The 142688-nt window shown below is 41.8% G+C and overlaps 10 protein-coding genes across 23 annotated transcripts in view; 9 read left to right on the top strand and 1 right to left on the bottom strand.

Moving 5' to 3' along the window:
- samd10a (sterile alpha motif domain containing 10a) overlaps window positions 1-1705 on the top strand; it is a 15751-nt gene extending 14046 nt beyond the window's left edge. The window contains exons 4-5 of the mRNA XM_031566462.1: window positions 413-553; window positions 1625-1705. Coding sequence (XP_031422322.1) covers window positions 413-553; window positions 1625-1647 — 164 coding nt within the window. The 3' untranslated portion in view covers window positions 1648-1705. The remainder of the gene's footprint in view (window positions 1-412; window positions 554-1624) is intronic.
- A 6411-nt stretch (window positions 1706-8116) lies between these two features.
- uckl1a (uridine-cytidine kinase 1-like 1a) lies at window positions 8117-22509 on the top strand. Of its 7 annotated transcripts, none has more exons than XM_031566457.2 (15): window positions 8117-8257; window positions 11744-11925; window positions 12689-12795; window positions 14127-14297; window positions 15186-15257; window positions 15584-15773; window positions 16034-16095; window positions 17094-17110; window positions 18454-18552; window positions 19125-19218; window positions 19701-19763; window positions 20109-20231; window positions 20762-20869; window positions 21492-21648; window positions 21886-22509. In XM_031566457.2, the coding sequence occupies exons 1-15, from the start codon at window positions 8172-8174 to the stop codon at window positions 21966-21968; spliced, it is 1614 nt and encodes a 537-aa protein (XP_031422317.1). In that variant the 5' UTR covers window positions 8117-8171; the 3' UTR covers window positions 21969-22509. The 7 variants fall into 7 exon arrangements, with proteins under 7 accessions (XP_031422317.1, XP_031422316.1, XP_031422319.1 ...); XM_031566456.2 differs by having other exon boundaries at window positions 8118-8257; window positions 11741-11925; XM_031566459.1 differs by lacking the exon at window positions 8117-8257 and adding an exon at window positions 8268-8438.
- A 3276-nt stretch (window positions 22510-25785) lies between these two features.
- On the bottom strand, window positions 25786-62828 carry si:dkey-70p6.1 (uncharacterized protein LOC570575 homolog). Its single transcript, XM_031566461.2, has 8 exons — window positions 62433-62828; window positions 35252-35513; window positions 33292-33349; window positions 32989-33076; window positions 32540-32641; window positions 32082-32452; window positions 29401-29523; window positions 25786-29166 (listed from the first exon to the last, which is right to left on the bottom strand). Exons 2-8 carry the CDS (start codon window positions 35383-35385, stop codon window positions 28600-28602), a joined length of 1443 nt encoding a protein of 480 aa, XP_031422321.1. The 5' UTR covers window positions 35386-35513; window positions 62433-62828; the 3' UTR covers window positions 25786-28599.
- A 3867-nt stretch (window positions 62829-66695) lies between these two features.
- nkain5 (sodium/potassium transporting ATPase interacting 5) lies at window positions 66696-72710 on the top strand. 2 transcript variants are annotated; one of them, XM_012834568.3, is made up of 7 exons: window positions 66696-67514; window positions 69616-69753; window positions 70518-70598; window positions 71413-71610; window positions 72107-72167; window positions 72440-72526; window positions 72624-72710. In XM_012834568.3, exons 1-6 carry the CDS (start codon window positions 67461-67463, stop codon window positions 72511-72513), a joined length of 606 nt encoding a protein of 201 aa, XP_012690022.1. In that variant the 5' UTR covers window positions 66696-67460; the 3' UTR covers window positions 72514-72526; window positions 72624-72710. The 2 variants fall into 2 exon arrangements, with proteins under 2 accessions (XP_012690022.1, XP_031421402.1); XM_031565542.2 differs by lacking the exon at window positions 72440-72526 and having other exon boundaries at window positions 66698-67514.
- Window positions 72711-75834: 3124 nt separating this feature from the next.
- Window positions 75835-87407, top strand: ythdf1 (YTH N(6)-methyladenosine RNA binding protein 1). 2 transcript variants are annotated; one of them, XM_012834567.3, is made up of 6 exons: window positions 75835-76258; window positions 77085-77109; window positions 78126-78205; window positions 80084-81739; window positions 83843-83887; window positions 85734-87407. In XM_012834567.3, exons 1-6 carry the CDS (start codon window positions 76232-76234, stop codon window positions 85758-85760), a joined length of 1860 nt encoding a protein of 619 aa, XP_012690021.1. In that variant the 5' UTR covers window positions 75835-76231; the 3' UTR covers window positions 85761-87407. The 2 variants fall into 2 exon arrangements, with proteins under 2 accessions (XP_012690021.1, XP_012690020.1); XM_012834566.3 differs by having other exon boundaries at window positions 75838-76258; window positions 78111-78205.
- Window positions 87408-98345: 10938 nt separating this feature from the next.
- Window positions 98346-100092, top strand: LOC116220314 (oligodendrocyte transcription factor 1-like). The gene has a single exon (XM_031566454.2). It carries the CDS (start codon window positions 98468-98470, stop codon window positions 99065-99067), a length of 600 nt encoding a protein of 199 aa, XP_031422314.1. The 5' UTR covers window positions 98346-98467; the 3' UTR covers window positions 99068-100092.
- Window positions 100093-100810: 718 nt separating this feature from the next.
- Window positions 100811-109501, top strand: LOC105906441 (glucose-induced degradation protein 8-B homolog). 2 transcript variants are annotated; one of them, XM_012834594.3, is made up of 5 exons: window positions 100811-100916; window positions 101741-101868; window positions 102077-102273; window positions 104749-104946; window positions 108299-109501. In XM_012834594.3, exons 2-5 carry the CDS (start codon window positions 101748-101750, stop codon window positions 108470-108472), a joined length of 690 nt encoding a protein of 229 aa, XP_012690048.1. In that variant the 5' UTR covers window positions 100811-100916; window positions 101741-101747; the 3' UTR covers window positions 108473-109501. The 2 variants fall into 2 exon arrangements, with proteins under 2 accessions (XP_012690048.1, XP_031422313.1); XM_031566453.2 differs by lacking the exon at window positions 100811-100916 and adding an exon at window positions 100968-101199.
- Window positions 109502-109573: 72 nt separating this feature from the next.
- Window positions 109574-116398, top strand: LOC105906369 (solute carrier family 17 member 9-like). Its single transcript, XM_042707652.1, has 10 exons — window positions 109574-109939; window positions 110530-110727; window positions 111071-111210; window positions 111452-111551; window positions 114263-114384; window positions 114687-114783; window positions 114905-115001; window positions 115132-115219; window positions 115315-115349; window positions 116082-116398. Exons 1-10 carry the CDS (start codon window positions 109848-109850, stop codon window positions 116217-116219), a joined length of 1107 nt encoding a protein of 368 aa, XP_042563586.1. The 5' UTR covers window positions 109574-109847; the 3' UTR covers window positions 116220-116398.
- A 2664-nt stretch (window positions 116399-119062) lies between these two features.
- On the top strand, window positions 119063-129289 carry dnajc5aa (DnaJ (Hsp40) homolog, subfamily C, member 5aa). The gene is made up of 5 exons (XM_012834535.3): window positions 119063-119242; window positions 124187-124321; window positions 124900-125113; window positions 125717-125888; window positions 125991-129289. The coding sequence occupies exons 2-5, from the start codon at window positions 124212-124214 to the stop codon at window positions 126101-126103; spliced, it is 609 nt and encodes a 202-aa protein (XP_012689989.1). The 5' UTR covers window positions 119063-119242; window positions 124187-124211; the 3' UTR covers window positions 126104-129289.
- A 5283-nt stretch (window positions 129290-134572) lies between these two features.
- The window catches only part of LOC105906433 (tumor protein D54-like), a 9549-nt gene continuing 1433 nt past the window's right edge, over window positions 134573-142688 (top strand). The window contains exons 1-10 of one of the 5 annotated variants that reach the window (XM_031566448.1): window positions 134573-134778; window positions 135676-135788; window positions 136051-136199; window positions 136501-136560; window positions 137688-137735; window positions 139517-139618; window positions 140743-140769; window positions 141852-141896; window positions 142221-142269; window positions 142661-142688. The exon at window positions 142661-142688 is cut by the window's right edge and continues 1433 nt beyond it. In XM_031566448.1, the coding sequence (XP_031422308.1) occupies window positions 134760-134778; window positions 135676-135788; window positions 136051-136199; window positions 136501-136560; window positions 137688-137735; window positions 139517-139618; window positions 140743-140769; window positions 141852-141896; window positions 142221-142269; window positions 142661-142666 (618 nt within the window). In that variant the 5' untranslated portion in view covers window positions 134573-134759 and the 3' untranslated portion in view covers window positions 142667-142688. The remainder of the gene's footprint in view (window positions 134779-135675; window positions 135789-136050; window positions 136200-136500; window positions 136561-137687; window positions 137736-139516; window positions 139619-140742; window positions 140770-141851; window positions 141897-142220; window positions 142270-142660) is intronic. The other 4 variants (XM_031566450.1, XM_031566449.1, XM_012834580.2 and 1 more) reach the window with 4 other exon arrangements.

Genomic DNA, 142688 nt, shown 5'->3' with positions numbered 1-142688 from the left:
TCTGAGACAGAGAGAGGGAGAGAGAGAGAGCGAGAGAGAGAGAGAGAGAGAGAGAGTGAGAGAGTGAGAAAGAGGGAGAGAAGGGATGGAGGGAAACTCGAAGGGCAGTCCAGCCTCAGGCGTAGTTGTTCTCAGACGGCATGTGGCTACGCACACATACAAGATTTATTTAGGGACTTGGATCAATTCCTCAAGTGTTTTTGCCCTGCAGGGGGCTCTGACAACACTCCAAGAATGTAGTTAATGTAGCTCACCATCACTTTTCATTAGTTAACAACCACATCTTGTGTGTCTTTCAAAAGGCCTCTTCCTGTCTTCATTTTCAGAGTTTTATTTATAGAGAGGAAGTAACTCCATCTCTCTCTCTCTCTCTCTCTCTCTCTCTCTCTCTCTCTCTGTCTGTCTCACCCAGGCCGTGCTCTCTTGAGGCTGAATGGGGAGAAGCTGGAGAGGATGGGCTTGGTGCAGGAGACACTCAGACAGGAGCTGCTCCAGCAGGTGCTGCAACTTCAGGTGCAGGAGGAGGGACGCAACCTGCAGCTGCTCAGCAGAGGTCGGAGTGTGTATTTATATCATGTGTGTTGTAAATGTGTGTATGTGTGTCTAAGGTTGTTGTTAGGTGTAAATTCCCTCAAGTTCCCTCAGGATTGCGGAGTTGCATATAAGTATATTTATTCAACAACAACAAGCTTGTCAGACTCACCCAAGTCCTGGCAGGCCAGAGAGAGGCACGGGCCCACTCTCAGAGAGAGAGCCCGGGCTCACTCCCAGACTGCAGCAGACGAGAGAGAATTAAACACAATTACAAAAGGTTTACTGTATATAGAAAAAAGTTAGTGTTCTCAAAACACTTTGTCAGCAGGGATAACCACTTGGTGGGTCTCTCACGTCAGAGGTCATCTTACTATGCGTTTTGCAACGTAATGCATCAGCAAGGCAGAAAAGAAGGACAACTAGTTCCTCTTATCAGCCCTTGCCTACACACACACACACACAGAAGGTACACTTTTAAGCACATACACAGTTAGAAACGTCAGCACTTAAGAACAGAGACAGAAACATCATGTTTCAGCTCACAAAGGCATATGATTAATATACATACATACTTGATTAAAGTCAGAGTTTCACATGTCCTTATCAGTTGTGTCCATGTCTGTGTATATTATGGGCTTACAGTACTACACAGCCACTATCTGGACTGCATGCTTCATAAAATGTGTGTGGGTTCCTGCATAGCAAGTCTGTCCAGTTGTGTGTGGTTGAGGAATCTGTTGGTTGGCTGTTACATGTATGAGAGTGTGTGTGTATATGGAGATGTACAGTGTGTATAGTGATGTGGTTTTGTGACATGTATATGAGCTGTCAAGTACTGAGTGCATGCAGGTATTTGCGTATTTGTTTTGTGAGCGTGATTCTGATCTACCCTGTAGAGGTCAGCTCAAGCGAACTTGGATCATGCCTCCTCTATTATAGGTGTTCATTTAATTATTCTCTTTCTGTGTATGTGTGTGTCTCTCTCTTTCTCTGCTGTCTCCCCCTTTTCTATCTCACCTTCACTTTTCTGTTCTCTCTCTCTTTCTTCCCTTCCCTCCACTCCTCTTCCACTTCACTCTCTGTCACACAGGTTCATTCGGAAACCTGTCATAATCCATTCATCCGTGGGACCACTTGCCCAGGCATGGCAGAGAGTGCGCGCGCGAGAGAGAGAGTATTGGGCATTGGACTGTGCTGGGGGAAGGGGGATAGGGGGTGTGTGAGTGTGTATGTGTGTGTGTGTGTGTCTGTCAGAGCCTCTAGGCCTCAGTCTTCTGAGACAGATAACACCGGGGCTGGACCAAACCACTGGAAACTGATTCCAGAAAGACTGGATGCTGGAAAGACCTCCTGTCGAGGCCCTTGAACCGCAGCCTCCTCTCATGGCATACTCACTGGAGCGGTGTTCTGGGGCCCGCAGCAGTGGAGAGTGAGGCCTGACAACAAGGGAAGGGGAAGGATGTCACACACCGAGAACTCTTCCTCCTCTCCTTATTTGTCTTCTTCGATGGTGGCAGATGGGCCAAGCTGGGACTGATTCCATGTCATTGTCTTTTTTTCATCGCTGGACTTAAGAGACATTCTGTGTGTATGCGTTGTGTGTCGTGTGTGTGTGTGTCCCTAATTGCGCACAGGCACAAGTGTTTGGTAGGAGTGGAATGGACTGTACAGACTGTGCCGCATGCTTCAAAGTCATCCCAGATGACAGAAGGCAGATGCCAACAAAATAGAGAATGCATGACTCCCTCTCCGCCCCAAGGACCAGCTCCCCATCAAGCAGCCCAGTATTCATTGTTACTGGGGCTTCACAATACATTGTCATGCGTACAGCATACTCATATTCGCATAAGGAATACAAATAAGTCACTTTAAAGAGCATTTATTTACCCCATATGTTTATGTTAGTATAGGTAAATAGAAACAGATGAATAGATTGTGCTTTGATATTTATACTATGAATAGAACTTATTATTTTACCATATGGACTGGAATCTCCCGATTATCTGACGTGTCAGATAGATAGGCATATGCTAAATTAAATTGATATGCTAAATTGATTCTGTCATTTGTCAAACGGCTGGAATGATTGATGATAAATGCCCTCCAGTATGTGTTTAGCCATGACTCTAGGTGATGACCTTAGGTAAGACCCTGCCATGAGATCCCCCCCCCCCCCCAAAATGATGTTGACAAAGGTGACTTCAAGATAGGGAGAGACGATAACTGCAACTGCAAATATATTCTGCGAGCCATTTTATTTTGCCAACTCAGTTGATGCAGCAGATCAGTATCTGCAGCAAGGTTTGATCCTAGGGGTCCACCAACAAAATGGGCTGCAACACATTCTACCTTATTTACTATAAATGGAAATGAACAGACTTTTCAAAACAGAGACAAAGGCTGCTGCTTGATATTGTTGATTTTGCTTATTATTATGTAAGCTAACTTTTTCCTATCCATGTAATGTACCCACCGTTATCAACGAAAAAACAATAAAATGTACAAAAACCTGTGTCCTTTTTGTGCCGAGACAAATGGGTATACTGCCCTCATCTGGTCTTCGAAAATAGACTACCGGACCATAGACTAAATACTACAACCAATGACATGATATTCGTGACCATTAATGTGGGCAATTTTCAGTACCCTAATATAGAGTTTAGTCTGATAGGTGTGGAGTTGATTTCTTAATCGAATGCTAAAATAATGTATTGTCAAGTAGGAACAAGACACAAACTAGAAACATAGGAGGAAGGTCTATTCTCCACATGACACAGACAGTAATGGTGCACAAAGATGCTTAACAACACAGGACAAACACACAACATAAGGCACGGACAAGAATGATAACACTAATGCATGTTAACATGAGACACAAAAGAGGAACATGAACTACATTCTAAATGTGAACACCAGCATACAATTAAACATTAACATTCTTGCCACACAGTCCCACTGCATTCTGGAGACTAGCAATCTCTGATTACACACACGGAAGCTTCCTACCCTTGCACACTACATAGCCCCCACTCAGCGGGTTAGTGGTCCCCAACAGCCCACGCTTTCAACACAACACGTGTTGGAGAAGCTGCCGCTGAGAGCACCCCTGAGGGGCTTCGGTGGCTTGTGATAATGGAATGGGGGTAGGAGGCAACGTCTCAGTGCCCGCGCCTCTGTCCGGGCAAGCCCAGGGCCAGTAGGATACAAGCCCTTTCTGGGTGGAGTACCATGGACACCTTTCACCTCCGGAGCAGGAGGAGGACTGAACACTAAATCCATGGCGGTCCGGTGCTCACTTCCACACAGGGCTAATAGGAAGTAATAGGTAGGAAAGTCCAGAGGTTATAGATGTGGACTAGTAGCCTGAAGGTACATGTACAGTATATAAGTCATATATCCATGTCTGTCTGTATGTCTGTCAGTCATATATCCATGTCTGTCTGTATGCAACATCAGTCTCCTGTTTCCAAAAATTCAAACAAATTCATCCATGTCTAAGGTATTATACAGTATTTTTTAATTAAGTGCACATATCCACTGAAACTGTACAATTGCATTCGCTGGTTTCAAGACACCAAGCTCCCACACTAGAAAATAAATGAAACTTAATTTGAATTAACAGGCCAGATGCGCAAATCAACTGTGTCATCATCATCATCATCCTCTGAGATCTCTGACAGGATATTGAGAAGACGTTTCCTTTCTTAACGATGCACCTCGTCATCACATCATACTGGCTTGTCCAGCCAATTTCAAGCAGTGTTTTGAGGCAAGGAGCATCATCCTTTTCTGACACATAGTGGTGGTGGAAGAAGTTCTACAGGAAACTAACGATGTTGAAAAACCTCTTGGCACATGGCTCACCCTGCTTGGCATTCACAGCCACTAAGTGTAATTGGTGGTTATAACAATGAATATATGGAATATATCTAGCAAGCGTTGTTTGAAGCAAGGCTTGCAGACCACCTCATACTCCACTCATCACCAATTCACCATCATAACACTGGCTAACTATGTTGTCAATACTGTAAACAGCATCAGAAAGATGTCTCAATATTTCAGTGGACATGTGATGAACCCAATGAGATGCTCCTCTCGCATGGAATTACATAAGAACCAAATCATTATGGACAATTTACCAACATTACAACAGCTGTCCCTTATCCCATCACTTTAAATACAAAACCCTGCAGTCAGTGTTTGCATACCTTTTCCTGACCTCTCCAAGAACCATTTTTGCCAGTTTGTCTTGTTTTGAATTACCTTAGAGGTGTACGTGGCATTTTTAGGCAAACCCTTAGCAATATAGCGACAGCTAGCTTGTCGTCCCTCTCTAAGGTATATTCAAACATTTAGACATTTAGAACATCCATACATGAGTTAGAGCAGGTTATGTGTTTCAGTGTGTGATTTTTTTATGAGCAGTGGAGCCATTTGTGTGCTTTTACTTGCTTGCCCTGTGTGTGTGTAATCTGAGCTATCAGAGTTCATAGTTGTCATAGCAACACCCCATCCCTTGCTTAGAAGAGGGTGTGGGCAGTTTGGAGGCAGGCTGTAGTCTGCCCACTCAATCAGAAGTTAGAAACGTTACTGGTATTTTCTGTGCTCTTTTCTCATTGGCTGAACAAAACGAAAAACATATTTCTTTTTAAACTTTAGATTGGGTGGGTAAGACGCACATTTTGGTAGGCTGAGCCCACCCCTGCCCTTAGCTACCGCCAGCCCAGCACTGTATACTCCAGAACTGCCATCTGGTGCCATCCTGAACTGCCGACCAGTACACCCATAGGACCAGGGGCAGATGCAGGTCGCAGTCCTGCTGCTGACGGCTGGTCAAAATGGAGAGCTGGGTGGCCAGAGTGCAGTTTAAACCTTCCAGTAGTCCATCACTCTGGGGATGCAATGGAGTAATCAAAGTCTTTTTGATGCTGATTCCCAAAATAGCCCACCCACACCGAGCTGTGGACCAGCTGGAGGACCCTGGAGCACAGTCAGGGAGGCACCAGGAGCAGCAGAAGAGTCTGCCAGTGTTGATGCAGGAGCCCGTTCTGGTTGGTGAAGCAGGGACACTTCAAGTAGAGAGCCTTGTTCTCGTTATCCATTGCTGAGACAGCGGCCTAAGGTGGTTGTTGGGCCGCCCCCCACCCAAGCCTGGACCTGGGAGAGGACGGGGTCCTGGTCTGGTAGCCACTTCACGGGTAAATAGGCTGGCACAGAATGTGTATATAAGATGTACCATAAGCAGAGAAGAAAAAGTGTGCATAACAGTTTCATAGGTATGGGCAGCTGTAAGCAGAGGGTTTCTGCAGGTAGATCAGGTGGAAAAACTGCAGCAGCATCCCACAATGGAGATAGTCTAGAGTAGGACAAAGTGAGTGGACAGAGCTAGGTTGCCTTCCATGCGTATATGTAATTATACAGGTTATGGTGGTGATGAACAATGTTCCAGCCATCAGCATTTGCAGACAAAGGTCCTACTATATGAGAGAACAGACACAGGTTAGTAAACGAAATGTCAGTCATACACAATAAAATATTTCACATGCATATATCAGTGTCTAAACGATGCATGGCCTGATTATCTACACATAAATCTCATTATACTATGGCATGCCACAGGCTTCACAGGGTAAGGGGTGGGAGGAACCCCCTCAGGAGTACGAACCCGGTTTAGGGTAAGGGGTGGGAGGAACCCTCTCAGAAGTACGAAGCCGGGTAAGGGGAAGGGAAGGAGTGATCCCAGGGGCGTAACTATAGGGGGTGCAGCAGGTGCTGTCGCAAATAATTACACTGCCAAAAATAGCTACAGGTAGGTTAGTGACCTACCATGACAGTTTCAAGTGTTATAGGCTGAATATGTGCGCGGGGGGAGGGGGCGTGGCAGCGGTTACAAAACATGAAGAAAAAAAACGTAGCTGGAGATTGAATGTCTGAAGGGGTACGGGACTGTGAAATGTTTGAGAACCACTGCCTTACGCAACTGACTAGGGCCCGTCATAATAGCCTGCACCTGGGCCCGTCGTAACTACGTTACGCCACTGGGTGCTCCCCTCTGGAGTACGAACCCGGGTAAGAAGTGACGGATTGGTCACGTTAGGCATCCAAAGAGAACGACAAGACATGTGTCCACTTCATCACAATCAACACTATAGCACAATATGACATGCAGAGAGAAGAAGAGGTAAAAAGAACATGGTGTATTGGAAGTATATTGCAACAGGTGCCAGATCTTGATGCATTATTCCAAACTATAGGATGCACTAAAGAGGAATGTTTTTAGTCTACACTTAAAGTGTCAAGTGAAGCCAGTGAGGGCTGGTCAGGTGCCGCTGATACGAGAGGCAAGGAGCTGAGAGGATGAGCTAGAGAGAGGAGCAGTGAAAGAAGGAGGAGAAGAAAATTCAGGTCCAAGTTGTCAAGTTAACATCACTGAAATCCGTGAGGTCAGTGATTGAAATCCGTGAGCCATTCCCACCGCCGTGTCCATGTTCTTATCTGGCAAACCAGGGTGTGCAAAATGGTAGTGGAGAAATGGGCAGTGGGCGGATTAACTGGGGCCAAAACACAAACTAACATTCTGCTACAGAACAGACATTTTAAAAGAATATACTGGTGGAGCATTGTTGTCGGAGAAGCCAGTATTTCAGTTTAGCATATTTCCCTCTGTCTGATGATAAAATCATTTTATGATTTAGTGCAGTACATTTATTAAATATTGGTCCTTAAAGTGTTTTCCTCATATTTTTTTTTGCTGCCATGGCTAGTTTAATCTAGTCAATTTCATGTTACACGGATACTACCTTTACTCACAACTATTGCGAGAAACTGTGGCAAAATACTGTCCCAGGTTTTACTAAACCATCAGTTTGGTGTGTATTGCACATCAGCAATATTTGCCTGTCAATTATAACGTTAGGGTAAAGCAGCGCAAATTCAGTTGTAGTCTAGCCTATAAAGTCGTTTGGAAATAAGCATCACAATTAAAAGCCAAATATCAACCAATGAACTTTGACCTGGATACATTGCTTCTTGATTATGATCTCCTCTTCAGTAGTAGTCTAACCTACTAAGTAACATGGATAAGTAGCCTTCTGAGCCGCAGTATCAACTTGATCAGGGAATCTAATCCATAGGCCTACTGTCCATTTTCGCACATCTTCTGTGTCCGAAATTTGAATTATTCCAGTACTGGCATCGGGCCTAAGGCATCGTGACCATATGTGCAAAAAGAAATGTTCTAGATGTATTTCATTAATGGCAGTTCACTGATTAAACTCAATGGGTTTTTTTTTCAAATTTGTTCTAATATGACATTATAGAAACATGGTGAAGTTATCTAATAACATAGAGAAAGTCGTGAATTTTGCATGTAGGCCTAAATCTGGGAGCCAAGGATGTTCTGGCACCAGCCGCCTGTGTTATGTAATGTTAGTCTCACAACACGATGTGGTCCCAAAAATATGGCATTTTTGCCAAGGCGTGAACAATAGGTTGCAGAGATCAGTAGAGGTCCAGAGATCATTAGAGTAGGTGTGGTTTGTATTCTAAAATCTTTGATCAAGCTATCAGGTTGGCCCTGTGACTTTATAAACTACATTTCCCAGAAAGCACTTGGAGTACCGCGGCCGAATGTCAGTATGTTCATGGCGGTGTCGGGGATTTACAGGGAATGTCGCATCCTGCAGATGGACAGTGGGAAGAAAGGCTCCTCTGTTACAGACAGGTATTCAATGTAGCTCATGCAGAACAACAGATAATTTACTCTTCCATCAAAGTAGCCGAGTAAGGTCACCACTACGACCTGTGGCGAGATTGTGACGATGCTCCGTGAGTCATTGGTTGTAACCGCGTGATGTTTTTCAAAACTATGATATGACTGACAGAATAATTCACCAGTTTGTGAGGTGAGAATATCATTGACAGTACATTTTTCTGTAGAACACAACAATGCAACCTATTTATTTCTCATAAGGTCGAGTCCGTTTTACTTAGAGGGATTGGTAATAGGCTGTGGAACTCTGACTGCGCATGACTTGAGTTGTGTCTTGTAGCTTTTGCAGTGCCATCATGACTGTACCTCATTGGGTAGCTACACCAGAGAGAGTAGACCTGCCTTTACAGAATGGCAGTTTAGCCTATTATAATTTAGATTCATTGACCTAAAACATAGGCTACTAAGTTCATGTGTCAAGTATCCTTGACAGAATACGTGTATCATTAATAGTACCCCGCCACACATAGGATTATATTGGATAGGATAGGATTAGTGTAAATGGCAACTGTGTCTGGGTCCAGGAACAGACAGCATGTGATAAGTGCACCTCTATGTCCCCTGCTAAATGGCCCTGCTTCCATTTAATGCACATTTCAAGTATTTGCTGTCTAATTTAGTTCTGACTGATTTATTTAATTTTATGTAGGTGCATCTCTTTCTATTTAGGCCACTACAGTACTTTGCTCACTGTACATCATGACTGTTGTAATGTCATAAGTGGTTAGTTTAGATATTCATCTTCGCTGTGTGGTCATCCTTTTGATCCTGTGTTTCATATCTGACTTCACTGTCAGACTGTTTGACTTCCCTTTGGCCCTACCTACATTTCGTATTGGTCTGGGATCAGTGGCAACCCCCCCACCCCCACCTCACCCCACCCCTGTACATATCCTGCAGTAACTGCTCTAAATACCTGATCCTGCATCAGCCATACCTGATTTATAGTGTGTGTTCCATACTGGTCCACTAGAGGGCAATCTCCTGCCATACGAGTCTCTTCTCATAGGTGAGAGGGGAGAGTCGTGCAGGAGAGGTTAGTAACTATGGTGTGTCGCAGCTGACAGAGCGCAGGTCGTCACAACAGCATCTCCAAGATGAGAAATGTTCACCATGAACTTGACAAATAAGGTTAAAGACCTTTAGTGTTTTGCTGAAAAGAACATTTCTCTGAAGGCTGTAAGCCTGTATCATTGCACGAAGATGCAATATATTTCCATCTCATTTCTATCTCACATACAGTATGGTACAATGCATAAACTGACCCAGAGGAGATACATAATAGTAATGTTCTGTTCTAGCCTAGTTGTTAGTAGGCTAATAGCATAGAAACCCCTGACACTCTGCTGTATTGTTATAATGTTTGAAATTAGGTTAACTACAGGGTTATAGTTGTTTCTTCAGACAAAGAAAAAATCCCCTGTAGCTTTGGATGTCTCATCCCTCGCCCTGTTGCTCCTTTCACTGACTTTCACACTGCCCCCCTTCTCTCTCTCTCTCTCTGTCTCTCTCTCTCTATCTCTCTCTCTCTCTCTCTATCTCTCTCTCTCTCTCTCTCTCACACAGTCAGACACATGCTAACAACACACACAGACACGCGCGCGCACACCCACCCCACACACGGAGGATCAGGAGGAGATGTTCTCTCCCCTTTATGTCGTTATTTATAACACTTATCACCCGCCACCGATCCCTTTTAAGCCCCATCTCACTCCCACAGGCTCCAGGGGAAGGTGGGGAATTAGAGGAGGAAGGCAGCAGGACTGGAGCCTGGAGTCCACTATCTCAGAGAGAGGGATAGGGAGAGACAGGGAGATTAGGAAAGGGCAAGAGTTGCTGTGTCTGAGGTGAAATGTCAAACAGATTCAGGGCATTCGTTGAAAGATAAGGATTTTTTCTTCCCCTGGCTGTTCCTTCCTGTTGGTCATTAGTTGGACTTTTATTTGCCATTTGTCTCTTGGTGACACCACTTTGGACGGGTTTTGTTGGGGATTCTCTACTTGATGTTGGAGATCTGCTGGCCGGGTCTGTTGAGGATATTTGACTTGTTGGGACTGCTGTGTGTCGGAGATGGAAGGCAGTCGGCAGCCCTACTCGAGTGCAGATATGACCACACTACCCGACTACACAAGTGCTAGGATATCTGGGGGCTGGGCACTGCATGCTTATGGAGGGTATGTGAATATCTATGTTTCTTGAAGAAGTTTGCTTGTTACTCAACTGTGCTCTACCTTTGACCATCTTATAGTCAAAGTGTACCCTATCTGTCATAACATAAGCAAAGACCGATTCAAAATAGTGATGGAAGAGATTTCAGAAAATAAAGATTTTTAAAAAGCTGAATGTTAAGCTTTTCTATTTCATTCAGAGGGATCAGATGACTTAAGTGACTGAGTGATTCAAATTCTTCTTTCTTTATTCATGTTGAAGTATATTAGTTCAGAGTACTCAGGGTACAGTAAGGTCTTAGAAATACTCATCCTAGAAGTCGTGTGATCACCAGCTTCTGAGTCAATGTCTTCTGAGTCAATGTCTTGCATCAAAGTGAACAGAGGAACTTCTGTTTGTTTATGCTCTGCCAACTGCACGTGTTCTCTGAGACTCCCGCAACAGCTAATCGAACTGTAAAGCTCATTTGACGTGAAGGGTAAAGCAAGGAACCAGGAAGTGAGTGGCAGTTGAAACCAGGCCACGATTATGTAATGACTGACTGGGATTTGCGGGCTTCACTACCAGCATGAGGAGCACTTTAGTTGATGCACATCTTTTGGATGCCTTCCACAGGCCGATAAGCAGAAGAGAGCTGTCCATCTTGATTGATCTTCAATGGAAAGACCTTTTCTGCTGGTCTGATCCCCTGGGATATGTAGGTTTTTTATGAATTATGTATCATATTCCTTACCCATCCACTTTCAATGGTTATTGACAGACCCACTTCAGGAACTCCTTTATATTTAGAGATTGTGGTCATAATACTGATGCACACTATGCTGATGATGCATCATCAAAAGTTATTTAGTGATCTTCAGGATTGAGGGTGCGTGTGAATCACTGGAAGCAGAATTACATGCACTTTGTGATTGGAGGTGGTTTGGTTGAGGAATAGAGGGTGCATGTAAAATGTTTTCTGCCAATCAACTCTGAGTTTAATAGCATGAGCGAACTAAATCACTGCCTACAAAAAAAGAGGGGAATTGGCCCTTTATTCACTCATGAAGTATACATGTGAAAGAGTCCCAGGATGACCACAGGTGCCCTGCTGTTTCATGCTGAGTATGATTTTCTCAGTCTTGAAGGATATACTGGAAACGGAGATAGAACAGACAACAGTCCATGTGTTTTCCTTGATATTTAACATCACCACTCCCACAACACATGGCTACCATACTTGTGACATTTTGCCATCATTTTGTTTTGTTTTCTGTGATGTCACAGTAGCGGTGGCGAGGACTCGCTGGATCGGCTCCTCCCCCCGATGAACACCCCGCGCAGGAAGAGCACGTCTCAGAGTAAGACGGAGCCTCCGTTCCTCCGCACCGGCACGCGCACCATCTACACCGCCGGACGGCCACCATGGTACGACGAGCACGGAGCCCAGTCCAAAGAGGCCTTCATCATCGGTGTGTGCAACATTTGTATCCCCCATTAGTTCTGATGCTCCCAAAATCAAAGGGCTTTGCTTTTTGTTTGGAGGAGAGAGACACAGAACTGATTCACCTGCACGTATACACTAAATATTAATGGAAGTATTTTTCAGTTGAACATATATGGTCACTCATGTTGCTTACATTGACTTTTATTCAGTTTTACCTATGTAGTCTACTAATAGTAATAAGTGATGAGCAATAATAAGTAGTGGGACTATATGGATCGAATGTTGGTGTAACAGCTCGACATTGCTAGTGTTGTTTATAGTTCCCTCCCATGTCTGATGCGTGGAGCCTCACCCACCGGGGTGTTGAGGTTCTCAGGAGGTTGAGCTCCTGCGTGGGGTTTCTTCCCACCCAGGCTTTGTTCTGTTCAGCAATTTGAGAAGGTTAACATGAAGCACCGGGGATGGACTCCTACACAGTGAACCTAAAACTCTCATCTCTGTGCAGAGTGCACGATTACCATCTGTGGAGGTTTCTTGAGGAAAAAAAGGAATCCGAATCACTTTCATACACCACTTGTTGTGATGCATTATTTTGTATCACACCATCACAGTCTGATACTCAATTAGAGTAATAATTAGAAAAAAATGAAAACTTAAGGTTTGGGGAGCTCGCCAGGGATATAATAATGATGGACTTTCTTTTGACTGCAGCACAGTATGCATGCAGTTCGTATTTGGCATGAAGCTGTCAGACTGCAGCCTTTATTGTTCTACCTGTGTGTGTGCAGGGCTGTGTGGGGGCAGTGCTTCAGGGAAGACCACAGTGGCCAACAAGATCATAGAAGATCTGGATGTACCCTGGGTAGTCCTGCTGTCTATGGACTCCTTTTACAAGGTCTGCCTGTCTATGTGTGTGTGTGTGTCTATGTGTGTGTGTGTGTGTGTGTGTGTGTGTGTGTGTGTGTGTGTGTGTCTATGTGTGTGTGTGTCTATGTGTGTGTGTGTCTATGTGTGTGTGTGTGTCTATGTGTGTGTGTGTGTCTATGTGTGTGTGTGTGTGTCTATGTGTGTGGTGTGTGTGTGTCTATGTGTGTGTGTGTGTGTGTGTGTGTGTGTGTGTGTGTGTCTATGTGTGTGGTGTGTGTCTATGTGTGTGTGTGTGTCTATGTGTGTGTGTGTCTGTGTGTGTGTGTGTCTGTGTGTGTGTGTGTCTGTGTGTGTGTGTGTCTGTGTGTGTGTGTGTGTGTGTGTGTGTGTGTGTGTGTGTGTCTGTGTGTGTGTGTGTGTCTGTGTGTGTGTGTGTGTGTCTATGTGTGTGTTGTGTGTGTGTGTCTATGTGTGTGTGTGTTATGTGTGTGTGTGTCTGTGTGTGTGTGTGTCTGTGTGTGTGTGTGTCTGTGTGTGTGTGTGTCTGTGTGTGTGTGTGTGTGTGTGTGTGTGTGTGTGTGTGTGTCTGTGTGTGTGTGGTGTGTCTGTGTGTGTGTGTGTGTGTCTATGTGGTGTGTGTGTGTGTGTGTGTCTATGTGTGTGTGTGTCTATGTGTGTGTGTGTGTCTTGTGTGTGTGTGTGTGTCTATGTGTGTGTGTGTGTCTATGTGTGTGTGTGTCTATGTGTGTGTGTGTGTCTATGTGTGTGTGTGTGTGTGTCTATGTGTGTGTGTGTGTCTGTGTGTGTGGTAATCTGCTGTCTCACTTCCTTTCTGTTTATAGCACAGCAGAAAGCACGCGGTTAAATACCACTCTGTGCACAGCTCACCAGACAGGAAGCAAATCTCATTCCTCCCGGTGCTCACTATAGTTGGGATAAGAGGAACAAAGTCACAGGTTACAGATAGAATACAAAATAAATAAAAAAATACAATTCAATGATTTTGCAGCACTCCTTATCACGATACATGAAGAAGGAATTTCACTTCCACGAAGGATAGGATTTGAAAACACATGTAGTGCATCATTAGTGGCTTGTACTTTGTGTGTCTCGGAATGGCCGAATGCTTTCCTATGTTAACACACATACACGCATACAAATATAACACACATTTTCAGAATGCCAAAATACCCCAAAAACATTTTTCACTGATACAATGTTATGGACTCCATTGTGATCCACAGTACGCTAAAGACTTTTTGGCAACTAGATTTTCAATCTAATCTACTCTTTCAGTAAGAGCTGTGTGACTGCAGTCTGCTGTGGAGTTTGAGTGGATCTTGTCTGAACCCTCCACAGGTTTTGTCTCCAGCGGAGCAGACGTTGGCTGCCAGTAATGACTATAACTTTGACCACCCTGGGTCCTTTGACTTTGAGCTGCTGGTGACCACTCTGAGGAAACTCAAGCAGGGCAAGAGCGTCAAGATCCCTGTGTACGACTTCACCACCCATAGCCGCCAGAAGGACTGGGTCAGTGCATTAGTATTTATATAGCATGTTAGCACCTATGGATTAAAGACACTATTAGTAGAATATTAGTAGTAGTATAGTTCCATATGTAAGTAAAATATGTTGGAAAATATTTTATAAAAACAATACAATTAACATTTTTTGGACGTATAACAGTCATAACAATTGTGAAACCAGTGTAGCATATAAGGGGAAATGCTAAGTTTGAGTGTTGAGTGTTCAAGATCTGTGTTGAATGGGTTCTCCTAATATTTTCCGTTCTAGCATTTCTATCATACTTTTATATTTGTCTTAAGAAGTAAAGTGACAGTCATGAATTTTTTTATGCCAAAATAGACTAGATTTGATTTCAACAGACATAATAAATAAATTATGGACATTTGTGTATGACCTGTGTAAACGTCTTAATAAATCATTTTTATCTTCATGTGGGCTTTTAAAGGGCTTTTAACCCAAAGCTATTCCACTGCTGTCAGTAGGTGTAGGTGTGTGTTCAACAAAGGACACCTCACTTCTGCTATATCATTATCAGGAAAAGAAGTATGGGCTGTGACAGCTATGCTTATTTAAACAGCTATGCTTATTTTATCCTTTTATTTAATTTTATTTATTTAAATTCTTTATTGTCTTTCCTGTTATTGTAAAGCACATTGAGTTGCACATTCATAATAATGATATTTCAATGTGAGTGTCAGAAAAAGAAAATTCTCAAATATTTGTCTGGGTTTTCTGTCAGACAGAGACCTGCCTCTGTTAATAAACCTACAGCTCAGCTCACCTTATTCCTTAATGTAAATTTCCACAACCCCTCTCATTTCTGTTCAGCTTAGACTTGACATTTTGAGTTGGATACTCACGGATAATTCTCACTTCATTTTGGTCTTTCAGAAAAACCTCTATGGTGCCAGTGTCATCATCTTTGAAGGAATCATGTCCTTTGCTGATAAGGAGCTTTTGCAGGTGAGAGACCTTTGAAATTGTTTCGATTTAGGCTCGTCTTCTTCTTCTTCTTCTTCTTCTTCTTCGCTGTGGCTGGTGCTATTGAGATAGCTGCCTGGAGAAGCCTCTGTGCATCTCTAAAGAAATTATACTGGGAGAGGGAGGCAGATAACGAGAATAGGCAGAGAGGGAAGGCCGTATTGAAGAAAATGAAACTCTGGAGAGAGGAGGATTGCATTTGGCTGCGCTTTTTCTGTGCTCTTATAGCAGATGCTGCTAGCAGCTCAGTTTAAGTTTATGTGTGTGTTTGTCTGAGATCCAAATCACATGTGTCCTGCTGTTTGTAGCTCATGGACATGAAGGTCTTTGTGGACACAGACTCGGACATCCGTCTGGTACGGAGGCTCAGGAGGGACATCATGGAGCGTGGGCGGGACATGGAGGGTGTTATCAAACAGTACAATAAGTTTGTAAAGCCATCGTTTGATCAGTACATCGAGCCCACCATGAGATTGGCTGACATTGTGGTGCCACGTGGTGAGTCTCCCCCACTTCTACTGTTGTCTGTGCACTATTGTTTTGGTTTTCACTGTTTGGCCACTAACCAGTATCAGTAGTACTTTAGTATTAATACCAGTATCAACATCCTCAACTACTTTCTGCTTGTTTATGTCTCTTTATCTTATTATTGTTTATTAGTTGTTACAGCATTACCTATTATTACTGATTACTCTGCACTCTGCTCCTTACTTCTCCCTACCCAAAACCCCAAACATCCCCACAATGCACATCACCAGGTGGGGGAAACAACGTGGCCATAGACCTCATTGTCCATCACATTCACAGTCAACTGGAGGAGGTGAGCATGGAGCATCATGAGAAAACACTGAGCTGCCATAGGCACTTCACGTAAACATAAACAAACACTCTCACACACCCAGGGCTCGCAAAATTGCTAGCCCAGAAGCTACCAATCAGAAATGATTTCACAAAAGTGTAATATAATCCTCCTTTTATTTGCATTTTCTGCTCTTTTCACTTGCTATTTGGAGGGAAAATGTTGAACACCGAATTAACAAGTTGTTGATCATAATGGTTTGTTGCGAGGAAGTGAACATGTTTATTGAAATGGTATTATTCAGGTTGTGTTGGATGCCAGAGTCCTCTGCCACTCCAGCATTCCATGCAAAATAGTGCACTAGAAAATCCAGGGGCGTCACTAGGCCTATTTTGCCCCCCAACCCAACCATTGCGTTTCCAATGACACAGGATGGGCGCCAGGAATGATGGGAAGGCACACTGTAGTGTTGCCATTGGCTGTGCAACACACTGCAAGGAGTGAGAACTCCTATGCTTATTATTTACTCTCTGCTTATAATTGATAGCATCACCAAACCAACCTTCTGTGTTATCATAAGACGTCATGGATACCTTCCTATCGGGTGAAATAGTAAGCTCTTGAAGTAAAAAATGCCTAACTAAACATAAAAAATGTTCCAGCATCATAAACTATACTAAACTAAAGTAACTAAAGAAAATTTCCCCTCCATGTTGATTAGTTTAACGTAGGCCACAGTTAACAGGATGGTGTGAGTTGGCAGTAGTAGTTGTTGGGTTGTTGTTTTAAACAGTCATTACAATGCAGTCCTCCAGTTTCTCGAACATAGTGATGGCTTTTTTATTTATTTTGCGAGCCCTGCACACACACACACACACACACACACACACACACACACATACACACACAGCATAAATACATTCTTATCTTACAGCCAGTCATTTTATCTTTTGCTCAATTTTTCTCTCTGTCCTTTCTTTCTGTCTTTCCGTTTGTTGTCTCTCTTGCTCTTAATGCAGCGTGAACTCAGTGTCAGGTAGAGTAGACCATTCCTTCCATCCTCCCGTCCTCTCTTCCTCTCCTCTGTGTCATCTCGTCTCTCCCCCATAAGCTTTCAGTTACATCAACAAAATGAATCAAGGACACATTTATGAGGGGCTTCCAGTTGTAGAAAACGCAGTGATTTGTTTAGGCAATCATGTGGCTTCTGCAGCATGCATACATGCACACACCCTTACCTAAGCCAGAGACACACCACACATACATGAACACACCCTTACCTAAGCCAGAGACACACCATACATACATGAACACACCCTTACCTAAGCCAGAGGTCTGGTGTGCCACAGGCTTTATGCCAGTAGCCAGGAAAGCATTCTGCCTAGACTGCATATGATTGGACTGTGCAAGTAAAGACACCTAAGAAAGACTTCCGTGGAGAGAATATGCCATTAAAGAGAGCCCAGGCAGTTCAACCTGGCAGCATCTTACTGGCAGGTGTTTTTGAGACGTTTTGTTGAAATATTTGGAGGCCATTAGTGTCACCCTTCAGATTTGAGAGAGGCTCAGACAGTGTAATTGCAGCAGTTGGTATTGTGTTTGCACCCCATTGTTCATTGTGTGATATATATTTTTTTTTTAAGTCTGTTGCTGACCTTCCCTTGGAAATCCACTAGCTGAACTTGTTAAATAGAAGGATAACTTAAGCAACGAGACGTTAGTGAGACGTTGACGAGACCTTGCTGAGCGTCTGTGTTCTGTGTTCCCCCTCCCCCAGTGTCAGCCATCAGCTCATGGAAACATACTTTTGTTGCCTCATTAAATCTCAGCCTTCAGATCTTTCTCCGGGAGAGTCATTCTGCTCCCGTGATAGTTCGTTTCCTGCTCCTCCTTTTCCCATTTTGTTTTCAGAACTTTTGTGAGATGTTTTCAGTGGAATTTAAAAGAAAGCAAGGCTCTGAGCTTGTCTCTAATGGCTTCGTTGTTTTCTTCTTCTGATGTACTCATTCACTTGCAATCACCTACACCCACACACACTCTGTCTCTCTCTCTCTCTCCCTCTTTCTCTCTTTCTTTCTCTCTCTCTCTCTCTCTCTCACACACGCACACACACACACACACACACACACACACACACACACACACACACACACACACACACAAACTCGCTCATATCCATGTATAATTCATAATAATTTATACACCAACACAACAAACACAAATGTCCATATTCTCCTAACGTCTCTCTCTCACACTCACTCAAACACACACACACACACACACACACACACACACACACACACACACACTCACTCAAACACACACACATAAACACACACACATAAACACACACACCCAAAACACAACCCAAACACACAGGGCAGTTCTGGCCTCGGCCCAGCAGACGCAGCCCCTGCCCCAGACCCTCAGTGTGCTGGAGAGCACCCCACAGGTGCGAGGCCTGCACACCATCATCAGGTCAGACTACACCTCTCTATCTCCGGCTTCCTTTCTGTCTTTCTCACTTCACCTTTTACTTCAAATCTCTCCACAATTACTCTTCAACCCTGTTCCCTGAATTACTATATAGATCAGAGTTTGTCATGTACTTATATAGGGTATTTGTTATAGTAATTGTTTCATATATATCATATGAACACCAAATATTATACATGTTTTTTGTATATACAGTTATATGTTCTAAATGTCTATGTTGAGCTGTTTTGCCTTTGTGATGCAATGTTTCCATTAGTCTGAGAGGGTCAGTTAAGGTGAGAAAGGAGTTACTATCTCCTTTGATACACACTCAAGAGTTAGGGTTATGCCAGTCACCTGTATTATGGTGATTCTAAGAATATTCGGATGTTGCCAATGGCCAGTTTTAGTCTCCTGCAGGAAATTTATTTCTCTCTCTGCATTTTATCTGAAAATTCCACATTTCCGTTTTCCTTACTGAATTCAGCAGATGCAATTGTCATGACAACTCATAAGGGACCAGTTACATTTTCTCATTTACTCTCTGTGTGTGTCTCTCTCTCTCTCGTCCTCAGAAATAAGGAGACTAGTCGAGATGAGTTTATCTTCTACTCTAAAAGACTAATGCGCCTTTTGATAGAGCATGCGCTGACCTTCTTGCCATCTAAGGTGTGTGTAATATGTCTGTGTGTGTATGCGTGTTCGTGTGTGTGTCTGTGGGTATACATGTGGCTGCACAAGTGCAATTTTGTTTCCAGTGTATATGTTTGTCAATGTTAATGGACGTGAGTCTGTTGTAATGTATTGTGTAGTATAAAAACTGCACATTTTAAGTGTATATCTCTTTAACACTTATCAAACAGACTATTTTCTCATATTTCACACCCATCGGCGAGGTCCTGTATTATCATAAGAAGATCAAAGTTGGCTCTACCACACACAATACTAATTATAGCCTCAGAACCAGTGGCTCTTGCTATTGTTCTGCTGACCTGGGATCATTTATTATGCATGTTTTTAATTAATTTGTTAGATAAATGCAGAGTCATGTGCTTTGAGTGTACTTAATGTTGTAGTGCGGTGTTACAGCACGGTCAGGATGATGAAAATGAGATCATAATGAGATCGTAACTCCGCTTTGGTTTCTGCAGCCTTGCACTGTGCAGACACCACAGGGCCCGGAGTACGAGGGGAGGAGCTTCCATGGAAAAGGGGTGGGTCTTAGTCCAGTGCTCTCTCTCTCTCTCTCTCTCTGTGTGTGTGTGTGTGTGTGTGTGTGCGTGTGTGCGTGTGTGCGTGTGTGCGTGTGTGCGTGTGTGCGTGTGTGTGTGTGTGTGTGTGTGTGTGTGTCGGATACCATGTTTTTGTAAGTTTATGTGTGTTAATGGGTATTGTGTGCCCATTTCTACGTCATTTGAAGGGATTTGTCTCCAGTGGATCTAAAATAGTTGCCTAGAATCTCTGAACTTGATGAGGCAGCATCCACCTGTAAGCTATCCATGAATGTCATGTCTTGATAATAGGTGTTGTAGCCTCATACACTAATTTGTTCCCCTTAGATAACAGGTGTGTCCATTTTGCGAGCAGGGGAGACCATGGAGCCTGCTCTTAGGGCCGTGTGCAAAGACGTCCGCATCGGGAAGATCCTCATCCAGACCAACCTGGACTCAGGAGAACCAGAGGTAACCAGTGGTAACCAGTGGCCAGGCTCAAAGGAAATACTCTGCAGAGTACGCCACATACTGGAGAAATGTTATTTGAGATTGCGAGTAGGCTACTACTATTACTTGGGCGTTGTCATACCAATTTAGATTTTGCTTGTCTATGACTTGGGTAGTCTTAGTCTTTCTATATTGGTGTGTATACTGAGACAGAAGACTGTTGCTTGTTCTTGGAGCAGAAGTATTAGCTTTCAGTGAGGTGGTGGCTGCATGCCAGCTTTAGCATGTTACAACAAAACGTGGAAACGGTAGAGAGTAAGAATACTGAGCTTTACTAAGTTTCATTTTAGAGTGATGAACAGTGACAAATATTTTAGCTTCCCTCCTTTAGTCCTCTTTTCCTGCCTCTCTGTTGCCCCTTTGACTTGGTCTCCATGGTAACCAGGAGTTCCAAGTGCTCACCACATCTCTGTGGTGACCAAGGTTTCCTCTTCCTCTCTCTGTCTCCATAGTAACAGCCTCTTTACCATCCTCTTCCTCCCCCCCCCCAGCTTCACTACCTGCGCCTGCCCAAAGACATCGGCGAGGATCATGTGATTTTGATGGACAGCACCGTTTCCACTGGAGCGGCGGCCATGATGGCTGTGCGTGTGTTGCTGGTGCGTCACGTCTCTGCCGCCCATCTGCTATACATGTGTCTAAGTCCCTAATGAGCTCCTGTGTGCAGCAACAGCTGTCTGTACAATAGCAAACACAGGCTGTCACTCTGTTTCACCTGAATAGTGGACGACTTCTAGTCAGTGGCAAACTTGCAGAGATTTATTCTGTGGTATGATTTATCTTCTTGTCTCACATTACACATTGTGTAATATTCACTATGATGACACCATGACTCTGAGGATTATCTATTCAATGATTCTCAAGACTACTTCATTACTTCTCCGAAACCTTGGATAGTGAATCATAATGGATCTTCAATTGATATGCAGTCTGGACATGCGTTGACCTTTAGGTCACTATGACCAGCGACATGCACAGACAAGATGTGGGAAGAGAAGTATTCGATCATACTATGCTCATGTTTTGTGTGTTACAGGAAATACCTCCTAACTATTGTAAAAGTTGGAGCTGTTGCTTTCCAGTGAAATAACAAAGTCTTGGGAATGACGACTTAAAGAGCAGTAGCTGTGGCCCCCTGGGGCTCTAGCGTGTGACTGTGTGTAGCTTTGCTCCTCTGGGACTGTGTGCACTGTGTGCTAACTGCCTGTGGTGCGTCTCCAGGACCACGATGTGCGGGAGGAGAACATTCTCCTGGTGTCCCTGCTGATGGCGGAGCTGGGAGTCCATTCAGTGGCCTATGCCTTCCCCTGTGTCAAAATCATCACCACCGCCGTTGACAAAAGTATAGACAACCTTCTCCAGGTCATCCCAGGAATAGGTGAGTTCAGAGTTCAGAGGTCCAAGGGGTCAACAAGCCTGCCCCAAAGCATGTTGAGTATGCTGTGCATATTTATTTACAAAAACAATTCAGTTCAGTGGTTCTGAATTCAACTTATTCCAAACAAGGATGTTTCTGAAAGGTTCAACAAAGGGTTAATTCCCTGAGCAGAGCTGTCTGTAAAATATTCACCTCTTTGCAACGCAGAATTATGAGCATGTCGTCTTTTTTTTTAAGGGGACTTTGGGGACCGATACTTTGGGACGGACGGCACAGCAAAGTGGAGTGATGACGACGACCAGGAGACGCCCAGCTACTGAGCCGGCTGGTGGTGGTGTGCTTGCGGGGAGGGCTTGGCTGGCGGGGGGGCAGACATTGGTATTCTGTACAGAGCAGCCCCAGTGAAAGGCTGCACTTCTCCTCAGCCAGTACTACCTGCCTGACAGCTTGTCCTCACACACAGGAAGAGCACTGTCTTGCAAATGAGACCACACCTCCACAAATGCATACCTTCTTATAATGAATGTGTATCTGTGATGGATGTTTTGATGTCCTCATTTTGCTTGTCCAAAAAGTGTGCAGGTTGTCTTGTAGATATCTATATTTCTGAGAGGGTGGGACTATGAGGGTTTTTGTACCTATGCAGTTGTTATGATCCCAGGTTTGGCCTGCAGCCAGTTTGTCAGATTAAACCAAAGTGCAAGTCATCGTTGACTAATGAATTGTACTCAATAACATAATTATTACTCTATTCTCTGTAATATCACTCTTAATAGTATCTTAGTCACACTCAGAGTACTGACTCAAGCTGATGAAAACCCAACCTGTTAATACTTTGAATAAATAAATAATGAGAAACTCTCTCTTCCTACTGATGGTTACTATAGTTACAGTCCCCCTTTCCTTAACGCACATGAATAGATCTTTGGGAATCCCAGTAGAAGTCTTTGGAGGGGAAAGAAACAAGGAGACGAAGGGGAAATATTATGTCTGCCTCATAAGTCTCCCATAGCGAAGTCAATGGCGGAGATGGCAGGAACAGATATATTGATTACCGGTTGGCTGACAGGAAGAGTAGGGCCTAGTCTCCTTCTGAGTGTGCTCGTGAGCCGCTCCCTTTCTGGTTGTCCATTAGTCAAGCCTGTCCTCTCTCTGTGCTGTCATGCTCAGACGTACAGTACATACCTGTAATTACGTATATGTCTCATGAAGAGCATATTACAGAATGAGGAGCAGGAACACAAACAGTGAAGACAGTGAAGTAAACTGCTTTTGAGTTTTATTCAGGACTCTCTTTCATCTCATACATCTTCATATTAGAGTCATATGAGGTATTATTCCTGGTAAATCATGGAAGGTGAGGACTGGTCACTTTCAGATAAGCTGCAAGTTTAAATTGATAATGCTACTGTATGTGTAGCTGATGAATAAGAGCTTGTTTTTAAATGCTCCTTCACATAAAACACTTGAAAGAATTGGGTATCGACCGACTACAGTTACACTCAGCAAAAAACCCAAAGCACCACGAAAATTAAAAGAGGTATAAAAACCTGGCCTCTTAGAAAAATCTTGTCTGGAAAGGCAGCATGAGGTTTGATAATTTCAAGGTGTGCCACATTCATTTCAGTAAACTTGAAAAACGCATTTCAGGCTAGGCGCTGACCTGGAAATAGCCCCCGTGATGGATGCTGGCCAGAACAGCGTTTGAGACGGCGTGTCTAGCTACTGCTGAGGGCTTCGCGCCTGTAAAAATCGCTTTCACCACAAGGGGGCAGTCGTGCTCACTTGACTTTTGACCATTTCTGGTTACTATGCCTTCTAAACTGAAGGCAATAGACGAAAAGCGTAGGGAAATATGTTTAAATGGACTGTCGAGGAGCTAAAAACAATCATGGTGTGTTGTCTATCTCTGGCTTGCATATCTCAAGTTTACTGAGTGTCTGAAAATTACCTTGACTGAGCCAGCGAATAACCCATTACTTTTTTTTCAATTACTTTTTGCTCGATTCATAAATGGTAATAAATGTTCGCAAAAGTGCATACAAATCTCTCCATTAGCTCACTTATGCATATCCATTTCGCTTTCATCTCGCAAGTTGCAAATATTGAAGCACATTTATGCAAATTAGAACAATTACAGTTGTTTTGCAGTTGTCTACATACTGCATGCAATTAGTAAAGTATTGGCCTTGGCAGGTCAACGGCAATATTGTTCTGTGCCATATATCCTTTTTGCAAAATCTACAGCCTTTAGAAATGTTGCCATAATAGAGGCAAAGTAATTGAGGAAAAACTCTAAGTCTATCCCTGTGGTCACTGCTCCATAGCCAGCATTAGGATAAGCAAGACCTCAGGTAGACTACATCTTCGGTGAGTAGGCTACATGCAAGGTAACACAACACTGAACAATTACAGTACCTGGAAATCTCCCTCAGGAGTTTTAAAGAAAGTCTGCCAATTGACCAGGTATTTTACTGTGTAGGATGAAGGTTGCTGTGGCGATCTGTTGCTAAGCTCTCAGCTCTTCAATGTGCCCTCAATTTGTCCCTACTGAAATGTAGTAGATGTAGAACTGGACAAGAATAGGCGAATACCCCAACCGCAGATAGCATTCCTTATGAAAGGTTTAGGCTACTTAATAACCGATTATACAGCTGAAGAAAGACATTCATCCGTCTAAGCACATCTGAGCACAATAATTGTACCCTGAAAAGAAAACAAATATTAACCCTAACCAGAGAACGTATGTCCCTGTTGCTATGGTACTAGCTAATTATGAATTTAAGAAGCAACTCAAGCCATATGTTTATAGCGTATGTTCAGGAGACGATTAAAAAGCTATTGGTATGTTTGGACTTTTTAAGATAATGGACAAATGATGATGTGTGTAGTAGGCCTACTTAAACTATAATTTTTATTGAGGACAATGACTTGTCACTGCTGTCAAAGACAGTCTTCTTACACTGAAAGCCCTGTTATGTCTGAGAATGCTAATGACAGTGAATGACTGGTTTCAAGGCCACACCTCAAATGTGGCTATGCTTGTGGTTCACCATCTGCCTGAGCTGTGCATAAATGTTTTAGGGACGCATCCCCCGCCAGTTTTTCCTCCGTCTCCCCAATGGTCCTTACCATGTTGACATCTTGGTGATTGAACCTATCATGCATGCGGGATTCTCCTAGACAGCAAACGGGTCGACGGCCATGTGACTGCAGCCTCAAGGTTAACCCGTTACTATGGAGACAAGCCCACCAATAAAAATTCAGCTGACGGTTGCTATGTTGACTGCACGTTTTTTGTTTTAAGAATGACCTATTTTTTCCCCCAACCAAGTCAGACACAGGCCTCATTCCGACAACACATGCACACACACAAACACACAGAGCACACACACACATCACATCGCATCACAATAGAGGATAAGGACATAAGCAGCAACATACAGTTGAATTCCATTCACTGCCTAGGCTGTTTTCTTGGGCCTATCTAAAATAATAAGAAGAGAAGTGAATTCAAGAGTACATGGGAGGAAGCCTATCTTTTAGATGACTATAAGTGTTGTCATGGCAACAGTGCAGGCCATAAAACTGCAACATGACATTCATTAGTGGTACCTTTGGTGTTGAACAATTACATTATTAAATACGTGCATCTGGAGAATCTAAAGGGCTTAACATTTTTATATATTTTATATACTTTATATATTGAATAATATACAATTGTTACCCTGCAATGGATCTGAAGTAGCCTGCGCTGCCAACAGAATGAGATATAATTTACACCGTACTGCTTTTATATCTCTTACTTCCCCAGCTACCCCTTGATGGAAATTGCATGACAGAAAAGCAAGAAACTATTTAGGCCCCCCAAACACACACACACACCATTTAGGAAGATGGCTATGAAGAGGCTATGACGCATTGACATATCTCTGTCAGTGGAAGGGGAAGCTAGTTAGCCTATGCCAATAGATGATTCTATTGACACGGTTGGATAAACAAATGTATTCAGAAGAAAACTGAATAGTATCCTCGCTTGGCTTAGATTAGTGCCTCTGCTCAGACGAGCTCTTTCACAGAGACTGCAATGAACTTGTGAATAAGCCCATCAAAAACCCTGCATATGAGTACATGAAGTGCTTTTTGAGTGCTACTTTATTACAAAAGTATAAACTTGACCCGACATTTTTATGAATAGTAATTTTGATATAAAAACATTACAATCTTTTGCACGTTAGCACTTAATTACACGGTTTGAGTACACACGACCCTGTTGTTTGAATAGCAAACACACGACAGTAGCTGCCACACTTGACTCAATTTGCCTTCAAAGTACACATTATAGCGGGAATCGATAGAGGGAAGATCAAATCAATAAATAAAATAAATAAAATAAACCGAATACAACTCACAGAGAGAGCAATTATGTCACCAGAAGTCATTCCGAAGAACACAAACAAAAATAAATGTATACTCTCAAAAACACCTAGGATAGTAGTTTCTTCTTTCTCTTTTATAACATATATACAACATTGCATTAACATATATGATAACTGTTGTGTACTGGGCTCAAATATGCAGTTTTGTGTATATTTGGTCTAGTCAAGTTCATCGTTGTACTTTTAAGTCCAGGTAGGTTTGTCCAGTTGCTATGCCATATATATATTTACTCAATGATTTTTTTCCCCAGGACACACATCAATAGTTAGTGTTATTTGAATAGCACAAGGACTGTAACACTGTCCATGACACCCTTTCCACCTTTGCATACAGATTGGAAGATGAAGGTTCATGACCTCCAGGAAATATAAACTGTCACTTCGAGGTTTTTAGAATTTTATACAAGGGTACTTCACAAGTTTTGAGGTACCGAGTCATTGAAACAGGAAGTCATGATGCTTCTGTCTTCAATCATAAACCAAACAACTGCTACTGCATTTCCTGGTCAGTGTAATGAGTTTTTTTTTCCAGATATGATTGGCACAAGTGTCATCCAATATCAAGGAAGCAGTCTTGCTCTGGACCACAGCGAAGACCAACACTGCCAATGGACAAAGACCAACCATGCCTTACAAACAAGAAGACAAGAGTCAAACCTGTCTCAAGTATGCCACTTAATATTAGTCCTGGGTCCACAACGACATTGTGCTGTCTTCAACAAAATAAAAAAAGACATTTTAATAAAAATAAACATCCAACAACAGCAATAAATAACCCATTCTCAGGTACCATAAGAACAGTGCTTTTTTTGTGTGTTTGTTTTTTTAGTTTTTTTTTGTGGTTTGTTAGTTTTTGTTTGTTTTTCTTTTTTTAATGCATGCTCTTTTCGTCAGGCAAAGTGCATAAACAGACAAAGTAAAACACTTACAGGACTGAACTGGACTTTATGGCAGTGGTGGCTCACTCACCAACAGTCAATCAATGTCGTGTGTAAAACAACCAACAAAAAACACATGAAAGCAAAATATAGTCCCATTTTCCACCCAGGGTCATGATTGATTAATACAGCTATTAACACTTTATTTCTTTTAATTGGAGGAGCTAAAACTTTGTGTGCAATTAAGATTCTCCATTGTTTAGCATTACTCTGTCCCTGAGCATTTGTTAACTATAGCATTGGCTTTACTCTAATTTAATTAATATGTTTTAAGTGGGATACCACATGTTTTTTGACAAACTACAATAAGTGCCAACAAGAAAATTACACAAGGACGGAGGGGTTGTGCTTAACACTAGAATAAGGGTGCAAGAATTCTCCAATCATCTTGTGCAATTTCATTTTCTTTGTACTTTCTAAATCCCCCCCCCCAAAAAAAAATATTTTCTTTGAATAACCATTGTCAGTACAAAGATAGTCGGATGTTTTGTTTTCATCGTCAGACGTTCCAATAAAGTTGAATTCATAGCTTATAGGGGACACACGTTTTTAGAAAGCTTTGGCCCTCAGAGAAGACAGTACCGATTATTTAATAACAGCACTCATTGATTAGTCATCTACTGACTAATAAAGGTGTATTCTTCCACAGCACAAATCTTCCTCTCCCACATACAGTGGAAATGCACCATTTTAACTACTTATTCTCCCTGCAACAAGGCTGTGATTAGATACGGGGCGACATCTCTCTGTAAACTTTCTCTCCAACGCTGTTGTGCTCATTATTTGACTTTGACTTTGGATGCCTCTCGGCAAATCTTGAAAATGACACCTTCCAACCTGAAGGGCTCATGAAGAGAAAAACTGCAATGGAGTGTGTGTGCGAGTGTTTCCCTTCTTTTTTTATCAGGAGTGAGAGAGAGAGGCTTTGTGTGCTCCAAGACAGATACAATTGCAGACATATCAATCACTGTTTGGGAAAATCCAATAGAGACCTTTTAGACTAGTTTAATTTGATTGGCTCCAAGCACTGAAACAATACTGGGAATTTCCACTTTGAAAAACCCAAAGCCTCTGTCTATCATTAATTGGTTATCTTCTCGCAAGGTGCTGAAACATCACTGGTAACCAAACTGAAACTCAGCAGACAGGAAGTCTAGTGTTAGATGGAGCAGTTCAGACATGCTTACAGAAGTGATCGATATCATGGGATGCGCTGTTGTGGCATGGCGTCGCTGCCCACTTTCGTTCTGATGCAAATGCCACTTTCCTCCTCAGACTCCGCATACTGCACCCTAAGGCTATGGGTGGGTGGCTTGAGAATCAGCAAGACTGGGATGTAAACAGGCTATGTGAAGAATAATGTGCTGTGGGAGCGTACTTCTTTTTATTCTCCTGTTTCTTTTTTTGTTTTGTTTTTGAAGCGTTGAGAGGCAGGCCATGTGTCGCGAGTATGTACTGTATGCATTCATGTCTCTGTGACTTGAAACGGGGAGATATGTTTTCCATACTGTACTGTGGCTCTGCACACTCAAACACTCACACGCGCCCTCAAACACGCGTGGACACAAACACCCCTACAAGCCGGTGACGTACATCTCCATGCCGTCGTTGAAGGTGAAGATGGTGGTGGTGCTGGAGGTGGCTGAGCCGTGCTTCAGGTCCCCGATGCTCTCGTACATATTTTCCCCCGGCAGCAGCAGGGCTTTGGCGGGAAGATGCTGCAGTTTAGGAGTCTGCTGTGGTGGAGGTGGCGGCGGCGGTGGCTGCTGCAAGGGCTGCTGGGGCTTCTTCTTCTTTGGCCGGAGCGTGGCACTGGCGTTGGGCAGGGGAGGGGGTCGCTCGCGTTTCCAGGCGCTGGCCCCAGCCCCGGCGCCGCCCCCCTCAATGGCCTCATAGGCCGGGTCACACTCTTCTGAGCCGATGGCCTCGTAGCAATGGTCCTCCATGGAGCCAGGGGGCACTCTGACCCCTTTGGCCTCCAGAGGGGCCCACGTTTGCGGCTTCACCACCACACTGAAGCCCCCATCGCGCTCTCGGTCCCCACGCCCCAAGGTCCGGTAGCCGGTGTTGCCTGGTGGGGACCCAGGCATGGCTCTCTTCTTCTTGACGGGTTTGCACACTTTGGAGTACATGTCTGCTATCTGAGGACGGACAAATTAATGGTGTGTCACAGCCCTGTTAGTCTTACATGACCGAATGAAACAAATACACACACATGGGTTTTTACTAATACACAGATGGGGACCTGTTGGCACAGTCACAGTCAGCTTTAACACTACACTGTTGTCCTCTATGTGGTCTTTATTGGTGTTAAGGAGTGTCTGCAGGCACTCAGCTAAACACACACACACAAACACACACTCATAGAAACTCACCCCAGCTGCTGACGGCTGTATGCTCTCGGCAAGTGTCCCTATCTGTTTGTGTTGGACCATGAAGTCTTCATCGTCTGGAGGCTTCCATATGTACTCCTCACCGTTACCCATGAACACTGCTTCCTGATGGACCAACAGCACAGGCAGAGGGAACAATCACCACCTGTACCACGTGCTCTCTTCACACCATGGCCTCCTATACATCTGACACAAGGAGAGCAGACGCATCTCCTGCACTCAAACACAGGCGTGGAGGAGGAGCACCCAAGAGAGAACAGTAAACATATACTCCTCCAGCACAAATGGTCTCCTCACTTTCCAAGTTATATTATTAGCCATCTCTGCTTCTGTGATCTGGTCATGATCTGTTACGATCAGGTGATGCTGTCACAATTGAGTTTACTTTACAGATTCAAGGGGCATATATGTTTAACCTCAGACAGGCTGACCTGACCTTTTTTATCAACACTTTACATGTTATCTTATAAGCTGTCTTTGCTGCTGTGATCTGGCCATGTTCTCTTATAACAGGTGGTGGTCAATTGAGTTTATTTCTGCTATTCAAGTTGCATGGCCCTATTACCTCAGACAAGACTTGCACAGAGCTCAGAGTGGTTTCCAGGGACCTCATCTTCAGAAGCATTACTGTCCCAGTTCCCAACAATTATCCGTTTTATCTAAGCATGATATCTGTCTTTCAATCTGTCTTTCAATCCTTTACCGACCTTCAATAAAAAAAAGCCCCAAACTGAGGTTGTGATACCTTTTTTTCTGGTCACAGTAAATTAAAGCCAATCTTGTACACCTGAGACAACAGATAATCGCAGATCAGACTTGGATTGTGTTCTCTAACTGGCAGCTCCCCTTTCATTTCATTTGGCACCGTCTGAATGTCTCACCTCGAATCCTTACCAGCGCAAGAACAAACTGCTTGCACATGAGAGAGTGTCTTTGATGACACGACTCTTCTCATGTTGATATTTGAACATAATCAGCATGCTACTGTGGAGAATCAGGGGGACAATTACATTTGTTGAGGCATGTTTACAAGGCTGCTCATCACAGATACAGGCATGAAAACATATCAGCACACACACACACACACACACACACACACACACACACACACACACACATTTCAGACATAAACACACATATACCACCGCTTACAGGGATAAAATGATAAGACTTACACTGTGGCTGCTGTGAACACAAACAAGGACTCAATGATGACAACACATCTACATTTTTAAGACACACACTTCCATTTGGAAGAAACATGGGTAACTAGCAGTTTGGTGGCTTCCACATTTGACTTCAGGTTACGTCAGCCTTCAGCTACATTCTGCTCGGAGGAAACTGTAAACTAACACATTTACAAGAGTGATGAGGATATGCTCTGGTTTACACTCATTGGTGGGTGCGTCGGCAGCATGCCCCTGTGCTCTGGAGTAAAAATGACAGCTCTCATTAGTCAGGGCAACAGAGGCGAGATGGGTTCATGGGTAGCGGTGGGGGGGTTGGGGGGTTGGAGGGACGGGGGGTTAGAAGAGAGGAGGCCTGTCATAACATCAGAGAGCTCAGCAGACAGACAGAGGGGAAAACACACACATGCACTCGGCTTAGGTCAATGCCGAGGCACAACCATTTCACACACAGACACAGTGAAAGACATTGCACACACTGAAACAGACAGTGACAGCGACATTATTATAGTCAAAAAGTAAAAAAGTTAGAAAACATACAGTTACAAATACATTGTATATTTTTGGCAATACTGTTGAATGACAAAGACAACACGACATTTCTCTGCTTCGACTAAACGCAAGAAGACAGTGTAATTACCATGGCAATGTGACCTATCCTCACACAGGGTTTATGTTTCCTTCGACTGTCACGATAAACAAAAAGCGGGAAGCTGGCTCTGCAGATTCAAGTCATTTAGATGCAGAGGGACACAGACCAGGCAATGGGGCGTGCTAAACACTGCGTTTCCAAAATGGGGGAGATTAGGCCGTCTCACAAACAGGCTCTCGTCTGCTGCTACGCATCTAGAATGTTTCCACCGACAGTGCCCTGCCATTACGCTGACTTGTACGTTTGAGTGACAGCTCCTTGAAGATTATACTGCTCTTGATAAGAGAGAGGGGTCTGTATTTCTGAATATTGCGTCACCTCAGGAGGAGATTGTTAGGAGGATAATTCTACATGGCAGTATCGGTATGCATCTAAATTGAGGGTTTAGCCTCATTTCCCTCCTAAGGAAGGACTACATTCATCATAGGCACAGAGTAGTTAGTCATGTTAGCCTTTTGGTTATTGGCTGCATTAGTCACACACTAACTGGCTAATACCAACAATTATTAAAATTCAATGTTTTATTTACATTTGGAGATAAAAGCACGACCCTGTCGATTATTCCAATCATGCAATGATCAAGACTAATTCCTTGGCTCTCTGGTGTACGCATGCTACTAGCACACAAAACCAGATTTACTGACACAAATCCCCACCTACTCACTTGGGTACTTTCACTGTTATTGAAAACAAGAAAAGTCAATACACAATCGAAATGAACTCATTGATCAGAACTCAAGCCAGCATTTCTCTGAGTTCCTTCCCAGCCTGTAGGGGATAATCAGCATTTAAACCACCAGAGACATTTACTCTGTGAGTCTTACCTTGGGGAAAGTGGGCAAAGTGAAGGCATCCATGTTCTTGCGGGGCATCTTCTGGCTGTGTGGGTGAGGTGGGGGTGGTGCGGGGTGCGAGGGCGGCCCATGGCGCAGGTCTCCGCTGCTGTGCCTCTGCTGGACGAGACCATCCTCTGTCTCCGTCCCGTTGTCCCTCTTTTGGGCCGCCTTGTCCACCTTCCGCACCTTCCGGATGCAGGCGTACTCAGCGGCCTCCGGCGGTCCCATCACCTGCTGCACGTTCTCCGGGTCAGGCATCCCTCCATCCACGTCGTCTCCTTCCGGGTCTGGGGGCGCAGGGGTGTTGGCCGGGACTGCCGGAGGGGCGGGGGTGTCGGTTTCGCCCGCCCTGCCCCCAACTATGGCATAGAGGGCGTCATCAGGGCAACGGATGGGAGAGGAGCGGCGGCGGCCCACCTCTGAGTATGTGTGTTCTCCATCCTCACCAGTGCCTGGGGGGATCTGCGGGAGCTGCCGGTCCGAGTTGGAGCGCCGGCTCGGGAGCAGGAGCAGATCCATGCTGGCCGGGCGGTTCTTCTTGGACGACTCTGAAGGGGGTCCATCCAAAAGGACAACCATTATTCACAAGTTATGAGGCCAAATTGAGGTTCAAATATCAGATGACACTCATGGGCGCTGTATGAATGGCTAAACATTATAGGTCAACCTCCTGTCTGAACAAACAGTGTATTGGAATACATTCTCTTTCACATGACGATATTTAACTCGTGCTTACATTCTAGGCAATTTGTAATACAGCAACTGCATCAGATACATTATCAGTATCACACAATGCATTACACTGTCAAGTTCATAAATTCCGTGGTTTCCTGCCCAAGGTTCTCATGCAGAGCCACACATTATAACATCTCAACAGCTAGTCAGAGGTACATACTCTTTCCGTTGCAGTTCAGTTTGTTCATCTCGTGCAGTTTTGTGTCTGACTTGCTAATGGACCTCAGCTTCGACTGTCTCAGTATACTCTGATAACAAACAGCAGAAAGGGAACATTCAGAAAATATGTATGAAAAAAGAAATGTCCAATACAGATTCATTCACACCACACACAAAAGAAAGACTGCACCACAGAGACACTTATGAAGAGTCGTGCAGCAAAGAGGAACTATTTTGACAATAGCGGTGGTGGTGAATGGCATTATGTTTGAATGGAGACAGGCAGGGCTTTGCTGGTGCTCACCATGTCCATTAGCCGGTGCTTTCCACCCTCGCTGGAGCCACTGTGAGTCTTCCCCTTCCTGCAAGTTTCACAACAAATCAGCTGCTTTGTTTGTTTGTTGCTTTGTTTATGGTTTATTCTATGTCAATAAAGACTGTCATTGTAGTCGGACACAATCACAGACTGCATGCCCATACAAATGTTGAGAGACAAAGAGGATTACTTGGAGACAACAGTGTGAGACTGTGACTGAGTGTGGGACTCGGAATGTGTGAGTGGTGGATACCTGACAAACATTTATTTGAATGATTTTGACTTTAATGACAAAATTCTAGAACTTTACTGTATGCCTCTAAAAGAAGAGGTAAACCCTTTAACTTTGATCTGCAGTTCTGTTAAGTGATACTTTGTAATTAAGTGTGGCTTCACTGACCCGCGGCAGCAACTACATGTTTGGTGTGGGAGGGACAGTAACTGATCTCCTCACATGCAGGAGCTAACGTCTCTCCTTGCGCTCTCAGGAGTCTGCCTATGTTTACCTCGCGCCTACACTCTCTGCTCTTTATGCAACAGATGGAACATCAGCTCCCAATGATGCCCTCACCTGCCATTTTAACAGCCTGTCGCTCAGTTGCAATGTTTATATACCTTCTCCAGAGAACATCTGTCCGCCAGCAAGTTCAAAATACCACACAGCCAACATGATTAACTACCATAATAACGCTGTAATTTGGGAAAATCCAATAAGCCACACTCTAGACGTGAAAACTGCCTATCTTGATACCCTGTCGATTAGCACCAAATGAGCCCTGTAAAACTTTGAAGTCAACTTAATCTTTTAAATTGAAAACTATTATGTGAAGCCAACAGTCACTGATTGTGCATGGGCAACACCAGGAGAGAAAACTTCACTCCATCTGTGGAGACTTGTGTGCACCTCGGAGAAAAAATTGCCTTTACTGACACCAACTGATCAAGTCAAGTGTTAGTTATAGGCTGAACTACATCACAGCAATATAACAGGAATTATTTGCCAAATGTCACAGCACAGAAATAGTGGACTTTACCAGTCAAGTAACGACTGATTAGAAATGAGTTAGAGAAATCTTTCAATCGAGACAGAAACTATGCAAATTCTTCTATTTTACTGGCTAATGTGAGTATTAAAAACTGGGTCTGTGGTGTATTTGAGTACTGGAGAGGAGAAAGGGATAGTTTGGATAAGAGGGAGGAGAGACAAATGTAAGGCGAGATAGAGGAAAGACAGCTATGACAGAGAGGAAGGAGACAAGAGAGATGAGTAGCCTTTTCCCCTTTTGAAAAATCAGTGTCTTGTCAGGACCTCATTTACCGTGACACAATTGTTGTTATCATTGTGATTAACTTTCCCTACAAACCCCCCAATTTACTGTAAATGATGAACCACATCTCTGGCCAAATCAATCCTCAGACAATGTAATGACACAATGACACTGCAGTTTCTCAAAGCCAAGTTTGATTTCTCAAACCCCTCCTTTTTCGTCTCTTTGTCTCTGCAGCGGTTTAACCATGAGGCTTGCCAACGGATGGCCCTCAACTTAGTCAAGTATTAGACGTGGTCAGGCCTGTTGTACAGGGCAGAGTAGTACTTACTGTTACCGGACAGAAAATCTTCCCTTTAAATCATCCTGCTTCACAAATAGATCACATGTGATTAAGAGAGAATGTAGTTCAACGTTTCCGCTATGAGAGAACAGCATGTGGATGATACATTCAGAATACAATATGCCATAAAGGCAGCTTGTTCAGATACACGAAACACAGAATGACCACAAAAGGATTGAAAAACAGGAACGGTGAAGACTCAGGGAGGGGGAGAGGAGCCAGGTCCAAGGCCCCAACAGAGGTTTGCGAGAGGGGTGATAATGAAATGCTGTCCAGGCCCCGACAAGGGGGAGTGGGGCGGGTTTGGAGGGTTTGGGGGGGGGGGATAAGGCCTCACCTCTGGCATCCTACGCAGAGAACGACGATGAGGATGGTGACCACGAAGGCTGAGGCGGCTGCGATGGCCCCCAGCAGCAGGACCTTGCCGTAGGGAGGAGCAGTGAAGTTTACCCCGTCCTGCATGGAGGCCATGTGGAAGGGCTGCCACACTTACACACTTTCTCTCTCCCCCCCCTCTCTCTCTCTCACTCGCTCGCTCTTTCGCTCCCTCGCTCGTTCACACACACACTTTCATCCACTCGCATACACTGTCACAAGATCTGGAAGAGAGAGAAGAGGAGGGGAAAGAGGGGGAAAACAGCATGGGGGAATGAGTTTAAATCATTTGAAATTCTCTGGTCTAGCTCACTCAGAGAGGACCCAGTCATTAGAGGGAAAAATAGGACATAAATAAAACAAAACACACATCAGCTCAGAAGCTTCATTGAGTCAGTGTACATACTCCGTGAGGTGTCATAAATAAATGTACCCTCATCCATCTCCTTTCGCTGCCAGCACTGAACCGTGAATAAACAAGGGGAAGTGCCAAAGGAGGAGGGGGATCTTCCTGCCGCCAATCTCTCCAAATAAATCTCACATTTCTGCTTCCATCTTTTCGCTGGGTTGCCAGCCAGTGCCTGTCATTCTTCCTCTGGTGTCTTTTGCCATCTTCCGCTCACTTGGGACTGGGGGGCACTATTGCCATGTTCATGGATTCAAGTGCATCAAGCACTCTACCTGTGCAATACAGGTCCCAGTGTAGTGCTCACGTAACGCTACAGATGTACCTGCTGTTTTTTTTATGTTTTCATGAACAAAGGCTTGCAGGAGGTTTTCTGGCATCCTTCATACATATGAAAACTAACCATTTCTCACTGGTTTCTAATGACCTCTCTCACCTCTAACAGAAGCCAGCTCTTCTGACCCTTTCCCCATTCCATGGCAAGTACTCCAAGCAGCACTTGTTTAATAGGGGATATCGGAGAACGTTCCCGGAGACAACAATTAACCTCGACCGCAAAGCCCTATGGGAGACTCAGTGGAACAAGACAGCTGACAACACAAGACTCATTTGACTCATGCTCCCTCCCCCTCACCCCACCCCATTCCACTCCGCAGAAACTAACTGCACTGTGGATAAATATCAACTAACAATGGAACATCAAATCTGGATACTTCATTCATATTGCAAAAGGCTGCTCCTGAAATGCACACACAATAAAAAAAAATAATTAACAGCACAGCACAGTTGGGTTTTTCATTAAAAGCGAATCAGTGGCTTAGGGTCCTTCGTGGTACAGCACAGATTAAATGCATTTCTACATACCTGCACAATACAATACAAGAACTGAGTCAAAACTTTATTATCTTTTCCATTTATTCAATTTAGGGACCATTTTTCATTGTATGAAACAAAAGAACAGACTATGTAAATGACAATTTGGCTGTGCTTTAATCTTTGCGCTCAGCTGCTTAAGTATGATCCAAAGCATAGAGTGAGTCACAGCAAAGGCTAAAAATACTTCTGTGCAAAGGCACAGCCACATAGCGGGATGATGCATAGAGAGAAAAAAAAACAGACAAGACCAAATATGAAAGGATGAATATTATTTTGATCAAAACTATGATAATATGATAAAACTTTGCCTGAGTAAGGATTAATTCCCAGGGAAACCTGCTTTTTAAAAATACAATTTATTACGGTTGCAAAATCACTGACATGTTTTGACACCTTGTCTTTTTGAGTGCTCTACAAATGTTGCCTCTTCAGTTTTGCTTTCAATTAAAAAATGTAAATCTGTGGTGCCTTTGTGCCTAATTAGGACCATTGTCAAAGGCAGATACCCATTAGCCTGCATTAGTAAACAGGCCTTTTCCCTTTGAAGTATTATCTTGATTCAGTGACATTTTTTACAATAAAATATGAAAGGAGATGTTTCTCGTCATAGTACCACTGCCTTGATTCTTTCATAAAAGCATTTTCGGAAGTAGGGTGGGTTTTCTGTGGACTATAGAGGGAAACTCACCTACCTTGAGGATATATCAGAGTGATGCACATTAGAGGGCTGACGCTCTAAATAAAAATAACGCATTAAAAAAACAAACCTAATTGAAAATCAAACCCCTGTAAAAACCCTACAAAAAGACCAGGCTGTGCAACATTAAACAGGCAGCCGTAATAAACAGTTAATTTTACGGAGCCCAAGTTAAATAAATCTAAAAAACACCAAGCCCTTCTAACTAAGACCGCAGTTACCTGAGGCAATGACTGTGTAACTAGGAATGGCTAGCCTAACTATAGTTTACAGTAGACTAAACAACACAGTGCTCCACAACAAAAACAACTACTAGGCTACTTCAAAAAATAAACTCAGCTTCATGGAGAGACAGACGCCAAAAAATACAAATCTGACAGTGAAAAAACTAGTAGGCTAATTACTGCACCGTTGTAATTGCATTGCAAAAATCTAAACCAATAATACCAATGTAACACATGGGCTACTTTAGTAACTTGAGCTCGCTATATGACCATGTGACTAGGAATGGCTAGCCTGTTTTATGTGTGACTGAAGCACTGAGAGGAGCGAAGGCCTCTGCTCAGGCTTCTCTGCTCTCCTCCTCTCTACACTGTCTGAATTTGGAATTTTGGGAAAAGCACTCAGATGGTTTGAATCATACCTCAATGGATGTTCATTCAGTATGTCATGGCAGGGACAAGAGTTAAAATGTCACCAACTCTCCAATGGTGTACCTCAAGGATCAGTACTTGGACCCCTCCTTTTTTCTATTTACAACCTTCCTTAGGTGAGAACATTTGTTCCCATGGGTTCTCCTATCAGTGTCATGCAGATGATACTCAACTGTACTTCCTTTCCCCCAGGAGGACTCCACAATATTGGCTTGAATTTCTGCATACTGGATGATGGATCATCAACTTCTACTCAATCTTTCGAAAACTGAGCTCCTCGTTTTCCAAACGAACCCGGCTACCCCACAAAATATTAACATCCAGCTCAGTTCATCTTCATTGACCCCAACAAAAAATGCATGGAACTTGAGTTACATTTGATGACCAACTTCATTTCTCTGAGCATGTAGCTTCGGTCCCGAGATCTTGTCGGTTCACATTCGGACCCTTTCTCAGTATACTACACAACTTATTGTGCAGGCCTTGGTTATGTCTAAACTAGACTTTAACAGGCCTGCCTACATGAGTAGTAAGACCGTTGCAGATGATTCAGAATGCAGCAGCACGTTTGGTCTTTGATCAACCAAAGAGGACACATGTAACTCCTCTGCTGGTCACCCTTCACTGGCTCCCTATAGCTGCTACAATTAAATTTAAATCCCTCACTCTGGCGTATAGGACAGCCACTGGATCAGCACCTGCCCACCTTTATATGCTATTATTTAGTTCTATTTCCCCTCTCGACCACTTCGCTCCTCTGATGGCGTTTGTTGTCTTTGCAGTCTCGCCGCATCAAGAGATTGCAGTCTAGACTCTCTTTTTTCGTGGTGGAATGACCTACCTAGTGTTGTCCGTTCCAGCGACAACTCTCCTTCTTAATTATCATCAGTCTAATTAGTTAATGTGCTTGAGGCCTACTCTATAATAATAGTTTGGGTATTTGTCATGTTTGTTTTTTTCTTTAGGCTAGTATTACTGCCTTTTTATGTTTTTTTATATTTATCTATTTTAATGGTTTTTTTTATGTTTTGTAAGTCGCTTTGGACAAACGCGTCTGCTAAATACTACATCCATAACCATTAGTAATTCAAGTAATATCTAGATTCAGGATTTATGTATATGTTCCTGCAGGTCTGATCTGTTTATGTCATAAAATCTTATGCATATATGCCTAACCCTCCTCCCCTCTACAAATGCACAGTCACTCATATATACATACACACACACACACAACGTGTGTATGTACGTATATATGTGGAACCACCTTGCTTATAAAAGGAATGGACATTTAGTAGAGCCTCAATTAAAGTCATGTTATGGAATGTACATATACATGTATATCCTCTCGGAAACCATAAACATAGCCTTTGCATTGATCTACCTCCTGAGCCACCACAAACACAGACACAGAGTTCATATGTTCTTAGGGTATATCATTACCGTGGAAACTCTTAATCCAACTAAAGCTTGCTCTCTTTGGAAATACAGGGTAAAACCCTCCTCGAGGATCGAATGCAAATATCAGAAAATCTTTCTGGCCCAAGCATATGCTGAGCAGGTTTAGTTCCTGACTGAAGTTCTGAGAAAAAAAACACAGTTGCCATGGTGGTGAAGCAGTGATGGATTCCCATGATTTGTTTACTGGATCAGCCATTAACCTTTACAATGCCGTCTCCATGCCAGTGCTAGGTGTCATTTAACATGGTACACTATATATTAGACACTTTTTTTTTTTTTACAATATGTTTATTAGGTTTTTTCAGGTAATTCTAAGTACAAACAGACAAATACTAGGAGTAAGTAAGAAATTATACCAAAATGAAATTAAAAGAGAAAGAAAAATAAGACAATTGAAATCAAATCAAATAAAGGCATAAAAAACTAAACAAAAAACAAACAAACACAACTAACAGACAGGGCGTACAACTCAAGACAATGAAATGTATTGATGCATCACTAGTACACAAAATACATCGAAGAAGAGGTAAGTGGCCTATTGTGAGTCTCATAGCTGCTCAAGATCTCCATCAAATTGAGCAAGATGGTCTAAGAATGGCTGCCAGATCTTGTAGGATTGTTTAAGATTGTTTGTCAAACTGTATCGGATTTTCTCCATATGTAATAGAGAAGTAAGTTCTGATAGCCACGTCTTGAAGAGTGGCACTGTTTCTGACTTCCACAGCATTAGAATCAGTCTCTTTGCAATTAACATTCCGTACATGATGGTGTGCTGTACTGGGATACTTTGAGGCAATAGAGACAGGGAGTAGCCAAACAGTGCCACCTCTGGCTCAGGCTTGAACACACAGTTGTACATTTCAGAAAACCACTTAAATATTCCACACCAGAAGACGTACAGCTTTGGACATGTCCAGAAAAGGTGGGTTAAGGATCCGTCAGCAGCTTTACATCGATCACACAAAGGGGAGACAGTAGGATATATTCTATGTAGTTTGGTTTTCGAATAATGGAGTCTATGCATAACCTTAAACTGGATTAAGTGATGTCTGGCATTAATAGAACAATATTGGATTCTGCTGAGACCCTCCTGCCAAACCATGTCATCAATCTGGAGACCCAGTTCCTCCTCCCAAGCCTTTTTCAAAGAGTGGGTGGCATAGTTCACTTGTTCAGAGAATACCCTGACAAAGTTTGAAATCAAGCATTTTGAATCCGGCGGGCCATGCCAGAAACTGTAAATCCTATTTTCGTCAGGGAGAGATTCAAATATAGTCAGGTTTTGGCGGACATAGTTTCTAACCTGAAGGTATCTAAAGAAGTGTGTTTGTGGAAGGGCAAACTTGTCTTTTAGTTGAGTAAATGAGGCAAAATGTTTGTCAATGTACAAATCTTTTAAAACTACGATGCCTTTTTGTCTCCAACTATAAAAAGTTGCATCTGAGAGAGCAGGGGGAAATGCATGATTATGGCACACTGGAGCATAGATGGAGGTACCGGGTAACTTGCAGCACTTCTTAATTTGCTGCCATATTTTCAAACAATTAATAATTATTCGATTTTTCACTTTTGTATTGGGCAGCCCAGGTGTTGAAAAAAGAAGCGCTGGGAGTGAACTGTCTTTGATGTCTTTCTTTTCAATGGCTACCCATGCAGGGGTGCTTGTTGAAATCTCCAGGTTGTAGCCATCACCCCAGAAGGCAAGAGCTCTAAGATTTGCCGCCCAGTAGTAATGCTGAAAGCATGGCAGCCCAAATCCACCTTTCTCTCTGGGTTTTTGTAAATGAGTTTTTGATATTCTATGAGCTTTAAAACCCCAGATAAAAGGCATGATTATTGAGTCTAGTAACTTAAAGAATGACTTTGTGAGAAAAATAGGAAGGTTCTGAAAGAGGTATAGGAATCTTGCCAGTGAAACCATCTTGATAGCATTTATACGACCCACCATAGAGAGCGGTAGCGTGCGCCACTTGCCAATATCTCCTTTTAGTTTTTCCACCTTTTCATGGAAATTCAGTTTAAATATTAATTTAGGATCCTTTGGAAGGGTAACTCCTAGGTACTTCAGCTTGTCTGTAACTTTAAATGGGAGTTTATGCAGAAATTCTGCTTCATGGTTATCCCCAAGAGGCATAAATTCACTTTTTTGCCAATTAATTGTGTATCCAGAAACTTCTCCAAATGACTTTATGAGGTCTAACAGAATGGGAATAGACTGTTGAGGCTGTGACATGAAGATTGCAACATCATCTGCATATAAGGATAGATGGTGGTCCACATCTCCCAGGTGAATGGGTTCAAGAGAGCTGTGCTGCCTGATACTAATAGCAAGGGGTTCAATACCAATCGCAAAGAGGAGCGGGCTAAGGGGGCAGCCCTGGCGCGTCCCACGATGTAATGGAAATGGAGTTGACCTTTCTTGATTTGTTAGAATGGAAGAGGAAGGGTGGGCGTATAAAATTTTAATCCATGAGACAAAACGGTCACCAAATCCAAATTCCTCCAATACCCTCCACATATATGCCCACTCTATCTGATCAAACGCTTTCTCTGCATCTAAGCAGAGGACTGCCACCTTCTGATCCTTTCTGTAGTCATGGTACATTATGTTCATTAATCTTCTAACATTAAAAAAGGAGAACCTAGCAGGAATGAAACCAGTTTGGTCTGCATGAATAATGGAGGCGATGTGTTTGTTTAACCTATTTGCCATCAATTTTGTGAAAATTTTCATATCAGAGTTCAGCAATGCAATTGGACGATAGGATGATGTTTCAGTCTCATCTCTCCCTTCTTTTAGAATAAGTGAGATGTTGGCTTCATACAAGGAGTTTGGGAATGTTTGGGTTTCAAATGAGTGGTTAAACATCCTGAGCAAGAGTGGAGTCAGCTGTTCAGGGAATTTCTTATATAGCTCTATTCCAAAACCATCGGGGCCAGCACTTTTACCATTGGGAAAGGATTTTATAGCATCCAGAAGCTCTTGAGCAGTAATGTCAGCGTTAAGCGCCTCACACGCCTCGTCATTTAACTTGGGGAGGTTCAGGTTCTCCAGCCACGCAGCGGTGCCCCCTTTAGCTTTGGATGTATATAATTGTTGATAGTATTCCCTGAAGCGCTTGTTTATATTGCTAGGGTCAGTGATAATGTCACCAGATTTTGATTTGATTTTATGTATAGCTCTGCTAGCCTGCAAACCTCTCAGCTGTCGGGCTAGTAGCTTCTGGGGCTTGTCTCCAAGTTCAAATTGTTTTTGTTTCAGTTTAAACAGTTGGTCCTGCACCTGGGCAGATAGTATATTGTTATATTCATACCTCAGTTTAAGAATATTCTGTAGGGTGACAGAATTGGCAGAAGATTTATAGGCAGTTTCTAGTTGCGTAAGATCTTTTTCAATTTCTAGAAGGCGCTTCTTCTTTTCTTTTCTCCTTGAGTTTTCAAAAGAAATAATATGTCCTCTAATCACAGCCTTAAAAGCTTCCCATAAGGTGGAGTCTGTAACCTCTAGATTATCATTCGTTTCCAAAAAATCTGAGATCCTAGCAGAAATGAACTCCGAGAACGAGGAGTCGGAGAAAAGTGAAGGGCGTAAACGCCAACTAAAGTGCTGTTTCTTATGGTTGAGGTCAAGTACCAATGATATTGGAGAGTGGTCAGAAATTAGGATATTATGATATGAGGTGGAGATAACATTTGAAATCAAGTTTGAGTCAAGCAAAAAATAATCGATTCTAGAGAAAGACTTGTGTCTGTGAGAAAAAAGAATAATCCCTATGTGTGGGGTGCTGAAGCCTCCATATATCAACTAGATGCGTGGATAACATTAGAGTATTCAAGGTTGTGGAGGCAGCAGAAGGCACCAGGTTTGTTTGGGCTGATCTATCCATAAAATCGTCAAGCACACAATTGAAGTCACCACTGATGATCACATGAGTATCTGAGAGACTGGGCAGTAAATTGAAGACTTTACGGAAAAAATCTGGGTCATCAGAATTGGGACCATATACATTTACAAGTGTGACATGGTGTGAATAAATGTGGCCCGTCACTACGATATATCTGCCATTTGGGTCACACATGGTGGAAACATGTCTAAATGGGATAGTTTTGCTTATCAAAATGGCCACTCCACGAGCTTTACTGGAGAATGTAGACTGGAAAATTTGATTGACCCAGCTGCATCTAAGCAACTTTGCTCTAGTGGGCTTAATATGAGTTTCCTGTAGGAATATAATGTCTGCAGCTAAGGACTTCAAATGAGAGAATACTTTTGCCCTTTTAATTGCGTGCCCCAGCCCACGGACATTCCAACTAGTAAGAGTAATGCCACCACCTCTTAAAGAAAGATTAGGATGCATATTTAAGTACAGTGATGTAAACATATGACGCCCTTGAAACACACAAATAACCACATAAGGGAGAAAAACACAAAAAACACACACTTAAGAACTTACCCCCCCTCCCCCCGTCCCACTTTCCCAAACAAAGTGAGAACACGTTCCCTACAAATAGGCACAGAGGCTGCCGGACCATAGGAAAATATAGTTTAGCTAAGCTAACAAAAGAGCCCTGTGCTCTCTCCAAAATTATTAACATAATTTAAACAACGGTCATGAGAATGTCCCGACCTGCGTGATTGCAGGGGAAGAAAAGCAAAAAAAAGTCACATATGGAAAATATAGCCATCCAAAGCGCATATAATGTTCAGGACAGAGACCCTGCAAACAGCTCGGCTTCTTCTAATGAGGGAAATACCTGCTCCGAATTTCCAAGGGTAACCCTCAGCCGGGCTGGGTAGATGAAACCAACCCTCGCACCAGCCTCTTTGAGCCTTTTACGAACCTCATCAAAAGCTTGTCGCTGTTTTATCACCTCCACTGGCAAATCGGGAAAGAAATGGATCGCCGCTCCGTTGTACGTCAGGGGGAACTGTTGGCGAGAAAGCTGTAGTATCTTCTCCTTGATTTGGAAGTGATGAATCCTGGCTATCATTGCGCGCGGTCTTGCATCCTCTACCGCAGACTGCTTCCCTAGACGGTGTGCTCGATCCACAACAACCTGGCCGGAGAAATTGCCAGCACCCAGCAGTTCAGGGATAAACTTCTCCAGAAACTCAACAGGGCGTTCTTTCTCGATCCTTTCAGGTAGGCCAACAATTTTAATATTCTGACGCCTAGAGCGAGCTTCCAGGTCAATCACTTTTGAGCGGAGTGCATGGTTTTCCGTCTGCATTTTCATACAGGCTTGTTCAACTTGTGAGAGGCGGAGGTCGTAGCTGGAATTAGCTTCCTCAATTTCAGTCATACGGTTTCCAAGACTCACCAAAGACGCTTGAGTGGATGCCAGGGTTGCCTCTAATGTGTCAAATCGATCAGTCATCGTTTTGTTCATGCTCTATATTGCCAGAAGAATGCTGCTCGACTCTGCGTCGGTGTCCTTGCTAGCCTCATAGTCTGTCATGACTGGTGCTAGTGCTAGCTCCAGCGAGGGCTGAGTTTTAGTCTTGATTGGGCTTTTATCCTGCGGTTTTCCACGATCATTCTTCGATTTTCGCATCTTCCAGGTTTTAGTAGTTGATTGAATCAACAACAGGTCGGGTAAACTGGTGAATTTTAAATTAAATACCGAATTATTTTATAGCATGGAGAGGAGCTCAAGAAAAACACGTCTACTCCATCTGGTGTTCACTAGCGCCCCCCATATTAGACACTTTTGAACACAAACCACACATACTTTCAGGCAATAGCACATACATGCACCTACACTTCACTGATTTCATATAGTTTTGTTTGTCTTTTTCTTGATCTGTTGTAATATGTGTGGGCAGTTGTTATTGGAGATATCGCTCAGTAAAATTAAATTAAATGACACTTCGATTGGTGGAAAATTTGATTGATTAACTGACTGATTGATCAGTTAGGGATCGCATTGGCATGAATCCTATAACATCATTAGACATGTAATATACCTGCCTGACAAGAGCTGTGACTTTTGTTCAACCTGGGCCCTATTTTTAGATCTTTTTGGGTCCAAACTTTTACAAGTACAATTATCGATCAAAATCGTTCCAGTATTGAGTTAGAACTCTAAAACTGGCAACTGCAAAACAGCTATTAAAGAAACTTTAAAGAAACTGTCATACCAACAGGTTGTACTTACAAACTTTTCAGGGTTATCTGAAAGAGCTTTTATTTACAAATGAGTTTCAGGTTTCAGAGACTACCTTAAAATTGACCACCAGTACCAAAATAGAACAGCTGTGGCACAGTGTCTAAAACAGAAAAGTAAAGAAAAAAACTGCATCACGAAAGGAACCACTGGCAGTCTGCACAAAACTCTTCATTCTTGTTTCCATGACAGCATTGCTGAAACCAGTGGTAAAACTCATAGCCATCCACATGCACATTTGCTCAAACTCTGAGGGTAACTTAGGGGGCAAAGAACAAGAAGCCATCCTAGTTAATAAATCCATCTTAGTATTTCTGTTATCAAAATCTTTTCATCAGTCAGAGTTTGCTTAAGAGAGACTTCATAAGATGAGTTCAGGAAATATAACAGTATACGTTGCCGCAACTCCTTGCCTTTGGCTGAAGCGTGATTTGAAACAATATTCCTTATGTTAAGGGTGTCTATTCAAATTTCAGTCAGACACTTGTGATTCTGGGAAATGCATTCTATCCTTAATGATGTTTCTATGTGGGACCCTTGCAAATCAAGACTGAATTTGTTCGATACTCTGCTGTCTTCTTCTCATGTCTATTCCACCACACTTCCTGTTGCTCAATCCTCTTCTTTCTCATTTTTGGTCACATTTTCACATGTAATTCAACACTTCACCATAACAATTTGAGGACAGTGTTGTTTATATGGTGGCGTCTTTTTTGCTGTTTATATTGCACATAACTAAGAAAGGCAGGGCAAAATGTCTAATGTCTGAAAGGAATTTGTCACAATCCAGATCCAGAGGTATTGGGCTTCTGACAGCTGAAGTGAAACCTGGCATCAGTCAGGACTCAATCTCCACATTCTGCTTTATTGCATCACTGGCTCTGTCCTGATATTGTATCTCTCAGTAGTGCCCCTGGATCATGTTTGACTCAGACAGATGCCAGCTGAATAATGTCATTTCACACAGATTTCTAAGATAGATGGAAATCTGTCTGTGAGCGGCAAATATAATTTTAAAACATATTAAACAAATATTATTCCAAAAGACATTAAGACTGAGAAATGTAAATATACCACATAGGAAAATTGATGGGAAATGTGCACAAACAGATCGTAACGCAACAGAATATGCTCTGTACATACAGTGTCTATAGTCTGTTATTTTATGAGATATTTCCCTTTTTTAAATTCTTTTTTCTTCATTTTGCCAGTTGCCAGTTCCCCAACGCGAACACAAATCCTTGTCATGTCACCTACTGCTGCATCAGCCCAGGAGGAATTTCATCTCCTTTTAATTAGCTCTAATAGTTTATCATTTCATAGCAGCTGTTGAACACGTAGTAATGAGGCACGATGAACCGCATTCCTGGTGCAGCCCTTGTCTCCAAACCGAGCACAGCAGAGATAGACTCATACAGCCAGGCCAATGGCTGTCTCTATTCACTTACAAGCCAACATGTTTATTTTTAATACAAGGCACACTCACATTGTATTGCAGATATTCATACATGTGTCTGACACATCCTTTCCAGGGATTCACAGTTGTAGTGTAAGGAGCTGAATCTGCCGTTTCTCACAATGGCTTCCTCTCTCAATGCATTGGCAGATTCGGCACCCTTTTCAGCTGCAATAAGAGATCTTTTCATAGATAAGTGAGCCTTTCATAGGCCTGGATCAGTTTTGCTAAGGCATACTGAAACTCAATCAACAGCTTTCTCTCCATGCAGTAACACAGCGACAGCAAACCAGATGCGCAGACAACAGGAATAATAAGCACAACACACATATTCAATTCATGGATGCCCGGAGCAACATGTAGGAATCACCATGGGAGTACTACCCGATGCTCACCACCATTAGTTCCAGCTTAGATGATTGTCTGGAGTGGCCACGGGGACAAAGTGGGTTTCTGTGTTTAGGAGAGCAGTAGGAGAGGGGGACACGCAGTGAAAAGGGCACCAGTAAAGGGATACTATTTCAGCCCGAAGGCGAGACACACAGAGATCGTAATGATTCACTTGGCAGAACAGAACAGAAATTCAAGGTGAGGACAAAAAAGCAGTGGAAAAGGGGTTGCTCTGTCTAAGCAGTCACCTCCTATCTAAGGAAATACATTCAATGAAGAAAGATGGCATTGGTTTTATAGTTCACAAGTTGCTATGAAGATGATGGGCAAAATACAATAGAATACCCAAAGCTGTACCTCACTTTTAGAGTGTGACTTTTAATGGCATTTTCAATGGATCAAAATTGAGAGATGTAACAGCATGTTGCGATTCTCCCTAGAAAATGTAAATGTTAAAATGATCATGGTGTCGAGCTTGAGCTGCTAGGACCTCTGCAAAGTGCTTTGAATACAGCAACACTACAACTGGCTCTGGCTCTCCACTTAGGAATTAATCTTCTGCTACTAAATATTGATACAATTTGATTAATAAATCATTACTCCCATTGCAGAGAGTGGTATCCAACCAAGTGCTTTTTGAGAATAAATTTAAGCTAACTCGCCCCCTCCATTTATGAAACCATCTTGGTGAATAAATTAACTTGGTAAATCCGTTCAGAGAGTGCAACAGTCCTTTTCACAATCCTATCTGTCATGTTCACTAGAATGTCATTTTTAAGGTTTTTCACATCTAGGAACTAGTGAATTTTTTGCATATCAGAAAAGTGTTACAGTAAAATGATGTGTTCTTATGGTGAAGCTATGACTGTAAACAGTATAGATCTGTATGGAGATTGCATGTTAAATGATCCGTATTGTCTACCTAACAACATGTTCAGTTTTCATTGTTGTCATGTAACATACTTCCATCTAGCATTGCAAAGCAAGGGGGGTTGGTTTCTCACTGGTTACCAACCCCAACTAAATATTTTCACGCTAACATAATGCTGAAGCTGTCTTGATAAGATGTGAAATGGGCCATGGATGAGACCTCTGGCTGTCAGCACTTGATTGGCTCTGGCCCTGAGACCAGCAGTTAAACAGCCAATTACTGCGAGTCAGCAGGATAGCCACTGGTGCTCTCGATCATGATGTCTACTCGCTGAGAAACTCTAAATTACTACCAGTAAAGGCAGCAGGAGTCCCTTTCTCTCTCTCTCTCACCCTCTCTCTCTACCACACTCAGTCACACGCGTGCAGGCAAGTGGAGTACTCTTTAGGGATTGACTAATATGCATTTTTTAGGGCCGGTATTTATATAAATATCTGATGTCTTAGATTAGATTAGATTAGATTCAACTCTATTGTCATGTGCAGAGTACAGGTACAAAGCCAATGAAATGCAGATAGCATCGAACCAGAGGTGCAAAAGAATAGTATTATTTACAGAAAAGTGCAGGTATAACTAAATAGTGCAGCATAACATATTATAAATTCAATATGTTAGATATAGAGATGAAGTGGACAGAGTTGGAAAGGGGAGTGTGTGTATATATATATATATATATATATGGGTTGTAAGTACAGTATAGACAAAAAAGGGAAGATGCTCTTCCTGAGCCTCCGGGTGCAGGAGCAGAGCCTGCTGTAACACCTGCCGGACGGGAGGAAACTAAAATGTTCACGGTTGGTGGGAATGCATCCTTGATAACGCTTTTCGCCCTGCCCAGGCAGCGATTATGGTAAATGTTCTTAAAGGAGGGCAACAGGGTGTCGGTGATCCATTGGGCAGTTTTCACCACCCGCTAGAGTGCTTACCAGTCTGATGTGGAGCAATTGCTGAGATGTAGTTGTAGATGTAGTGAGTATGCTCTTGAGGGTACAGCGGTAAAAGTCCACCAGTATCTGGGGACACAGGTGAGCTTTCTTAAGACTCCGCAGGAAGTTAAGGCGCTGTCGCCATGTTGATCATGATGGAGGAGTTCAAGGACCATGTCAGATCGTCTGAGATGTGGACGAATTTGAAGCTTGATACGTGCTCCACTACAGCTCCACTGATTCAGATGGGGGCATGTGCTTGGCCCCTAGCTTGTCTGAAGTCCAAAATGATATCCCTGATCTTCTGGGTGTTAGGGGCCAGGTTGTTGTCGGCACATTACACGGCCAGAACCTGGACCTCGACCCAGTAGGCCGTCCCCTCTGATCAGGCCTCCCAACGTGGTGTCTGCAAACTCAATTATTGTGAGTTAGAACCATGTACAGGAACGCAGTCGTGGGTGAAGAGGGAGTACAGAAGAGAACCATGGACAGGAACGCAGTCGTGGGTGAAGAGGGAGTACAGAAGAGAACCATGTACAGGAACACAGTCGTGGGTGAAGAGGGAGTACAGAAGAAGGCTCAGCAGACAGCCTTGTGGCACACCGGTGTCCAACCTGAGAGTGGAGGAGGAGAGGTTTGGAGCTTGGAGGGGATCACAGGGTTGAATGCTGAGCTAAAGTCGAGTGGAATGCCGTGGAGATGGCATCCTCTGTTGACCTGTTGGTGCATTGGGCAAACTGATGGGGGTCCGGGGTAGTGGGCAGACTTGATTTCAGATGTGATAGAACCAATCTCTCAAAGCACTTTGCCATGATGGGGTGAATGCAACTGGTTATCAGGGACAAAGGCATTCAGGGCCGTAGCAGGTGAGTGCTTCTGTACTGGAACAATGATGGCAGTCTTAAAGCTTGTGGAGACAACTGCCTAGGTTAGGGACAGATCAAATATCCGCGAAGACCCTGGCCAGCTGCTCTGTACAGGTTGTTAGAGCGCGGCCAGGTATTCCATCCAGGCCAGCTGCTTTCCATACATTCACCCTGTATCAGAGGTGGAAAGTGAGAGAGGGAGGCAGTTCACCAGGCGGGAGATCCACTTTGATGGTGACCTCCTTATTTCCCTGGTCAACACGAGCATAGAAGTAGTTGAGCTCATCAAGGAGGGAGGCAGGGGGCACAGTGCAAAGTTTGTGATGGTCTGTGTGCCTTGCCACATGTGCCGGTGGTCCAAAATTCTGGTTCAACTGTAAAGCTAAATACCTTGCACGACAAAAAACGTGATGCGCTTTGGTATCATTTCGGCTGGTCGCGCACCTCCCAATGTCTGCAACCTGCTGGCGCATATGCAAAATGAATGAGCTGGTGACATGAGTTAAAAACATGAAGCCCAAGTCCTTAGTTCGTCCAGCTTGTTCACCAGAGACTGTTCATTGGCGAGGAAGATGCTAGGTAGTGTTGGCAGGTGCTGCGGCGTCTTTTCTAGCTCCAGTGGTAGTTCATCAAAGTTAAATGGATAGTCCAAAACTATGTTGGACAAAGGAAATTAGTCCAAAAGGGTCTGTTTGCTGTTTGTGAAGTTTGCAGAGCTGAATCAGGTGAACACTTAGGAAACTACCAGATAAATTAAAACTACTGTGAAACACTGAGCCTCTCAATGTGTCTCTGTCTTTGTCGAATAGCCGATAACTGATATTTGGCTGATATTCATTTATCATATTTGCAGGGCTCTCAAGTTTTGAAGACAGGCAAGAGTGACATATCCCCCCCCCCCCCGGCGACGCCCCGGCCCACCCCCATTCCGCCCGCCCCGCCCCTGCCGTATGCCCACAGACCAATAATTGTTCAGACTTGCAGAAAAGATTTGACACATGGCACTGACAATTCAACCAATTACAAAGTATTTATTCAATTTGGGAGAGAGAGAGAGAGAGAATTATGACTTGTGTTGTTTATGTAGGTGTTTGTTGCCTTTTTGGACTCTTTTATCATATTTGGTATTGGTTCCCATTATATATGCCATAGTCATAGAATTGGATGTATTAATTGCACTTCAGTGCCTGCTGTTTGGCCTGATGCCCCTTACTATGTGCCTTGTCACATCCCGCACACCTGGATGGGCACAGGAGGTCTCTTGGCGCAGATAGAGCACCAGTAATATGAGCTGGTGCTTCCTACAGTAATACATGGCCATTTAGAGGTCCATTCACTATTAAAAGAGGTCTTGTAGGTGGCTGCTCCTGGGACTTTTCTCCCTTTTGTTCTAGCCATCTCCTCCACTGTTTCTACCACCGTCTCCTCCTCCTCCTCCACCTGCACCGTCTCCTCCTCCTCCACCTGCACTGTCTCTCCCTCCTCTACCTGTACTGTCTCTTCCACTTCCACCATCTCCTCCTCTAATGTGTTTACGACCTTCTCTGGGCCTAATCTGGCCTTTTTAGGGGGCTTTCCCCTTTGGGCGAAGGACAGGATGCTTATTTGTTTTTTACCTGACATCTTTGAAAGACAGATGCAATGATTAATGCATCCATGGCCAGGATATTTATAACATGCTGGTATGCCTAATGAGCTCGCGATTCACAACTTCACCAGGCGTGAAGAAGCCTCGGAATCTGAATAGAATGTTCAAGCAAACACATTTACAAAAAATAATGCCCATAACATAATTGAATATTAAGGGCTGCCTAATATTCGTTCGAATTATAGGCTATATATATTTGTAATAGGCCTGCTCGAATTTATTATAGCCTATTAACGAAGTTCGGAGTCAAAGCTATAGTGAAAAGGCAAACTGTGTTGGCTACAAACACTCATTAAAAACTGATCTGGGAAATATTCTCTAACTGCAGTCAAGTTGTCATTGCTTGTGTCAAACCATTGTGAATTTGTTGTAACATTAAAACAGGAGACGACTTACTCTTTGTAGAAGACTGATGCTCGGAGCTCCAGTGGTTTCCTCAGGTGAACGAAACTTTAGAAAGATCAATCGCGCGCAATTCCAGGATGCTTTATTTTCATTGGTTGCTGGATTAAATCTTACCCAGATACAACAGATGTATTTTTCGGATTGGCTATTGTGTAGCCCTTTTTTTTTTTTTGATTGGCTGATAAGTGGCACCTCACGGCAGAACTACAGGGGATTCGGGGAGACGTGCTTGATTCCTCCTTGGTGAGGGCAGCGCGGCCAGGTCATGTTTGCGCGCTGCGGCACATTAAATAGCCTAGAGTTTTTTTTCAGCGTGAGAAATACGATGTGTGGCGGGAGTGCGTGACTAAAGACCGAAATGAGTGACTGTCACGCTCAATGCGTGACACTTGAGAGCCCTGCATATTTGGCTGTTGCAAAAACAAAATACATTAAGGGAATTATATTCACTTTGTTTGCGAACATCTTCTATGACAAACAACTGGCAATGTGCAGATCTTACACCTCCTGGAAATGATCAATCATGAAAGGCAAATAAATGGCACCAACTATAGCTTAGCCCCAGCTAGCAAAGATAGCTAGCTAGTTAGCTAACTTGTACGGAGCTTGAGCTATTATGTTTTACATCTTAAATAAGGTTACATTAATAATGTTAGCTTCTTAAGATATGTAATCTGATGTGAATTTGCTAAAATAGGATGTTAAAGTATATAAATTGGGAAGTTGAAATGATTAACCAACCTGTGCTCGTAAAAGTGCTGTGAATGTCTTCCTTCTAGCTCAATGTTACTCCCTGGTATTATCTGTGCAGTAAATGTTATGGTTATGGTTCCCAAACAGGGGTTTCCAGAATTTAATGTTAACAAAAAAAATATATATAAAAGAAAAAAGAAAATATAAATAGTTCTAATTTAAATCTGTATGCAGTTAAACTTAACTCACAAGACATTAAAAAGTCAATGAGCCCCAGATTGTGTCTAGAGACTTCCAGCAGAAATGTCTCACATGGAAGACGTTACAGAATCAGAAAATTCACAAATCTAATACCAGTCAGAAAATGTGAACTGTCTTTGAAGATCTGAAGATAAATGGTTCAGGCATGTACCAGCAATATCCAGTAATACCCAAAGGTAAGATTTGATTTCTGCAAGGAATGTGTCACTGTGCAGACTATGTCACATTTTAAGAATGGCAAGTACACACATAGGTCACCAAGCGGCAGTTTGGCATCAGATGTCTAGTGTAGCTTCTCTTAAAATGTATTCTTTAGGGAAACTTAGACAGTTTTGTGTGTATTTTGGTGTATGTGTGAGTGCATATTACAATTTGAGTGGTGTCTACTGAGTTTGATAAAGTAAGATAAAGCCAGGGAGAGGAAAAGATGGAATGTGAAGGAAATTGGAAGCAGGTGTTTAAGAAAACTTGAGAGGCTGTTATTTTATCAGATGAAGGTGTGTGTGTGTGTGTCTCTCTCTCTCTCTCTCTCTCTCTGTGTGTGTGTGTGTGTGTGTGTGTGTGTGTGTGTGTGTGTCTCTCTCTCTCTCTCTCTGTGTGTGTGTGTGTGTGTGTGTGTGTGTGTGTGTGTGTGTGTGTGTGTGTGTGTGTGTGTGTGTGTGTATGTGCCTCCACCTCCGTGCCCATCTGTGTCCCCCCCTTCATCTCACCATGCAGCCACTCACCTGCCACTATCTGACCACCTGGACCCTCGTACGTGAGCCTGTATGCTGGGCCTCTCCGTTTTAATCTCCCTCCCATATTACTGGTCCTCCACCACCACTGCTTCCCTCTCCCAATTCTGTCTGTGTCATCCTGGAGTCCCACTCTACTCCCCCCAACCCCCCCCCACCGCCTCCCCCGCCCCCGCCTTCCCCAACCGTGTTTCTAAATGAGAGTGATGTCTCAGCACTACCCTGCCACCCCCATCCTCAAAGCAATCTTTCCCCCTCTCTCTCTACCCTTCTTTCTCTCTCTCTCCTTCTCTCTGCCTGCCAACTGGATAACAGCACACTGAGCAGTCCAGCAGCTACTTGAGAACCTCAGGCTGTCTCGTCTACAAAATGAAGGCCCCCCTTTTTTCCCCCCAGCTGTGTAGTCGTTGCCCATCTCTCACCCTATAGCTTTGTGGACTTTAATCCCCTGTTTCCCAAATCCAGTGCAGGAAAAGAAGTTCAATTACTTCTGAACTCTTGCCTGCCAGATACCTCTGCTCTACCTCTTCGCTGGGTAGGACTAACAGACAAGGTGAGTGCAAAAGGGAGCGGTGAAGGAGGGATTAGACGTGAGGGTTCAGAAAAGCTCACCTGTCATTTTTAAACACACACTGAGCTTAAAGAACCACCCCTCCTCTCATCTATCACTTCCTTTCTCCCTTCCTCACTCTCTCAATCTCTCTCTCTCTGTCACACAGACACACACAAACCTTTTGGCCCATGTAGTTGAAAAGGTCATCGCCGTCTGAGCATACAACGCCCCTCCTGCATTCAAAGGCGGAGGTGTCTCATTATCAGCATATCTGAATTCAGGATGCATGGCTCCGTCTCACCAGAAGTCAACTTTAATGTCAGGACTCACACGCCTCCTCCCTCCCACCAGAGGAGATTTCTTAACCATCCCTGAGATTTAAGATGAAGACGAACAGGTCATTTGTATCTAAATGGGGTATTTATATGATGATGACTGCATACAGTGCTCACAAGGAATATAATATCACAAAATAAGGTGGGAGGGTTTCTGTCCAAGTGACAGTGATTACTGATTAATTCTACTGTGGTGTTGCTCAGTTTTACATTTATATAATGAAGCTGAGAACAGACAGAGAATATTCCCCACTATGCATCACTTAAGTAGTAATAATAAGCAAATACTCCAGTCTGTGGGAAGCCATGCTTACAGTCGGCAGACAGTGTTAAAATTATTCCCATAGCAGAATCTTTGATCTTCAGCAAGCTGCAGTACAACAAGGACATGCTTTTTTTTCAATCAGAGTATGTACTCCCTCGAAACTGAACCTTTGACCTTGGCGCTCCTAGCGCCTAGCTTAGCCAGCCAGTGCAACAATCATGAGCGCAAACATGACACGGGTAGATGCAAACATTTCCCTTACTCAGGTCCTCTGTGTGTTGTGCGGAGTTTTTTAGCGAAACAGGCACTATCATTGTGAAGCAGAAGAGACTCAACGACTCTGTTGTCTTTTGGCCCGGGTCCAGGCACAATGCAAGCTCACCATCCTTCAAGCATCAGCTTCCCGGCCCACTCCAGAGGCTGGGTTGCTCAAAAGTAAACAGATAAACATTGAGTAATTCAACAACAATGTTGACCCTATTTCCTGTTTTCTACCCTTTACAATAACACAACTTCCAGTAAGAAGCCCCTATCATCCAGTGAAGATCATCCTTGGTGAGGCTTTCACCTGTCAACAAAGATTAAAATGAATATTGTACTCATCATCTTATCTTTATCTTTTTATTAAAAGACTACTGACGGTTGTTGTAATCAGATTTCGAGTGGTGATAACATCTGGTAAAGACAGGCTCTGTATAATAAATAAAGAATATTATAACAGTCAGCCCTCATATCTTGAACTCCTTACAGTGTCAAATGACAAGGTACCACAGTCTTGGCAAGCTGTAATTAACACCTTTGCCAAACAAACAAAATGGATCCCGACAGAAACCAAATCACTCCCAACCAAGTTTATTCAGAAAGAATCATCTGCATTATTTGTTCTTTGGTGTCATATATGGGAGAGCACTTGAGCACTTAAATATTTCCATTAACCACAACAAACAAATGGTTTGACAGACAGAATCCATAACCATCAAGTTACTGCCGTTGTGAGGGACAGATGAGGCAGAAGAGCAAGTGTTCCTCTTCTCTTCCCTTCAGACCAAGAATTTCCCAAAGGAGTCTCTGCTTTGTCTCTCAGTCACCGGTGTAAATACTACACCCTGGTGGTCAGAATGAGCAGCTGGAGGGCCGACAGTGTCTACGTATGAACCAAGGGCCTCTTGTCCATTTAAGCAGATGAGGCAGTGCTTAATACAAAAATTCACGCATGGATTCAAAATGAGTGTGTCTGTTACATTTAACGATTGATTACTTGCCTGTGTTGCTGCATATTGCATGGACAGCTGACAAAGTGAGCTGTACAAACAGTGGCCCCCACTGGCCAAATTTAGAATGACATGAAGCGCATGTCATTGGCATAAAGCACATAGATACCTTTCAGCAGGTGTAATCTGATTTTGTTATTGATCAACTGATCTTTTGTCCCATGTTCTGAAGCGCCGTTTTGCCATTTTCAATCAATTGTGCATGTCCTAGCGTGTTCATGTAAAGAAGTCTGACAATCTACAGTGTGACATCACTATTACGACATTCTGTGGGTCCCTGTAAGCGCTAGAGTTATGCTAAATTATTCTGCGCATTCAAACAATGAGAGAGATTACAACGATAAAGATGTCCTTTATAAAGAGATTACAACGATAAAGATGTCAAGTAATAATTAATGTAGTTGACAGGATCGTTGCATCCTCATGTTTTGTGAGGAATGAAGAAAAAGTGCAGATTAAGTGTGAAGGTAGGTAACACCTGACTTAGCTCTGTACCTGAAAACCGGGTCTTGTACACAAGTGTTTTTCGGCGGGACTGACATGAATGCCATCATTTTTCTTATTGTGAAACGGCTGATATGCTACTTAGCATACAGTGCGTTTAGCTTTTTGCTTTATAGCTACAGTTATAAATGTTAGTTGTTAGTTACTATGTTAGTTTAGGATATTTTTGTAACTAGCTAACTCATCTTACATCTGACTTGGATGAAACATTGAAAGAGAGAACACTTGGAGTCTTCTGGATTTGACGCAGGTTTTTTTTTAAGATTTATTTATGGGCTTTTTAGTCTTTATTTGGATAGGACAGTGAAGTATTTTGGACAGGAAGTGAGGAGGAGTGAAGAGGTGGGGAGAGGATCAGGAAACGACCTGTGAAGGGTGCAGACCAAGATGGACACAAATCGATATATGCTTACTCTCTGGGAGAGAACCGCACCTGTTAAAGCCGTTTGCTGGTGAAAGAGCTAGCTAAGTAAGAGAACAGGGTTCTCCCAGTCCCAGTATTTTTTTTATTTAATAACTTAATTTGGTGATACATTTAATTCATTCATTCATTCATTCATTCATTCATTCATTCATTCATGATGGTATCGTTTAGTTTTTTCCCGATACCGGTGCTAAACCGATACTTTTAAAACTATACCGGTGCCTGGACTAAGGCGTCTTCTTCACAATCTACATTTTATATGGTTGTTTGGCAAATTACTTGATACTTCACCAATTTAAACTTAATGAAACTATAAAATAAGTTATGTATAAATTGGACTCTAAATAGCAGGAGCCAAAATAAAAATGATCTTCTGCATTCCAAGTTATTTGTATAATGTATGACCAGAAGCAATCTGTGTCCATTCTTTTCTAGCTTTCACAATGCTTCCACTTGCAGATCACGTCAGAGCAGACACCCACTCCCCCTTTTCTGCCAATTACAGCTCAAGAGAAAGAGGGAGAGAGACAGAGACATGGGGGACTGACTGGCATGCTTTAATTACCACAAAGCCCTACTTTCCACAGGAGAAACTGGCACGCACACTCGCCCCCCAACTCCCCACCCCCAACACACCCGAACCCCCCAAGACATGACTCTCTCTCTCTCTGTCTCTCTCTGTCTCTCTCTCTCTCTCTCTCTCTCCCACCCCAAACCTCCTCCGCTCTTTCTTCTTCCTTTCCCTTCTGTATCCAAATGGACTTTTCAAACATCAGTGGGAGAAAGTGGCTGTGTGTGTGTGAGGGTGTTATTACAGCAGAAACCAGTACTATTTTATGAAAAAATACGTTTTTTTACATTTACATTTTTTTACATGAGATTTCTTCTATGGTTTCTCATACATCTGTGAATGAATGAATAGGCTATTACTATGTTGGTTTTACTATCTCTCTAATATCTATTCTCTATTCTCATCACATAAAACAATAGTGAATATAATAGGTTCTTGTAATCCATCAACAAAATAAACCTGTTGGTCCATAACTCAGTGTATGGGTGTCTTTAATACCTTTGTTGGTTTTCCAAATAAAAAGATCTTCATGGCTTGTATTATCCTTAAAAGTTAATTGTCTTTGACAGGAGTGGTGATCAAAGTACCGTCTGCTATGACTTCATTTCCCCCATCATTAAACAATGACCTATGCAGCTAAGATATGAGGACCAAGGGAAAGCCATTTGTAAAACAAAATGCGTATCATAGCTATAACATGGCAGACTAACTGAAAACTATGTGGATAGACCAACATAATTTTATATAACATAACATACATATAACATAAATTAAACATTGACAGGGCAAAATATTGATTGATGATGTATGTACTGAAATTTTGCTTCTTGTGATCATTTTGATTCTGGCTTAAAAGCTTTGCCTAGTCCCTACAGTTAATATTGCCGTATTTCTCAGCATGCCACACCTGGTCCAGCACTATGGCACATTCATTGATCAATGGGACAAACAATATACTGCATGCAATACTGCATCTTTCCCTCTCCTCCATAAGAAAGCACAACCAGAGTATTTGGTTACTTCTCTCTTTCTCCAGCTCAGCTACAGCAATATCTCCTCTCCCCTCTGACACAAGAGTGCTCATGAAGAACAACATGGCGTATTCATCATCGACTGAGGCAAAGCGTGATGAATTCTAAGGTGGGTGTGGAGGATTCAGCTCTGCCCAGAGTTCTGTTGTTAGGAGAGGAGAACTTAAATGAAGTTTCTCCCAGGTTTCTTATCAACAGCTTCCAGACGTCGGCGGTGGGCATAGGAATCTGGCGACGGGGTCAGGGGTTCGTGTTTACTCATTTGGCACAGGGGCGGAGGAAAATAGGTGAAGATGAGGTCATGGCACGCATAGGGATGAGTGGGTGACTCTACTGGTGGATTTCAAACCTGGAATTATCTGGTGTGCCAACTGCCTGAAGTGAAATGGAATTCCCAGTGGGGTTCACGTTTGAAAAACTCTAAAACCTAGTTGGGGGTTATATGAAGAACTTAGAGGACTGTTAGAGAACTTGCTAGAGTATCAAGATGGTAACATAAAACCAAATAATGTAGGTTCTAATGGCTACTAGATTTCTCACTAAGGGTGCTGATAACCCTGGGCGTCACTGCCTAAATATGCTTTGATTTTGATTGTCAAATGGCCCTTAATATAAGGCTGCCAGAACCAGACTTGCTAACTGAGATTTTGCCTAATTCCAGAATGCAAATTCCTTTGAGATGTTGCACATCTGCTGGTGTCCTCTAACAATGGATTGAGAGAATAGGACAGGTCTAGCATCCTGACTTCACAGTGACCTAAAAAATCCTGCAAGAGTGGGCCTAAAAAATGCATCTTCATTCGAGGATATACTCAAGCCACTTTTTACCGGAGGCATTTTGAGTTCATTACAGCCATACCTTGTCAAAAGTATAACAAAACCTGATGGCATGTGGTACATAATTATCACAATTGACTTTTTTGGTTATCTACAGTGATCAAATCAATTGCTCTAATTAAAGACAGAGGACATCAGACATCAATATTCCCCTACTGTCACATGGCGTATCAAATGAATATATAGCCACTTGCGCACTGAAATGGATTACAACAGTAGACAATTAGAAAATAAACTAGCAGCGGGATTTCCAAGGTATATAGGCACAGGAGAAATGTAAAATGTGGAACCAAAATGGAGTTTTCAGGGACAAACATGACACAGCAGTACAAGAAACAACAGCTCCCTTTATATGACTTTGTACAAACATGACATTTAGAGTGTACGTTGTGCTAGTACACAGTCTTGCAAAAAAGTATTGTGTTATAATCTACTTCTGATTGCTATCACAAACTGTGTTCTTACAAGCTATGGTATAAAAACGAATTGGTCTCTTTTAAAAAGCAAATAACATTTTCAACTGAGTGCATCTATAGTATACCAACCTTTTAGGATGCTTCCAAAGACACGGCTGTCCTTGTCTGCCAATTACAATTGCACACAGAAGGATGGAGATGGACCCCTACAATAGCTAATCGTGACAACATTAGTTAAGACGTGTTAACACCGCTTATAGCAGCTTTAACGCATGTGGATGCAAATTTGTAAACTCCTCTGAAAGTAATCACTATATGTCACATTACATAAGGAATAAAACTGGTCAATTCTTCAAATTTGCTGAGGGTTTTTCTCTAGCATGATGGGAGAGAGGACCTCTGGAAAGTCCTCTAATCCATAGCCTGCCTCTCCTGCTTTAACCATGATGGAAGACTATAGGTTTTGTCCCAAATAGCAGCACAAGTCTCTTGTGTCAGTAAATCAACAACCTCGAGCCAATATGACAAATCAACCCCCTGGTTCAGCACAGGCAATGATGAGAGAGTTCATCAATATTGGGTAACTCGTAGATCTCTGTTTCTGTGTCTTGCAGAAAATTACCTCTGCAAAGGCTAGTGTGTGTGTGTGTGTGTGTGTTTGCTGAGAGTGAGAGACAAGGAGAAAGAGACATGCCTAATCACACTCATACAGGCTACAATATTCATTCAAACACAATACAGTACTTACTTGCTGGAGCCTGACCACCTGTGCAACTAAACCAAGGCATATCACAGACCACTGTTAAGACTTTGCCCATGGACAAGACACCCAAACACAAAGCCTTGCTCTCTCATCATTTGTAAGTGTGCCTACCCTCTCTGTTTCTAACTGAACACTGACAACTCCCCCTGTGCTTGCTTTCTGTAATGAATAATAACAAATGTACCCCAATTTGATCAATCAAACTGAAGAGGATATGAGTTGGTGACCTATTCGACAGTAAGTGACTCAGTTCACATGATATTCCACCCCAAAAAACATGAGGGCACAACCATCTCATTTGATGCCCAGTGACAATGCTAACGACCATATACATACAATTGCACTGAAATAGGAACATCCCTGTTTTTAAATGTGTGTGTGGTCCTCATTCAGTATGAATGTCTGAAAGAAATGGACAGTGCTGTGACAGTGCTGTTAACATTATATACATTTGAACATCTGTGCATCTGTTTCCATCTGACTGGTCAGCATTGACCTACGGTACGCGTATGTAACCGCATTTCTACGACTAATTCAGGCAACAACGCTCACACCCACACAAACAATAGCAGATGCATACGAATCTTATTAAGGGGGTCATGCTCCTCTAATCGGTTCCCCCCTAATTCCTGAACCGCTGCTGCACACCGCCGCTCCACCTTTGCGCACGTTTGGCATTTTCGTCTCATAAACAACCCTTACAGTTAGGACTGCGGCGATTCAATCACCCGCATACAACAGGTTAGAGACAAAATCCCATCTAACACAGACGCTGACAGTGGCTGTCAACGCCTCATCTAAGCGAGTGATAACGCAGTTCAGACGCATGCAAGAAAATGTCATCCAAACAAGTGTGGATTAGGCTAGTAATTGGTATTTTTCAGCTTTGTGCCTTTCCGCTTGTGCAGCAGTTAAGCGCGGTCAACCCATATTCAATAGGAGTAATTCGTTGTTCCCTCGGGTATTGTCCCACCAATCATCATAGCACTCCGAAAATAATCTAGCAAGATCAAAGTAAAATGTACGCGCAGTGCAGACGCGTCTCGGAGGTCAGCTATCAACGCATACGCCAAAGGATTTCCCCCATTTCTTTCTTCAGAAAATACCCGACAATTAAAGGTGTCAGTGTATAGTTAATTGGCCCCATGATTCAAAGTATTGACTGGAATACTAAGTACCATTTGTTTAAATTGACTGCGAAGGCGTTAATTTTCATTTTCCTCGTCTGCAATTACATCAAAGTTCTCTGATGAATCGGCTAATTAACCGTCGAATTACAAAGGGGACTGCGGATACATTGTGGCTGTTGCACACGTGTCTGCTGTCTTAAACGTATGACTGAGTACAAATTAAACGTTGGCATCTTAGCTATCTTTTCCCATTCATTCTGGATAAATACAATTAATTATGATTCACACACACCAGACGACAGATTATTTTTAAAAATCTAGGGTATAGGCTACAGGATAACCTTAACGTATGGGCGACCCCATTTTCCAAATCCAGTTGCAATTGATGCGACATGGGAGAGGTGCCTCTGGATTTTACAGGGAGAGACGGAGAACATGCTTGAGGCAGAACATTGCGCCAGGAGGTCGTACTCACTCAGTTAAAAGATTCAAGGGGCGCGACGCCACGCAGTATCCACCTCGCCGGGCTTCTCTGCGGCTGAATTTCTGGCTCCCGGTCGGACCCCGCAGACTGAGCACGCATAATCAATTATGGGCGCTAAGTTGGAAATGGTATGTGACAGAGAGCATGAATGCAGCCTGGCATTTGGCATCCTCTTTATCACCTTCGAATGCTCGCATCCTTCTCCGTGCGCAACGCTCCCTTGCAGGGCGCAGCGGCAGCCTAGCAGTTCAGCTATTTCTTGTTGCCGCTTGTTCTCAATATTAAACTGTCAGATTTGCTTCCCGGTCTCTCTCTCTCTCTCCTCTCTCTCCCTCTCCCTCCCTCTCTCCCTTTCTCTCTTCGTCTGTACCTTCGCATCGGTGGCAGTAGCCTACCATGTGACAGAGCAAAGCCCCCCGATTCTCGTCACTTGTTATTTGTAAATAGCGCCACCTACTGGAAGAATTAAGCATTGTATAAGAATGCAGGTCATGTAGTAAGGCATCAATGGTATTAGGTTGTAATCCCAATGCATATCCAAACCAAACCTATAAAGAGAAGCAACGTTGATGTAGAAATTGCTCAGAAATGCCGACAGTTTTGTAAATATTCAAATTAGTCGAAAAATACCAACACGCATACATACTGTGTATATCTATATAAATATATACATAGATAGAGAGAGAGAGAGATGTATACTATACATTTTGAACAGTAGTAGATTAAGATTTTTTTACTTAATGTAATGATAGATGATTGTAAATTGTAGGCCACTCCAAAGATTGCATCTAGAGGCAACCCGCAATTCAGTTTCATCTGTGTTCCCTATTCATGTATCGTCATAAGGACATTTATCGTCAGATATTATGCTCCTTTCCAGGGTAACTGAAAGTACAATGAAAGTACTCCAGTAGACTACCAGACTATTCATTTCATTAGTAGCTATCTGTGCTCTTTGAGAACCGACCTTAGTGTTGGTTTAGCTACAAGTGCATGATGACAGGGGCTACTATATTAACAATTTGTGTATTTAAGAGCACTCACACACACACACACACACACACCTACACACACACACGTCGATGTTGACAGACATTCTAATTGATTAGCTAAATGTGTTTGTACAGAGGGTTGTGTGGGGGAGGCGAAGAAAGGCGTTTGGGGTGGTGACAACCTTCTTGTATATGTGTGAGTGTGTATCTGCACACATCTTTGTGACTGTGTGTGACCGTTCTATGCGTGTTTACGAGTGGTATGTGTATTTGTATGTGTGTGAATGAGAGTGTGTATTTAAAATTCCTGTGTGTAGGTGTGTCTGTGACTGTGTCAGTGTGTGACTGTGTGCGAAGGTGGGTAGGTAGGCGGGAGCATGTGTGTAATGTGTGAGTGTGTGTTTGTGTGACTGTTGGTGTGTGAGGTGAGGACCCTCCAGAAGGCCAGGGAGAGTCAGACACACACTCAGCGCTCAGGGGCTTCCCTCTGACAGCACCCATCTGTAGCAGTTATGTAGAGCGTGCCCTTACAAGAGCAAACACACACACACACACACACACACACACGACCACAGACACACATGGATACGCATACATGTAGACAGATAGAGTCATCACTGTGTGAGCATACCCACTCAGACATGCATCCAGATTCAGACACTCAGATGAACATGCATGTGCACCACGCGTACACACATGGACATACATATTCACCTACAAGCACACACACATACACTCACACAGACAGAGTGAGGGAGAGGGGGGAGAGAGAGAGAGAGAGAGAGATAGAGAGAGAAGAGAGAGAAAGAGATACACATCTCAGGCAGTGTGTTCATTATTAAATTATCTTTGTGTAATAGGCAGTCTATGAATAATTATTCATTGTAAGAATGACCCAAGCACTGGTAGTTACATATCCATTCTAATAGTTTCAGCAATGCAGTTGAATGGATCAAACGGATTGGTTACATTTCATGGTGTGATCTAAGTTTCATTTCTACTTTCTCATTTAATGAATCAATCTGACCCACTTTATATTATAATATTATAATATTACAGCTCTTACCTCCTTAACTTGAGCTATTACCTTTTCACACAGTTTACCAAGCAGCTACTACAACTGTGAAAGATTGACGCTCTCTAAACTGATGGAGGACAGATTCATTAAATTCCTCACTCACCACAAACAGCCCATGCGAAGTGACAGGAAAGGGATCATCATGAATATTTCAACGTTTTGGCCAAGGAAGTTCCAAAAGACCTTCAACAGCTTCTCAAAGTCGTGAAGAGACTCACCTCCTTGTGCTTGACACTTCCCAAACTGCTGTCAGACTGCGGTCAATCTCACAAAGTCATAGGAAAAACAGAGCAGAAACTATTTTTCACATAAACTCTATTTCACATAAACATTCCTTCTTCAACTCCTAAACTCCACTGCCTGAGTGTAGACTATACTGTTATCATATCTTCCTCCAAGCTTTGTGGTAACATCTCGTGTGTCATTTTGTGAGTTGTATGTGAGTTTTATTGGTGACATATGGCATGTACTAACACACATGTATACCTACTCAGTTACATTCAGACACACACAAACACATACTTGTGATCACACTCACAAACAGGTATGTATGCAGAGAGAGAGAGCAGAGAGATTGCTGAGCACTGATTAGTGGCACCAGAAGAAGAGTGGTGAGCACAAGAGTGCAGCTGCCATGGTTTTGTGATGGGATGCAAAATGTCATGTCCTCCTCGCCTGGTCTTCAAACGTGTAAAACATTCATCACAACTCCCCCAAACCCAGGCCACAGAAAACGCATCCACTGGGGGGGAACCTGAGAAATGACCTGACACTGATGCAGTGGTGTCAGTGAGTTACCCTGGAGACACTTCGGTCTGGGCATGAAGATCGAAAATGTCCTCTCCCTTGACAACTAATATGATTCAACTTGAGATGACCCCTCAAAACCTTCCCCAATGTGGCATCCTAGTCTATTTGTTGCCCAGCCTGTGAAGCCTTGTATTTGGCATAGAACTGTAATAACGTGTTGTTATTCACCAAAACCTCCTGTTTGAAGAATGTTTTATTGCTTTATCAGCAACCTGTCTTTAGGATTCTTTACTTAATTATTGTATTCTGCATATATTTTGTTTATGTTTCTCTGAAACTGTGACTAGTGTGTGCTGAAAATGTGTAGTCATAGTTGCCTGCTTCCAGTTTTATAGTCTGTCACATTTAATTTGATAAAACTAGTGCTGTCAGTTTAACGCGTTATTAACGGCCGTTAATTTTTTTATCGCGAGATTAACGCGATTTCTTTTTTATAATTTTTTTTTAAGATTAACGTTCTTTTTGGCCTCGCAAACTGTGTAGTAGGCTAACGTTGCGGTTTGAGTGAATGGTGAGCGCGATACGGCGAAATGGATGATAAAAAGCTTCTGAATGGAAAGTTTACTTTTAAAAGTTGTGTTGTGCAAAAGAAGCGAGCTTCACTGTTGTCTGAAAATGTCAACAGGCAGCTGGCTGAAAGCAAAGAAGTAGTAGGCTTACCTTTTATTGGTAACCTAACTGTTACAGTTCATTGTTTCTGAAATAAGAGGCCTGACTGCTATGTTCCCAGCAAACTTGAAAAAAAGAAAATATTAAGCCATGGTTTAACTGCACTATAGGCTGAGTCCTTGTTTACCTGAAATGTGCACTTTATAATTTTATTTTGTACCGCCCTGTTTGGCAATGTTGGTTTTCAATCAAATAAAACATTTGCTTAAAGCAAGCCAATCCACTTTTCCATGTTGATAAGGGCATTCAAATAAAAATAAAATGATGGAAAAAATAAATAAACGAAGGGACATTAAGAATAGATACAAATTTGCGATTAATCGCGATTAATTTTGAGTTAACTATGACATAAATGCGATTAATCGCGATTAAATATTTTAATCGTTTGACAGCACTAGATAAAACATGTGTGGGAGATAGAGACTCCAGAACAATGTTAAATCCTTTGTTAGTTGAAATAAATACCCATGGGTCACATCCCTTCCAAAACTTCCAATGCATTTATTTTAACATTTCTGGTCTATCCAAAGCCAACAGTCTGCATGGTTCAACAGTAAAGTATTTTTCAAAGGAAAGACAGAAAAATACCAACCCGGGGTCCTAAGAAACTATTACTATAGTAGCACAAGTAATGCTGATGCCATGCCTTTGTTTTAGGATCAAAGCATGAAAACATAATCCAAACCATTTGATTACTTCTTCAAAGGTGTTGCATCTACCACTCTTGTAGATTTATGAGTGTGAGGATGTTTGTGTGAGGGCAGGCTGGGTTATACATGTGCATTGTACAACAAGGAATGGATTCGGTAAAGTCAAATTTAGATTGCATTTATTACTTCAAATTGCCTGAGTACCATAATTGTGGCAGTGATAAAAATAATAACTGCTTGGTGCACAAAGGGGGTGGGGTGCTCCATAGTGAGGGCGCACAAGAGGAGCTGACATCATATTATATCACGATTCATGCCTAAACCAGTGCGAATCAACAGGCAGATGGAACTTGGTGGCTCTGTTCATGAATTATAATTTATGTCACATGTTTCAGTAACGAATGATCAAGACATCTCGCTGCGGTGGGTGGATATGTCGGACACATATGTGTGCGCGGTCCTCCCAGAGCCCTTCCAGCCGTCGTCATTAGCTGGCACATCGGGTGTGTGCGGCCCAGCCCCTCCCCTTCTGCACCTCAAGGCAGCTAACATTAGCCTACTACACTAGTGTTCGTTGCAATTGCCCGCCACGCTACAGCCCACCCCTTCCCCTCGCTGACATCGTGTTGTGGGGTTGTGTTGTTGTGTACCTAGTCTGCGCTCGGTGAACCACACCGCGATTAGCTCACTGCAAAAACAAAAAAAAAACATACATATTAATTTGCCTTTGATTGAGCATGCCCGTGTTATTTTTTTCTTTTTGAAAAAAGCGTGCATTTGACATTTCATTCATACGTCGACCGCTTGTTTTGAAGAAAGAATGGGGTGCTGTTCCGGACGATGCATGCTGATATTAATTTGCACTCTTCAACTGGTAAGTCTATTCCCAAGATTAGTCGCAAACAGACATAAAAGGCTATAACCAAGTTCATTTTGAATTACGTAAAACACTACACGGTCCATTTTGTATCTCTATATCGCTAACTATGATTAAGTCTCTGTTTTCATATGATGAAGTAGCCTATTGCGTCTTATTCTGAACATGTATTTGTTATCAGCTGTGTAGTCTGAAATGTTGGTGACAAACCAATTTAACTAAATGTGAATATACATTTTCAAACATTAATAGTCTTGAGTTATTTCGTTATACAACTTTGGTTATTCTTTTTTTTATACTTTAAATCGTAAATTAAAATGTATTTCATTTCAACTGGTTGAATAGACATTTAGGTTTAGTATTTCTAATTTATTTTGTACGAAAAGGAGTTTGTGTTGTATTTTAGAATCATCCTAAAATGTAAATATGGGGTATTAATTCATAAGAGTATGTATGATGTCACTAGGAGATGTGGAAGCCACCAAGTGAGGCATACATAAGAGTTGAGGATAGTTTATTCACATTCTGACACAATCTGGGGATCTTTGACCTACAGCCAAATAATTTTAGTGGCATATATACTAATAACTCCAGTAGAAAGTACCTATATAAAGATATGCAGTGTTCTATGTAACTGTTTATAGATTAATAACAGTATTTTAGTCAATCTGCATCTAGTCAACTAAGTTTTAGTCAGGATAGTAGTTGAAAGCTGTTGGCTTAGTATTAAAACACTCAATGAGCAATCTGGTGTTTTACTGCACAAATACTGTCTACTAATCTTTTTCTTCAAGGATATATAGATCTCCTCCTATGATGGGGCTATGCCTATCACACAGGGTGACTTTTCCTGGCATTTGTTTATAATCTGGTCTCATAGGTTCCACAAACACAGAAGTATACATGCCTGTTTCCCAGTATGCACTGGTGTGTCAATGTCAATTTCACAGATGATTTTTGCCTTGATCTGTATTCCACTGTGAATCCCCTGAGAATCTGTTGAACAAGATCTTCTTAATGAGACAAAAGTCAACATGATCACAGTGAACCTGAACCAGTATGGTTGCTCTTTTTCAATAATTTCTGACTTTGTTTTCATTGAATGGCAAGTGACATGAGACATGCCTTGCACAATGTTTCAAATGTTTCCAGAGCGATTTTGCATTATTCATTGATGATTCTTTTTGAAATATGTATCAGTGACTTTCACGCAAGGCCATGATCATAGCCATCTTCCCATCTATACGTCTAAAGGTCAATATAGGAAAATGATCAAATGACGTCCCTAGAATATTAAATGACAATGGCATATAGGATCTAGCACTGAGTGAACTCCTCACCTTGAAGCGTTATGATCATAACACTGCCCCCCCACCCCCACCCCCAATCACCATCTCACATCTAGGAATGCTGAACCAAATGGAGTAAATGTGGATTTGCCTCAACATTTGGAGCGTGAGAGAAAGGGCCTGGCTGTGAATTTTTGATCAGAAGGGGAGCTTCTGAGACTGTGATGCAAAGCAGCCATAGTGTTATGGGGAGAGAAGGGGAGGGGTGTGGAGTGGGGGAAGGGGGTGCATGTCTGTGTGGGGCTGGTGAGGATGTCTTTATTCGAGGGGGAGGGGTGGTAACCAGGCAGGGGCTGGGAGATTTTATCACCATGCTGCGGAGTGCATCATGAAAGGAGGCAAGAGAAGGTATCCCACACACCCCCATCACTCCATTCCCACACCCTGTCCCACCCCCTCTGACTGATTGAGCAGAGGCAGCCTCACCGTAGAAGGCTCATCTCCCCGGTCAGGCGCTCCCTGACATGCATTGTTCCCCCTTGGGTCTGTTACCTTGACAACCCGGAGAGAGAACCTTGCATGTGGAAAAAAAATAGAGGCAGAGGTTTTGTAGCCTCTTTCAGGAGGGGGAGTCTCTGTTATCATTGTCTTCAGGTCAAAGGTGCCACTGTCTGAATGTGGTTTGAGCAAATGAATAGAGGTAAATTCATGAGTATGGCAAAGCTGAGTGTGTGCTAACCTGTTCCACCTTCTCTCTCTCTCTCTCTCTCGCTATTTTTCTCTTACTCTCTCGGGTCTTTCATCTCCAGATAACAGCAGTGGAGAGACAAGTGTTTGATTTCCTGGGTTACCAATGGGCTCCCATCTTGGTGAATTTCTTGCACATCATTGTTGTCATCCTAGGCCTGTTTGGTACCATTCAGTATCGCCCTCGCTATGTTGTGCTTGTGAGTACCATTTCATTTTGATCAGATTAAAATGTATGCTTTGAGCTGCCTGACCATGGTTCAGCTAGGAAAACAATTCTGTCAAATCTGTCGCAGATCCTCACTATAAGTATAATACTGTGGACACCAATATTTGGAAGTCTAATATGATAGGCTAGTTAGGGAAAGCACAACATGATGCTTCAGTTCTTCAGTTGTTGTAGGAAGAAACATTTATTCCATGAGCACCAAACCATGCAGTGGAATGGACTCAGGCTATGACCTGCTATTTCCTATGTGTAATTTATGAGGAGGGGGGAACATAGGGGACAGGGTTTTTCTTCAACAGGGCATAGAAGAATTCAGTGGTGGCAGTGAACTAGATCCCAATCCTGCAGAGCAAAATGTAGCCGCTCACAATGGCAAAACATTCAAACTCATTTTGAATGGCTTTTTTTGGTCTAGTTCACTTCCATTTGTATTCATTTAGTAGGAGTACACCGCATGATAGGGTTAAGTAACCTTCAAATGACTTCAGAAAAAAATGTGTGATTGTCAGAATGCATACCTGAATAAGAATGTGTTCATATTTGTTCGAATCCTCTGAGGGTCTGTAAGGTGGTCCGACTCCGTGAACTCTTAGCTTTTGCATAATATTTCTACAGAAAGATCCTTGGATTCGGTCTGAATTACCTCAGAGTTACACAACACCCAAGAACCTTCACATATTCTTTCAATGTCTTCACTTCATGGAGGTTTTAAATTCTGTTCTGTTCATCCTCCAGTACTTAACATGGACTGTGCTGTGGGTCGGCTGGAACATATTTGTGTGTTGCCTCTACCTTGACCTGGGAGGCCTTTCAAAGGTAAGAGATTTCAATGTGCAAAATACAAAAAGCATTCACTCAAGGCCTCAGTATTTCCTTCTAGAATTTACAGCATACACCAATTTTAACGACAACAAAAAAAGTTAATTCATTAATTAAATTAGTAAATTGAACATTTACTCATTTACTTTTTCTACTTTCGTTCCTGGCCTTCCTTTTATATTTGTCCTTCCCCTACCTCACTCTCTCTCTCCCGGTCATATCAACGGCTACCCTTCTGTCTACCCCTCTGCACCTGTTTCCTTCCCATACCCAAAGGCTTAAAAGCCCCACCCACCAAATAGTGGGGTAACAGCTGGTGGCATGCATCATCTGTTGACCTGATGGGTTTTATGAATGAGCCATTCGCCTGACCTAGATATGGCCACACATGTGCTCATTGTATAAATAGGGGGTGAGCAGTAGGCTATGAATATAAACCAATAATAGTTAATGACTCAACAACATTATTAAAGAGAAATAGTATGTGTCTACTCAGTGAGGAAAGCACTGCAAATAGTTAATTGATAAAGGGGTTTTAAGGGAAGCCATTTTCATGGGATGTCTTTTTGTGGCTTAAAAATTGTGACCCACTGTTTTTTACACTATCATCACACTGACATACATTTGACTAACAGAACCAAGCTACCTAGAGCTGTGCAGTCTTACTCCGAAACCCACACACAGGTTGCAAACAACAAACCAACTGCTGATCAGATATTTTACATGGTTGGATAATGTTTGCATTGCTCGTGCTGTGAGTTTGAGATCACTATGTTCACTATTACACTGACATGACTTTGTGTAATTTCAGGACAGTAACTACCTCTCTCTGGGAGTGTCCTCTCAGTCCTCCTGGTGGAGAGAGAACGCCCCGGGATGTGACAATAGAGACCTCCCCGCCACTAGGTGGCAGAGTCTGGAGAGCCCGGCACTGATCTCGTCTCTGGGTTGCATGCTGGAGTATCAGTACATAGAGGTACTGCACAGTGCCCTGCAGCTTTTCATCTCTGTAAGTACTTAAGGGAAAAGAAAATATAAAGACATGGAGTTATTTATACTGTCAATGTGCATGAAGACGAACAGTTGCTCACTCACAGACACATACACATGCACACACATGTACACACATACACTTCAAAGCACATCCAAATATATGAAATACATATCACACATATACACACACATGCCCACAGATAGTGCCGTTTGAGTCCCAAAATCTCTTATCCAGTGCATCCAAAATCCATACTCCAGTGCATGCTCAGCATAGGACCCGTATGCACAGTGCATTTATATTCTAAGCACACAGTGCACAGACATGGTCAGGGTGTGTACTCATTTCAACATGTATTCTATTTGAAGGCTAGTACACCTGTATGTCTTGTATGTACGAGACTCAGAGAGCAGTTTCCATGGTGATGTTACCTTACTTTTGGTCTTGTGTGTTTGTGTGTTTGTGTGTGTGTGTGTGTGTGTGTGTGTGTGTGTGTGTATATGTCTGTCTACAGCTTATGGGATTTGTATATGCCTGCTACGTGATCAGTGTCTTCAATGAAGAGGAGGACACCTGTAAGTGACCTTTTCTTTATTTAGTCTCTCTCTCTCTTCCTCTATAACATCTCTCCCTGTCCTTGTATTTGTATGTCTGTCTCTCTGTTTCTGTCTCTCACTCAAGCAGTGCCTTTACATGCTTGCCTCTGTCTCCTTTCTTTGCTGCACTCTGATTCATAATGTTGAATGCTTAAGATTATCATTTCACTTCCCTAACATCGGCCTTATTTGTCAGTCATATTGCCTTTTATTTCATCAGTTTTGTATTCGCATTTGCTTTTGGCTTTCAGTTGATTTCATTGGGGGATTTGATCAGTTCCCTGTCTTGCATGGCAATGAGAAAGCATCCCATCTCTTTCTTTAGTACTCACTTTTATGTAAGTACTCCTACTGTCCATTCACACACAACTTGGTCTTGTATTTAATTTGAATTGTCTTTTGATGTTTCAAATCTATTTTTCCTATTTTTTTCAGATCTCTACAAATGAAGCATCAGTCAGCCCTTCAAGGGAAAAAAATGAGACAGGACAGACTGATTAAATGGGATTACAGTAAAAAAAAAAAAAGATGCATTGCTCATCATATGAGTGGTTTTAAGGCAGACGACATATGGAGGTGACCACTCACTCCTCTATCTTCACTCATATTTACCCAGTACAAAAAAAGGGATGTTGATGGCAGCAGTCCAGACAGAGGAATCATTTTGCATAGGACTGTGAATTCAAATTCAGCCAGTGTGCGGGTGTTTATGATTGCCCAACACTGGACTACAAAATGTGTGCAGATGCAATAAGAGAGCCAGAAGGCAGACTTTAAACTTTTCATGGTTTTTTTCATGTTTGAGTTATCTCGGAGAATAATGGCTGTGGCAGAATATGGGGAAGGATGCCCTTCTCAGCTCCTGATTTACCATGAGTATTTTCAAATTAAGCCATTTTACAGCATCGCCTCCGTATCTGGCTCCCGAGGCTTAGCCTTTTGGCCTCTCAATGGGAGCATGAGTCATGCACAGAAAGATGACAAAAAGCCATAACTAGAGCTGAGTCTCTGTGAAGAGTACTCTGCCAGACGCCTCTGTCGAGGTGGGATTCTCAATGCTAGATTCAGTAATATAAGTAGGGCAGCAACTTAAACAGCATCTATCTTTTCATAATTAATGAACCCTAAATTCTCGTTGAGTACATGGATGCACATGTTTCTCTGTGTATGAGTGTGTGTGTGTGTGTGTGTGTGTGTGTGTGTGTGTGTGTGTGTGTGTGTGTGTGTGTGTGTGTGTGTGTGTGTGTGTGTGTGTGTGTGTGTGTGTGTGTGTGTGTGTGTCTGCCTGTCTGCCTGTCTGCCTGTCTGTCTATAATAGTGACTTTTGAGTGAGTGACACATTAGAGCACACACAGGATATGTTGTAAATAACACCATGTGAATGATCACTTGTGAAAGTGAGGTATGGTATAGTGAACCCTATGGTGTGTTCAACACTGCCACCTAGTGACAGCATGTGAAAATATTTTTTATGATATGATTGTTCTGTGCCAAAGGGCAAATAATCACATTTTAAATTTCCCAACACACATACTGGTTCCAAAGATATCAGAAATGACTGTATTAAGTCCTTAGGTGGAAGTCAGACAGGGATTATGAAATAAAATAATGGAGTAATCAGTGCGGAGTGTATCTGTAAGAACTGAGGAAAAGGTACATTGCTGAAAACTCTTGAGTCTATATGATCCAATCGCCCTCATCTATCTTCTCTTGCACCATCTGAAAAATGGTCTGATGCAGTTTATCTCATTCAAACTTGTTATCCCATATGCCAAGAGAGGGTCATTTGTGTCCTTGAAGAATGTGGAAATAACTGACTGTATGTAACCCACACTGTTCTTGTAAACTGTTGATGTAGACCTACTGTGATATTCATGTTTTTGTGTGTTAAAAGGAAAAAGCAAACAAATCAAATGTTGATGTCAGTAATGACCCTTGTAATATGGCTTTGGGGAAACCAAAACACTGAAACACTTGATATGGTTTATTTCAGATATTATTTACAACTTCAGGTATGTAAGTATTATTAACAACACACATGATGCCACTGCCTTTTTAAAGCTGCAGGCTAAAATGGCTGAAACCCCTATAGACCTGCCATGTGCCCATATAGGGAGGTCAACATACAGGTGCAGAGCTCTTTCTGTGCTAGGGTGCACAACCTACAAGGTAATATGTTTTATGACATCCTCTCTACAGTCTTTGCTCTGTGTTTATATCTTTTCGGCTGAACACTGAGAAATGCTGACCTTTGCGATTTCCTGTTCCCTTACCGCATTATTAAAACAGCCCACCAATGGAGTAATCTGTCAAAAGTGATTTTATGAAGGTGAGCAAGTCCTAAGCTTGCAAAAACCTCAGGCAGCACAACTTATATCTGTTATATATATATATATATGACTGTGAAATTCAACTGCCTAACATAACTGTACTTACACAAGCCTAGCTTAATCCAAGTACAAAAACGTATTTGATTTCAGTAGCAATATGGGTATTAAAATGTCTTTGAACTTTAAACATAATGGTAAAATCTGTTCCCCTATTAAGATGTATTTCCACTTAAATGTAAACCTCTTCAACCTAAATGCACAGATATGGATAATTTTATTTTAATATTCATAACGAATGCAGCTGATAGAATGATCCAAATGAGCCCTCAGCTCAAAGGAGGCGTTTTATGTCGTGGCAGCCTTTATGTAGTAAAGAAGAGTATTGTCTGAAGATCACATTACCTGACCTGACTTGCTTGCTTAACAGGGAGCCGTGATGTGTAGCGCAATCACCCATATTTGGACACAACACACCAAGAGAAATAGACAGAAATATAGCTAGAATACATAGATAGAAAGATAATAATAATAAAAGTTATATAGTAGGTTACTCATGGGTCTCAAATATTTTTTATTTTCCAACCCTCACCGATGACCTTACCATGCATCTTCAAGAGGAAATAGGGTAAATAATTTGCAACTAAGGGTTAATACAAACAGTCTCTTTTGATGCATTTATGTCTATGAGGACATGTTTAATGGGAATGTGTATAATTATGGTCCCTTCAGTTAAAATTTAAGTGATTACATAATTTGTACAAACTAATGGCCTACCCCTCATCACCACCACCTAGCCATGGAGGAGCTAATCACAACACAACACAATCCTCCTACAGACTGCACCTATGTTTGAATTTTCAACCATCAAAGTGTGTTATACTCTGCTCTTTTTAACATGTGATCTCTCTCTAATAAGTGTATAAGGTTAATTTGATTGTAGTTTAATGTTTCCCCCCCCCTGTTGTTTGTAAACTGTATTGGCATTTTGTTGTTGTGAAGCACCCTTGGATGTCTTGAAAGGCTCTTTTAAATTAAATGGAATAATAATAATAATAGTAATACAAATAATAATAATACAAAAAATCTCTTTTTAAGGTGATGAACATCAGGATCACCACTACTCTGTCACGCAGGCTACTTGCATAGGCCTGGTTGGATTCAAAGACATAATCACGCAAAATCAAGTTTTTTTTTAATCATGGTGGCTCGCAACCTTGCAACAGTGTCAGTCAAGGGTTGTGTTCAATCATTAATAACTATTCATTTAGCCTAATTCGTTATTTCGATCATCTTCCTTACAGTCAGCATAGCCAAACCACCGGCACTGCTGACGTCAATCTTCAGTGAACAGACCCGGATGAAGCTGCCATTGGGGGGAAGTGAACTGGGCTGCACAATAACTGGGGGTTTGTTGGAGTACGAAAAAACAGTAAAAAGAAGACATTAAGGGGCGTACATTGTTTATATCTTAAAACGGAACATTTGAAACTACCACTGTACCTTCAAGCTGGAATTTAGAAAAGACCAGAGGACTGGATTAACTGAATCTAGCAGTGGAACTTGTGTTGGGGATTCGTGCTGTAAAAAAACACAGCTAGCTAGCTTGCTTGCTACTGAACTGGGATCTGAAGGAAACACGGATTTTTCGCAAGACGTTGACAAGCTAGCTAGTTTCAAGGTTTCATACGAATCCGGATTGTTTCTTGATGAATTATGTCTACCACCAGCATTGACCCTCAGGTAAGTTTGATAGGATTTGCTGGAAGAAATCTGCACAGCACAGAAGGCCTCTAGAAGGAGCAGGGAATGTGCGTCCAATCCTTGCTGCCTGTGCGGAGATGTAACATTAACTTAGCAGGCTATTGCCACCTAGCCCAGGAGTTAGCTTACAGGCTAATAGCCGCTTTTCCGTGGAGCATATTTCGATGCCTATGGCGTGCCCAACCAGAATTCTTATTTTAGAGTGAACCAGAAGAATGTTATTTCCCCTGTTCTAACCATGCATGCCTGAATAGCCCATTGACTGGCAGATAACGTTTTCCGTCCGCACATTTGTAGCAATAACGTTATTTAAATTTTCGTTACAGATGCATGGTTCGGTTTAAGTTAACGTTAGCTTACTAGCTAACGACGCGCTGTTTGCGCTTGCAAGTCTTAACCAAAGGGCATGATTAGCTAACTAGATAACGCCTCATAGTTAGCAATGCCGTTATTTTAGCACACTTTGTATTTCATTAGTGTCACAAATTCTGATGAAGGATTGTCAGGTAGCTAGTTAGTTGGCTAGCTAGCTGTCTCACATATCTACAGCAAAACTAAGGTTAGCTAGCGACAGCGTTTGCGAGGTTACGCTGTCTTAATTGATGTACGTGGAAGACCTTGATGGCTAAAAACCTATACCGTTATCAATTTGTCGAACCAATGCCGCATAAAGTCCATATGTGCATTTTGTGTAACATTAGTAAGTATTGGTTAAAGTATCTAGTTAATGTTAAGCAACCACGTCAGAACTCCCTCTCTCCTTCTCTTTCCATCTGCTTTTGCGGTCTTCATCAATGGAACGCAGACATCAAAGGGACAAGATGCTAAAGGTAAGATCTGAGCATTTGCATAACGTTAACGTTACTGTACTTATTTGCTGGTTGTAATCTCATTTTAACATCAGCCACACTGTCATGTCTACTATGGCTATGTCATATTTGTGGTGTAGTTTGACAACGATCACACACACCGTATTTGGCGCATCTAAAAGAGGCATAATTAATTTTCAAAGGGTCGTCTTTGCGTCCAAAGATACAACTACATAAGATAATATTTGCACACTGTAGTTTTGTGCTGTACACCGTTGAAATGCAAACATGTCATTTATCCCTGTAGAACCTGCAGATTTGACATAGAAGCACCATGAAATCAATGCATCTGAATGCCCCCCTCATCAACATTAGTAACTGTCTGGGCTGATATTTCTTTTAATGTAATTTGAGGCTGAGGAAAGAAAAGCAACTTTGACATATTCCCAGACTGCTGTATAATAATGTTTTAGTATTGTCTCTCTGGGAGATGGGATGGGATTGAAAATGACCCATACACATAAACTCAAGACAGCCTGTCAATACAGTGTTTTTGACAGTTACACACAAGCACTTCTTTTCACCTGCCTTTTAATGGTCACAGGACCCCAGCAGACAGTACATAGGCCTGTATTTGTGACTCAGAGCAGTGAGCTGAACTGTCACACATTTATCTTTAAATGACCTCTGAATCACATCCTTGTCAGAGTGCATGAAGTGCACAGGTAGAGTAAAGTTATGGTAAGAACCCAGAGATTACTCAAATATATTTTTCTGCAACCCACAAAGAATCAGTTATAAATATCGGAAGGGTGACATGTTTGTGAGGGGTGTGAGAACTGCAGATGGTGCAAGGGAGGACTTTTTAGATAATGCTTAGTGTGGTTTTGTCTGTGTGTGTGTGTGTGTGTGTGTGTATGTGTATGACAGAGAGTGAGCGAGCAAGGGAGAGGCAGAGTTGGACTGTGTCTGTGTATTTGTGTGTTTGATGTGTTGATTGATAAATAACTCCTATCACTCAGTTTTTCCTGTTTCAGTGCAAAATGGCTCACTCCATCAGAAGGAAACTGTTCATGACAACGACTTTGAACCGTACCTCACTAGCCAGTCCAATCAGGTAGGATATTATCTTTCTAATTATCTTTCATAAAACTTTTAAAGCTGTGTAATACTGTGTTTCACATCAGCCTGTGATGATGCACTGTGAGTGTATTTCACATGTTAACGAATCATTAGCTTTTAAATAGCTTCCATTTGGTCTGTCTGTCTTTGTGTCATTTATGATCAGAACTGTTTATTGATATATGATAATTCTGGTTACTTTTGAAACCCAGATAAATGAGGCAATCAGATGCATAGTCTTTAATGCTCAACAGTTTTGAGGCTTGGGTGTTGTGTGTGGTGCAGAGAAAGCTACATTCATCAATTTTTAATGTATTCATAAAGGCTGTTCACCCTGAGATGGATTTTTTGATGTGCTTTTTTTTTCTTTTTTTGTTGTTGTTGGTTAAAAACCAAAATCTCTATTAAGCAATGTACTTCAGCTCTTTACCAAGGCTGTCGCCCAAGTGATGCTTAGCAACTCATTCATTAGCAAGTGTAATGAAAAATGCCAGGAAAAAAATGGAGATTTATTTCTAATATCATGACCCAACGGACTCCACACTCAGCTATCACACACTCTAAACAAAAATAACTTAGCACAGGCTTGAAAGCATTATTTGGCGAAATGGGAATCACTCTTTGACTGTAGCAAAGCCTAGTAGGGATGGATGATTGATATGTAGAGAATGTGGGAGTCATGAATGTCATCAGTCAGTGCCGGGAAATATGGAAGTGGATTTACTACCCAGCAGAGGCGAGAAGCCTTCTGGAGGAGAAACAAGTGGCCTTTTTGAATTTATGCAAAACTGGTGGATAATTGCTACAGAAGAAAAACAATAACATGAAGAAGAAACGCCAGATATGTCAAGGAAGGGTAATATTTAAAGATACAGTCGTGTTTATGTATTAAATGACTGAGATTGTGTGTCACTATTCTGCCCTTGTTTGGTTGCCTGGTTATCCGGTTCTGTAGTTTGAGTAGGTTATGATCTTCAAAATAGGTATGATGATCAAGTCACCACCATGAAATGGCCAGTGCTGTCATCCAGTTTGCTCAGAGCGTATGAGAAATAGTGAGCATTAAAGTGGGAGTTGTATTTCTCCCTGAAATACACAGGAGATATGATGAGGGGGGGAAACCAGAACCGATTTCCATTCAATTGACAGATGCCATTCTGACAGGCAGTGTGTTTTTAGCGAGTGGGCTAACATTGACCTGATAATTCAAGCAAATCTTTCTAATGTAGCTTTAACCCTCGTATGTACTATAAAGTTATGGTGATATAATAACTGAGGGATGCATGGCTTGGCTGCTCGTGGATTAACAGTGTCACGTCACAAGGTTAAACTCCGGCACCTGTTGGCACATGGTGCGCAGGAGTCAGAGGGAATACGCTGTGACTGGACTGTTTGCTTTCTCTATTAATGCCCTCGCTATTTACCTTGGATGGGTATTGGTATATTTTGACAGTTAGACGTGAGTGAATCTCATCAGAGCCCTAGTAGATTGTATTAGGTTGGAATAATCTCTCTTTAATCTTTCCTTTTTAAGAACATTAATGCATTAACCTGCACTGTCATAGGAAAGTGGATGAAAAGAGTATGGTATTAAACAGAATGTGGTTTTAGACATGGACATGTGAGAGGGAGATGCATTAGGGGTGGGTTCTGCGTGTACACAGAAAGCTTAACTGACTGTATCTTTGGGTATGTGATGTTGATTATAGTAAGTTAGTTGCTTTGTTCATCAGTTTACTAGCCAAAGGTTTTCACTGAGAATCGTCATGTCCATGGCCCTGTAGGGCCCATTTTGTCCCTCCTACCAGTAAAACAGTCCATACACAACTTTTGAAGATTAACACAATGTTGACATTTTGTTTTCATTTCTCAGAACAACAGCTATCAATCCATGACTGACCCCTACCTGTCCAGCTACTATGCACCCTCCATTGGCTTCCCCTACCCTTTGAGCGAGGCCCCATGGTCGACTGGTGGGGATCCCCCCATCCCCTATCTTGCCCCCTACGCCCCCCTCAGCAATGGCGATCACCACTTCATGCACGACACCGTCTTTGGACAGCCAGGGGGTCTTGGCAGCAGCATCTACCCCCACCGCTTTAACTTTTTCCCTGAGAACCCTGCCTTCTCGGCCTGGGGTACCAGCGGCTCCCAGGGGCAGCAGACTCAGAGCTCTGCTTACGGGGGTAGTTATAGCTACCCCCCCAGCTCTCTAGGAGGCACTCTGGTGCCAGACGGGCAGACAGGGTTCCACAGTGACACACTGAACAAGGCGCCGGGCATGAACAGCCTGGAGCAAGGCATGGTGGGATTGAAGATTGGTGGTGACGTCACAGGTGGTGGCTCGGGCGTCAAGACGGTTGGCTCGGTAATTGGCGGCGGGGCAGTGGCTGCGGCGGTCGCCACCGGAAACGGGGGCACACCCATTGGCATGCCACCTCCCAAGCCCACTTCCTGGGCGGCTATCGCCAGCAAGCCTGCCAAACCGCAGCTGCTGAAGGTGAAGGCCAAGCCAGGTATGCCCATGGCAGGAGGCGCACTCCCACCGCCACCCATCAAACACAACATGGACATCGGCACCTGGGACAACAAGGGGCCCGTGACCAAAGTGGCCTCCCCTTTGCCCCCCCACCACCAACACCAACACCAACACCAGCACCAGCAGCAGCTCCACTCCCATGGTCACATGCCCCCCCCTCACAGCCTGCCCCCACCCCCCCAGCAGCCTATGCCCTCCAACCAATCACTTGCTCAGCAGATGGCTTTGCAGGCTCCTCCTCCACCCCAACCTTACCAGAACCACAACCCCGTCCCACCCCCGCAAACCCGCTGGGTTGCCCCGCGCAACCGTAACCCCGGCTATAGCGGCGGCAGCATGGACAGCAGCGGCTCGTCCAGTGGAGGCGGGGTCGGGAACGGCGGCGGTGGTGGCAGCGGACCTCCCGGGTCAGGCCCGGGCGCCGAGAATCACCCGGTGCTGGAGAAGCTGCGCGCTGTCCACATGTACAACCCCAAGGACTTCGACTGGAACCTGAAGAACGGACGCGTGTTCATCATCAAGAGCTACTCGGAGGACGACATCCACCGCTCCATCAAGTACTCCATCTGGTGCAGCACGGAGCATGGCAACAAGCGGCTGGACGCCGCCTTCCGCGCTATTAACACCAAGGGCCCCGTCTATCTGCTCTTCAGCGTCAACGGCAGCGGGCACTTCTGCGGCGTGGCCGAGATGCGCTCACCTGTGGACTACGGAACCAGCGCAGGCGTGTGGGCGCAGGACAAGTGGAAGGGCAAGTTCGACGTGGACTGGCTGTTCGTCAAAGACGTGCCCAACAGCCAGCTCAGGCACATTCGGCTGGAGAATAACGACAACAAGCCGGTCACCAATTCACGCGACACGCAGGAGGTGCCCCTGGAGAAGGCCAAGCAGGTGCTCAAAATCATCGCCACCTACAAACACACCACCTCTATCTTTGACGACTTCTCGCACTACGAGAAGAGGCAGGAGGAGGAAGAGGTGGTCAAAAAGGTAATTTCAGCTCTTGATGTGAACACAGGGGAAAGTGTCACTCACACTCAAACACACTCACACCCACACACTCAAATCACTGAGTTCATTATACAGCTACAAAATGACTATCCAGCTCCTTCTTGTATATTACTACAGTAGATATAATGCAGACATACAGTCTTGTCATTTGTAAGGGAGTCTCCTGTTCTTAAATGTCATGTCACCCAATCTAAGTGCTGTAAATTATATTGTGAAATTGTGTGCAGAATCTAAGATTGTCACTTGACCGCAGGAGGATGTAGTATTTCTGTTATGAAACACAATGAAATGGTTGAAGCCTTGTTATTGCCTATATGTGTTCAGACCATACCATCTTTGCAGATGTAATGCTAATGCTATAATGCTAATCATAAAGGAATAGCAACAGCACATTCAGTAACTTCAAGACCAACATTCCAAATTAGAACTGACCCTGGAACAGATCCTGCCCTTCTGCAGAGATCAGATTAATTCCAGAGTGACCTGCTCTCTGGGCCTAAACCCTATTTCCCTCTGGACAAGGAAAAACCTCATTAATATGAATAGAATATTTTCTAAAATAGTGTTTAGCTAAATAGAATACCCAAAAGTATGTCTGTTAGGCCCCATTTCACCGCAGACATGTAGTTTTGTGACTTTTCCTGGAGCCACATAAAATATTTAAATATCTCTCCAGACCTGTTCAGACTGCAGATGGAGGAATCACATCACTACCTATTTGAACTAATTCAGTTTACTTGTGTATGATGGAGGGTTTAGGGTACACTACAGGCTTGGGCTAGAGGATTCAATTCCCTTCTGTTTTTATCCTTTTATGTATTCTTTGTTTTTTTTTAGAGCTGTTTTGTAAATACCTATTTGTGTGTGTATACGGAACATTTCTTCATTAACTAATAGCTATGCTTTGTGTGGTATTTTGTGTAAACCTGTTCAGCTATAGGACACTTTTGACAATCTTTAAATAATGCATATTTATTTTCTGTTTAGAAATATTTGTGGCCAAATTGGTCAAGATTTTAATTTGGTTGGCTGTCATATTTCACATACACTTTGAAGCTGAAATAACATAATAAGTACTGCGGTTGTTAATTTGATATTTAATTTAAGTAAATGTGATGTGGTTGTGTATTAACGTTTAATTACGTGTGCAAATATACAGAGATTCAGATACTGAACATGCAGTACATTTAAGTCCTGTGGAATATCTTTGTTCATATCTTGGTTGTGCTGTAGTCTTCAGCTTGTATTAATGATTAACTCACTACTGCTGGACTTAAATCTCCTCTGCATGATTCCCTCTAATGTTTAAAATGTATAGTATAAACCTTATTTATGTGTTATTTGCATCAAACTGTTTTTGACCACAAATGTAATCCAAAAACTGTCTCAGTCAGGGACCATTGGCACTTGTAGCCCTGGTTCATTTTCCATCCACCTTAGAGAAAGCTGGGACAGTTGTAGAGACAAGGAAAATTGACCTCATTATTGTGTTTGTTAATTGTGAACGTCAAAGCCATTACTAGTCAACATTCATAGCTTTGAAATGTATCTTATAAGTTTGTTTGGACCTATCAGAACATAACCTGGCACCACCATTGTATGATTGCATGATATTCATTTTGTGAGCAATACAAACTTTTTATTAACGTGAGTGACAAGGTTTCGGTGTAATGATTCAATTCAATTTTATTTATATAGCGCCATAACAATACAATTGTCTCAAGGCGCTTTACAGAGCCCAGAGCCTGAACCAGCTACAATATGACTACAGTAGATATAATGCCTTGCTAATGAAATATCCCTGTATGAAGTGAGATATACTGCGACTGGGAGAAATCAGATAGTACAGTGACTCTGTCAAGGACACACCGACAAGTCCCTGTTAGTCCTTGTTGGCACTGCTACTGTAACCTTTCTTTCTACTGCACCAATGGCAAAATGGGAAAACAAGAGTTTTTCTAGTTGCCTTATACCTGCAGTGCCCTACTTCTGTGCTATGGGAAAGGCTCAAAGTGTGTATTTGGTGGAATAGCACATGTGCCTCATAAATTGAATAGCTGTGTGTTTCTCTTTTTGTGACAGACCTATGAGCCTGCTCCCATTCAGAATCGCTCCCGACTGGATCAGGTATGCTGTTAACAGGAAATATTGTTTGTTGTGTCTGTGGGTGGATTGTGAGAGTGTCGATGGGCATGTCTATATAAGTGTGTGTGTGTGTGTTCATGGCTGGAAAAAAATACAATACTGCAGCAATAATAGATTCAGTATTATGAGCTAGTCCATAGCACCCAAACTTCTGTCAAACTGGCCTGATCCTGGGGGGTATTCGTCGTAGCTCGCTAAGCGGTTTAGCGAGCTAATTTTCAGGCTAAAATAAAAAACGCCCCTCTTTTTGGTTTGTGGAAGCAACTTTTGATAAATCACCATAGTTGCATATCGATTAGCACTAACCTGCTCCAGGGCAGGCTAACTTAAGTGTAGCTGGATAAGCTTGCCACACCCCGGGAAGAAGGAGGGATCCCATTGACCAAGGACTGATATTAGAGTTAGATTAGCGGAGGGAGAGAGTTCTTTGCGATCGCCAAGATCCATTATTCTTGTATGAGCGCTACCGATTCAGCCGACAAGGAATCATTAATTTACAAGACCTTCTCGAGTCATTTATTGCAAACACCACAGTCGAACATTGACTGTCTTGCGCTTTTTTGCGAGTGGTAGCTACATTTTTGTAGTGTCGGTGATGCGGAGAACAAAGCACTCATAATTATATGAGTGTTATTAGTACACCATAGCATATCATTATTGTAGAAAATGATTAAGGTGGACTCATGATAAGAATAGAGAGAAATACAGACAATTTATTTTCACTGCTTCAATTTATTGCATTTGTTATTAATACATTTAGTCATTTAACAGACGCTTTTATTCAAAGCGACTTCCAAGGAAATGTAAAACTACATCGAGGAAGGAGGTGAGCGGATTTTAACTAGCAACCATGCAGATTCAAACCGGTAGAGGAAACCTCTGTACCAGTTGACACTTGCCGTCAGGTATTCATACATAGATATCACCCCATAAACATCCCAACACACCTTGCTCTCACAGCGGTGGTGGTGTTGAATTTTGCCATGATTATGGTCTTGTATTCTTCATAAGCGTTCATGTTCATCTCCTACTCGCCAGCGGAGAAAAAAAGAGCCCTTTTCTTTGAGTTTAGAACCATTATACCGTTACAAAATCATGGTTTTGGTGATCGACCTTTCCTGCCTTTTGAAGTAGGACGTGCACGCGCAAATGCCATGATAACTTTAGCCTGGTTGAAATTAACCACATGATTAGGATGCGGATCAGCCGTTAACGAACCGATATTTGCTGTTCTCAATCAGCTCGCTAATCTTAACGGGCTAAAAGGCCAATTGATTAACTTAGCTTCAATCCTACGACGAACGTACCCCTGGTGTGTGTTTTCTGCCCTAAACAACTTGTGCCACTTGCTGTTCCTTCTGTTCTGAGACTCCTGAGGCCACTTGTCTTCTGGGTGTGTGTCCATATAGCCTTTTGTTTTCAGAGTGTACGCGGCCACCTAGAGAAAAGGTGCTGCCTTTTTTGTGCGGCTGCTCCAAGCCCTTCTAGTTGAAAATCTCCTGAACTTTTCAAAAAGGTGCTGGTGTCGTCACAAAGGGGTGATACTAGTCATACAACGGTGGTGTTGACATGTTGTCAAGATATTGTTGTCATAGAAACAAACAAAGCAGCGTGGGAGCGCTTTTTTGATAAAGCGCAGGGATAAAGCGCTCCCCAGAGCCCTATGCCCTATGTGGACACACACCTTAAGTCATTATAATTTTGGGTGATTGAACTTGAAGTGAATTCTAAGCTTTTTGTGTTGAAATGATGATTGCTGACTACTGGTTGCCTGGACAACCCAATGGGCCTCTACTCATGTTGTCTCTTTTCATTTCCTTTTTTTCAGGAACGCCAAAATCGAAGTAAACCATAGAAGACTGCACCCCATAGCTCGATCAACGGTTGTTTTAGGACTGACATTTTGAAATTGGAATTTAAGAGGACATGAAAGAAGAAATTATAAAACAAACAACATTATTGAAAAAAAACAATCTTTTTGTTTTTCTATTTAATTCTGGTGACTTCAGCCAGCATCGAACTTAAGCCTCTTTCTCCTGGTCCCCCACCCACCCACCTCCCCCGTCATAGGCAGTGTCGGGGGGAGGCAACGTCAACCATCACCTTTCAAATTGCTTTATCATTTTTTTTTTCTCTTTTTCTATCATTTGGGTATGGTTTTCATCCACCCTCCTGCTCATCCTTAATGTTGACCAACCAATATCTGCACGCTGTCTTTTTGTTCTGTCAGCACATTGCTCATGAAAGTCAATGAGTGCAATTCAGCGATTGTCAAGCCTATGACATGTGAGTGTTTTGGTCATGTAAATGCTTTTGTGTCGTAGTCCGTGGAAGGGTGAACGTTTGGGTGACGGTGATTGAGCCCAGCAGGGGTTTGACCACATCAGTAATTGTACTTGGCCAGTTTTATTTTGTACAGTCGAAAAAAAGAAGAAATGTTGTGTGATACCTTTTTGTTGTCCATTCGGATGAATATGGGATGTGTTGATTTAATCAAGGCCAGAAAGTTATCGTGCAAACCCACAGAGAAGGGACAAAGAGCGATGTGACATTAAGGTATTGATGTAAAAGAAAATCTATATTTTTTGAATTATGTAACACTTGGCTTATTACTTTTTGTGACAAACAGAAATGTCATGTCAGTGTCACAGTACTTTTTCATTTTTTTTTTTTTTTCCTGCTTGGAGCCTTAACATTTTCAAGCTAGTGTGTGTGGTCAACACAGTGAAATCTAATATCCAAGTACCTCAAATGAAACAGCACCAAGTTATCAGGGAAAAGAGGTCGTCCTGCGCACCCTTACCAAGGGAAGTCACCCTCATCTCTCCTGATTGGTTGGAAGGAGAAGTCGTGTCGTGGTCGAGTTAAGGTTATGAGCCCCATTATAAGATTGTCACATTTGCCTATTCGATTTTTTTTTTGTTCTTGAAGCCGAATTGTAACTTTTTACTGTTCCACTTGTACCCATCAGAGGTCGCTGTTTCTTTGTGTGAGTCAATTTGGGGAAATGTAGCATTCACTGCTTTTAAATCAAGTTTAGACCTATCACTTACAGTATTTTGTTTTTTCTTGTCCTCTGTTAACAGAAATCAGTTATTTCTTTGCTTTATTCCCCTCATCATCAGTATAATGCTAAGCTTTAACGTAGGAACATATAATAACGAAGAACGCCTCAAACGTGTAACCTGAAAATTAATGTTACTGATTTACCGTTAAAAGTAAGAAAAAAAGATTATATGGTTTCTGTGCGTGATTTTTTTAGGACCTGCTTGCTGTTTTGTGTGTGCGTGTTTGTGTGTGAAAGAGAGGGTGAGTTGTGTGAGGGAATCAGATTTATATAATCATATAACAAATGATTCATGAGAATATATGAAATACTAAAAAATAATGAAGCAAAGTTTTAAGTCACCCCTGAAATGAATATGCATTGTATCGAAGGTCACTATCTATCACGTTCTTAGATTTGATCATGGTCATTATTAAAATAATACTATATGTTGTATATGGTGTGATGGTCACTGGTTTTGTTTTCTTTCTCTTTCTTTATAGCTGTCTGTGAATCAGTTTTTTTTTTGTATTATTTATTTCTTTTTTAACATGTGGCTATGTCGCTTTCAGTACACAACTTCATGTGGAAAACCTAAGGCTTACATTTCAGGCATCTCAGACACATATAAATACTGCCTTTATGCTTTGAGCTTCTGCCGTCCTAAGCTCATTTGGCTGATTGTTACTGGCCTGCAATCAGCTATCGTGTGTTGGTGCGCAAAAGCCGTGGTAACATAGCATATTCCAAATTAGTCCGTGACCATGGAGGACTCCATGTGGAGTCCTGGGCATGGACTCATATTAGTAGTTGAAATTCATGAATACTGGTAGGAACTACTGTACTGCCATTTTAACATGCCAGGCTGTACGTTTGCCTAGTCTTTACGATCAGGGCGTTTGTGTGCTGGACCCAAAACAATATTATTTTTTATTTGTTTGTGAGTGTTTGTTTTGCCCTTTTTTAGATATTAACTGAAGTAGCCATAATCATTATTTAGAAATGAAACCTAAAGGAAAAAATGTTAAGAAAACAGACAGCATCTGTGAACATTTTATTTTTATTTTACACAACCGAGACATGATACACTTTTGAATGTAATCTAGAATTCAGTAACATGCAGATTTGATATAGGCCTAACTACTACGACAGCTCAGACGGGTTCAGATACATAGATTTACCCATTCACCCAATCCGTAATGGCAGCATGAAGGCCCGAAAGGTGGAAGCTATAAGGGCAGGTTTGCAGAACGCAAGCAAGCGCTAATGTTGCTCGGTATAGAAAGCCCATGTGTTGTCCTTAGCAAGTAACACAGATCTAAATGTGTGCGATATAAAATCAAAACAGAAACTGACTGATGGTATAGGTTCTGTTACAAGCGGTATAACCATCACCAAATGCTTTGGGCACCCCGTGGTCAGTAATGTAGTGAACCTGATTGTTTAATATGTAAATTGTTTGACTCACTGAAAATGTCTCGTGTGATCGTAGGCTAATGGAGAAAAAATGTACATGGCACCTGATAAGGCTGTATTCATGTAACGAATGTAAGCGCAACCAGGCGATGTGCTGGAGACAGCATAGTCTTTTCATTACATAAGAGACCGCCCTGAATTTGAATTCTGATCATGCAGCTCTACCAGAACTGACTCACACAGCTCCAGTCTACCCCACAGAAAGTCAATGAGATGTTTAGCTAGCCTAAGTGTGTGCTGTTTCCCATTGTAACCTTTGGTGTGGGTTCGTCACATAGGCCTACGTCCAGTTTCACATCGTTTCAGGAGGGGTTTCAAAAGCTTAGTTGGACAAGGGGTGTGACTGCAAAATCAGTGGCCACTGGCTACAGATAGGCAACTGGTCGAACACCACAAGGAATCCATCGAATGTCACCATTCCCAAATTATTAGGATGCTGCAGATGTATAAATTCGGTCAGTTCTGTGGTCTCGCAGCTTGAATCTGAGCTCAGACAAAATAAACCAATAGCCAATACATAACATTATCCAACGGTAGGCTAAATACGCACAAAACAGTTCTATTTGAAAGAGATTATATTTATGAAGTGAGGACCTTAACTCGCACCCTATAGAGCCATCCACCGAGAAAGGCAAGAAAGAATGTCAGCTTAGCCTCCGGAATACGACACGACTGTAGAGATGCTGCGCGCTTCCCGGTCCTTTTCCTCTTAAGTTGAGAATTAGATGTTTACTGGGCTGCTCTCTTGGCATTCACCGCGTGCCTTAATTGTGTAAATATTAAATCAAGGTCCGCCGTGAACACGCAGAGTGGCAACCCCATGTCCCTTTTCTCCGTCCACCACACGTGCACGCACACATGCACGAGAGTTTGCACGCACTGTGACGCGCGCGCACTCACAAATGTCTCTTGGGTGCCGCACTGCACTGGGCTAAGCCTATTGGTAACATTGCGCTAGTAATCCCGTTTGCTAAAAAAAAACACCGTGCGCTAGTGGGCTGAATAAAAACATCTCAATGAACAGACAACAATTCAAAACCAAATGCCCATTTTGCCGAGACTGCTTCATGTAGATAGTGAAATATTCGAGTGCCCTATTGTACAAATTCCATGAGCATAGTGCACAGAAAGCAGTCCTTTGCTCCACTAGCTAATTCAGGGACGGATGGACGGTGAACCTGCAGCATCTAGATCGGCCTTTTTGGTAACCTGCCTTGAAACTGTGAACATCAGTATACCATATTAGGGTGCGTAATTGTTAGCTCGTATCTGTTTGTTTACATTATTCTGGACCTCTCCAAAATGGCCCACAAATTCCTTGCGGAACCAGATATGAATTCCCTGCAAACGACAATCACCACAGTCGTAGCAGAGGCTACAATAGCGCAAGAACCAACGCAACCTCTATACCGTACAGTATAGCCAACCATTCACGTTCATTACACGACAGGCACCTTTTCATCATTTCCAAGCTTTGTGATAACCGGCAGCATCACCATACACAGCCCTGCACGGCCTACAAACGAGTTGATTTAGCAACACCTAAGATTACTACAAAGAGCAATATAGTACATTTCCTCTCTGAAAAAAACAATATAACAATAACATTTCCACGGTTAACTGAAAGCAGAAAACGGCGACACAAACGCTCTAGGTCACTACACTTCATCAGCCCGCCATATCAATCGCTCGTCTTCGGGGCGTCAGCGGCGGAAAGAATATCACCAGTCGAGCCTTAATCGAGAAAATATCCTTTTTTCCATCATTTTCGGCAACAGTTCCGATCGCATCCCGCTCGGCTTTCGGCCTCTCTTATCCTGACTTGAGGGATTAGCGCCTCTTTCCTCTCGTCCCAGACACTCGCCCTCCTCTGCTGATTGGGCTCAACGCAAGAAGATTACATCGGGACATGGTGACGTAATGACCCGGGCTGGTCCCCCCCTCCCTTCACGTTTGCTACCAAATCCTCATCAGCAAGATGTCCTTGAAAACACCAAAACTGACATTTTGAGCATTACCACGTAAAGGAATCGCCACATGTGCCTATGAATGTATCCAGGTCAGATATCCTTAAGCTTAACTCAGACATGTCCTATGTGATAGCCTCGTTGCTAGGGTTGGCAACTCTCCATGCTTTTGACGTAAGCTTTTATGTCTTATCTCACGCTAGCATGATACAAATCCATTGACTTCCATGCATCTCACGCCAAAATAAATACACTTGTACTGGTCAATTTTTGTCAATCTCAGTGATTCTCTCACGCCAGGTCAGCCTTGAAGGTTGACAACTGTGCATAAAATAGCCCACTTATCTCGCTATCAATACGATTGGACAGAATAGCCCGTTTTTACAATGCAGTAAATAAGTGCAAATATTTATGTGGGTTAGGTTATACTGCCTTCCTTGTCTTACCCAGCAGTTAAACACTTTGTTTTTTTTTAAATGTTGCAGGCTGTTTACCGTGGATTGAAATGAATAATGGGCTAATGTCGTTCTTCGAGCCTTAGTATTTTTAATATGCCTTATCTCTTGATCATTTTGTCATGGGGGTACCATCATTTATTGGCTGGGCTACTTACTTCTTGGTTTGTAGATTCGTTATGTCATTCGCTATCGATATGCTAAGTCTTCAGTTAAAAGTTGTCATTCTATAAAGCAGCAAGTAGGACTGAGACTGAGTTGTCAATTGCTTATAGAAATTAGGCTACCCACCAGGCTTAGAGGTTTTCCCTCCTCCATCTCAAAATGACAAGAAGGAGCTCTCACTGCATTACACCGACGAGGAACTCTTCATTATGCTACCCCCTCCAACGGACTTTGGGCTAACGCCTACCCCATGGAGTGACCAGGACATCCGCCCATGGCCTCTCCATCACAAGACATAGGCATCACAATAGCCACGCCAGAAAGGGGAGAGTTAGGTCTACCCTTAGTTATGCAGTAGCTACTGTCAGTGGCTTTGTTATTTTTGTGAAAGCCAGTCAACTTGTCCTTTCTCATGGCAAAATTACGTTTGTTTCATTGGCTGAAAAGAAAACCATAATGCCTTTTAATTAGGGTCATTGTTCAATGGAGCTTTCAAAAACCTGCATTACCATTTAGATTATCATTAATCCTGGCCTCAGAGTTATATCATCATTGTTGGTTCGCAAGTGTATTCAGAAGCTACATACTCAGCATTAAATTGTTCAGGAATTTGCATACACTTTATTGATTAGTGTTTATGATGCACAGGGGAATGGTCAGGTATGGTTTATTATAATGTGTTCAACACACATTATAATAAACTCACTAGTCTAATGGCTGATGATAGGTTCCACCTGGTCCCGAGATAGTTCTGTGACTGAATTATTTTACAACAGTATGTTAACACCATACATTTAATTTCTGCATTTTTTAACATGTTGACAGATTATAAAGAATGACAGTTGTGTTTTTAACATGTTGACAGATTATAACGAATGAGAGTAGTGTTATGTGCAATTTGGTGGAACACATGAATAATAAAAATGTTGTTTCTCAATCAAATCTATGGTTAATTTATTAATTACTATAACTATCCAAACGTTAAGCACTGCAACACTATCGTTTCATTTAATCTATTGGTGTGTAATGCTAAAACAGGTCTAAACATGTCTGTGTTGTTTCAGGTCATTTGAAGGAATAATGGAAACATCTATGTCCTGCTCTCCAGTCATACCTAATGTCAGGATTTGCATCAAAGAAAGGGCATTACACACACATATTTAGACCAAATCCTTTGTAAGCAATGATTGCAGGTGTCATCTTTGTTATTTCTTTCCTGATAAAAGTGTATCAGGAAAGCTCAAGATGCAGCACATTTTACCCAAGGCAGGGTGACCTACTTAATGAGCAGCCTTCCTACCTCAGTCAGCAATGTGATATTCTTTGACATCAAAATAGGTACTGAGAATGTTTTGTAGAATACTTAAAAGACCCCAGGTGTGCAAAAAGAATAAACAGCAGGAAACAGTGAAATGTGAAAAGCTTTTTGAGAAATCTTAACAGGAAATACATTGCATATTTACAAAGTCATGCTCAGTAATGCATGTGAATGTAACATGATGCCATTGGACTTATTTCATGTTATTGTGTTTTACATTGACTATTTACTGGTACACAGTATTAAATCATTAGAATAGGTTATGTGGTGTGTTGTGCTTCTTGAAAAAGACAGACAAGAGGATTGCTAATATTTGTCTGAAGCATAGGAATTGAACTCTGTGTCTGGTCATTGAGATATTGTCAGGCCCCGTATGTTATACTGCAGTGTGACTGTCCACAGTGTCTTACTTTTTCTGTGCAATAGCAATACATCCCATCTCAGAGAGTGAAATGTGTTATGAATTTGCTATAGAGGGGAAACATAAAACACAAAGACGGCGTTCATGGGATGAGGAGAGACTGCAGAGGAGGACCAGAATGAAGAGAGAAAAGATGAAAGATGTAGAGGGGGAAGTGGGACCGGAGAGAGAATGATTGATTTGATGGAAATGGGGAGAGACTGAAAAAAATTGCAAATGTGAGAACAAGGAAGGACAGAGAGGATTTTCAGATAAACGCATTTGCTGTTTCACAGTATCTCTATCGAAGATCCACTGAAGCGTACTTTAATGTAGGTGATTGACTGTAACCTTTAGTGCAATCTGTGCTCAGTCCAGTTTGTTTTATTGGCCTGCCAGGTAGTCCATTCTAGTCATTAAAGACTAGAGAACTGACAACAGCTATAGTTACTAAATTAAATGTGCTGAACCACAGCATTGGTTCAATATTAAGACAGGATTTGAGTTTGAGTGGGTTTTGATATAATGTAATTTGCCATTTTTGAAGAACTGTACAGTTTTGTTGCTCTTTAACTTACTCTTCTACTCTTTACTTTCTAAAGTGGAATTACAGAAATATCTCTTGCGATACAATTCTCAACATGTCCTTACATGATCCTTTGCTTAACAGCTTTGTTGTCAATTTGTAATTACTTTAAAGTAGGCTACAATCCAATAACTCATTAGGAAGATCCTGTAATATTATGCTATAGATACAAATGACTTTAGCTATACCTGAGCAAAAGCCAAAGCTTCCTTGGGACTGCAATATAAGTTTCCATTAAAATAATCGTTCATGTCTGGTTAATAATGTCTGGTTAATGGTTAAATAATGTTATTATCTCAGCACAATGCTTTAGTATTGTCTTGCCTCAGCATTCAAGACTGACATGAGTTGTGGATGTTATCTGGAAATGGCGATGAAAAAGCCCTTGCAGGAAGCTGAACATACCAAGCTGTTTCTTATTTGCACTTGGAAGTAATGCATTCAGGGTTTCATCGCGTGTGATCAATGAGTGAGCTCTCTATGAGGCAACATGGCTGTTCTTTCTTTGTGTCTCTAAGAATATAGGTATTTTGTTTAGATTGGTGGATGAATGTCCTCAATTTTGTATGAGGATCTGTCTCTTTTTCTCTATGCCTCTCTCTCTTTCTCTCCACATTGTTTCCCTCTCCTGCATGCTTACACATCTTCTCTCAATCTTTGGTACAAGATGCGCTTCACCCCTACAAGTTTCAGCTGATTGGGCCAGCTGCTGTGCTGAAATTCACCATAGCAACCACTATCCAGTCGCCAAGCAACGGGATCTTTATTTTATTTTTTTACCCCCAACCACTAATTTGGAGACCCCTCTTTTCCACAACAAACACTCTGTCACTGAACTAAAACATTGAGGTTATTGCTTCACACCCTTCAACTCACGGTGCAATTTGATAATGCTTTGCAAATGCTGTCAGGAATTTTGGTCCTCTCTGTTGATACAAGTTTGATCATATAGATCGATGGACAAAGTTGTCAGGATTACTGTACTGATCAAATTTATAGCTAGCCACAGTGGCTGGCTGTAGTGGCTATAGTCAATAGCCCTGAAGGAGACATCTTGCCCGACCATGCAGTGACAAAGATGAATCCCTTGATACAATTTGACTCAACCTCAGTCTTTTCCCTAGGCCAGCTTCTTGGCCTACAGCACAAAGGAGTGTGCTTTCGTTCATGCTCTCTTACATTATACAACTGTCAGTGAATTAGCCATGGATGTCAAATGTACTGGTTTTCTAAGTTCTATATGCTTGAAAAGAAATTACGCTTTCAGTTTTTTCTTGGTCCTGTTTCAGCTGGTCTCCCCACATGTTTGATGAGCCTCCGTATGGTTCTAGGTTAGAGGTTAGGTTTGGGGTTCAAAGGTCATTGATTCCAAACAAAAGGCTGACAGGACCGAGCGTTGAAATCTGTAGGGTGCATGATAGATGTGTGCCTGCCACGCTTCTGTCTGATTTCATTTCCATATATGAATATATTATTCCCATTTTGAAATCCCACCCCCATCCCCAACTTCTGTGTCTTTATCCATCTTTCTATTCGAATATGATCCTATGTATGACCAAATACATTCACAGAGGAAAGAGTGAATTTCATTGTCGTTCAATTTGGTATTTCAGTTTTATACATCCAACAATCATAGTAGGCAACACATGGCATAATAATAGTATATTATGGAGCATACTAAATATATACTAAATGTTAAATTGAAATGTCTTATCTCGTTTCTCTCTAATCTATATCTTGTTTAATATTGCGTAACTGTAACAAAACTGCCTAATGTAGGCTTGGTCAAGATCAAGAAAGTATGTTATGAATGTAAAGTGTGACAAATACGATGTGGTAAACAGATCCAAAACTGTATGTTTTAAAATAATACTAAGGTCAGTTAATATATTGAGCACCAGAAAGGTGTTTACTGTAGTAATGCCACCCACTTGGCCTAAAGGTTTTGCCATTCAAAACAGTAAATGTGCAAGGCTGAAATGCATTCAGTGCCATATTCATTTGTATATCCCTTGCTTTATAGTAGTTCTTCTCACCTGGAAATGCGAGTGTAACTTTTGCCACCCGACACAGCACCGGTCTCTCCTCAGTTGTTTTTCCACAGAGAAATCCTGAATATGTAGATTTCTTTGTGTTGTGTTCCTTAATCAAAGGTGAAAGGCAGGGGAACCACATAGCAAATGCTAGCTGTTAAAAGATTGTCTTATGATACTTCACACTCACAGAAAATGTTTACAGAACAAAAGCCAAACAAAATGAAAGATTTCACTAAAGCATTTAGAGTCCACATTTAATGTATTAGTCCAGCATTAAACAAAGTCTGTTATTTCTTTCTGGACATTCTTGAACACCAAACAATATAAGTATTCAGAAGAGTGCAGTAGATGCTATATGCAACAGCAGTGCAGCTCAGGGCAATGGGTATAATCAAGTGGTTTGGAGTCCTCATTTTCAGCTGTAGAATATTGGAGTGTCAGCTAAAATGTCATTATCATGAGTCCCAAATCTGTGCATTGTGTTCTAACATTGTTTCTGAATTTGGATCCAACTCAATTTTTTATGCTCCCATGAATGTTGGTCTCATGATATGCAAATACTACTATTAAATATACATGCCAACCCAATTTTAAATGCATTCTACAATTGCACAATAGCCAAAGGCAGAAAAGAGAAATTTAATTTTATTAATTTGAAAATCTGGGACAACCAGTTTTATCTGGTACTCAGAGTGAGCTTGTAGGTTGCATGCGTGGTTGAGTCCTGTTTGCAGGATAAGGCAGTATGCTCCCAACTAATGTGGAAGATTTTTTAGATGTAATTTAGTGGCACACTTGTTAGTGCTGTTTTTATTTGTAGGTTGGCTTAAAGCTAAATTAAGCACTTTAAGCTATAAAGTAGATTTAAAAGCCTGTAACATTTACAGTTCATAAATTTGCTGTTGTTGCGTACAAGACAGGAGTACAATTATAGAGGGGTTAGAAGATGACAGAGAGAAAGGGAAATCTCTTTTATCAGCATGAGGCATCTGACCTTGTAATCAAAGATGGGGAAAAAGGCAATTAATTTGGTAATTATGCAGAGGGACGGAGGTTCAGTGGCTCACTAAGTGGAGCAATATGTCACTGAGGCATTCATTTACATACTATGATGTGCAGGTGAGGTCTGTCAAGGTCTGCATCACATTGTCGTGTCTGAGATGAGATTCTTTGAATCTAACAGAATATATTGTATTGAAAAAGGGCATTACACTGAAGTGTGAAATGATAGTGGTTCTGTGTTGCTCCAGCTCATTCTACACAGCAAGGTTTAGGCTACTAGCTGGTAGAACCTATGACTTTCTCATAGTGCTGTGTGAGTTTAGATAAGGAGATATACCACATAAAGCAGGTAAATGTTCTGTTTCCATATCACTGGTATTATAACACCTGGCAGTGCAGAAGGACCACACTGCTGTGTGTATTACTGTAGGTATTATATAGAATAGACTTTATTTGTCATTGTGCATTGGATACACAACGAAATTTGTTTGTGCAACCACAAAAAAAAATGTCTTATATAGTACATAATAAAGTAATATATAAACTGTCATCAATGCAGCAGTCTGTGTTATTAAACAGGACCCAATGTGCAGCCTCGGGCACCACATGGAATAGGTATAAAATACATGGACAAATGCAGGCAATAATTTGTCATTATTTCATAGAAGCAGAAGAGGCCTTTTCATTAGACAGATCTGTTGAGCACTGTGACAAAGTGCTTAATAGAGTTTCATCATCCCTTTCTCCATCTGCAGTGCGTACAGCGCACCTCAGTACTAAGTATGTATCGAAGGGAATCTATTTGCATTGGTGAATGAAGACTAATTAATGTGCGCCATCAAAGGCATTGTCTGTCAGTCTGTCAGTTTTCTTTACATAAAAAAACATCATGCTGAAGATCTGGTTGTAAACCCTACTGTTCCAGACTGCCCTCATCTTCATGTTTACAGCACTGCAGCATGTAGTCTAGCAGACAGAGAGAGAGAGAGAGAGATTGAAAGAGGCAGGGAGAGGTACTGCTAAAAAAAAGTGAACGAAAGTTTGAGGAGGTCACAAATAAAGACAAAAGATTTTGATGGTTTGGTCTCTAAGACAGCTCCACCCACAGAGAGCCAGACTGTCTGATGTGAAGTTGGAAACACTGGTGAAGTGCACCAGCTGCACCGCCATTGGCCGCCTGCAACGTGAAATGTGCACACATGTCCAGAGAACACACATGAACAGGTTTTTATCATTGTGCCAGGAAACAAACTTCTGTTCACTGAGCCAATTCGCATCGAACAAGTCATGCACAAATTAGTCTAGGGAAACACTACATTTTGACAATTTGGGTTAGATGTCAGACTGATGTGTTGTACAATGCCAGTGGACATACTTTACCAGTGTCTTCAAATAATAATTGTGTAGTAGGCTTATTGGGTAGTGGGTCCATTATTTGTGAGAGACAATGATCAGTTTTGAAAAAAAGGTTGCCTAGTCTGGTTCTTAAGGTATGATGTATCGAAGAGGTAATTTGATTTAAAATGTGAAACATCATGAAATACATTCCTTGTGTGGTCCAACACTATAATAGAGTGTAAGAACACACAAGCTATTTGTTAGTGCCTGTTTAAACTTTCTTGTAATATGGTACCCCTGTGTTGTGTCTGGTATTTGAAGCACTTTGATGTCAATATTTTTAGAAACAAGAAAGAGCACCAACATACTTGGTACTGATGAAACTGATGAGCAAAACTGTCAAAGGGAACATTTTATTCAAAACGTTTTTGAAAACCTAAAACTAAAGTATTCAAGGACAATCTATAGGCCTACAATTGGGAAGAGATACAGCAAAGCTGTTAAATGCAATACAATGTAAATGTTAAAAAGCAACCAGACCAAATATCAGCATAGGATTAAGTGATTATTAATTGTATGTCATTTAGTCTAATCTCTGAAAATTCAAACAACCTTTGTTCTACAAAAATGGCATGTTTGTTTGTGTTTTAGCTGTTATTTCAACAGCAAGGCTGTAAATTGTTTTGATGTGGTGGATTAAACAGTAGGCTACTGTAGTTCATCTATTGTCATCGCATTGGGCACCAGTTAATCCCAGCAGGGTATATAATCAAATGGATTCTCTCGAGGAAAAACAAGAGGCGAAAGCGCTGACAGGCTATATAGTGGTGGTCTATAGAGACATGGATAGGGAAGCGATGTTCCAATCTATCGACTGCAACTCTGACGTGCCTCGACCGCAGGTTTGTAGGGCCAGGTTTTGCGCTGTCCATGGTGATGAAAATGTGCTCTCATATCAACTCTCGGCGGATTGTAACATGGACCGCATCAGCAGTGACAACGAACGGTCGAGTGTTCTAAACAGGGTTGGGGGTTCCATTCTCAACTCGGACGTGCCACAAAAGTCCAGAGCTGTACGTTTGAGTATGAATACGCGGGAACGGAAGCGGATGCACGACCTGAATGATGCTCTGGATGACTTGAAGTCCGTGATCCCGCACATGCCCAGTCCCACTGTGAGAAGACTGTCCAAGATCGCCACTCTACTCTTGGCGAAAAATTACATCTTGATGCAAGAGCAGGTTATACAAGAGATGAAGAAGCTACTTGGAGAGCAAAATGCGACACCTAGTATTCATCCGGTCTGGACAGGAGTTCCACTCCTTGCACTATTGCCTGGATACCAGGAAAACATTTCATTCAAGAAAAACTAATAAGTCACACATGGCCTTACATTTCTTTAAAATCTTGTGTTCTAAACAGCAAATAGACCACCATTAGTAAAACGTCTCATTTGTACTCAGCAGAAACCTCCTTAATCATGACTTACTACTGAGTAACAGAAACGTATTTAGATTCATATCTTTAACTTTCATATGTATGTATGCATGTTCTTCATTTGTGTATGTGTGTTGTGTATTGTATATCCTCACTTATAGGCCAACTGCAATAGAGAGACTGGTCATTTTGCACCTATAGATTGTTAGGGATGAGCATGTTCTTCATAAACTTGGTTCTAACTTTTGTTTATACTACAGACCAAAATGCATAGGTGGCAAGTCAATTTAATAAAGGCTTTAAAACCTTTTTCACAAAAAATGTTATGTCTCCACATTGAGTATGTCCAGCCATTTTGAAATGATGATTTCAACACAACACATTTACAAACTTTCTATGTTTTAGTTTGTCAGAAACATTTATAGAGCTTCTCAATGTATCAAATGTGGCAAGGCAACAGATGCTTCTAGTGGCATCTGCTGGTTAAAGCACAAATGGAATCATTTGTCCCAGTTCTCAATTTGAGACAACACCACTCTAGTACTTAGAAGAATAGTTGCAGGTACATTTATCGTTCTGTTTTATTATATTTATATGACGAAACCTGTACTATGAACAGACAGACCTTCAGAAGATAAAGAGGCATCCAACAAATCTCCATATAATTACTATGCTAGCTGATATAGTTATAAAATACAAAGACAATTGGATAATTCAGACTTTTGTTTTTATTCTGTGCATAGTGGGAAAAACATACATTTCAGTCTTTGCTTTGAAAGCACCTGATCACACACACACACCAAATCTCATTGGTTAACACAACATCAAGTGTGAAATCCACAGCTCTTTCTAATACCCTTTGTCATATGATTGTTTTGCAAAACAATAAAAGAGGATGTATGAAAGGATGTATGAAAACTAATAACATTGGACCTATGAACTAATACCTTGCTCTCCCCTATTTGTTGTTATAGGGGATTTTTAGAAGCTGACGTATATTAATCACCTCCCAAACCTCACCCCCAAGACTGCCCCATAATCAGTGCAAATATTAATCTGCTTAATATGCCTTGAGGTGATAGATTAGTTTTCATGCGAGACATATTCCTCTTCGGCAGATCTGATTACTACAAATGGAGGATTTGACCTTCTATAGCCTATAAACTGTGTTTAAAATATTGTTGTGGGCCTACATTAGAGTAGGCTACCATAGGCTTGGGGATGACAGAACGATAGGGACGATCTGTTTGGATATAGAGATGGGGGTTCATTAAATGAGAGTAAACAAACAAAAAACAACAAGCCAGGTGCTTCAGAGATAAGTAGCCCACCGTTTAAAACCAATGGTAGGCATAAGTTAACATCGTAAACATATTTTAATGTTGAAAGTAATTCCAAACATGTGAATTTATGTTTCTCTCTCTGTTATGCCCTGTGATATGCCACGCATCGTCTGCTCTTTAATCTGCAGTTTAATTCGCATCAGGGAACATGTGTTTAACTCCACAATATATATGCCACCATCCAATAGAAAAATAAAAGGGCATTAGCCCATAGAAGTGCGCATTTTCGCGAGTGATGGACCTAGCCATAGCTTCCTGTGCGCAGCTTTGACCCACTTGAACATGGAGAACATTACTTTTACCACAGCAACGATGATGTCACTCTTCTGACCAATCACTGAGCCCTACTGAAATCTCGGTCACCATTACCACACATCTAGTCATCGCGCGATCTCTGTAGCGGCCCAAATTCCTTGCTGCATCCAAGAATTAATAAAATCAGGTATGGTATAACTGTTACATGTGCCTGTTTGTCACTAAAAGGAATTTATATGATATGCTAATTTACAATGTGGTATATGCATTGACCCAAACATTTTTGATTAACTTCGGGATCAGTTTTGAAGCGTCAATATGCGGCTCATAAAGGAGCAAGTTCAGGCTTCAATGTTTTGCTCAGTATGGAGGCCTGAATTTGTTGAATAGCTGGCACCTAAAGGGTCGCAGCCTTCAGCAACGTTAGCTAGTCGTACTTTTAAATGAAAAGGCGCCTAAACTGTTGACAGGTATATCCTTATTACAATAAACACTTCTGTTCTAAATTAAGGCAAATTGCAATTCGTTTCAATGATTGTTAGAAGTATGGAATGGACATGGCAACGCAGAACATCAGCCGGTAAACTTACCTTACCGTTTGTAGTTGGGTTAGGATGCAGTTAAAGCTAGCTAGTTAGCTAACTATAGCTATGTTAACTTGGTAACTTTTGGTATCATTTATGTCATTACTGGCCCCTTCCAGTTGTCAATTAAGTTATTTAGGTAACGATTACTCTCTGTTCCTGCCATGTAAGCAAGCCATTTCACTGCTAGCCATCTTGTTTTGTGATAAGCTACAGTAATGCTCTCTCGTTAGGTTTGAACGGTAATAGCCACCTCACTGGAAAGATGTCATTGGGTCACCAAACCGAGGCATCCTCTGTCCAAATTTAGTGTGTTGTCGTTTTGTAGACTGCCGTCCGGATAGCGATATGGTTCTCTTTGAGGGAGTGCGCATCATGAGTAAAGTCAATAAATGTTTAACTAAGATTGACGTTACACGTTTTGCAGCCTCTTCATGATGAGTTACGCAGAAAAGCCTGAGGATATCTCAAAAGATGAGTGGATGGACAAACTGAACAACGTGCACATCCAGCGAGCCGATATGAACCGACTGATCATGAACTACTTGGTTACAGGTGCGTCATCTCTTTCAACATTCTGTCGTCATACTCTGGTCACTTTTTTCTTAGCCCTGTAGCCTAGTTACATCTTAAAACTTGTAACTAGCCCCTTGGCGTTATTCAGCAGATTCCTTAGTGTTTTTGTTTATTTTGTAGTGGTGAAAGTGACATGTCTGATAGAATCATGGAAATAAAGAATATTATAAATTATATCTATCCACAGAGGGTTTTAAAGAGGCTGCAGAGAAGTTCCGTATGGAGTCAGGTATTGAGCCAAGTGTGGATCTTGACTCCTTGGATGAACGAATAAAGATCCGTGAGATGATTTTAAAAGGTCAGATCCAGGAAGCAATCGCTCTCATCAATAGCCTTCACCCAGAGCTCCTGGACACCAACCGGTACCTGTATTTTCATCTGCAGGTAAGAATCTTTCCCACAGTATCTAAAGAAAGATTAGGCCTACTTGCCATGTACATGCATCTATATGAGTAGGACCAACGTCCTGGAAAAGGTGTGTATGTTAGTGTGTGCTAGTTTGCATACATACAGTCACGCCGGAAAGTCTGCACACCCCTTTCACCTTCTCCACGTTTTATTACGTTACAGACATATTCTACAATAGATTGAGTTAATTTTTTTGTCTCAAAATTCTACACAAAATAGCCCATAATGTCAAAGTGAAAACAGGTTTTTAGACATTTGTGCTAATTCTGCTTGAGATGTTTCTACAACTTAATTGGAGTCCTCCTGTGATAAATTAAATTGATTGGACATGATTGGGGATTGCCAACACCTGCCAATATAAGGTCCCACAGTTGACCTTGCATGTCAGAGCAAACTCCAAGCCATGGGGTCAAAGGGATTATCTGCAGACCTCAGAAACAGGATTGTGTCCAGGCATAGATCTGGAGAAGGGTACGGAAAAATTTCTGCAGCTTTACAGGTCCCAAAGAGCACAGTGCCCACCATCATTCATAAATGAAAGAAGTTTGGAACCACCAAGAATCTTCCTAGACCTGGCTGCCCAGTCAAACTGAGCAATCGGGGAAGACGGGCCTTGACCAGGGAGGTGATCAGGAACCCAAGGGTCATTCTGACAGAGCTCCAGCGTATCCTTTTGGAGATCGGAGAACCTTTCAGAAGATCAACCATCCAGGCAGCACTCCACCAATCAGGCCTTTATGGAAGAGTGGCCAGACGGAAGCCCCTCCTTAGTAAAAGGCACACCACAGCCCGCTTGGAGTTTGCCAAAAGGCAGCTATAGGACTCTCAAACCATGAGAAACAAGATTCTCTGGTCTGATGAAAACAAAATTTAACTTTTTGGCCTGAATACTAAGTGTCATGTCTGGAGGAAACCAGACACCGCCCATCACCTGGCTAATAAGATAAGATAAACTTTTATTAATCCCGTTAGGGAAATTCAGGTGTAATAGCAGCAAGATTTATTGAAGTGAATAGGAAAACAGGAATAGGAATCAAACATACACATAAAAAAAAATAGAAACCTCTGCCTTCTCTCCTCCGCAACCGCCTCCAGACCATCCAGTTAGGAGTTGGGGGGCTCCTCCTCCTGCTCCGCCGGTAGTCCACCATGAGCTCCTTGGTCTCTCCGACGCTGAGCTGGAGGCGATCGGTGCCACACAGGCCCATAAAACTCTCCACCAGAGCGCTGCACTCCGCCTTGCTGTCGTCCCCGATGCAGCCGGCGATGGAGTTCCCTTGGGGGCGCTGGTGCTGCTCACCAGCACATCCGACAGGCCGGCCCGCAGTCCCAAGCACTTTGGTCCACCGGCAAGGCAGTCCGCGATCCAGGCCACCAGGCCATGGTCCACCCGCAGGAGAGCCGTCAAGACAGGCCGCCACTCGCGGCGGCATCATGGCAACCAATTAAGTTATTTTTAAATAATGCCGGTCGTGTCTGATATTCTAGCCGGTCTCAAAAATGATGTCTACCTGACCAAGCAAGACTATGAAAACTCCTTTTTAACAGGAGAGGTTTTTTTTTTTTAGCAGGAGAACTGCTAAAACAGACTGCCACTTGCTGCGCCATGGCAACCAATTCAGTTATCAAATGCCGGTCGTGTCCGTTGCTCCGGCTGGTCTCAAAAATCACGTACAACTGGCCAAGCAGGACCACGAAAAATTACCCACATGTAGGTAGAGCAGCGCACTATCCCAATACAAACAACTAAGAAAAGTAGAAAAATTAAAGTCACGAAAAAGTCACGAAAAGAGGGGGGGAAAAGTAGAAAAATGGAGAGCTGCTAGAACAGGCTGCCACTCACGGCCGCGCCACGTCATAGACTATCCCAACATGATAACAACCCGAAGCACACAGCCAAGCGAACAAAGGAGTGGCTTCTGAGAAAGTCTATGCATGTCCTTGAGTGGCCCAGCCAGAGCCCAGACCTGAATTCAATTGAAAATTGGTGGAAAGAGCTGAAAATGGCTGTGTACCGATGCTCCCTATCCAACCTGACGGAGCTTGCAAGGATATGCCAAGAGGAATGGGCAAAAATGTCCAGAAACAAGTGTGCAAAGCTTGTAGCTTCTTTCCCAAAACGTCTTGAAGCTGTCACCGCTGCCAAAGGTGCAGCAACCAAGTATTAGGCTAAAGGTGTTTACAGATATTTGTCCCCCAAAATAACCAATTTTTGAAATTCTAAACTGTTGTTTTATTTTCTTACTCTTTCACCATTTAATTTCACTCTTATTTTTCTTCTTTTATTCCCATCTTTTAACATTTATCTCCTCCTTCTTTTCCTCTGCACTTACTACTTTTTCACCTTCTGACTTCATTCTCTATCTCCCCCTGTCTCCCCCATGCAAACATACAATCCTTCTCCCCTTCCTTCTCCACCACTTGAACGTCCTCGGCTCCTTGACTCTGCAGCAGCAGCACCTCATCGAGCTGATCCGGCTGCGGGAGACGGAGGCTGCTCTGGAGTTTGCCCAGACCCAGCTGGCGGAGCAGGGGGAGGAGAGCCGCGAGTGCCTGACAGAGATGGAGCGCACGCTGGCCCTGCTGGCGTTCGACAACCCAGAGGAGTCGCCCTTTGGTGATCTGCTCAACATGATGCAGCGACAGAAGGTGAGAGAAAGTTTGAAAGTCTTGGTCCTCATCAGAGGCCCCTAAGGTTATGGAAGCATTGAGCAGTCTGAGATCAGGTGGTCCCTGGAGCTCAGCGGAGGGACTTTGGTGTATATGCTGTAGTAGAAGGGGAAAGATGGACTTGTGTCAGAACATATATGCATGCTGTGTAAGGCTTGGGTTGTTCAAGGGTACTTACGTATAGAACAGTATAATTTATAGATGGACTAAAGTCTTGTCAGCATAACCTGTAATACAATGAGCACGCCAAACTTGTAGAACTTGTGGAGTTTTCAGTGAGGCAAAGACAGAGTACATATCCAGGGGTATGGGTTACAGAGTCAGGTGATACAAAATGATGTAAGTACTTAGTTCATATCTGTTACAACAGGAGAATAGCAATATTCGGTTCGATTCAGTCCCCCTATGCTCACACAAGAATTACTATGTAAACAACCAATTAGAACAGGAAAATATCAAAATATTCGGTTCCATCAACATGCTAGATTGGAATTTCTCTGGAGTGGAGAGAACTAACTTTGCCACTTCCTGACTAAGGGCCCTAGTTTGGCGGCAGAAACGGCGGTGCGGAAATGGCAGTGCTTGCACACTGTTGCAAGTGGCCAAGGCACAAAGTGGGCAAAGCCAGGCTGAAGTTAATCAGTGAAAGGTTTGGTTAAAGCCAACCAATAGCCTTGTCAAGCAATCCCTTTACATGTACAGTGTGTAGTTTTTAGCGCCATCTATTAATAGAAATTGAATATAGTATTCATTATTAGGATTTCATTAGTATATAATCACCTGTAACTATGAATCGTTTAGAATGTACATACATAGGGAGCGGGTCCTCTTCCATGGAGTCTACCATGTTGTGCTGCCATGTGTCTACAGTAGCCCAGGATGGATAAACCAAAACACTAGCTCAAGGATGTTCATGTTGTTATGGCATTTGACAGCTACTGTAGGTACTCGCGCACACACTTGTAAAGGGGATTCAGCTGGCTGCAATTTGGCAACCTCACCACTAGATGCCACTTAAAACTACACACTTTACGTCACAATGTAAGAGGATGGCAATATCGCCAGGGCTTCTGGACAGTTTACAAGGAATACACTGTAGTGCTTCTTCTCTTGTACCAAACAGTTCAATTCATTGAAACATCATTGTAGCTTGTCAAACCTGTTTTAAAATGCCTTACCAAATCCCTTAGAACGGTCTGTTATGTTGGTAATCAGGGTACCCTATGTGAATTGTGAAGAGCTTACATTTAAATGTTTCAACAGACATTCTGGTGCATCGCTGAGGTGCGAAGAAGTGAGCTTTATTTTCTATACATATAAAAGTTTTCAGATAGTAGGCTACTTTCACTCCTTTCCCTAATAGCATAGGCGACATACTATGTGGTGATGCAAAAAAAAAAAGATGCAAAATCAGTGGTGATGCAAAATCAGCTTTTAGGCTACTGCAACAGCACATTAGGTTAATCTTCGGTAACTTTGGTATTCAACGTTAACTGGGTTGAAATTATCTCCTTTTTTACTTGGAATTATTCTGGGAACAAACTAGGCTATTTGGTGCAGTCAGTGCATCCAGAACCCCAGCAGAACTGAACCGGTGAGGGAAAGCCAGTTTAGCTGACAATAATCAACTGGAGAGAGTGGACATAGGGTGTTCATTTGTGTAATATGAGGCCTGTGTGACTGGTGATTGTGTAGATATACTAACAATATTGGATATCCCATAGACGGGGATAAAACCTGATGCATAAAACACGAGAGCAGCAGTGATCCGTAGCCTACACTAATAGGGAATGCATAAGATATGGAAGGTTGCGAGCTATATTATGTTGATGCACGAAAGGACTTTGGTCCATACAGTTACAGAGTCGGCAGGTTACAGAATGAACAGCGGCTTAAAGGCTGCTTAAACTTTTGCAGGCTTCCAACTAGATTTACATTTACATTTAGTCATTTAGCAGACGCTTTTATCCAAAGCGACTTACATATGTGTGACTTACAATGTATACACATTTTACATTTACACTGATGGCACACTGCACATCAGGAGCAATTAGGGGTTCAGTGTCTTGCTCAAGGACGCTTCGACAGGGAATCGAACTAGCAACCTTCTGATTACTAGATAGAGTAGCTTGTGTCCACCAGCCGTTTTCGCCGCCAAACAAGGCCCCATATCTCTGCTCTGGGAAGTAACAAAGACTTTTGCATTTACTGGTTGACTTGTTTTGCTATGAGCTCAGTGCACATCAGAAACAGGTTTATCTCGGTTGTGTCACACAAACCAGTTAGGTGAATTATGGGGAGCAAGACAAAGGTATGTTGTGGCTCATGGTGTGGCTTATCTCACCTGGGCTCATATTCACAAAGCATTTTATCTTTCCACTAAGTTTCTGTCTAAAGGTTTTCTCTCCTAAATCCCATTCACAAAGCTGCTGAGACCGACCTTTACTAAGGAAAAGTGAGAACTCCTAAGCTAAGAGAGACTGTGCTGCTATGGCTGACATCAAGTCTCATGCACAAGCTTGCTTTCAGTGAGTTCGATGAGTGACCGGTCAGTGCCAGTGATTAGGCATGCACTTCAAAGAACGATAAATAAATAAGACATAGGCTTCAAATTAAATAACAGAATATGCTACCCACAGAGTATCTTTGCATTTGTGTAGAGAGGAGCTAGTTTAGTTTTAAAATATAATGTTACATATAACTCAAATACATTGCAACGTGGAATGATAGAAACAGCCATTTTCTGTTTGATTTGGAGTTGGTCTAAGTGAGTTAGGAGTCCTCTCGACTGCTTCTTAGTTATCCGAGACTTAGGTTCTAGTTTGAACACTAAGGGGCTTTGTGAATTACTCTTAATAAAAAAATGTGGAGTCCCAAACTTAAGAGAGACCCCTGTTATTTTTTATTTTTTTTCCTAAATCAGCAAGTTAGGGGCCACTTTTAGCCTTAAGGTGATTTGGGCATATAGGCCCTGATTACTTAGAATAAAACTTACATTAAAACTGACACTCATTGGCTACAGTCCTTTCCTAATGAGATTTCCCCAAACCATAATTAACATACTGAGTGTCATCTCACCATCTTGGCAGTTTTATTTTATCTTGAAATTAATCTGGGAATATAATTTAAAATGTACGTTTGTGATCTATTGTGATTATGAGTGATGCACAGGATCTTCCAAGTGGGTAATCATTTTGACACATTCAATTTCCATCCAGCAAAGGTGCCAAAAGGCAAACGTCACTTTGTGATGTGAGTTAATTAAGACTGCTTCATTTTCTGTGTTAAGTGAGTAAAATATTGAATATTTATTTAATGAACTTCTCCACAGGTATGGAGTGAGGTAAACCAGGCGGTACTGGATTATGAAAACCGAGAATCGACACCAAAACTAGCAAAGCTGCTTAAGCTGTTGCTTTGGGCACAGAACGAACTGGATCAAAAGAAAGTGAGATACCCCAAAATGACAGATCTGAGCAAGGGCACAATTGAAGATCCCAAGTAGAATGAAAGACAAAATGGACACCTACCCTCATTTCTCTTTTTATTTATGAACAGTCATGGACTGGACTATATATTATATATTATAAGACTGTATGTATAAATATATACACTTTGTTGATGCTTTTGAGAGAATTTACATAATCAAAGGTGCAAACTGTATATGGTTCTATTTCAAGACTAATCATCACTACAGAAATAATACTAAAACATGTACACAACGTCAGAGGTGTTTTAATTGGCACTGGGTTAACTTAACAGTATTAACCACTGTTTTATGTTTGAGCGTCATGTTCATTTTTACAGTTTAAGCCACTGTTTTGCATCGAGTGCAGGAGGATCATTTGTACATACAGTGTGAGCTCTTATGCCTAAATTAGGCTTCTTTGTAATGGACAGCGAGGTAAATTTGCCTGTTTTTTTTTTATTTTTTTTTTTTAAGTTAAGTCCATTACTTTAATGTTTGTTTTGTATTTTTAAAGAAAAAAAACATGATTCTTCAACTGTGAACTGGCGGGGTTGAGCTTGCTTGGCTTTTCTTGCTTGTAAGATACAGCTGAACTGATGTATTTCACGTCTGACTTGAAACTCACTCAATGGAATTTAGGGTCAGACTTGTCATCTGGGCGTTTTGTCTCTGTAGTGGTACGACTGGTTTTGTTCACTGTTTTGTCTCATCTCTTAATAGGTATGATGCTCTTGTGTGGATTTACTGTGTGTCTGGTGTTTTAAGTTATCTGGAAGTACTGAAAGGTAAATGGTCTTACGCAGACGTGTTAATCCCAATTTTTCTATTCATAAACGTGGTGATTACATTTGTCCTTATTATCTACGAGCCAGTAATGCCTTGTAAATGCTTTTTTTTTTTTCACTTTTAAACCAGCTGCTATGTCTTTTCTTTGTCATGTTCGCTGCCATTGCATTGTAGGAATTTGTTCATGCATACACATAAACCACACAAGCAAAGCCCATATTTTGAAACGTTTTTGAGAAATATTTACAGATATAGAGTAATAAAAAACATTTAAACAAATGCCCTTCTAATTCGATTTGCTTCATTTGTTTATACTACTGCCTTCAGGGATCGAGAACGTTTATTTAATATAGGGAGGGATCGTAGTCTTGAAACAGGACCCCACTTACAAGTTCACGGATGTTAAAACAAAAGTATACAACATTTGGCAAATAGATCCATCTTTAAACACGCCGGGTCAATTTGCATGAATCACGCCTACGCGTAGGTTATATCTGGCTGCCTGACAAGCAGACGCCTGCTCATGTTACCATGATGAAATCCTCATAGGCTGAGGAGTTAATGAAAACGTACCTGAAACTAGTCGACGCCTCCCACCGAAAGGTGCTGGGACAGTAGTGCTGCTATGCTGTCCTGTGAGCCGCTCCTGAAGAGTGATTGCGTTCTTGATGTTAATGTAACGAAGAATGAGGAAACCAAAAGTCAACCATGGCCCAGGTAAGATCAAAACAATGATACAACTGTGTGTTCCAAACCCGTAGCCTTTTATTGTAGACGAATTATGTTACCTGTGCATGTTTACCTAGGTTGCAGGACATAATGCACTGAAATTTCGAATTAATGAATAGCCTACTTTTCGTCTCACTATTATAGGTTAACAGGAAATGGGGATAATGAAAACTAGCTAATGCACTCTTGACGCGGATATCCGTAACTTATAAATATCAGTTTCATTGCTGTACTCTGTAGACTACGGCCAAATTACTTTGTCGTTGAAATCTTATAGCAGGAAGAACTGGTCTGGCAGCGTTTTTTCCCCCAGCATTCCCCAATTTTTGTGTCATTTTTCACGGCGGCCTTGAAAAGTCCTTGGAATTGAGCAGAAATACTATTTGTTCACGTGTGTGTTGTTTATCCTAACCAGTCCTACGTGTGCTTCTGCCTTTTCAGAGAAAAAGCAGAATCCTCTTGCACCATTGTGTTGCAATCTAACTTTCTTTCAGTCTGTCTGAAGTAGGCTTATGTGAAATCAACAGTCAAGTAGCACTTTAGTCACTCAATACATTATTTTTTCTGGAATATTCTAGATCACTAGCTCGAACATGGACCACAATGCTTCTACTAGTCACCTGCTTGCTGTACTGCGCCAGGATGGCCATGCCAGTGTGTGCAGTCACCATGGCCACACAGTTCAGTTGGAGCAAGACAGAGTCAGGTGTAGTGATGAGTGGTTTCTTTTGGGGCTACTGCTTCACCCAGGTCCTTGGAGGCCATGCCAGTGACAGGTGGGTATCCTGTTGAAAGGAAAAATAAAGGGATTGATTCTGTGCTTTATCTTGAAAGGGTAACAGTTAAAGGTTACACCTTGAAAACATTTTTTTTAAATGGCTGTTTGTTTTCTATGATTAATTAGTTCACCACTATTATTACATTAAAGACTATCTACAGAACACAGACTCAAGGGTAGTTATTTTTAGACGTGGGTAAGAGCCCATTGCTGTTTTAAACAATATTGATGCCTCTGCAGGGAAAATATATTCATATGCACAGTTTTTTTTGTTGGGCCACATCTTCTACACACCTGTCACATTCAAACTAATGAATGCTTTGAATGCCATGCTTTGGCAGGATTGGTGGAGAGAGAGTTCTGCTGTGGTCCACCACAGCTTGGGCTTTTATCACAGCTGTTACACCAGTTTTAGTGCGCCTGAATGTCAGCCCCCTCGTCACCATGACAATAGCCAGATTCCTCATGGGACTTTTTCAAGGTAAATGATGTTATGTAAACAACAGGGTTGAGGATAATTGTTACTATACTGATACATTCAAGTGGTTATGTTACTGACATACTGTATATACAAGTGGTTATGTTACTGACAAATAATGGGTTGCTAAAAAACTTTGAATGACATTCAATTCAATTTTATTTATATAGCGCCAAAACAATAAAATTGTCTCACTGCCGTGAAGAATGAAACTAAGCTTATGGTGTTTCTATCTCCTGCACAGGCGTTCACTACCCATGTCTGGCCAGTGTCTGTGCTCAGCGAGTGGAAGAGGGACAGAGGGGCTTTATGATGAGTGTTATGGGCTGCGGTTCCCACTTGGGGTGAGATACACCTTACATACTTCACACCCTCAAACCAGTCACTCAGATCTCCCCCACGGTTGTCATCTTTACATGTTCTGCTGCTTTACCATCACAGATCTGATCCATATGGAGTTTGGCGTTGCCATGAATTTTAGAGAGATACCCAAAGAAGGTGTTTTTTTATCGCAAAAGTCTATATTCAGATAACATTAATGATGTACCGTAACCATAATATTGAATGGATAGACTGCTCTTATTTTTATACATTTAGTCAGTTAACATGGCTGTACTAGAGACTGAATAAATTACAGAAGTGTAGGGACTGCACTGTAGTAAACATTTTTTTTAAGTCGACACACTTTGCAAAACCAACAACCGCAGAGTTGGTACTGATAAAACCAGCCACCTTGTGTTTTGGCAGTATATGTGGAGATGTCTTGCTGTAAAAGCTATTGTTTCGGACGTGGATCGCAAAACCACATACATTGGGGAAAATAAGCCGATTTCGCAAGTTTGGCCACTTGCAAAGAAATGTGTGATATATAATTGTAATAGTAGGTGTATTTTAACAGTGAGAAACAGAATATCAACAAAAAAATCCAGAAAACTGCATTTTATAACATTTATGACTTAATTTGCATTTGATGCAGAAAATAAGTATTTGAACCCCTAGCAAAACATGACTTAGTACTTGGTGGAATAACCCTTGTTGGCAAGCACAGACGTCAGACTTTTCTTGTAGGTCACCAGGTTTACACACATCTCAGGAGGGATTTTGGTCCACTCCTCTTTGCAGATCCTCTCCAAATCCTTAAGGTTGCGTTTTCAATGGGAGGGAATGAGGGAATGAGGTTCAAGCCCAATATTCCACATTACATGGCCCCATCCATAGTCCCCTCGATGCAGTGGAGTCGTCCTGTACCCTTGGCAGAGAAACAGCCCCAAAGCATAATGTCTCCACCTCCATGCTTGACGGTGGGGATGGTGTCTTATTCAGCATTTTTCCCCCTCCAAACGCGGCAAGTCGAGTTGATGCCAAAGAGCTTGATTTTGGTCTCATCTGACCACATCCTGTCTCCCAATCCTCCTTAGAATCATTCAAGTGTTCATTGGCAAACTTCAGACGGCCCTGTACATGTGCTTCCTTGAGCAGGGGGACCTTGCAAGTTCTGCAGTACTTCAAACTAGGGATGCACCGATACCACTTTTTTACAAACCGATACGAGTACGAGTATTTTTATTTGTGTACTTGCCGATACCGAGTACCGATACCGATACTTCTTAGATTTGTTCTCCATGAAAGTGCAATTCATTTGGAGGCAGATTTTATTTTATCCTCTGCAGATTATGTCAAGCCTATAGTACAAAATTAACAGAAGGCTATCCCAAGCCAAAAATAAACAGAGCTTTCTGGTTTTAACACACAAAAAAAGCCTTCAAACAGACAATATCTAGCCTGACGATGTCATACTCATAATTCTAGTCAGAATATGAGTCTGATATCGCTCCATTGGGCTGTGATTATGGGGCGTGTTTCAACCGAACCAGGAGAAAAAATGCCTCTTCGCTCAATTGGTTACCTACAACCAATCAGAACAACGTAGTATGTGACCAGGGGCAGCTGATACATTACACTTTTACCGGATCCCGTAGGAAGGAAGGCAAAAACATCTTTTCGATTGACAAATGCCTTAATCGCGTTTCTCTGTTCCTCTTTCAAAATGAATGCACTGTCAATGTCTAAATGGACTCGAATCTATACATTTCAGCTCTCCAGCGGCAGCCATGTTTGTTGAAAACGAATTCAACTCGTGTGTTGGTGACGTGGTTGGTTACGTTACTGTTGATCATCTGTCCATCATCGTATAAAGCCCGCCTTAACAATTTGATTGGTACGGCCAATATCTGTCCGCAGATCATTTCTCCTCAATGGAGTAATGCCAGACCGAACTTCCCAACCAAAAAATGTGTGGGCGGGGCTAAGTTCGGTCTGGTATCCAGGCTAGACAATATCATCACATTAGACAAAATGCAAATATAACCAGATAAAGGCAATTCAATTTGCTGCATAGTTAACAACACAGTCTGCTTAACAAAAAGTGAACAGAGCTATTACTGGATTAGCACAAGAGCACATTTCAGTTACAAAAGGATCAGAAGAATCTCCTGCTCTCTGTACACAAACAATCACTTAACCTATGTGGCACAGTCTTTCTCTCTACCTCTCTCTCTCTCTCTGTGTGCGTGCGCGTTTTTTTCTTTTGCAAGACGTCAGTTAAGATTGGTTGCTTCGGTCTTGCGCCACTAGCATCAGTGAACTCTGTGTACTTAGCACTATGGTGTCTTCAAATGTTTAATCAAATTGCTTGTGTTAAACAAAGTACTTTCCTTTCCGCCCCTCGACACCGTAGCAGTGCAGATCTTACACTGTGCCTTACTCCTGTCGTCGTCATTTATCTTAAAATGAGCCCAAATCGCCGTTAAGGCAGCAGAACGGAATTGCTAATCGCTAACGAGATGCTAGCAGCAATTGTTGCATTTTATAGAATGCAGTAATGAATTATGTTCCCGTTAAAGTGTTTGCACAGAGGACAAGAATCAAATCACTGATAGACAAAGAACACTTGTAGCACATTAAGAAGTACGGCTTGTGTTCTTCAAAATACTCATGCCAAATACCAGTTTCCAGTCTCCAATCTCTCTCTGTGTTGTTCTGTGTCTGCTGTCAGGTTACTGGCTGTAGGTGGAGCGGGTTCTGTGATTCTGGAATTGTATAGCTGGGAGCCTGTGTTTGAGATAGTTGGGTTCTTCTCCTTCCTGTGGGTCTTCAGTGTGAAGTACCTCTTGAAAGGTAGAATTAAACTGCAAGGTGCACATTCTGTTCCAGTGTTTAGAAATGGCATAATGTCTCACTTATCACATTGTATATGTAATTGATCATATGGCAGAATCTGGTGTAAATTAACGGTTTGAGGTCGCAAATATGTCATCTGAAACTTGATTTAAAGTACCATAAGCCATTCCTTTTGAAAGTAGCTATGAATGCTGTAGAATGTAGATGTGATATGGAACACATTATATAGAACTAATTATGTTTATACTGAACTTATTTGTGTGTATGTCTGTTGTGTCTGCTTGAAATTTCAATACCAGCCATAATGCCAGAAATGCCATCTAACCATGCGCCCAAACTGAGCCAACAGCAATCAGCCTCATTTTGGCTAAAACTCTGCACAGAGCCAGCAGTGCTGTGAGTAAAATGCTAGACATTGTGCTTCATGTCATTCTTTTCTTTTTGCATCCCTTTTTGTTTGTCTGCCATCTGTCCATACATCCAGCATCCTATTCTTCCTCCTACTTTCCCACATCAGGTCCATGGTTTTTGCACACATATGCTTCAGTGGCAGCTCTTACACCCTTATATCCTGGCTCCCAACCTTCTTCAAAGAAACCTACCCTCATGCTCAGGTTGGTTTGTCACTCATATAAACATGCTTCTGTAATCATGTGTTCTCGATATATGCAAATACAGTCTTTAACTAAAGCCTCCATGCTATTGGCTTGCACCTCCTAAAATAATTTGCCATTCTGGCTGTAGGGCTGGGTGTTTAACGTGGTTCCCTGGATTGTTGCCATTGTCTTGTCTCTGATTGGGGGCAGTTTATCGAGTTACCTCATCAAAATAGGTAAACTATGAGATTCCCCCATGGCTTCTGAATAACTCCATCATACACAAATACTTTGGCTATGTGGCCTCATTATAAGCATTTATGTTTTGTAGGGTACAGCACAACTACTGTCAGGAAGATGATGCAGGTATGTTTTATAGAATCATAATAATACTTAAAGTTGAGGTGTTCTAAATCAAACATTTAGTGCATTTAAAGGTTCTAAGTAGAATATGTAGTGTGCCCTGTAAATCTGTCAAGATTCTGCTATGATGGTCTTGTTGCTACAAAGATCTACAACAAGCTGTGGCTCGTCTTCAGCCTCTTGTTATCGTAATTAACTTTTGTGATGCATTCCTGAGGAAACCATTTCATAGCCAATCAAAGTTCTGCGTTCACATACCAATGCAGAGTCACTGTCAATCACTCAGAAATGCACGTGTCATGGTTTAATGAATGGCTGGCGAATATAATACGTTTTTATGAACTTATGGATTGCTTTTGTATGTGTGTGTGTGCGTGTGCGTATACATATATACACAGGGTGCGATTTGTTGGGGGGGATTTACCCACCCCCCCCCTCTGGTTTTGACCAAAAACAAATATTTCATGTATTTTATATATTTTAGTTTGCATTAAATGTTCAACTGTTCAAAATGTAACCTAATAGGGCCTACCGTTAACTTGAAAAGAATTAGGCCTATGTATTGCTTATTTTTTCACGATAAAAAAAAACAAAACATCCCCCCCCTCTGTTTTTTTTACAAATCACACCCTGTATATACATGTCTATAATGTGTGTATGTGTGCAGGTGTGATGCATTAAATATGTGATGGCTGGTGTATGAGAATTAATCAAGGTTTCCTGTGGCTTGTTCAGTTTTGTTCCATGGGGATAAGTGGTGTATTTCTGCTGATGCTGTGCAGAAACCCCTCCTTCAGTTCGGCTGTTGCCCTTGTCTCGGCAGTCGTTGGCCTGAGCACATTCAATAGCAGGCAAGAACAAATCCTTATATAACAATCAAGATATGTTTTAGTGCTTGACATACTCACAAAACTGTCTTTTTGAGACTGTTACATAAATATGAATTGTATTGTAAGTACAGTGTTTTGGGCACCAACTAGACACAAGTTTGAAATGAAAGGTGCATGAGCAATTAGTTTATCTTCAACTGGTTCTTGTTGAGTGAATCTCTTTGATGGAGATAATTTCCAAACACTGTTAATGACTTAAGAATATAATAATCAAGTGCCTTGCATTATTAATTACCTTATATGAATCATGTACTTATGTAAGCAGGAACATGGCTTTTGTGTGTTTCTGCGTGTGTGTAACTTAGAATATTAGGTGCCACTTAGTCTGCATATGTACAAGAGCATGTTTAGACCAGAAGTGATAAGAAGGGTCGAACTGTGCTTCTTCCGACCTTGCAAAACTTCCATCCTTGCCTCGGACGTCAGAAATCCACCACGTGGTTATCTCTGCTGAACGCTAAACTTCTGTCTATATAAACCTTGTGCGATGTGTTTATCATGGCTTCACTTTCAGCCTTGTGCTGGGAGAGAGCCCGATTGCAATTGTTGTTTGTCTAATACATGCACTTATATGCAGCTCCGGAGTCCTGAGGTAACTAGGGTGAAGTTTCACCTAACACTCTTGCTTGGCCTTTTGCAGTGGTGTGACTGTGAACGTGCATGATCTGGCCCCCTCCTGTGCGGGAGCTTTGTTTGGTTAGTCTTCCATCCTTTATGTTGCACTGTTTAGCCTGATTCACTGAGGATGTTTAAAATCATTCTTTATTTTATGTTTACATTATGTCTGTCTTTGGTTCATACTATTAACTCAGCTGCATGCTGTTTTATGTTATTTATATTCTTTTGAAAGTATTGCGTTATTTACCGAATAATACATTTGGAATTCATTCATCTTTTTTGCACAGGTATTATGAACACCTGTGGCGCTTTCTCAGGTAAAACTCAAAACAGAGCACAGAACCAATAGTACAGAACTGGTTACTGATGTTAAAACATCACAGTATACCAGTATTTTGAATTCTGGTGTTGTGGTCTAGTTCAAAATGCTATAGAAGTCTCTCTAAGAGCTGTCTGTAGTTTATGCATTTCATACTTAATGTTAGGACTCGTCCTGATGTATTCCTTTAGTCCAGTAGAAGTGTACTTCTACTAGGTGCTCTGGTGTACTGAATATCCAATTTGGTGTGTCCTTCATGTGTCCTTATCACTGGTGTGTGCTGTAGGCCTACTGCTGGTCTACTTCTCTGGATACCTCATAGAACACACACAGTCCTGGGCCACTGTGTTTTCCCTTCTGACTTTGGTCAATGTAATGGGCCTCACAATGTTCCTGCTGTTTGGAGAGGCCCGTCGCTTGGACTTATTGGACACCAGGCCCAGTAGCATGCAGCTGTGAGCCTCTTACTTGGATGGGAAGCATTACTGCCAAACCAGTGTCTATAACATTAAGGTTATGGTACATGGTAAGATCATTTAACAGTGTGCAATGTGATCATTCAAGAGAATTTGTATGTATTGTTTAAATTGAGATGCATTATTGAAAGATGTATTTATTGGTAGCAAACTGTTATCGTTTTTTGGACTCATTTGTTACATTATGGACATCACTGGCCAACGCTATTCTACGTGACATATCTTGAAAAAACATACCCCATACAACGCTTTGACTTCTGTTTTAGTCTGCAAAAGTGCAAGTCTGTTATGTCACCCTTTTATCAGATGAGGGAGAGCTTCATTTTCATAGGCAATGCATACAAATGCATACAGCTCTTGAAGCTTTTTCTGTCTTTTAAGATTTTTAAGATCTTAAGAGGCCATTCTCATATCAATAAAGGAAGAGTAAAAACAGTAACATAGACAGATGTACATAATTATACAAAAACAGGGGGGTCAGTTATATACAATAGAGTACCAGCAGTTGGAATGCTGTGCATTGCAAGGTGCCCCGTTGGGTGGGATGTCTTGTTCTGATGAAGTATTATTTAACTATAGAAAAGATAATGTCAGAGGTCAGAAATATAAGGCAGCAATTTACTAAAATATTGTAAGATATCTATGAAACTTTATACGTAGTAGGTGGCAGGTAAGATATCTGTCAGTTTTTTTATGTGTTGTGGTGGTGTAATACAAGAGAAGGAATTAACTGAGCGTGTGTGTGTATACTGTGTATACTGTGTATATATATATATATATATATATATATCTGTATAGGATGGAGGGATGAATTGGGTATAAATGTGATTTCAAAATGTAATGAAAAATGTAAATAAACCTTTCCCCTAATTTGGCTATACCTCGTAAGATGCAATAAAAGTCCATTTCTGTAGAATGATTTTTGATGCCGCGTTAAAGCCAGCAAGTGGCAGGCTTTACTGTTGCTTAGATATTCCATAGGCCATTGCCAAAAATTTGAGCAGAGCTGGGAAGATAATTGTAAGGAGTGATGTAACCAGTCCTCCATTTTCTAGCCAACTTTTTTCTGTTCAGAAAATGTTCTGTTTGGTTTCCTGAGATGGTGAATACATGCACTGCTTCACACTAATACATGTTACATTCTGTAAAGCAATACCTAGAGATGTAGGGTCATGGCTACAGGCTATAACATCACTGCACACTCTGCTTTACGCTCAAATATAGAATTCATGTATTTGTCCTGCATTTCAGTCCGATTTGTATATGGTAATTTCTGCTAAGTGTCACTCACCGCGGCAAGGAAAGAGGAAAGAGAACAATGTCTCATATCATGACTACGGGATTCCTATCACTGATTGGGATGGAGGAGACCACCACCACAGGTAGCGCGCACACAGGAGACCCCCAGTGCTGTGAACGCGCACGCTATACGCGGGTGTAGAGAAGGAGGGGTCAGGATTCTGTTACTGCAGCTGCTTGCCTTGGACGTGAATGCGAATACTGTGATGCAGCCGTAGTTTCTCATAGCCTATCACTAAGCCAAACGGCACTGAAATCTAAACTCGACTCAGATTTATCACGCCCGACAAAACGGTAAGGAACATATCTTCTCAAGGTCTACGAGGAATTTCCTTCAATATTTTTCGTCTCTTGAGATTGTATGCTGATTTATCCAAACCAGCCTTCTGTATCAAGCTAACATTAGCAGGCTAACCAATATGGATGCTTAGGGGTTTGCTATTGCGCTCCTTGGTGATGCAGTAGCTGGCTAAAGATTAGCTTCTGGAAATCCAACCCTTTTAAACGATGCTATATTATCGTGAAATGGAGATGGGCCTACCGGTTGAGCCCATTCCATTTCTATTTCTGCACTATACTCAATCAGTTGGCATTGATTCAACGCTAGCAGAGGTTTTTCATGTCTTGAGACACGTCTGATGGCAGTGAATTACCTGTTAGTTTGCGTATTTTCAGTATTTTCCCTTAAACGAAATTCTTTAATTTCAGAAAATGGATGTATTCCTTACACAAATGTGTTGCTGTACGACTGCGTGTTTTTTTCTGGCATCTTACGCCTTTTTTGGTCATCCTTCAGTGCGATGCGTCTATTCGGTGACCATCACTGTCATGTTGGATGCTGTGATGTGGATGCAGGCCGATCTGTACCAGCCTAAGACTAGTTGAGCTAGGCTGAGCGGATGCTGTACAATGTTGCTGCATGTTGGATGCAATCATACCCTTTACAAGCTAAAGTGCAGTCATAGAGTTAAGGGCAAAGAGCGGGCGTAATTTGTGTCGGTTCGACATTTCAGTGCATGACTTGCGCACCGCACCCCCCATTTCCATCGTAGCTTTATTGCACTTCAAATACTGACGTCAGTGTGTGTATGACAAACTGCGTTTTCAGATAGGTCTTAATGGGTGGCCTATAGAACAGTTTATTTGACAGCTTCTTAACGTTCTGCTCTCAGATCTACTAGGCATCTCATATAGCCTACCGTAGACGGACGTGGCTATGTGAGCAGCAGGTCTACGGGATGTAAGGACTCAGCGGCCTGTCAAGACACGACTATGGTGCTGAATGGACAGTTCCCGATGAAACGAGTATTATGCCATTGTCTGTTTAAATGACAAAGAACTCGACATATCAATGTCAGCTGACTCGAAAATCGTAGATCTAACTGTCGAACTATCTAACATAAGACGTGGCAACCATTTAAAAAATGAGCAAATCGCAACAATATCGTAACTGTAAATTATGTTTTAAACATACTGTAGGCTAATGTGCTTGCTATCTCTCAGAATAAAAACTCACTCTCTTTCTAAATGATATCTTCACTAAAACACATTATTTAGCCAAAAAAATTAAATGACAAATGTAAAACCATCCATCCATCTTCAACCGTGGATGGAGTTTGTTTCTAGGTTTGAATTTCACACTGCTCAGACCAGATGAATTATCGCGGAGGTGAGTCACAGATTAATCATGGGAAGCACATGTGATGAAATGTAGGGTAATTATGATGTCAGCATCATTTCATTGCCAGGTATGCTAAGGTTCTTGTCTAGCCTCTGCTCAGATGTCTGTTATAATTTTAAGAATAAACTGCCCCTTAGGTTTCTTAATTTAGGAGTCTGTATGTAATTGAATTATGAGGTAGCCTACAGATTATTTTGTCCATTATATATTTATACATTGACTGCAATATTTTGATGAACTAGAATATAGATTTAATGTAGTCTAAAGCAAAACATTTCCAACCTCATCTTTGCATCAGTCTTCAAGAATGACTGTTCCTCTGAGGAGAGCTGTGCTATGTATCAAATAGCTGTTCTGTTCTGTTTTGTTATGTTGTGTGTTCTTTGGTATATCTCAGTGATATATTTCCACTTCAATTGACTGTCATGTGCCTCTTTACGTAATTGATTATTGATTGATCAGTGCGTCCCATTTGCTGATTAGCTGAAATGGCGTTCTTTTCCTCATGCAGGTGCTTGCTGTAGTGTCCATTCAGGGTTTAAGGAAACAAATTGAACTCTGTTTTCTGCCATTTCTAATCCAAGGTAATTGTGAAATTTTGGCACGCTGGTCATCATTTCTATTCCAGGAGAGTTGAGAGAAAGCTAGGCACTTCTGTCTCCCCTCAGCTGAGCTAGTAGGACCATTAGTTTAATTTACTTTTCTATAAAATGGAATCATTTTACTGATGGACATTCTCAAGATATACACTTAGTCTGACAAAAAAGACAAGAGGAAACTGCACTGACATACATGCTGTCACTGTCACCTGAAACAACAGTTCTTTGGCCCACCTAAAATATTAAGCAACCCAGGGATATGTGTCATGCATATTCATAGCTGGTATGTGGTAACCTACATTTAAAGATCTTTTCAGAACAGAAATATCGTTCTGTCCCGTGGAGAGCAGGAGAGAAAAGGGACTTCTGAGCTTGTGTTATGGTATACACTCACTCCTATGAACTCATTCATCTATTATGGGACTACTATCATGTTACTGTGTGCCATCAGGCAGGGGAAATCCTGCATGTAGGCAGGCACCAGACCTGGAGTCTAAGGGGAAGGATGTGGGTCGGTTCACTCACACGTTCACACCTATATTTAGTGGTCAGCTCAGTTAATGCCGGTTCGAACAGCTGATGGATGAATGAATGTGTGTCTGGTTATACCAGGCTAGATGTAGGAAGTCCTGTTTTCTAAAACTCAAAATGCCAGAATGTATTTATTGCATGAACTCAAAACAGAAGTGCTTGATATTTATTCAGTTTGTCAAATGTTGTATCCAAATACAGGTTGTTCAAAGTAAGGCTGAATCAGTACCTCCCACCATTCCTTGAGTAGACCATATTAAAACCAGGTGTGCGAATATGAAATCACCATTGTAAAAATGGCATTTTGGGTATGTGCCTGTATGTGGACCACAGACATAACAATACTTCGTGTTTTAACGTTATCATTTGACTGACATCATTTCGGTTGTTCATAGACTTTTTGTACGGCCATGAAGACTGTGCCTAAGAGGCAGACTTGCTAAAGGTGTTCTGGTTTATATGAGCTTATTTTCAGATGGATACTATTATTGGGTTTATAAGCCAAGTTTAAAATATGTCCTGACACGTTATAAGTAAACTCTCACTGCCACAGAATAGGCTGTAGAGCGTTTCCATGGAAACTAAAGTGCAGCATCACTGCACGACATCTTGGAAATAGCAGAGCACTTCCTCAGTGAGGAGAAACATACAGTGTTTATGTGTGTGTGCTACGGTTCATGCTCTGTCTGGTCAGTCTGCTCTCTGTCAACCATCTGGACTGGCTGGAAGTGGCCCATCCTTCATGTTGTTTTTGTCATCCCACTTCAGCCAAGCATAAAAATGACAGCTCCAACATTGCGGTCAGATTTCAGTGTTTACACGTATAGCAAACAAGGTATCATCAAAACACAAAGGTATAGTAGCTGATCACTTTCCTTTTGAATTGAGAAATACAGTGGGGCAAGAAGGGGGAGGAGGGGCAGCAGGAGTAGCCTAGGAGGCAACAGAGTGAGGAACACAGAGAGAGGGGCTGGACATGTATGGAATCGCATAGTAGCACATTAGAAACTCCTTCTGATTCTAATTCTATGGATTGTAATTCTAATGTTGAGTCACAGAGGGAAGCCCCCACCCTGAGCCTGCCAAGTGGACCAGCAGTGATTTGCACTCATTTTTTATGCAAATGAGTGTCTTTGGGATGTCATGTTGTGTCATTTTAGGTCACGAGATAGGCATAGTGATAAAAATAATGTGGGAGTCATATCAATCAGTGACACATTTGTAATTAATGACACTAATTGTTGACATGGTTGTTACTATAGACCTTTAACAAAATTAGCAACGCTTACGTATATTAGATTTATTAGTTGTTATAAGTGAGTGTACTATGATATACTATAGCCAGAATAATTGTGGTCAGGGCAATGTTGTTGCCTTTTAAATTCTCCATGTATATTTGGCTTGTACAAGTATTGATTTAGGATCTTGAGCAAGAAACTGCCAATAATGAAGGATCACATCATAATATGTGAAGAACAGCAGTGTGACTCAAAAGGAGCCAGAACCAGAGCAATCTCCCCTCCAGCAGCCTGCACATCCTTCTGTCCGTATCAGATGACTGGGAGCTAAGAGGAGGGCGGCCGGGCTGGATTAGCCTGTATAAATCTCTAGCTCTTTGTTTGGGTGGAGGGCCGGTGACAGGCTCGCTGGGACGTGCAAACAAACAGCCATTAGAAGGGTGTGGGGGTGGGAGTGAGAGTGTGTGTGTGTGTGTGTGTGTGGGGGGGGGGGTTGGTTGTATGTGGTGTTTTGGGGGTGACCTGCCCCCGTTGCAGTCCAGACTTACGCCATGAGCATAATCTTTTCATTTGTCTTTGGCTGTCAGTTACACACTGCAGGGATGTTGGATAATTTGGAGTGTGTGTGTGTGCATTTTAGGGTTTGGTTTCAGAGAAGGCATTCATTTTCACTGAGTAAGAACTGATCATTTAACAGTTGATTTGTAGAACATGATGTATGCAATATTGTAGGTTCATATACTAGGTTGCTCTAATGTTTGTGTCTATAGTGAACTGCATAGTGTTGCTTTATATGAAGGTCAGTATTTGTTTTCTGTTTTCAGTGCTCAGTGTTGAATGTACACTTGTTTCTGTGTGTGTGATTGCTGTGCTCGGGCTATTTTCCCCTGTAAATATTTAGTATGTACTTTTCTTGGTCTGGCCCTGCTGGATTCAGATTGGGTGGTTTGGTTAGATCTTGTGAAGTATTGTACATTCTGAGCTCAAGAAGTTGAAGTTTTTTTCTGTTGTAGGCATGTTTCCATTGTCCCTATAGATAATCTCCTCTCTTTTTGTGTCACCTCTGATTGCAGTGATGGGCTGCATAGTGTTGGTCATCACTGTCAGTATTAAGTATGCTCCTCTGTGTGTGTGTGTGTGTGTGTGTGTGTGTGTGTGTGTGTGTGTGTGCGTTCCTGGTTTCCTACAGATTGTTGAGGAGGTAGGTTCTCATCATGGCTGAACAGCAGCGGCAGCGTTCCCTCTCCACCTCTGGAGAGACACTTTACCACATACTGGGCGTCGACAAGTTGGCTACACCCGATGACATCAAGAAGTCTTACAGGTCAGTTTTTATTTCCAATGAAGTATGGTCACCTTGACCATTCAGGTACATTCCTATGCTCACCAACACATTAAAGGCTTTTGTTCATTTAAAAAGCTCAAGGTTTGATTGGAAACAGTATATAAATAATCTTTGCATACACCCACTTTGCATATACTGATATGCAACCTACTGTGCATACATCCTATGCAGACATTCCTGTCATTTCTTAGTTCTGAGTGTGAAGTGAATGTTCTTTGGATGTGGATTGTATGGCTATTGAAACCACTTACTCGTTAATCCTGCTAGCTGGATAAAGTCTAGTCTAGCTGGATAAATTTAGTCAAGAGGCATTTGATCAAGCTTGATGTATTCATTCCTATAGGTTTATGTGTGTTTGTATACAGTTACCATTGAATGCTTAAGCATTAAGACAAGGGTTGTACTACAGTATGAGTATAATCATAGTTAAAATACATAGTTAGGCTGACTATGGCCAAAGCTTTTAAACAATAACAACTACTGTATTTCTCTGAAGAATGACAGTGTGATTCAGAGAACAAACAAACCATCCCATCACTTGATTCGTCCTCTTGCAGGAAGCTGGCGCTGAAATACCATCCCGACAAGAACCCTGACAACCCAGAGGCATCAGATAAGTTTAAGGAGATCAACAGCGCTCATGCCATCCTGGTCGATGCCACCAAGCGCAACATCTACGATAAGTACGGCTCTCTGGGGCTCTACGTGGCCGAGCAGTTCGGTGAGGAGAACGTCAACACCTACTTTGTCCTGTCCAGCTGGTGGGCCAAGGTAAAGCCACTGTATGGCCAGAAGAAAGGGCCACTTTAGATTTTAGAGAGCCGAAATCTGTTGCAAGGCCTGATGGGTTTTTGTTTAAGGGGGTGTCTGTTTTTTTATTTATTTATTTATTTTGGCAGAATTTCATTTATTAGTCAGTATACAGTATTGAATTTTCTCTATGATGTTGATTTTTGTTTTAAAGGTACAGTATGTAGGAATTATTAGCAAAAACGGAATATAGTATTCATAATTATGTTTTCATAAGTGTATAATCACCTGTAACTATAAATGATTGTGTTTTCGTTAGCTTGGAATGAGCCCCTCCTATCTATATAGTTTCTACAGTAGCCCAGAACGGACAAACCTAAACACTGGCACTGGAGAGGGCCTTTTGCATTTTTATGGCACCTGGCGGTCACCGTAGCTTCTCTTACATGTTTGGATAGGGAGAAGTATTCAGTTGGTTGCAATCTGCAGCCTCACCGCTAGATGCCACTAAGTCCTACATACTATACCTTTCAGCACTTTGCCTTCAATATGCTTTCTTGTAACCTCTACTCCTTTTTCTATTACCTGCTTTTGGGTTCCCTCTCTCTCTGGCGTCCCCTGCAGGCCTTATTTGTGCTCTGTGGAGTGGCCACGGGCTGCTACTTCTGCTGCTGCCTGTGCTGCTGCTGTAACTGCTGCTGTGGCAAGTGTAAACCCCGGCCCCCTGAGGGCCAGGACCCAGAGTTCTATGTCTCTCCCGAAGACCTGGAGGCTCAGCTGCAATCAGATGAGAGAGGTAAGACAAGACCTGTTAGCAACAAAGCACGTGATTGGCCATGCGCCAAGCTTGGGATGTGCTGATTTGGTTAACCACTGTGTGTGCTTTCCTTCCTAACAGAGGCTGGTGGCGGTGAGCCCATAGTGTTGCAGCCTTCCTCGGCCACAGAGACCACCCAGCTGACGTCCGACGGTCACCACTCCACCTACCGGACCGACACCGGTTTTAACTAGCACCGCTCCATCTCCAGCCTCCACCGTGATCCCCCCTACTCCACCTGAGTGATGAGCTAGAGGAATGATTCGTCTGACAACATCGAAACGCGCCTTCAATGGTGGTGCACAAGCTGAACTTTTAAGACATCCCCCAAACCCCAACCCCTGCTCCACCCCAGTCCCGCCAATCTGTCACCACTTCCATCTGTTCCAGAGTGGCACATACCCTCGTCAGTGTAGCTCAATAAGGGAAGAAATGATGTTTGCGCTCCTATTGTTTGCTGTCACCTCTTTTTGGCCTTTTGATTCTGAATTTGCCCTCCCACAATCCCTTTCTAATCCTGGTGTCGTCTAGCATGTACTGTTTGCTCATTAGGTAGGATTTTTCTCATGTATGTTTTTTCTAGTCATAGGTGTTTATGAAGGTGTATGTTTTCATTCATTCATTCATTCATTCATTCATGTTGTGTCACAGTAGGCTAGGCACCAGGCTCTGTCTACTGGACGTAGTTGTGAGTGAGGTGTTTGGCTCAGGGAAGCTTTGGATCAGAGAGGTAACTGGTCTTTTTGTTTTGTTTTTGTGTTTGTTTGTTTATCCCCAAAGCCGCATGCCGTCTGTTGCCACACACGCCCCAGGGTTTCCTAGGAACCAAACCACTTAACACACACATACATACACATATCAGAATGCACAGCTTATGCTGATTTATGCCAAAACACTGCTTGTCAAGAGTTTCATTTTTATCCGGCGGTAGCCAGTCTTATTATTATAAACTGGGTTTCTCAGCTCTGTTTGAGGTATTTCAAGCAGCCCTTAACTTTCCTCATTCATTCTGTCATATTTTTACATTGTAATACTTACAACACCAGAAACACCTTAGGGCGGCTATTATTAACACAAAACCTTATTGCAGAGGATGCAGAGTGTGACAGATGGATCTTTACAGAGCTCTAGCCAACTAACGGGTCATATTGTCATGTGGTCTTTGTTTGTTTTTCTGAATTAACTCTTCAACTCATATGAATAAGGACATTGTAGAGAACTGGAGAACGCATTGCAGTAATGCTGTTTGACAGGTTTAGGTGGGCATGTATTTATGTCGTGTTGTTTTGATTCGGAGTTGTCGACTGGTCTGACCTGATTCTGGCTCCTCGTTCCAGTCACGTTAGCTCTAGTTGTCTGTAAAGCCAGCGGATTACCGTGTGTGTTTGTCATTCCTTCCCCCCCTCTACATCTCCTTACTGAGTGCTGAGGATTATGCATAAGAAAATAAGAAAAAAAAATATTACATGTATAAATATACACACACGCAGGATGTGTCTGTATAGTATATGTATATTTTGCTCATTTTGACTTTGTTGGATTTTTGTTCATTCATATTTATGAGTGAATTTTGTTTCTTGTGGTTGTGGTTGTTTGTCCTTACGAGTGCCACACCCTTCTGGTTGATTGAAGCCTTGACAACTACTTGACGGAATCTTGCAGCAGTATGGCATACTCTGCATGTCAGAGAGATTGTGTACCAGATAGCATCCTGGTGTTTCATGCATTTGAAATCAATTGCCACCAGTGTCTAAAGAGATAACATAAAGGTTTAAGATATGAGGATGCTCCTAATTGGAACAATTCCTCTCAGGATTGAGAGCGTTGAGAGCGAATAGTTGATCTGGTCAAGAACAAGTGAGGGTTTCATTATTAGTTGGAGATGACATTCACCTGTGGTTTAGCACTGTTGGTGTACTCATTCTGTGATCATTGTGGTGAGGTTTAAGTAACCGTCGTACTTGGGGTTGGTGGAAATATGTAAACTGATTATTAGAAGATTTACTAAACAGGAAGGTGAGGATATTCACAACCTCCTGATATCTAAAGTGACATCTTAACAGTAGCACTGGAACACAAAATGGCTGTACAATTATGCAGTGTCATTACTAGGGCCCTCTCCTAACACACATTTATTGTTCCAGTCATAATGTAACATACAAGTACATTCTTATCACTTCCTCTTGTGTTGAAAGCATTTCATTGGAATGATTTTGTCTCTCTTAGAAAATTTGCTGATTTTAAACGTCTGCAGCCAAGGACCCCTTTCTGGGTATCTTCTTACATAGTGACAAATATGTTGTGTCATCAAACCTATTAATTCACCAAAAGTCCTATTTTATTTGTCTGTTTTTCATATTGTATGTTATATATTTTTTTTTATAATCATGAGAATTTATAGGGTGTATTATTGTTGGTGTTTTTATGTTTGTGAAGTGGAATTCCTACATACCATGGGGAAGGTCCCTAATACGCTATTGAGTACAAAGTGACAGCTTCCTCATAATCAGCTCACAGGTGACCACAGTGAGCATTAACCACTATGAATATGTAATTAATTATCAATAAATATTGATCTCATTAATATAAACACTGAGCTAAACGCAAGCCATTTCTTTCTCACGTCATCTTTACGTTGTAATATCACTCTCAGAAGTTATGATGCAGTTCTGCTCATTTTTTAAAAATTATTTATTGTTTATTTCTCTTCCTAACTGCGTCCTGTGTTTGGACATTATTGTAAATGACCACAAAAACCATTCAGCCATAAGTACTCTTCTTTTTGTTGTCTGTGAAATGCCAATAACGTGAGTTTGAACTGTTTACAATGAGTTTGTGAGCATTCCTCTTCTGCCTCCTTGCCTTCTCTCTTCCTTAGTTGCTCTCAGTGGTCGTTTCGGCCCCTGTGGTCCCAAGCATTGCATTTCCACACTTCCCCTCTAGAACATCTGACAGCTACTAAAGCTTCTTTATCGATATGTTGGATAAATGCAACGTTTTGAGTTTAATGCAGTGTAAAAAAGATATCTATTGTACTTGACAAAAAGATCAGGAAACAGATTCTTTAGAAAAAAAGACTCTACGAAACGATGACAGTGCTTAGTGTAATAATAGTGATATGGTGAGTTGATGCGTTTTTTATTTTATTATCTTATTTTGTCTGATGAACTGTCCTAGCTTCAAATTGTATGTAATTTGGATGTGGCTATGAAGCTATGCTACCCATGGTTTAATGGTTAAGGTCTCATGTACATACACTGAAATATGAAGTATAATAACAGACCTTTATGTTGTAGCATGGTAATTGTATGTCTGGAAGAGAAAAAAAAACATTTATCTGATTTGCTGTTGTAAAATAAATGTTTCTGAACATTTAAAAACACTGTGTCATGATTTATTTTAATAATCACAGGTGTTGCTGAAGTGCTATGATATGAATGTCCTGTCTCAATCAGATAGGGTACCCACTGGATGGAGAACTTTATTACTCCCAAGACATTTCAATGATGTCATGTCATCATGATTGAAGAATAAGACACCACTTTCACACTACAATAATACAAATTATCGTCCATTTGAATCTTTTGAATATTTCATCTAGCTGAATTAGCATTACAGTGTAATGAACTATAACAGTAGTACAGCTATCTACAAATGATTTTTTTAAATCACTATCAACCCTCTAAAGATTTATTTACCAAGAGTCTGCAGTAGTTTTTTGTTCATTTGCGCCTGCTGGGACATTTTCTCTGATCTTGACGTTTCCATCAGCTCTCTCAGGAGATGGAATGTCAAATCCAGGGAGGTCGGTTTTCCAGCTGGGGCAATCCTCCTCAGCCGGGAATCTGCATTTCCCTCTTGCTTTGGCTCAACAAAAAAAATCCGGATACCTGGATCTTCCCCTCTTGAGCTAGTGTCAGTTGGCAGCAGTGGAAGTTCTCCAGTGAAACCCAGATTATCCTCAGATAGTCTGGGGAAGGGCACTGCATTTTCTCCCTGCGGTTCACAGCCTTGGTGGCTGCCAGTGCACATTGCAGAAGGAAGTCTCCTACTGCGGGGACTGAAGATGTCCACTGGGTGGCAATAACTCCATGGCAAGTAAGCATTGAGAAGCATGCCATACACAAGCAGAGGGGTGATGGCCCTTCTCATGTCTGCCACAAACCAGCTGTTTAAAGGAACAATAAAAACAATCAACCATTAAGAACACCTGAAACCATGTCTATATTGCAATGTCTACAAGTTTCAGGTAACTCCACATAGTACATAAAAAAAACGACACCTAAATATGGTTCTTGACTGATGAATAAATACAGTTTTGTCAAATCATTAAGATATTTAGAAAGTTCAGCAGCTTCATACACTTACCAAACCAGGAGATAGTACAAATGCCTTCAACACAAGCTCAGGATGGTGTGTCTTTGATGTGGTGGGTATAGCTTTATAGTATTGGGTCACAGTGTAATATCTAAATCCCATATGAACCCCTGAGCATCTCTGGGACATGTAATGTTACCAAGTCTGTCAATGTGTCAGATTTAGACATCACAAATGACGACACAAGAGAAATGGGATCGGATGCTTCACTGAACCAAGAGTGTTTTCAAACCAACAATGAAGCATAATTATTGACTGGGGAATGTCTTGACGTCAAATATATATTTTTTTTGTATTTTAAACATTAACCCTTTATGGTATTATTCGATCATATTTCAGTTCAGTTCATATCTGACTGACCAGCTAGAAAATGATCATGTCAAATCTGACAGCATCCTCTTTGTGCCGGAGGTTTTTAACGTCAGTATCTGACATAAGTCAAAATGCAATGAATAACAAACATGACAAATGTCCATTCTATTTTACAGTTTGCAAATGGTATGCCACATTATGTTATAATTTGAAAAGCTGATTTCATTCCAGTAATTTTCTGTACACATGATGCTTTTTAATTATTAACATACCTGTATTTTCTCAATCATACAGATACATCATGAACAAGAAGTGTGCTGTGCAGTAGAATGGTACAGCCACAAAAGATTAAAATGGTCCAGGCAGTTTATACAAGTCGTGCGAGCAGATTTTGGAATAGTTGATGACTTTTGATGGCTTTGTTTGATGACTGAATTGAAAACTTCTGAAATGGACATGTTTTAATATGCTAGGTTATAGTGGGGCGGCTTTGCTTGATAGTTCTCAAGAATTGTGCACTTTGTGATAAAAGCATGAAATATGGTACACATATAGCCAAAGACCGTCCAAAAAAATTAGATAAATCGGGCCATCATGAATTTACAATATGCCAGCCAGGGGAGCCATTTTTTAAGAAGATAAACCTTTCTATTGTGGCCATTACCTCCTGTGGAATGTCATGTGGGGCGGAACCTGGCTCTAACAGGGCATTTGTAAGCTCTGGAAAGACAGCCCACACAGCCCATGCAGTCTTTTCCCCATGCCCAGCAAAGCTTGATACTGTGTCACAGCCAGTCAATGCATAAAAAACAGGAAGAGCACGTGCCTTCTCAGGCACAAGTCCACCTGAGATTTCATGGGCTTTCAAAACTTTTTCCATTACCAAATGCCAACCAAAGCTCATCCTATGGCTTAAGACCTTGAGCTGCTGCCACTGCCAAAACCACAATATCGGTGTGGATCATAATTTTCTGGTGACAATATTGTGCTGCATGAGCCCATGTAATAACATGCGGATATCAGCTTCCTCATGTGTGCATGGAGAAATTGAGGACAGATCAGCTAGGGGTGGTTTGCTGAGGACTGCTACATCATCTGTGACAACAAGCTGTTTATCCTCCTGCACAACAGCAAGCCATCTGAGCAGAGCATCTGAAAGGAAGGTGAACAACTCAGTTTTATTGCTGTCTACTCTGAGAAAATTTTGCCAATTCCTGGGAATGCCTGCAGCACCTACCACACGTCTTTGTTTGTAACCCATTACCACGCTTTGCTCTTGTTGCTGCCTTTAAAGAGTCAGACAAGTAGCGGTCCCACACCAGATCAAGCCTGGTCACTTGTTTAAGTTTTCTCGATATATACGGAATTAAGATGTCATGGGCATATTCATTGATGGACAGTGGCTGCCCCATCTATAACTGTGCAGATAACCTTGGGATTGTCAGTGCATGCACTATGAACATCTTCAGGACATGAGAGAAGATCAATTCAACTTCATGCACCAACTTCATTTGAATAAATGGTTTCACCTTTGTGGAAGTTTGTGTAATCAGTTGTATGTGTGTTTGTGTGTGCGTAAACCATGTCTGTTTGGGTGCGCTAGTGGTTGCAAACATGTGGCAGGAGTGTGCGGTTCATGTGCGGTCACACCACGACCGTCATATGGACTATCCACTGGCTTTGTTTGTTCAATTAAGCACTCGACACTGAAAGCTTTAAAATGGTGCTCTCCTGTCAGCTTCACCTTCCTGACCGCTTCAACTGCTGAAGGACTAGCAATTTCTTTGGAGTGGAGTACAATTACGTCCTTACTTTCCTCTTCAAAGGGGTTTCCAAGGTTTTCTATCGCATTGACCAGAGAGCAAACATCCTTGATGAATGAGGCCTGGACACTTGTTGTCTGGTCATGATGACATGTGCCATCCAGTCTTCTAGATTTGTAAGAATAAGCCTCAAACTCCTAAATACATTGGGAAACTTCTGGTCCTGCTACCATCCATCGAAGCAACGCAGACGAGTTGTCTGTCAGGCTCACAGCACCGCCTTCTCCTTTGATGCAGGTGTTCATTTGCTCATGGGCCTGGTCGATGGCTATAGAGGAAAACACCCTCTTACCCTTTTGGACAGTAAAGTTGCCTGCATGGAATTCTCAGCCATGTCTCTCAGGTGAACTCTGGCGTAATAATGAGTATGGTCCATAGCATGAAACCATTTGGCCAGTTCTGTGAGGGCATCAAGGTACATGGAGAAAGATGCCTCTCGTGTTCACACAAAGACCAGCATTAGCAGCCTTAGCTCAAGAACAATTGACCAGTACTGAACAGCAACCTACCATTTCAAACTGGCGTTAGCATCTTAACTATTATGTAGAATAGGGGGAAAAAAAGGTTTGAAGTGTTTTTCTTAATTTTAGATATGGATTTAAATTGTATATATTTACTTGTAAACCTACTTAGAGCATATGACAAATAACACAAGGTTTGTTGCATCAGTCAAGTCATATCTCCAATGAATTTCAACTTGGAGGTGACACCAACATGTCACTTGATGGCTGTAAGTAAATGGTCTTGATTTGTGAGAACAAAAAAAAGATTCTGGGCTAATGTTACAATACTGATTTTAATTCTGCATCACAAAATGTATGATTCAATATGGAAATCATCCAAATTATATGCAATATACGTAACTTTATTGCTATTACAAATTTCATGCTAATCATGGCTACCATCTTGATTTTTTATTGATTTGAAATCAATCCAGTTCCAAAAACTATGTATGATGACTACATTTTACTAACAAGATCATCAACATCATATCCCATAATAATAAGAAAATTGATCTGAAAACTCTTGCACCGGCAGCCATCTTGAAAAATGGCTGCTACAGCCGCCATGTTGAAAATTCATGATGGCCCGCTATCTACATTTTTTCGGACTGTCTTTGGCTATATGTGTACCAAATTTCATACTTTTATCACAAAATGCACAATTGTTTAGGTTATCTACCCCATTATTACAGCTATTATTGTCTTGTGAATTGAATTGTTTGTTGGAGGCCATTGCCATTTAAGGAGCTGTGCTTAACTAACAAACTAACTAGAGAACAGCCAAAAGCTATGCCTGGCAAACACCAATGACAGCACAGCTGACAATGATAAGGGCTAGATGTTTTTGGGTGATATATTTGCTTAGCTGTGCAGAAAAGGTGTTCTGGCACACTGACTTAATTGTCCCTTAAATTGCATCAATGAGTATTTTAAGAATTCTAGCGAATAAGAAAAATAACATTCAATATGTACATATAGCTAGGCTAAATTACAGAAAGAACAGCCATAAAAGGTATACATAGTGACAGAAGACAGTAGTATCTGGGATTCCGAATGTTAAGAATATCAAGCCAATCCAAATCCAGAAAATCAGCAATAAATAAAAAATGATGGCATCCAAACTGGCAGATGGCATAGTATTTCCTGGATTCTGATTGGATGGTAGTGTCTTGAATACTGATTGAGTGCTATCCTGGAATCTGATCGATCGCAGTGTTATACATTCTGGCTACTTGTTAGTTGTTCAATTCTTAGAGAGTCTGGGTCTCATCAGTATTCCTGCCTATAGCATGTGTGCACATCTCTATCCAGACATGATTTCCACACACCATTAAAGAGACATTTTGGCTTTTGCCAATTGAGTGGATCCGCAAACTACAAAGCGTGTAGTTGTTCACAGCCTATTTTTTTTTTTATCTCAACTTGTCTGGTCGGCCATCTATGTGGTCGGCGAATAACCGGAAGTGACGTGAGACGATGGCATTGTATGGCAACTCGGTGAAAATAAAAAGCTGTCAAAATCAGTGTTTGACATTTCTTTGTAGCAGTTCTAAGATAATAATTAAATACAATACAAAAACGTGGCAAAAACGAGAGGTTCCCGACCGGTTGCCATTTTTTGGGGAGTAACACGTAGTCGTCGTCATCATCATGTTCCAGAGTGACGCGTAGTGATGACATATGTTTCAATCAAAATCTGAAGGGGTAACGTAAGAGGTAAACATTCCTGTGAGTCCAAGCTCTGTGCATTCACAGGCTTGTTAAACTGCATTGGTTCCGATAACATACGCGTCCCTCCGCGAGAAGTGTTTGTGGTGGCACTCCTCTAACTGAAAATGGATTCTGTTAATAATGGTAAGACGTCAAAGTACCCAAACCAAGCTAACTTTAGGTACCGTAACGTTACCTAGCCTAAGTCGACTTGCTGTCAAAGGTCTTTGAATACCAGATATCGACTGAATATTTTTGTCAATAAACGTTTACTCTTCGGCTGATATTGAATACTATTGGGCTTTACATTGCAGTTTAGAACGTAGCTATAGTTGCCTCTTTGAGGTGGTTAGCTAGCGATAGCTAATTTAGCCAGCTAAGTTTGAAAGTAGTTGACGCAACTGGTGTCGCAGAAGTTAGCTAGCTTTTAAGAAAAAAAAAACATTATCAGTATGTTCTTATTTTAGCGGCTAGAGCATAAAAATAACTGTCTGCAAACTCTTACAAGTCTAACTGGCAGAGAAGTTGGATTCGAAGATAATCAAGAACAGTTGTAAAGCCAACGTTATTCTAAACACGGCTCTGTCTATGGAAGTCAGAATTCACGTGTAGAGTAACACTTGAGTAAAAGGAGCTGTCGGATTTTTCCCCCCGTCAGTTTTCTTGTATGGCATGTGCGTAGTTTTGATGACTAATTTACGGTGAAGAGCAGGGTTCGAGTCAGTTGTGAGGAGGTCTTTCAGGTAATGCAGTCGAACTGTTTGTAATCCCTTACGTTGGTTAGATAACATTTAATTCTTTTGAAAAGGATGAGGCGATTTATTTCCATGAAGTTTGAATATAATATGTTAAATCATGACAGTTCAAGTGATGCAACAAATGGAAGGTAGCCAAATGCCCAACTGATCATTGATTTGAGAGTGCTGTCATCACTGTGTTGATCCAGTTTAAACAGGTCGTTTGTGAAATTTGAGCAGTTTCTCCGATTCATCTGATTGTGAATGATATGTTGCTAAAGACAATTGGTTTTCTGCGCTTAAGGATTTGGAAATGCCTCTGGAATGACCAGATCAATGGAGGGTGCCACTGGTGGAACTCTGCCCCCTGGTCTCACTGAAGAGGAAGCAGAGGAGCTGAAACTAGAACTCTCTAAGGTCATATTATGGACTGTGTCCCTCAGATCATTTCCAGCGTTGTGAAAGTTTGCATGTGTGGGAGATTGTATTTGTGCTCTAATGCACTGAGGCACTGATTTCTGTAGACGTATAGATGTGTTAAGTGGGAACCCTTTTACACTGTGGACAAAAATGGACAGTTTCTAGTGATTCTGATTGAAATGAGCATGGATACACAAATAAGCATGGACCTGGTTCTGTCCAAGTAAGTGTAGTGATGCTCAGTCTTCTCCTGTCGTAGGTGGAGGATGAGATTCAGACTTTGAGGCAGGTTCTGTCTGCTAAGGAGAGGCATGCTGGAGACATAAAGAGACAGCTGGGCATCAGTCCGCTCAATGAAATCAAACAGAACATCTCAAAGGGATGGCAGGATGTCCAGTCATCCAATGCGTGAGTGTTCCCCCTCTCTGATCAGTCCCTTCATACTGCTCTACAAAAGTCTAGTATTCTTCGCACTTTGCCTCTCATGATAATATGAAAACGTGTATATTTCTTATGGTTATGTTTTTACTCTTATTATTATGCATGTCTTTAAAGCAATTGAGAAGCTGGTTTTGGAAGGTCAATATTTTAGGTTTCTTAAATTAGCAAAGAATAAATCTGAAATGAATACACGGATGCAGTCAAGAAACTAAATCATTCCCATATCTATCCTATAGCAGAATAAACAGGTTTTGATTTTTATTTCTAGCTATGTGCAAACCAAAGACAAACTCGGACAGTGGAATGAAAGCGTTACCCACTCAGATTTGTGAGTCACTTTTTTTTTGTTCCTTTGAACTGCAGTTTAGCTCCCCTGTGTTGAGACCTCTCCTGTCTGCTGCATACGCAGCTTTTGCCTACTTGTGCACAAAGCCGAACTGCCAGACAGAGAACCTAGCCAGCTAAATCGCACAAAAACCATGCCTGGTGATGTACTCAATCAGAGTTTGTTGGTATATTAGGATGTTGGAGTCATGGACATAGTTTGTATCTTCTCATAATATGAACATAAGATACACAGAGCATGGAGCACCAGACAGCTGTGGACTCGACTCTGTTTACCTACGTAATAGCTGTCTTGCATAGCAGATCATTTACCACAAGGAAGGCTCTGATGATGGTGAGCAGTCAGAGGATGTAGATAACTGGGAACAGTGTTGTTGTGTGCTGTGTGGTTTGTGAAGCCACTCAGTTCTCATGTCGTATGTAGTGAAATAGTTCACGTCAGTGTCTTCAGCATGGCACTTCTGGCTTAAAAACATGTCATCCATTTTAGGCCTGTCAGTTGAATCAGAATCAGAATTGGATTTATTGAACTTGAGCATTGATGCCATGCCGCCAAACTGTCCTCCGTGTATTGTCATTGCTTATGGAGCCCGCATTTTATCCCTAAGCATGTACACACTGAGATAATATAATTCATAATATCCTTCCAGATTTCTCTTTTTAAGCAACCACGGGTTTTTGCATAATGAGGTTTGGAGTAATAGTGCGACACATGGGACTTTAAATGTGAAGGCCTCTCCCAACAGTCCTTTGCGGTCTTTCCTCTTAATTAGTTGAAAAATATTTATGCTTCACGATCCATGCTTGCTTTCCCTGTTCTCATTTAAATAATATTTAATTATTTACAGCAGCAGTTATTATTAGGAGCATAAGTTGGAAATTGTCCAGGGAAGGGAAGTCATTATTTTGTTCCAGCAACTCTCTTACGTCAGAGTATGTCAGTTTAGTGCGTTAAATGGCACATGTAGGAAAGGATAACTAGGATTCCCTCACTGTCCTCCCACAATCCCTTGTCAGTGTTAAATGTATATGCTTGATCATAACACCCTTGCCCCTTTCCTGTCTGTTGGGACACCTTTCACTTGTAATGTGCTATCTGTGTTTCTGTAGTTACCTTACAGCCTCTGCCACTCTGGACGACATAAGCCGATCTGACGCGTGAGTTTGATTCATCTGTTGCTAGTTGTTTTTATTTTTCACCATTAGTCAAGTATTCATTTCTTACCCCCCTCCCCTGTATGTTTGCATGGTAACTGGTGAGCACGACAGCGGAGTAGGTCGGAACTAGTTTCAGGTCTCTGGCTTACAATGCTGCTTTCATTCAAATTCAGGCTTCAAATTGGGGACATGCACGTTGAACACACTGATTGAATTTGTTTCGAAAAGTGCTAAAATAAAGAAACTTAACAGTTTAACAAAAACACTTTGAGCACTGGATCATGGACCTGAAAATTGTTCCTGTTTTTATTAACCCCATTCATGACCTTGGCTGTGTGATTGTGTTTATCACACAGCAGTGGCAGCAGGGCTACAGAATCGGGGTGATAAGCATGAGATAAGGAAAGGGTGGGGAAAACCAGTCAAGTTATTAGTCACTACCCTCAGGACTTCTCTCAGCTTCTCGTACTTTATATTGTGAATCCTCTCGTCTGAAAACATGTTCACTATGTGTCACTGAAACAACCCCATGTTTGTGACATGAGTTTCAAGGTTTAAGCACTTTCCCTCTGGGAGCCGTAATTGCCTAATCCTCTACATGCCCGGTGTTAAGTCATACTTAGCATGTGCTCCAGTACGGAGGTGCATGCTGTCAGTACCTACATTCCCTGGACACGACACCCATGGCCTCCTGCTCCTCCTGGGCTGGACGTGTTCAGCCACCGGGGTACCCTAAGGGAGCATTGGGGAGGGCAGGGTGGCAGTTGTGGTGGGGGTGGCCTGAGGGTGGCGGCCTGAGGGTGGCATAACTCCCCCTTCTCTCACGTGTGAGATCAACACAGAGGACAGAGGGAACAGCTGATTGGATTGGCAGGTGGTTAACCTGGATCAGGGCACTGTGATTAGCATAGCGTGGGCACAAGGGTAATGTCATTAGCACGCAGATAGTAACTGTATCCAGGGAGCGGAAACACACAAACACACACACACACACAACAGGGAGGTCTGTGCTGGAAGGGTACCAAGCAGGTGTCTAGAGGGTGTGTGTTTGTGTGCACATACATGCTTGTTGACAACTTTCAATGAAGTCGTGCAGTCTCAATGTGCCGTACTGTACTTAAACACATTAAGCCAGTTATTGACAGCCCCTAGAATACAATACCTGTGTATGTTTGGGCTGCAGGGGGCATGAGTACTTTGTGTGTGTGACTGAGTCATTGAGGGAAGTGACTAGTTTAGTAATGCAGCTGAATATTTGGGATTTCACTGTTTTCTGTAAGGCTGAGAGAATTAAGTTTTGACCAGTGATGCCAAGATATGTTTTAAAATCTCGAGCAACATCTTGATTTTTACAATTGTTTCAGACGTTCTTCTTGCAAAGTATGCGATATCTTGGTAACACAATAATCTCTCCCCCTCTGTCCTCTGATAATGTTCTGAAAATCAGTATACAGAACTCCTCCGAGCACCTGGATGATCTGTGTAAATGTAGCATGTATGATGCAGATTATAGCCAGAAATATTTCCTCTATCCCCAGTCTTTGACTTGTGGTGATGTTGAACTCGGACACCCCCACACACACACCCCATGGCACACAATGAGCTTAAACGCCACTGTCACGTTTAAAAGTGTTTTGAGACCTCCCTTATGAGTCATTCGCTGAAACACTCATCTTTTTTTCTGTCTTTTGCATCTCTTTTTCTCGCTATTTCTTTCTCTTTCTCCATGTTGCCGTCTTCCGTTTCCCTCTCTTGGTTTCCCCACTGTCTTTCCCACTCAGGTATAAGAAGACCCAGGAGACCCTCTCCCAGGCTGGCCAGATGACCTCTGCAGCACTGTCCACCATGGGCACGGCCATCAGCCAGAAAATTGGAACCATGAGGTGGGACTTAATGTTTAAACACTCAGTCTCCCCAGATGTCACCGTTCTTCCACTCTGGGTCATGGGCTGTTACATAATGCAATAATTTTAATCTAGAGCCTAATATCCAGTGCTCTTAATGCTACTAATGTACATGTACTGTTCTCTGTCACATACCCTTCCACTCGTCCCCAAACTGCACAAAGCAGTTTAATGACATGCGGACAAGGCAGCTATCAGTTACAGAAAGAAAGAAAGCTAGTATCAATTGCTTTAGACATGTAGGTTCTGAGTTTTGTCTGGCTGAGGTGAAATATGATGTCATTATATGACATCAATGATACTCTGTGGGAAGTCTGCCACCTGGACCTGCCCTATCAGCATACAAAGCAAGGCAAGGCAAGTTTGTTTATATTCACACACATGCAATTCAGTGTGCTTTACATGAATACAAGTAAAAGGAACATCCAAAGGAAAGTGAAAAACAAAGTGAAAAAGATATAATTAAAATATTGAAAATGAAACAATAAAATATTATGTAATTGAATAATCTAACTAAAGAAAGTACAAAGTACTTAACCCAGTAATGAAAAGATAAGTGATAACTACAGGTAAGGTACAGAAAGAATAGAAGGCAAGTTTAGAGCTCAATCATAGGCACATGAAAAGAGAAATGTTTTAACCTGGATTTAAAAATGGCTACATTTGGGTCACATCTAAGATCTCCAGGGGACTGTTTAGGTTCAGTTCAGTCCAGTTCTGTGTCCTTTGACAGTGAACTTCATTGATGAAGATTGTCAGTGGGAAAAAGTTGAAAAAGAAACAATATTTGCAACTTCTTATCGAAGTACTATACAAAATATCCAGCTCTAGTGTGAACTCATTTTTGGTTAATTTCTCAGAGGATTGTGTGCACTGTTCCACAGAGCACTGGGGGTAGTGCAGTCAGAGAAGGCCTACACTCAGTTTTCCAATTCCAGTTGTGTGTTTGATTTTGCTCTCCCAGGCAACCCCATGCATCCTCTTGTGGGTGTTTGTGCGTGCGTGCGTGCGTGCGTGCTTGTTTACTTAACATTGTCAGGATAATGTTCTTTCTTACTCACTGCCATGTTTCCTTCCTTTAATGCTGCTTCGTGGCTCTTCAGGGCTCTGCCGTTTAATAACACACCTAGGTAAGACAGTGGGAATGTGTAGCACACAACAGGGGTTTAGTTTGAACTCATCCAGGGGAAGAAAACTGTGCTGCATCTTTTGTGGACTAGATCTCACATCCTAAATTATTGTACTTGTGTTGCATGGGATTTTAAAATCTGTATTGTGTGGTCGTATTTTACAAAACTACCTTCTGCACCAGGGGTCTGTTTCACAAAGCAGTGTGTAGGGGTTAATTGGCTATCTTTTAAAGTTAGTTTGGTTTAACCCAAGATCTACTTCTTTACAATTGTGGCTCACTTTTTACCGGATTATGTTGCACTATTTACACTTCAATGCGAACATGTCCTCATGCCCTTATTGACTAAACTACAGACAAACGTACAAGCTAACATTACAGTATTTTGACTGCCACAAAAGTATGTATGACAGCATAATGTTAGACAAAATACATAAACTAAACATTTGCGAATATTCAATAGACCTAACCTTAGGTAAAAAGGCTGTAAAAAGATTCCTGTTTGCAAACAAAGAACCAACCCACACGAAGTATTCTCAAATGTTCCAAATGCAGTGAACTTTCCCACTTAAGAAAACATTAGATGTCTGTCAGTCTTTACAGGATTCAATTATACCTATATATAGATATATATATTATTCTCTTTTTATGTATTTACAATACATTCAATAACGCATCATTAAGCAGTACGTTTAGTTGTTTCAGCATTTAATAGTTTCAACAAATACAAAGTTTTGTTTAAACTCATCACTCATTTTGCTATTGTTAACTCCAAAAAGGGTTAACATTATCAGAAAGATAGAACTTTGACTGTGCTGAACTTTGTGAGACAAACCCCATTGAAGAAGGAGGAAGACAAAATCAGTCTCAATTGCAAAATGATTCTTAGTCCTTCTATGATGTCCTCCCTTAACCTCCTTAGTCTCCCTTAACTCTTACTGTATCAGATTTGGTGTTCCCAGACCTCTTAAGAATACACTGCATGGCTTATGCTCTTTGTGTCTGTCCCTCTCTGTGCCTGAGTGCTCTAACCACTGTCTGCTTGCCTTAACGCTGCCTCTGTCTCCCTACCGCTCTCTGAAGACTTGGTTACAACGTGCATCACTCCTTAAGTATGCCATCCATGAGGTAAAGCACCAGGACAACATTATTATAGTCCTTAGCCACGTGTGCCTCCTATCTCACTCACAACCACCACGCAAATAAACGATTTCCCTTTGAAAATGGCATTTTGAAATGAATTGGTCAGTACTGTTATATTGTGCATGTTAGGTTTATAAGTGCGATAAACTTCTAATTTGTGTAGATCTACACAGTATTCTACTTTAGAGAAGTGATAATGTGACATTCAGTCTACTTTGAAGAAGTATTTCATTGATATTCCCATGGTTAGCCTGTGATTGCAGCTACTAAGGTCATATTTGCCCTAAGTGTCTTCTTTGCTCTTCCCAGGAGCTCACCTTCATTCAGGTCCTTGGAAGAGAGGATGGGAGGCCTGCGGGTGAGATTCTGTCTTCTCCTCCTCACTGCCATTTTGTCATGTCTCAGATCACTCTCAAATTCTGAGCTGTAAATGGCTGGTGGTGTATGATGACCTTCCCATTTGCCACATGCATGTTTGTTTGTTTGTTTGTTTATCTTTACATTTACTTAATTTGTCAAGAACACCGGTGGAAAGAAAAAGCATTCCATTACAAATTGTACATGGTTTCTGGATGGGAAATGAATTGTAATCCAGTGTGTTTGCCCTGTATTACTTTTTTGCTTTCCTTGACTTGACTTCTGCATTCCCACAAAAAATGCTGCACAAAAACAAGCATTTCATAAAATAGAAACAGCCACCCAGGAACTATTTACTTACTTCCTGTCAATGTCTTTCCATCATTCCACAGAAATAAGGACCCATGTTTCTCCTCACTC

The sequence above is a fragment of the Clupea harengus genome, chromosome 4 (assembly GCF_900700415.2).
Source record: "Clupea harengus chromosome 4, Ch_v2.0.2, whole genome shotgun sequence".
Taxonomy (NCBI): Eukaryota; Metazoa; Chordata; class Actinopteri; order Clupeiformes; family Clupeidae; genus Clupea; species Clupea harengus.
Note: the sequence above shows the minus strand (reverse complement) of the source record. Positions and strands in the feature narration are given on the sequence as shown.

Coding starts and splice junctions, on each gene's coding strand:
- si:dkey-70p6.1 (XM_031566461.2), bottom strand. CDS start 35,385: ATGGCCTCCATGCAGGACGGGGTAAACTTCACTGCTCCTCCCTACGGC. Junction 32,642..32,988: donor ACTGAACTGCAACGGAAAGA/GTATGTACCTCT, acceptor GACCCCCTTCAG/AGTCGTCCAAGAAGAACCGC. Junction 29,167..29,400: donor TACAGCCGTCAGCAGCTGGG/GTGAGTTTCTAT, acceptor GTCCGTCCTCAG/ATAGCAGACATGTACTCCAA.
- LOC105906369 (XM_042707652.1), top strand. CDS start 109,848: ATGCTGTCCTGTGAGCCGCTCCTGAAGAGTGATTGCGTTCTTGATGTT. Junction 111,552..114,262: donor GGCTGCGGTTCCCACTTGGG/GTGAGATACACC, acceptor GTCTGCTGTCAG/GTTACTGGCTGTAGGTGGAG. Junction 115,220..115,314: donor GAGTTACCTCATCAAAATAG/GTAAACTATGAG, acceptor TATGTTTTGTAG/GGTACAGCACAACTACTGTC.
- nkain5 (XM_012834568.3), top strand. CDS start 67,461: ATGGGGTGCTGTTCCGGACGATGCATGCTGATATTAATTTGCACTCTT. Junction 69,754..70,517: donor GCCCTCGCTATGTTGTGCTT/GTGAGTACCATT, acceptor TTCATCCTCCAG/TACTTAACATGGACTGTGCT. Junction 70,599..71,412: donor ACCTGGGAGGCCTTTCAAAG/GTAAGAGATTTC, acceptor GTGTAATTTCAG/GACAGTAACTACCTCTCTCT.
- ythdf1 (XM_012834566.3), top strand. CDS start 76,232: ATGTCTACCACCAGCATTGACCCTCAG. Junction 81,740..83,842: donor AGGAAGAGGTGGTCAAAAAG/GTAATTTCAGCT, acceptor TTTTTGTGACAG/ACCTATGAGCCTGCTCCCAT. Junction 83,888..85,733: donor ATCGCTCCCGACTGGATCAG/GTATGCTGTTAA, acceptor CCTTTTTTTCAG/GAACGCCAAAATCGAAGTAA.
- LOC105906441 (XM_012834594.3), top strand. CDS start 101,748: ATGATGAGTTACGCAGAAAAGCCTGAGGATATCTCAAAAGATGAGTGG. Junction 101,869..102,076: donor CATGAACTACTTGGTTACAG/GTGCGTCATCTC, acceptor ATCTATCCACAG/AGGGTTTTAAAGAGGCTGCA. Junction 102,274..104,748: donor ACCTGTATTTTCATCTGCAG/GTAAGAATCTTT, acceptor TTGACTCTGCAG/CAGCAGCACCTCATCGAGCT.
- LOC116220314 (XM_031566454.2), top strand. CDS start 98,468: ATGGATTCTCTCGAGGAAAAACAAGAGGCGAAAGCGCTGACAGGCTAT.
- uckl1a (XM_012834499.3), top strand. CDS start 10,376: ATGGAAGGCAGTCGGCAGCCCTACTCGAGTGCAGATATGACCACACTA. Junction 19,219..19,700: donor TGACCTTCTTGCCATCTAAG/GTGTGTGTAATA, acceptor TGGTTTCTGCAG/CCTTGCACTGTGCAGACACC. Junction 20,870..21,491: donor TGGCTGTGCGTGTGTTGCTG/GTGCGTCACGTC, acceptor GTGCGTCTCCAG/GACCACGATGTGCGGGAGGA.
- dnajc5aa (XM_012834535.3), top strand. CDS start 124,212: ATGGCTGAACAGCAGCGGCAGCGTTCCCTCTCCACCTCTGGAGAGACA. Junction 124,322..124,899: donor GACATCAAGAAGTCTTACAG/GTCAGTTTTTAT, acceptor GTCCTCTTGCAG/GAAGCTGGCGCTGAAATACC. Junction 125,889..125,990: donor GCTGCAATCAGATGAGAGAG/GTAAGACAAGAC, acceptor CCTTCCTAACAG/AGGCTGGTGGCGGTGAGCCC.